Source organism: Xenia sp. Carnegie-2017, unplaced genomic scaffold (assembly GCF_021976095.1).
Source record: "Xenia sp. Carnegie-2017 unplaced genomic scaffold, XeniaSp_v1 HiC_scaffold_23, whole genome shotgun sequence".
Classification (NCBI taxonomy): domain Eukaryota; kingdom Metazoa; phylum Cnidaria; class Anthozoa; order Malacalcyonacea; family Xeniidae; genus Xenia; species Xenia sp. Carnegie-2017.
In genome coordinates, this window is record NW_025813486.1 from 12,775,518 (window position 1) to 12,914,768 (window position 139,251).

General features: G+C 34.1%; 8 protein-coding genes and 2 long non-coding RNA genes across 10 annotated transcripts in view; 6 read left to right on the forward strand and 4 right to left on the reverse strand.

Moving 5' to 3' along the window:
* Positions 1-1,640, reverse strand: part of LOC124449567 — a 3,519-nt gene extending 1,879 nt beyond the window's left edge. The window contains exon 1 of the mRNA XM_047000508.1: positions 396-1,640. Within this exon, the coding sequence (XP_046856464.1) occupies positions 396-1,599 (1,204 nt within the window). The 5' untranslated portion in view covers positions 1,600-1,640. The remainder of the gene's footprint in view (positions 1-395) is intronic.
* A 1,738-nt stretch (positions 1,641-3,378) lies between these two features.
* On the reverse strand, positions 3,379-4,666 carry LOC124449613. The gene is made up of 3 exons (XR_006949459.1): positions 4,590-4,666; positions 3,950-4,151; positions 3,379-3,610 (listed from the first exon to the last, which is right to left on the reverse strand). It is a non-coding gene; the product is annotated as an uncharacterized LOC124449613 (long non-coding RNA).
* An 11,619-nt stretch (positions 4,667-16,285) lies between these two features.
* On the forward strand, positions 16,286-17,573 carry LOC124449585. The gene is made up of 3 exons (XR_006949454.1): positions 16,286-16,381; positions 16,735-16,995; positions 17,371-17,573. It is a non-coding gene; the product is annotated as an uncharacterized LOC124449585 (long non-coding RNA).
* Positions 17,574-29,534: 11,961 nt separating this feature from the next.
* LOC124449576 lies at positions 29,535-30,696 on the forward strand. Its single transcript, XM_047000511.1, has 3 exons — positions 29,535-29,589; positions 29,842-30,102; positions 30,474-30,696. Exons 2-3 carry the CDS (start codon positions 29,866-29,868, stop codon positions 30,675-30,677), a joined length of 441 nt encoding a protein of 146 aa, XP_046856467.1. The 5' UTR covers positions 29,535-29,589; positions 29,842-29,865; the 3' UTR covers positions 30,678-30,696.
* A 12,064-nt stretch (positions 30,697-42,760) lies between these two features.
* LOC124449507 (organic cation transporter protein-like) lies at positions 42,761-56,939 on the reverse strand. Its single transcript, XM_047000437.1, has 10 exons — positions 56,843-56,939; positions 53,174-53,525; positions 49,522-49,752; positions 48,207-48,403; positions 47,768-48,016; positions 47,013-47,147; positions 46,776-46,861; positions 46,223-46,334; positions 44,241-44,313; positions 42,761-43,308 (listed from the first exon to the last, which is right to left on the reverse strand). Exons 2-10 carry the CDS (start codon positions 53,501-53,503, stop codon positions 43,078-43,080), a joined length of 1,644 nt encoding a protein of 547 aa, XP_046856393.1. The 5' UTR covers positions 53,504-53,525; positions 56,843-56,939; the 3' UTR covers positions 42,761-43,077.
* A 7,703-nt stretch (positions 56,940-64,642) lies between these two features.
* On the reverse strand, positions 64,643-67,843 carry LOC124448656. The gene is made up of 2 exons (XM_046999605.1): positions 66,588-67,843; positions 64,643-65,236 (listed from the first exon to the last, which is right to left on the reverse strand). Exons 1-2 carry the CDS (start codon positions 67,423-67,425, stop codon positions 65,052-65,054), a joined length of 1,023 nt encoding a protein of 340 aa, XP_046855561.1. The 5' UTR covers positions 67,426-67,843; the 3' UTR covers positions 64,643-65,051.
* An 11,131-nt stretch (positions 67,844-78,974) lies between these two features.
* LOC124449134 lies at positions 78,975-83,254 on the forward strand. The gene is made up of 2 exons (XM_047000083.1): positions 78,975-79,409; positions 83,201-83,254. Exons 1-2 carry the CDS (start codon positions 78,978-78,980, stop codon positions 83,252-83,254), a joined length of 486 nt encoding a protein of 161 aa, XP_046856039.1. The 5' UTR covers positions 78,975-78,977.
* Positions 83,255-84,170: 916 nt separating this feature from the next.
* On the forward strand, positions 84,171-85,952 carry LOC124449135. Its single transcript, XM_047000085.1, has 3 exons — positions 84,171-84,579; positions 84,778-85,302; positions 85,423-85,952. Exons 1-3 carry the CDS (start codon positions 84,171-84,173, stop codon positions 85,950-85,952), a joined length of 1,464 nt encoding a protein of 487 aa, XP_046856041.1.
* A 5,150-nt stretch (positions 85,953-91,102) lies between these two features.
* Positions 91,103-110,962, forward strand: LOC124448575 (transmembrane protein 104-like). The gene is given in 11 exon segments (XM_046999540.1): positions 91,103-91,292; positions 91,923-92,044; positions 94,001-94,079; positions 97,340-97,376; positions 98,600-98,652; positions 100,761-100,791; positions 100,868-100,967; positions 102,375-102,516; positions 108,126-108,219; positions 109,421-109,722; positions 109,725-110,962. Coding segments are annotated over 11 exon segments (1,431 nt in total). The 5' UTR covers positions 91,103-91,259; the 3' UTR covers positions 110,163-110,962.
* A 3,610-nt stretch (positions 110,963-114,572) lies between these two features.
* LOC124447645 (mitotic spindle assembly checkpoint protein MAD1-like) lies at positions 114,573-131,125 on the forward strand. Its single transcript, XM_046998617.1, has 19 exons — positions 114,573-115,022; positions 115,129-115,322; positions 116,108-116,160; positions 117,254-117,325; positions 118,207-118,288; positions 118,710-118,840; positions 121,552-121,666; positions 122,828-122,883; positions 123,143-123,229; positions 123,470-123,548; positions 123,633-123,698; positions 123,796-123,885; positions 124,921-124,968; positions 127,698-127,754; positions 128,016-128,116; positions 128,820-128,910; positions 129,022-129,235; positions 130,420-130,610; positions 130,829-131,125. The coding sequence occupies exons 1-19, from the start codon at positions 114,662-114,664 to the stop codon at positions 130,985-130,987; spliced, it is 2,247 nt and encodes a 748-aa protein (XP_046854573.1). The 5' UTR covers positions 114,573-114,661; the 3' UTR covers positions 130,988-131,125.
* The last annotated feature ends 8,126 nt before the right edge of the window (positions 131,126-139,251 follow it).

Consider the following 139,251-nt stretch of genomic DNA (forward strand, 5'->3'; position numbering starts at 1 on the left):
AATCTGCATTTATCAAAACGCTTATAGCGCAAACTTTGAGAAAAGATTTCTTTCAATTGTGCACTGTTTCGCTTTAAAAGCTACAGATTCTTGTTAAAGAGATTGTTATCTATTTTTTAGTGCAAAAGTTATGCAGCCTCGCTAGGGGTGTAACGGAATAGCATCTTTTAAAGATTCACCACGGTCTATAAGTATTATCATCTTAAGGACAAATAACTGGAGAAGAGTCATGATCAATGTTGCATGGCGTAATTTAATGTTGCTTAAATGCCTTTGCTGAAACAACAAACTAGCATAAATCTATAAAGGTTTTCGTCAAGTTTTTAAAAATGATATCTTTTTTAACTAGATAATGATGAATTTAAGTCTGCTTCTATAAGCATGTTTACACTAACCTTGAATGTGTGCAAACAGTGATTCTGACTCCGAATTTGAGAAATGAAAAACTGCAGCTGTAAAAAATAAGGTATAGCCTGGGTACTCAAAGTTGTCAACAAAAACTACAAGCCATGGATTTTCCATCAATGCAAGAAAAGCAAATGATACAGCAAACGAGAGAAGAGAAAGTGTCATTGTAATGTGCTTCCCCAAACGGTTAAGTACCTGACTAGTAGCAAGATACCAAAATGCTCCCAATATCAGCCGCTTTAGAAGTCTTTCTACACCCATAAATGTTGTACTTGCACCAATTTTCAACAAATACCAATACTGCCAACGACTAAAAAATCCGTCACAAGCACCCACGTGTAAACCAATGCACAGAATAAGAATATGTTCCCGTTTCATTAAAGTCCTAATAGCTTCACTTAAGTAAACTTTTTCCGTCTTTTCTTCGTAATCAAACTTCAACCACATTACCCCAAATAACATGAAACAATGCAGAGCTGCTGCCACTGGAAATGCAATAGAAAAACTTGGTGTTTCTACAGCACATCTCGTATATTTAAAATATCCTGCAGCAATTGACACAGTACAAATTGTTAATCCTGCTCCTATAGTACCGCATCCAAAGCAGCAAGTAAACTTGAATTTGTTATTATTAGCATAATTTACAGCAGCAACAGTTACCAATCCAACTGCCAGTCTTCGACATAGTTCAAAAATTCCACTCAAAAAGCATAAAAACACAAAATACCAAAGTCGCAGACCACTACCATCGCTCCACGCGTCTTTGTAGTCTGTCAAGTTATTTAAAGTCATATAATTACTTGCATTTGTGTACTCCTTTAAATTTAAGGACCGATTTATGAACTCTGCTTGTGTCTTGTTGTAAAATAACTTGCTTTCGTCTTTCTGAGTCGTTTTTTTGCATGGTAAATTTATCTCTCTGGGAATTACATACATCAAAACTGTTGGTATGTTTATCAAAACTGACAAAATTAAAATAAACTTAAGCATTTGAAATTTATCTGCCAAATAACCACAAATAGGAACGCCAGTCAACTGTGTCACCAGACCAAACAAAGGTATTAAACCGATGTAAAATTCATCGTAGCCTAACTCTTTCAAATAAAGAGAAGTAAAATCTTCCACTGTTTCTGCACCGGCACGGAACACAAAGAAAACTGCGTACAACACGAAACTATCCTTTGAGACCATATCATCAAATGGAGTTTAAACTACTTAATTTAAAATTTGCTTCTTCTTTAATCATAAATAGTAATTGCAGGAAATGTGAAGTCATCTTCTGACAAATCAAGCATAAAGTACTAACAAAATGAATTGCTTTTCCGATTGAATGAATAAGCGATATACCTTATTAGATTTAAATAATTCTTTAGCATACTGTATACTTTGTTGTATTCTGGTCGAATATTGTGTGTAAGACTAAACTCATATTTTGATATACTTGGTTAGCATCTATACCTTGAGTCTTAAATCTTATGTAAGTACTTGACATTGTACAGAGTGTATAAACAATAACATTTTAACTGATCAAAGTTGTTCATTAAGGCATGTGTTAAAACCTGGACTGGACTGTGGAATGTAGACTGTGAACGTTGGGATGTGAAATATGTACTGTTGACTGTTAGCTAATGACTATTGACTTTGGAAGAGATCCGGGGGAGTAGATCCTTGTATATTAAGAGTGAACTGGGGGGGTAAATTGTTATCAGTTTCAATCGCACAACGATGTGCCTTTTAGGATTTTCTAAAGCATTTTACATTTTACCGATAAAATTCAACTTTAAGCAATCTAACCTGTACAGCTATATAAACTTCTCATCTTCCTTTTCGAATGAAAGGAAATGATTAATATTCGTCGATCAATCACTTTGGTATTCAGTGCAGAGAGAATGGCGTTGGCGTAGCACTGACGTTTTTCTTTGGTGTTACATTTGAGGTTTGTGATGTAGCCGTCATCCCTTAGTATAATTTGACATAATCCAACAAATTAGAGATGTCACAAATAGCTGTATAATCGCAGTTACACTCTGTCTACACTGATGCATTTTGATGCGTCTTGGCTTCCGTCAACACTGACACGCTCAAGAACATATACACTACCAAATGAAAACGTATCGATTCGAAGACGCTTTCCAAAGTAGAGCGATTTGAAAACGCGTGCGTTTTTGTTTTGAACCCTGTCCACAGGTAAGCGGATATTTTTAAACATTGCAGAAATATTTATACGGTTAAGGCTTCCGTCCACCTGTATCCAGATATATCACCCACACATACCGTACATTTTCGAAAACGATCTCGTGAGTGGATTTTTTTAACGCTGTAAGATCGTTTTCGTTTGGACGGGCAGGACGGATAAATTTAAAACGATGACCTAAAAGGGTTGCGTTTAGCGCGAGTATCGCGCAAAAATCGTATCAAGAGAGGTAAATAAACATGGCTTGAAAAGTAAAGCAATGCTGGATTTTCATAATAAAGATAAGAAGAAACGGTTGAATGTAATTCATCTTTTGTATGTCATCGTCATCAATTGATAAAACGTGCACCAAAAGAACGAAATATTGGGGTAAGAGCAATACGAACAAATGCTTAATAGAATAACTGATGAGGAAATAGTTGTCCCTCGGGAATGGAAAGAAAATTTCCGGTTGAGCAGACTATCATTACATCTATTGGAAGAGGAACTGAGAACCTACATCTAAGTCCAATATACTGTAATGACACTCGTGTTGCATGTTCTAAATGTCTAAAGCAAGACTTCTTAACTTGAGAGCGTCGCATGTATGTGATGTAAATTAATAAATCAATTCCGTCTCTTATAAAAGGCAATGTATGATTAAGCCATTAATTCGATTATAAAAATACATCAAAGGGGATCAAGTAAATTTGTGTTTGATGTCAACCATACGTTACAACCGTGAAATAAATTTGTACGCCCTATGAAACTTATTATTACGATTTATTCTTGTATTTATTACGTTTTTACATGAGGATGTTGTAGTTCCCTTTTGCCTATCAATGAGTTTCGACATTTGCAAGTGTTGTCAAATGTCTGAGAATAACAGAGGAACGATGGTTTACCAACTTTAATACATTTCCAAAACTTTGAGCATTCTTTATGGCAGCATTTTTGAACAGACTTATCACATAAGTAGCGACTTCCCATTTTAATAAAACACAAGTGATTACAAACGAATGGACAAATCTGAAAAGGAAAGAGCATGGTCATTAGATGCTTGAATGAATCCACGTATAACTCCCAAATGATGAAATCATGTACTAGTTGATGCGTGCTGTGCTGTGCAACTGCAAAATCAATGCATGAAAATTTTTTAATTTTCATCAACCAACACGAATTTATATGCCCTGTTTTGGCAAAATTTTTCACGGGTCGGTTTTTGATATTTTTAGCAAGTGCACGTGGAGACTGTTGACTTCAGAATCTCGTCTCTGAAAACAGTTACAGAAATTCAAAGAAGAAAAATGCATGCAAGAAATCGTGAAATAACTGTTTGTTTGAATTATCTTTTTCTAATACACTTACAACTTTATAAATTCCGTATGATACATGTTTCGGCGCAAACTTTAATTTAGGATCATTTTTGGCATTGATTAGTTTCTGTGCGTTGTCATTTATTTCCTTTGCTTCAGCTTCTTTTAAATAATCTGGTCTGGCTGACACGGAGCAGATCACAACAACAAACATCAACAGGATAATGGCGCGTAATTGCATTTTAAAAGTTTCTCTACAAAAACAACAAAAGAATTCAAATGTTTAAAACAAATGGAAAGTAAAGAAACTACTTTATTAATGTATTGCGTTTATTAAACATGCAATTTCAAACCCTGCGTACGTGGTATCCATTTTTCTTTAAAATTTTAAGCTTGTTCAAATAATCTATTCAATTACATTTTGAACTTTATCACGCATAGCTTAATACTACATGGTAAAAAAAATATTCTATTTTGTCTCATGTCCATAAAACGTCTAAATACAAAACAAAAGCTCGGTGTTTAATTGAGAGCCACAAAAAAATATCCACGTGTACAAGTCTAATGCTCTATTTTAGTAGAGGAATGATGGAGTACCCCTTTATCTAACTAAGAAATAACACGATAAAAATCCGTGATATTATATAATCACACAGTAATAATGTAAGTTAACGTTAATCGTTTTATCATACCTTTACTGCTGTTCTTTATAATGGTTCCTTTTTCTCAAATACCTTCTTGCTTGGGATTGAAGTGTGCTACGATGGCAATGTAAGCCGTATTTATACCATTTACTTCTTGCATTTACGTACAATTTAATATGCATACATAATGCGCATAATGAATGACGTTAATATAGTTTCATTGATGGTTACGATGGACAAGTTAATAGTGCTGTTCTGCAACCGCATAGGCTAAAAAATATAAAAATTTACATCCATAACAATTAGCATTCTTCTTGAAATTTCTACGTCATATTTGCCAGGATTCGAGTTCTATGGAATTATTAATCTTTTAAAGAAAAACTACTTACTTGACGTTTGAAAAACAAAAGCAAACAATTCCCTTTGTAAGGAGTGAAAAATAATTTACAATTGCAAACAGTGATTAGAAAAACAGCTTATTATTTATGTTTTTGAGCTTTGTAATCAAGCATGTGCTAAGACTTTTAAACTTTGCGTCTTTCAACTTTTTATTAAGTTCAATAATATAAATTTAAGTGTGATATAGCATTTCTTACACCTGGCTGTATTTAGTCATACGCTTGTCATTGTTAATAGCAACTTAATGGAAATATGATTACGTTTTTGTGGTTTTTAAAACTCAATTAATGTCGCTTGACTTTGCAAATCCTTTGCGCCAAAAAGTTAAAATAAAAATCAGTGCCTGACACTTTAAATTTTAATTTTTTAACTTTTATGCTTCAACTAATACTAAGCAAGATGTAATAAATCTCAAAGGCGCAGAACTGTCAATTCACTGAGCAGTTTTGAATGCTAGTACATTAGTGTGCATAATTACTTATAGAATGCATAATTGTTTTGCTTGCTTTGTTTTCTTAGGGATACTCTGTAACTCGGCAGATTTGGTCAAGTAGTTTTGTAAGGGTAACACCAGAAACATGGCAAAACTTCTCTTGGCTTTAATCTGTCTTTCAGCATAACGTAAACAGGGCAAATCACTTATAAAACAAAGTTTTAATTTAGACTAACAGAAAACAGCTTATTTCTTAAATACCGATGATATAGTTATTGCATATAAAAGATAAACGTGCAAAAGATCAACAGTTCAGTGAAATAGTTATCGTGAAAGTCCTCTCTAGATGTTAACAAATTAATGCAGCGGCGGATCCAGTGTAAGTCGAAATAAATTATAGCTCCAAAACTTTAAATTAAAATTGCTTTCAGGAAGGCACTATTAGTTTTTAATTTCTAAAGAATAGAATTTTCCCAATGGATTACCATTAAGGTGTTTAGAAATGTAAATTTACGCCAAAATGTGCTGCAGTAATGTATTTTGACGTAGTCTGGATCCGCCACTGAATTATAGTCTTAATATTTTGTTGCTTATTCTTAGTTTTACAAGCACGTCATAGTCGCCGTGTTTGATGAATTTAACAAAGGATTTTTCTTAATTACAATTCAATTTTTTTCTAATATGGTTTGCATTGCACTGCTCTCTTACAAACAGGGGGATGTTTGCAACTCACAAATAAATACTTACTTAGGATTTAGTGTTTTAGCGTTTTCTTGATATTCAAGGTGATACAAAAGTTTCAATAACAGATTGTGTAATATTTCTTTTTTATTCCAAAGATATCGTAAGACTAATAGTTTACTAAGTATGCAGTAAAATTTTTATATATTATTTACAAGCGCAAGAAACAGTTACGTAATCGAGAGAACTACCAGTCTCAATAATTAGGGAGTTAATCTACATTTAAAATAGAGGTAATTCCTTAAGTGGGCATTGAGCCCACTTACATAATTTTCAAACTTATATAATTTGATATGAGTTGATATGATTTGTCTATTGAAAAGAATGCCATCCGAAATTTCATTTCAAAAATTTTCAAAACCATCCCCTTTATTCCAAAGCCAACTCCCCACTGAGACCAACTAAACTTAAATTCGGCAACTGAAATTAAGCATTACTAGAAACGTGTACCTTCAAACGTATTATCATTGCAGACTAACTTTTTTCCATAGAGTAAGACCAATAGGAGATCTGTGTAATGAACCACTTTCAACCTTGTGAGGCTAGCATGTTCTGAGAAATTACTTTACAAATTTATAACATTTTTTTCCGGTCGAAGCACTTGGATGAAAAATCCATATGTTATGCACAAGTTTCCAATACATCTAATAATGGTTTATTACACAGCTAATAGTTTCAAAAATGTACCATATAAATTGTAGAGTAATGTCTGAAATAGTTTTTGAGATATTGTGTTTCTTATGTGAAACAATTCCCTAAAATTAACATTTCGAGAAATTCAAGTATAATAAATTCATATATAAATGTTTTTCTCAGCTTGGAAAGTCCCATAAACTGTCATTTCTCTCTCTTCTAAATCATTACATCATTCTTTCTTGAAGTATTTCAGATTTCTCCTCCTTGTTTTAGCTTTCTCTGATGGCTTTCTTTTTGAATACCGGATCGTTTTCATGTCCAACTTTTCGAAATCCCAGATTGTATTCAACCCAGGGTTTATATGAATGTTTTCCAGAATCGTCATAAAAGATTTTGCACCATCATTAAAGTGACAAACTGCTAAGACAGTGGCCATTTTAACTATAAGAAATGCAAAATGGATTTCGTTGGTAGCACTTTGCCAAATTAATGCGTTGAACGGTTCATTCTGCTTCTGGGCTCCTCCATGCAAGCAGCTTGTGAGAAGAGACTCAGTGTCTCAAAGTTGTAAAGACACGAAGGATGGCATTTGAAAATGCTGTTGGAAGTGGATGGTCATGTGCATAGTCAGATGTTCCTTTTACAAGATCTCTCTGAAAGCCACACCAAGAGTACACACAGCAGGACATAAGTTATGCAATGGCTTGTCATCAGTTGATCGGGCGTGATTCCAAATAGCCATGACAGCATATTTCATATCCTAATACGTGCAGAGCTGTCTCTTATTGCTCTCCCATGATAGACTTGAAGTTTGCCTATAACTTTATCAGTCAGTCTTTCCCTATCACCAATACTCTACCCATCTTCAAGTTTATTCCTACTCAAGGGCTTCTTTAGAGGACGCAGCCGAGAACACATTCGCCTTTAAACATGCCCAATACACTCAAGTTTTTTTACAGCAATAACACTATAAACTGATGCTTCTCTAAGTAAAGCAAATGCCTTACTGTCAACATCTGCAAGAAATCAGTCTTCCGCAATTAGTACATCTCAGTGGATCGTTGAAATATTGCAAGTACACCAGCAGAATCCATTGCAACAGAAGAACCTGTAAAATTTGCTTGCCACGAATGTTGATGAACTTCCCACTAAATATCAAATTCAATTGTTCCTTGCTTTCCTCTTAAATATCCACATTTCTTGCATTATTTTGACATAATTTCTACATCAATAACCTTGCCAGTTGCAAACGACATTCCAGTAACCATACATAATCAGAATACTACCTCCTCTTTCGCCATGTACCATCTGCAGATATGCCAATATGATAATCATTGACTTCGTCAGGTTCATAATACTTTTTGATTTCTTCAACAGCAATGTCCATGCTTTGCTTAGCAGCAATTTCGGCAGCAGTTTTACAAGCCTTGATATTGATTGAATATGCGCTGTTATTTATGGGTATGCTCATAACAACGGCATATTTTACCAGAACATAATGGCCAACACGAATATTCCTGGCAACACAACAACCCTTCTATTGACTTCAAACGCCTACCCTTTCTTTGCTTTTAGCAATGTGCAAAAACTGCTAGAGTACTTGCAATTTCTATACATGCAATTAAGATTTAGTGATGAAGCAAATCCCATCTTGTTTTCTTTATTTTCCTCCATTATGACATGTCTTGACTTACATGTTGGGCTCCAAAAAGATTGAGAAATGGAGGCCAAGATATAGAGGTGCATCAAAGAAAATCCTGTCTCTGTCTCTTCTTCTGTGTTATCGCTCGATATATCGCTGTTCTTGTGCTATTTTAATTTCATCTCGGAAGGAGAGGTTAAATCTCGTCGGAGGGTTTTATCGCTTTCACAACGCGATTCTTTATCATCCTTTGCAACCATTTCAGAAGCAATAACTTGTTGTGAACTCACTCTACAAGAATATTGATTTCCTAGGAATATTCTCTATCTGCTTCTCGAATCTTCAAACTTCTTTTTTAGAGGCATATTGAGAAAAATAACTTGCTTTACTGAACGTATGTAGTAAACTCTGTGTGTGAAGTTTGTAGGCACGTTGAAATTGTGTAGCCAGGCCTTAGTATTATTAGATAGGTAACAAGCCTCTCCATTTCTTTCTTAGTGTTACATATATCAGTGCTCTATGATATAACAATCAAAATTTCTGATGATTTTTGGAAATAAAACGAATGTTTTTTAAATTGGTTTCCTTTGAAACGCAACAAAAACTGATAGGACATTTTGTAAGACCATTTTTTGAAGAAAAACCAGAAGAATAACTTTTTCTTTCGTTTTCTTAAATATACGATGATTGGAGATACAAAAATGATAATAACCCAAAACTATAATTTTGAATAATTTTTAGAGTATCGGGTTACCGTTGTGACATATATTGGAGCACTTTTGTTAATACGCAAAACAACCTGATTGACCGAGGCGGTCTCGGTCGACAACGGTCTGGTCTTTTTTGTGAAGAGGGGTTTAGATTATATGAGAAAACGATGATTTTTTACGAAAAAAGAATTTTATGCAAGTTGTGTAAGTTGAGACAAAATATTAATTATTCTTACATGGTAATTAAGTATTATGAATGTAATAGACACAAGCTAAAATATTTACAATTTAAAAAGGTTGTTAAAATGTTAAAATTGTTTGTTGAATTTTGGCTTGCGTTTACAAGAGTGTAAATCTTCTTAAATTTCAGAGTAAATTTATTGTTGGCGGTGTCTAAGATGGGGAAACTTGAGCGAGTGTATTTGGATTTGCAGTTAGGACTTTTTAGTAGGTGTTTGTTGATGTGTGAGTTTTTCAGAAGTTATGTGTTCTTTAATCCTGTTGGCTAGATGTCTAGTGGTTTCCCCAATGTAACATGAATTAAATCCTGCGCATGTAAATTGGTAAACCACCATGGATAAGAGATAGCCGAAAATGGGGTGTTTAAAACTAAATAGGTTTTTGATTTTATATTAGGTGAAGAATATTTTTAAATTTGATGTCAGTACAGAGCCATTTAAGTTTTGTGATTTTTATTTGTCGTTATTAGTTAACGTGCAGGTATGGTCCCGGAAGTAACCGGAGCTCTTACCCGTATCAATTAGTTTCCAGTCCTAGGAAGTAAGCCAGGCGTGCGCGTGTCAGCCGAAAAAGTGATTCTTATATTATGATACCATAATATTTTAGGCTTGTTCCAAAAGTCGATTTTTACATTTTCTCCTTTTTTCTCTAGTGGCTTATGCTTTTCAGTGCATGTAAATTTTTACGTTTGGAGCAAGTCTTAAGCCTGAAGCACACGAGAGCTATCAACTAAGCCAAAAGTTACTTGTGCCCGTTATCTTAGGCGATAGCTCACTGTGTGCATATGAATTTTATTGAGTTTTAGGGCTCATGCAATCTTTCCCACTTATCAAACATGTTTATTATTTTTGGCCACGTGAGGCATAAAAATCACCGTTTGCGCTGAATGTGAGCTGCTCACATATAACCAATGAAGATTCAACTGTGTTGCGTCCTTATATTTCGTGAACAAACAGCAAATTATGGGCTTGCGCTATAAACGAATTGATGAGCAAGTACATCTTAGAAAAATTTAAATCAATGACAAACTCAATGACGCATGCCCAAACTACCACTGAGTGCTTGATGTAAGTTTGCCAGACTTTAAAATGCAAAAGGCTAAATTGCGTATGAATTAGGAAATTTCAAAGGAATTAAGGCAGGCAAGTGACAAAATCTATGGAATAAAATTATTTCCATGTTGACAGTGAAAACATGAAATTTTTGAAAATATGTAGTTGCATAAGCCGCAAAACTCACACACAGCACACAGCTAGCTATCGCATAATCAGCTAATGTGCCTCGTGCGTGCAGGCTTTAAATGCTTTAAATTTTTTATCTGTTTGAATAGAGCGTATCAGATTTGCTGCTTTTACGAAAGTGCTTCTGTTTACGGAGGATAATTTTTTTGGTCTGTTTAGTGGCGCTATAAATATTTTGAGGAATGGCTAGATTGTAGCAAATTTGAGATTTGGCAGGAGCTCTAGTTGTTCTGCCATAAAAGTCTGCACGAGACAAAATCAAACAGGCTTTCCCTTCTCGAATGGACGTCCTTTTGTAGCTGATGGGCATTGCGAGTTTCACGCTGATAACTTTAAATGCTGTTTCGCCAACTGTATGATCTTGGAATAAATTTCCTAGATGAAGTACGTGAAGAGCCGTTGCTTGGACTCTTTTGCAACCTGGTCATTCTTTCCAGACTTTTTTAAGAACGATTCTTAGTTTAATGATCCAAAACTTTTCCATTATAACCACCAAATTCAATCTAACACCATCATCAATTATCTCCTATGCACTTTTCTCACTACTTTACGTGTAAACAGCACGTCGATGGGTAGGTATATTTGGGGGCTTTACAATTACTTGCAGTTAACAAGCATTGCCATTTTCAAACTGTTGAGGTGGTAAGAAGACGACTGTTCCTAATACGGAATTTCAACTCAACCTAAGTTCAACTTAACCTTAAGTAGCATTTTCAAAGTAATAAAACAACAATCATTTCACAATTCTTTCCCTGCATTCGAGAATTCCTTCATCGTTTTATTCTTACGTTAAGTTCCTCGAAATGTTAATCCGCAATTGGCGTTGTTGCACTTTCATATTATAGATTTTTTAGCACTTTTAGCTTCTTGAGATTTCAGGAGACCTTCCGCTCTCTTACTACACCGTCTGCGATTATGTATGAAGCTCAAAACCCAAGCAGCAACTCTTAGAGAATGCTGAAAAGTTTACTTCATCATGAGGGCATTAAGCTTGGTTGCATGCAATGGGATGTTCTTAAAGTGCTTATGGCAAGGAAATTTTGCTAGTTTAATTATGTTTGCAATGAACAGAACTTTTAAAATAACAGTGTACTTTCTAAAACAGTTAATACATACCGCTTTTTCTTGGTTTTTTCCATTTCATCTAACTTGTGACGTCATATCGCATAATAAGTTAACACAATGTTTTAAATACTTTTCAATTTCCTGACAACTTTAGGCTCATTCTAATAGGCTGCATTTTATACCATTAACAACGTCACAGCAAAGGAAGCTCTGTCCTTCTTAAATAAATTATCGTTAAATATACATAATACTCCTAGTTCTAAGTACGCAATTTGACGTCCCAAGTAACAAAAATCGGACAAAGCAAAAACCTCAATATTGCAAGAAATAAAAGTGATATGAACAAACTATTTTAGGATCCACATTGTAATTTCAAAAGATTGCTTTAATAAAAGCACCACTCAGATAGCAAAAATTCGTGTCATTAGCACTTTATATCATCGAAACAACATCTTGGATCACCTTAACTTCAGTTTCTGCATTTAAGGTAGAATTTCTCTGAAGATTGCTTGGCCAGTTGTATTCATCTGCCAACCTGGGTCCACTTCACCGAAGTGATTTCAGTTCTCTTTATGACTTGCTAAATCAGCCGAACTCTCAGAGATTTTTACATGTCTTTATATTTGTCGATTAGTTTGACGTATAAGGGAGTTCAAGAACCCTGAATGCCTCTCTATACTAAAACTAACTTTAACCGGTAGAAGATGAGAAAAATGTTACCAAAACTTTAGCTATGTTCGTCTCTAGTTTGGCACGAAGACAGGTCTTAATCAATAGTTTTTCTATTATAATATCTTAAGATATCTTTTCTTCTCATTTTTCAATGTCTAATAAAGGTTTAAGAAAACTTCTTGAAGAGTTACTATTCATGCAAATTTCGTCATTGTGCAAAACTCAAGATATTTGAATTTACAAATAACACTGGATAAACACCGAAAAAGTTTTATTGCATGGTCACACAAACTATTTACAAGCTGTTCATATGAGGCTCGAAATCATTTAATACCTCACTTAATTCCAAATAGCTGGGATCGAATGAATTTTACTTTAGGAAAGAGTGTGCAATTTTCAGTAATCTCATGTGATTACATTGAGTTTAAGAATATACTGAATGAAGTAAAGTTAGTTCTGGATCTCTTTATTTCTGTCTAAGAAGACACAGAGGTTGATAAAGAAATTTTGACGGTAAATTTTTAACGCTTTTGCATATGGTCATTTATTGTATATGCCACATTAACAGGGCATTCTAAGGACAGAAAATTTGTTGCAATTGAAATTGAAAAGTTGTGCTTGTTTAGTCAATAATTTATGCACACCAGCAAGTTAAAAGTGCATTACGTCGTTTTAGAAATTCTGTAGGATTAAACTTGTTATAATTTTAATGAGAAATTATTTAAAGAAAAATATAACTAACTCAATAATCAATGACTACATTTTTAAACAATCTTTTTAATTGACTCAAAAAGGTCATTGTAAAATTTTAATTGTTTATTACGCCAAAGTGCTTAATGCTGCATTTTTCTTTTACCGATGAGTGAGCTTCGACATTTGCAAATGTTTTTAAATGTCTTAGAATGACAGAAAAGTGATGGTGTACCAGTCTTAATACATATCCAATATTTTGAGCATTCATCTTGGCAGCATTTATTTACCAATTTGTTGCACTGGTATTGGTTTCCAACTTTAATGAAAGACAAGTGTTTACAGTTGAAAGGACAAGTCTAAAGAAAGGAAACAAGCATAGTTAGTGCATTGCCATAAATAGGGGGAAACTAATGCTAAACTTATACTTACAAAGAATGCATGCATATTCCCAATAGTTACCTGAAGGGCTAACTTGAAATTTACTCCTTGAAGTCGTGTTATTATTCGAAATAACTTCAATGCTTTTGTAATAATGTTTTCGTATTTAGAAGACACACATACCATTTTATAGAATATGGAACCAAAATATTTCGTCTTTACTTTGAGCTTTGAGTAATCTTCAAAATTTTCGCTCAGTTTCTGTACATCTACTTTTACACTTTTTGCATTGGATTCGTTTAAGTTATAATCTGGTCGAGCTGATACGCACCACATCAGAAGAGTAAATATCAATAATTTAATGGCGTCAGTAGTCATTTTGTTTTCTTTTTCTTTGGCAACTTAAAAGTTCATATATATTTTAAATTTAATGTAAGTTAAAACCAAACACCTGTAAATTATTCGAGATTTCTCTTTTCTTACGTCTAGAGTCTGGAATTTTTTCTTAAATAATATCTTGCACATGTGCATGACAAAGAGCCAGACTCTAGTGGTCAAAGGATTGATTTGAAATTTAAGCCATGCATGCCGACTTTCAGGTTAAATACATATAATATGGCTTTGATAACGATTAAGAAACTCTCAGTTTCTTTATCACAAAAACGTTGGTCGAAAAATTTGTATTAAAGCTACAAAAGATGTCGACATTTAAAAGTATAAGTATAAGTTGGTGGAAAAAAAGACTTTAAAATGATTTAACGAATGCAAAGGCTTGTATTCAAATCAATATGTAACAATGGAATTGAAAAAGCGTGCTAAAAAAATTTTTTCATAATCCTGTGCAACTATGCAAAATATCAAGACAAGTTAACATGACATAATTTGATCTTCTCTAAGTTATCTCCTGTCAAATGTTTATTCTTCGTGAAGTCTTTGCATTCTGGTGGTACGCTAGTTTTATTTATATCTTTCACTAGTAATTATGTGCATTTTGTTAATCCCTACGAAACTGCTATCATTTTGCTTTGTTTGTCACGATGAATGTGTTTAAAACAATTGTTTTGATAACAAGTATTTTTTGACGAGGATTTTTTCTAGCAAGATAGGATTTGCTCACACAATGGGTGGTGTGCATATATTCTCCTGTGAAGTGAGATAACAATGGAATGATTTCCCTGTTGGATTTTATTTGCATTTTAACTATGAAAATTTCTTTTTTAAAGCAAACCAACATGGTGCCATGACGTAGAATATACCTAGCACACCTAGAATAGAAAATACATAAGGATTTATTGAAGCAACTGAGATATTAAAGCACCAAAATAAGCATACTCAAAATATTTCTTCCTCATTTTTTCATAAAGTAAAACAAAATCCAGTCAAAGTAAAAATTAGTTTCATTTGTTTGCTCGAACCCCATTAACACAAATCATGCCTGGCTTGAGTTCTTTTTGACGGTCGGTTTAAAAAGTTTTGAACCATTTTGTTTTAATTTTTTGTGAATATTAATGTTTTCTGTATGCTTCCAGTGTATATACGAGTTATTCAGTTTTGAGCATATCAGAACACCATAGCAAAGCTTATCCTGCGAATTTTATTTGTCAATAGAAGAAAATGCCACTCGACAAAGAGTCTTAATGTCAGGGTATATGTGTGTACATATCGTAATCAACATTTTTACCCCCCTTTGTTGTTGATCAGTAACATAAGACGATTTCTTCTCTTCGACTGATTTCTCAACTACAGCTACGTTTAACTAATTTCCAATTTCATTTCACCAAAACACCTCAGTTTACGCCTGACATGTACATGAATTTTTAAAATGCACGTGATAAAGAGGAGCTGGTGTATATAACTTCACATTCACATTTACCACTTTTTGCCGTCTTATTAAATCTGTTTCTCAAATTAGATAAAAAAAATAAAATAATCATTTAGCTTTCAACATTTTGTCGCGCTTAACAGTTTTAAGTTTGCAACCAGCAGTTTTCATCCCTTTTAATTTGTTTCTCGTATGCTAAATAGCTAAATTGCATTTTACTTTTATGTATGGTTCAACAAATTTATTTGCTCATAAAGTAGAAGATAGTGTTTTAATAATGGAACGAAAAATTTTATCCAAGTCAAAATTGAATTCTATTTGATAAAATTGTCTTTAAAAGGTGTGTTTTATAATTTTATTTAGTAAAAAATGAAGGATAAAACTTTTCCGAACAAGCTGAAGCTTTTATTTTTAAGTTTTAATTATGCCATGTTGGAAGTCAGATGGAAAAATAAATTATCACTACAAATGTGAGCTCCACCTGACGTGGCAAACATCATAATTTTTTACAGCCACTGTAAATAGTTGATTTCAAAACAAGCATATAGACAAGTTTATGTCCTAAAAGTGCAAAGAAATCACTGATAATAATTAAATGCATTGACTAAAAATGGCGAATTGGCCCCTTTGTTACATATAGACAGATGAAATTCAAAAACAAGCTGGAAAGCTCATAAAATGCCTTCTTTTAAGCACGGGGCATGACATTTCAATACATGAGGTAATTGCATCGCAAATTCCTTTTAAGTTTCTAAAATGTTATAGTATTTTAAAATGAGAACGATGAAAGTCTTTATGCGATTGTTCAATTTTTTCTCGTTTATTACACAAAACAATCCCTCTTAAATATCTTAATCCATGCAAGCATTACCTAAAAGGTTTATGGCGAATACCTATTGTATTAAGATAATAATAAAAAGAGATTACCTTAACTTTAACCTTTGGGAATAAAGAGTAAACCATATTTTTCTTTAACATGCCCAGCTGTTACTGCTATGAAAATAGAATACCTTCCTTTGAGTATTAGAGATTTGAATACTGAATGAGCTAATGCCAAGATAGAAGATATAAATTGGACGAGAATTCTCTTCCCAACAAATATACCGCTTTATCGCTAGAGAAAAGATCTACAAAAGAGAAAAGAACTTAGAAAAGATCAACACTTAAGGTATGAGGTAACAACGTCAGTGCTCTTCGATTTGATGTCCCGCATTGTTAATATTTTCTGTCTAATGCCAGAAGCAACAAAATGTTGTGTTAGAAGTTTCGTATTAAAAGGATGCTACCTTGAAATATGTTGTAAAGTTTTATTGTTTGTAAATATTTGATGTTCCTTTTAATGCATGATTCGAGCAAAAACGTATGAATTTTTATCAAGAAATTACACAAACAATTTGCACAACGTGCGAAATGCATCTTGTATAATAAAGGATCAAAAAATGGTAAACTTCAACCTTTATTCAAATATATGTGAAAATATTATGTTATAAGCCAACTTTTGACAAGCAAGAATTTTTCTAGTTTATCAAAGAAAATAATAATAAAATGAGTTCGAAAGCAATCAATCTCTTGATCTTTGCTGCCGTGATCTGGTGTGTAAATGCTGAAGAATATTCCGTAAGAAGAGTAGCCGAACCAACAAAAGTTATCCAATTTAAAGACAACTTGAACGAATATTCAAAGGAATTAGATAATGGCGAGCAGAATGTGAACGAAGTACATGAAGATGACTCAAATTTTAATGCAACAAAAATATTTCTGGCACCAATGCCACCTAAAAATGTACGTAAGCATGAGTTATTTGTAAACAAACGACAGCAATAACCGAGCTTTAGGAAATCGTTCTCACCAATTCTATTGAAACGAAATCCTCATTATATGAACGTAAAGGCATATAATTGAAACAATAACCTTTAACTGTTTTGACAAAACTGAGTGCATTTTACTATTTATGACTTTATGTATAACTTTATAATGTTGAAATTCTTAAATCCGTTTCACCTACGACGTCGTAAAATACCATTTTTTTATACAGCGAAGGAAAACTGCTCAATCACAACATATTTCATTATAGTTGACTAAACATGCTCATCCTATGACGAATATTTAAAAATTTGCTTAGTAAAATGCTCAATAACCTTCTTTTTATTTCTATAGGCTTGTCCATTTGATTGCAAGCAGTTGTGTATCAACAAATATGGAAAGTACTACAAATGTAACCTAAAGTTAAAGAACTGCTGCTTCATGAGTTGCTTAATTTATAAGAAATATTTAAAATTGGGTTTAAAACCTTGGCTCTGTTATGTTCTTACATTTGAAAAAATTTGCAAATGTCGAGGCTTACTCATAAACAAAGGCTAAATAAACAATCCACAGTTCAATTAAGCGTGATTAAAATTTAGCTTTTGAGTAGTTTATTGGTTAGATTGAAATGTTAAATTACACTTTATCATTTATAATAATAAAGATTTCAAAGAAATTGTTTGTTGTCTTTCATCCAAACGTCCCATGTCTTAGTTTGTCATCGCTTTACAAAAACCTTAACTAACTCATTGAACTTAACCTTTCGCAAAAAAACAAACAACATTAAGGAAATATGGTTAAATCAAAATTTCTTTCTGTGTAGTTAGTATATGTAATATAGAGTTCAAAGCAAATTTTCTTACATCTTGTATCCACTGTGCATTTGTATAAGAAGCTCTAATTGAATTCTACGAAAACTGTAAATGCATGAAAACTCTACTTCTGTAATTAAAAATCGAAACGTTGATGAAACACGCTAACTTTAGTCTATAGTAGTCAAAATCCTGTTGCTTAAATTTACCTTTAGCAGAACTGTCGAATTATTGGAGTAATCTTTTCGTCAGTTTCAAGAACGTTATATGTTTATGATTTGTATCATCTAAGATTTTTGCTTTGCGGTAAACATCGATAACCATATCGTAAAGGAAAAACGTAAGTCAACGAAGATTTTGAACACCAGCATGTGAGCGAACGCGCGTGTATTTAACACAACAAAATAATTTGTTTATATTTGTAAACGGTTGATTAGTATAAGTACAAAACTAATGCATGGAAAAATATAACTCTTAGCTCAAGTTTTAAGATTCAGTTTAAAGAAAACTTCGTTCTAAGGCTTTGACGAGCGACGAACGTTCGCTAAAATCGATGCAAAGCTCATTCACCGCAGCGTGAGCGTTTTCAACAACAAACATTTGTCTGTTCGCTGGTGAGAACTGCAATCTACAACTAATGCGGCCGCGAGCGAGTTTTTGTTAACGAACCCTACAGAGGCCGTTGTTGCTAACGAGCAAGAATCACCAAGCGAGATGTGTTCAAACCTTCTAAAGGGTCTGGGTCCTGGAGGTTAAGAGGGAAGCAGATAAGTTGGTCAATTTCAAACTGTCATTTGAACTATAGTTTTAAAAAAACCGTTCGAGTAGTTATTGTTTTCTTCTACTTCATTGAATGGAAACTAAAGTAAAAAATTCATGTTTGTCAACAATAAACTTTCAAGAGTTTTAATTGCTTGTGGAAAGAACTTTGCCAGAAGGCAGTCAAAATTTACATTTATTTAATGATGAAGAAATTTTGCTCTTCGTACTAGCATTATAATATAGTTATACTAAAGAAGACAAAGACGTTTAAGGGACTCTTATTTGTTTTCGAAATTTGTGATTTTCAGTTCTGCATCGTTATTTGCACTTTTGATATATATTTAATCCTAGCAGCAAAGAATCCAAGATTTTGTGCATGTTTATTGCTTATCGGTTCTCAAAGATCTTTGTTTCATTTTTACAAAAAGAATTTTTGTTGTCGAACAGGGCGACAGTTCTAAGGGGGATGAAGGGTTTGTCACACAAATCACAGAAATGATACTATACCTGGGAAAGTGGCGTACCTGAGCGCCAGAAGTAAGCTCGTAGAACTGATGATATGACTTGAGTGCGCCTGGAATAACCAACGTGAATGATGTATGAAATTATATCATAAATATTTTTATTGAAATTCCCCTTTTTCTTAAATATTTTATCAACTTATTTTAAAAGAGAATGTTCGAAGGTTTTTATTTGCTTTATTATGTTTTATGGCATTAAACAGTACAATGTCTCTTGTTCATACCTTAACCCTTGCAAGGATGACGTTAAAGCTTCATGAATAGTGCCTGGCTCGTGAGCACACGGTCGCTATCAGCAGTGCTATGAGCATAGTATAGAAACAAAGTGTAGTCCGACCTATAAAAATTTTTTGCTCAGTGCATATCGTATTATATGTTTAGCGCTTTGCCTATCCATGCAGATACGTTAATTTTAACCCCCCAGTGCAAACAAGGCAGATTCAATCATATGTATCATTGTTTTCTTCAGTCGAAAGAGGTCTTGCAATATCTTTTCTTTGCTTTTTTTCTTATTTTTTTATCTAGTCATCATGTCATCAATATCATTGGTAGTTTGTTAATTCATTTTCTTCAATATCCATATGTCTCTTGGCATAGCAATAATCATGGGTACTTGTCATGAGGCCATCTCCTTCATTCTACTATAAATAAATCTAGACATTACATTTCAAATACATATGTCTATTCTGGGGCAGCGAATATTTAAGAAAAGAAGTAACCTGTTTGGGAAAATACTATTCATCGACCTTAAATAGTAAGTTAAATATAACAACAAAAAACACAAATTAAAGGACACTAGACACATATTTGATCGTATGATCTTATACTCAATATGGCGACTCCTTCACTTTCCCCATGTGAGTGCGGTTTATAAAATCCCAAATATAAATGTTGTCAAAAACATTTTGTATTAAAACAATGTTCCAGTTCAAGCAGCAGCATCCAAAATACAATACTATTGATAAATTAACAGCATCTGCCATGTATTAAACAAAATCTTTCAACATATCCAATGAAACTTTGTTGTACGCAACTAAAAATCGCTCGTAAATTCTCTTGATTTAAAGGCCGCCATATTTCTCTCCGTTTATAGAAATATATTTTAAATTTTACTTTTCTTTTTTAGTGACTGACTTTTAAGCTAATGCTTTGTTTAACGACTCAGATATTTTATATTCAATTAGAAATGTTGTATTTTGCTCCGTGTTACCCCTAGCTTAGGGGCTGGTTACATGAGCCCGGTAGCCGGGATTCAGCAATGCGTTAAATGATTTTGGCAAATGAAAACGATTTAATATTTATCATCAGATGAATCTTTTTAATCAATTTTACAATATTATGAATTAATAACTTCTCAAAACATTTTAAATTGAAACAATCAATTTTCCATAGTTTGAGAATTACAACCAGAGTCACGTGTGATGCTTTTCAAACGGTTTTTAATTTTTAACCTTGAAGTGTTAGCTCTTTTCAATTCCTATGAAATCATCGGGCTAGCATTTTTAGGAAATAATCAACAATGAGTAACAAATTTCAACCCATAGCTTTTGCTACCACTGTTCGTCTAAAATTCTAATTGTGTACACATTTATCCTTTGTAGAATAATAATGCGTTTGTGATTTAAACAATATGATGCTTTCTGCTATTGTAAAATTTTGTGCTTATAGATGACTTGCCTTGTTTACGTTTTGTTTGAGGGGGTGATTAATGCCAAGAAAGGTAAATCATCTTTTGTTGTTTGTACTGTCCAAAATCATTTTATCAAATCTTCAAATTTGTAGCACTAAATGTTAGAAGCTTTATTTTGCACGCATGCATTCATATCATTAAATGCTAACGAAATAAAAGTTGAAAGACTTAAAGTTAAAAAACTTTCTCGCAATCCTTAATTACAACGTTAAAAAACACAAATAATAAGTTGTATTTTAATGACTGTTGGCAGTTGTCATATATTCTTTTACTTGTTTCAAAAGAAGCCTGACACTCTTGTGCTTTTAAACGTCCCATGGGTAGTTTCTTTCCTAATTCAACAAAACACAACACAATTCCATAGCACTCAAATATAGATTAAAATATGTGAAAAAGAAAGTAATTGTTATAGATGTGATGATTGAGTGGTTTTTAGCCAATGGGGATGAAGAAAAAAATTAACTTTGTCCACCAAATCATCGATGCAGCAATATTAACGTCATTTATAATGCATCATTATGTATGTTTGAAAAAATTATATAATTTTGTAAGAAGTGTATGATATAAATAAGGTTGATTTTCTCACCATAGACTACACATTGATCAAAATCCAGGAGGAAGAGATATCTGAAAAAAGGGAACCAAATAAAGAACAACATTAAAGGTAGGTTGAAACAATTTATGTGAATTGACATATAGTTATTGTGCGTTGTTTCATAAAATGAGACAAGGAATATGGTCATTTTCTCATATTATAAATGCACCTGATACTACTTTATTTTAACAATCATCGCAGCTCATAGTATTATCGTTTGTTAAGTGTGGTAAAATGCAGATGAACTCCATTGTTGTTCTCCTAACAAATAGTATTGCATGTGTTCCCGTGAAATAAATATGGCTCTTAAATAAATATCGAGCTTTTGTTGGGAAACTTTAAATTACTTAATTTTTTTTCATTGGCATCAGATGAAATGGAAGGTTTTTGATAGCAGTATAAGGTTTGAAATGGAACTAAATAGATAGTTGGAACAAGTTATACAATTTAAAGGAAAGTCCATATACGGTAGAAATAATAAATGCACGTCTCAAAAAGCATCCATCCATATTTGATTTTTCCACTTTCCTTATGACTTAAGCATGACATGAATTTCTGATTTGTTTGTAGAAAACTTAGCAAAATGCACTTAAACACCATGAAACTCTTGATCTTTGTTGTTGTGATCTGCTCCACATCAGCTATACTAGGTACAAGTTTGAAAAAAGCTGAGGAAATGAAAGTGAACGAAGATACCCAGAAATTACTCCACAATGCCAAAAACGATCCGAAAATAAAATTTACGGCGAAATATATACCATACGGAAAATACAAAGTGGTACGTGGAGACTCCAAGCAAACAACAAAAACACGACTCCACACAATCTTTTTCACTTCTTTAAATTTTTTGAACTGTTTTTGAATAACGACAAGTTTTTGAAACTGATATTTGGCTCTTGCACTTGCTAAATCCAAAATCCAAGATCCAAAATCATTCGCAAAAAAAATTTGCAATAAAAGAAGGCGTAGAAAGACGTATTGGTTGATAGCAATCGCTTGAATTTTAATGCATTGACTACAATTTAACAAGTCAACACTTGTCAAATAGTCTGCGTCATGCATTTAGTGCCAATACTTCCGGGAGTTATGCGTTGCTTCATTGTATTCATGTATACCATCGTTCGTCTTAATGAAAATATTATCATGCTTGATTGCTTTTAGATTTGTCCATTCGTATGTAATCACTTGTGTTTTATTAAAATGGGGAACCAATATCAATGTGACAGGTTTGCTCAAGTATGCTGCCATAAAGAATGCTTAAAGTACTGGAAATGTATTAAAGTTGGTAAACCATCGTTCCTCTGCTATTCTCAGACATTTGACAATTCTTGCAAATGTCGAAGTTCGCTTATAGGCAAATGAAAGTTACAAGGTTCTCCTGTAAAAGCATAGTACATGCAACAATAAAATTTAATAGGGCGTGCTTTTGTGCACATGTGTGTAACATATGGTTAACATTTATATCAATAAAAACAAAGTTGGCTTATCGTTAGCTTCAACATATTTTTTATCAAAATCAACATAGATAATAGTATAGTTTCGAGTGCAATTACTGATAAACATGAGCGAGTGAGTTTCGCAAAGATTGTAGCGACATTGACACTCAAAGTGCAATTATAAATAAACTGCACTACAGTCAACCAATCATACTCGAGAAGCGCCACAAATAGTGTATCTAACTGTTAAGGGTAGTGAGTATAGAATGTCTTCGGTATAGAATGTCGCAGGTTCAAAAAACGATTTTGTATATAAAACCAGTTGCGTAGTCAGGAGAAATTGTAACTCCGCCCACACATGTTGCGCCGGAGACGCAACCCCCACTACTGGGTAAAGGAGCACGCTCCCCTAAAAACATTGAAATCCGAAGCCTTGGATACAGCATTTCCTGTGATTTTGAGGGCGAATTATTTGTTAAACAATAAGTTATAAAAACCCGTTACATTAGCTGCATTCTTAATGTGGCAATCGTCAAAACTGCAACTAGTTAAAAAGGTATTAATGGTGGCTCAGAGAAACGTTACGCAGGAGTCAATTGTCGCCTAAAATATAATGAATCAAACTCATCTCTGCCATGAATAAACAGAAAAATTTAGATTAGCACAAAAATGCCATAGTATACGACACTTCCTGAAATGCAGAGAGAGATTGTCCTTACCCTTCCACTTGTTAGTTTACAAATGTTTATATTGGAGCAGGTAGACAGGGGATGGCTTTATTTATTAAAGTTATGCTTAATTTTCTTAATGAAGTACCATGCATTATGAGAACAAATATCAAAACAGATACTATACCCATCATTTATAAAGAAAGGTCAGCCTCCTGGGTTTTCCTACAAATTTTTCAACCACCTCAATATGCAACGCATCTGATTCCTCTTTTGTTCAATGAAATCTTTGCGAATAGATATTCTACACAAAGAGCTAAGTCGACCTTGACCCATTCTATCTCTCAAAGAACTTTTTACCTTTTTCAAGCAAGAAAACGACGTCTCTACAAGACCACTTGCCACTGCCAAGACACCATGCAATTTTAACAAATTTACCACTTGACGTAAACTCGACTAAAGATTAAATTTGTAGATATATTTAAGCCCTTCATTACTGCACTCTTTGTGAAAGTCCTTGTCTTGTAAATAAAGGAAAATTGACTCTCCAAAGTTTGGATGTCAAAAAGAGGACTATACATATCTTTGAGAAGATTTATCTTCTCCTGTAGAACTATACCCTTCCATGTAGTAAATACGTCTGGATTTACAAGATATAAAAACTCAATCGGATTAATATCTTGAAATCGTTCACTTAACATGCCTTTAATGGAATCAATAATCTAAAAATAAAGCTGTTTGTAATTGTATCTACTATCTGCTCCTCCTCCCTTACGGGGGCAAGCGGGGGCAGCGCTGTGCTCTTTGCTACCATATAGCGATTTCAAACACTCACTTCTTGCATCTGATTTTTTTCCTGGTAATACGCTTCGATCTCGGAAGGGAAGGTGTTAAGATAAGCGGAAAAAACAATTCCACATTCTATGGGATTTTCTTTGAAAACTTTCAAAACATAGATATTAAAGGAAAAACAAACATGTAGAGTGGAGGAACTGTTTCAAAACAAAGAATAAAGATAGTGATGTTGTCATGTTTATGAAAATGATTTTGTGAGAATCAAGATAGCGTCATGAATTATAGATGAGAGGTATAATACGTAAGTGGAATAAATGTAACTATATAATCAAGTCTAAAAAATCTAAAAAACTGCTTGTAAATTTGTAATAGTACACAATAAAAAGAATCATAAAAATTGTTTAATATTCGTCCGTCTGGTTAGCACGGGATAAATTTGTGCTCAACTAATCAACTCAACAACGCACAGTACTAAATAGTAACAAAACAGTTAAGTAAATGTTTATAAATGTCATTGGCATTTTTTCTTTAGTAGCTGTTAATTCAAGAGAAGTTGGAGGAAAAAAACAGTACTTCAGTTAAGAATAAAAGTTAGTTTGCACGGATAAAAAAAATAATATATTTCGCTTAATTAAACATTTAAATTAGACGACAAAATTTTTTAAGATAAACATGTTTCGACTTTTAATAAATCATTTACAGTATGAGTTTAAATATTTACAATGATGAATTTATAATAAGATAAGTCTTGATTAATGATACGTCTTGATTTATCAAAGTAAAATGATAAGATGTGACAAAATATTAATTATATTTACATGGTAATTAAGTATTGTGAGTGTGATAAAACAAGTTAGAATATTTGCAATTTGAAAATGGTATTAAAATGTTGAATTGGTTTGTTGAAAGTTGGTTTGTGTTTGCGAGAGTGAAAATCTTCTTTAAACTTTAGAGTAAATTGAGTGTTAGGGTGTCTAAGATAGTAAAACATGAGGCGATAGCTCGCTTTGTGCGTACGAATTTTACCGAATTTTATGGCTCGTGCAATCATTTCTTGCATATCAAGCATACTTAATAATTTTGGCTACGCAAAGGGGAAAAAACTCACCGTTTGCGCTGAATGCGAGCTGCTTACACATAACCAATGAAGATTCAATTGTGTTGCATCCTTATATTTCGTGAACAAACAGCAAATTATAGGCTAGCGTTACAAACGAATTGATGAGTGAGTACATGTTAGGAAAATTTAAGTCATTGACTAATTTGTTGACGCATGACCAAACTACCACTTAGTGTTCGATGGGAGTTTGCTAAACAGCACGTACATGGGTAGGTATATTGGAGGGGCTTTATTATAACTTGTAGTAAACAAGAATTGCCATTTTTAAATTGTTGAGGTGGTAAGAAGACAATTGTTCCTAGTAGAGAATTTTAATTCAACCTAAGTTCAACTTAACCTAAAGTAGCATTTTCAAAGTAATAAATCTACAATAATTTTACTAATTCTTAACCTGCATTCGAGAATTCCTTCATCGTTTTTTTTACGATAAGTTCTTTGAAATGTTAATCCATAATTGGCGTTGTTGCACTTTCATATTATAGATTTTTTAGCATTTTTAGCTTCTTGAGATTTCAGGAGACTTTCTGCTCTCCTACTACACTGTCTGGGATTATGGATGAAACTCAAAACCCAAGCAGCAACTCTGAGAGAATGCAGGAAAATTTACTTCGTCATGAGGGTGTTCAGCTTGGTTGCATGCAATGGGAAGTTCTTAAACTACTTTAGACACGGAAATTTTGCTAGTTAAATTATGTTTGCACAATGAACAGAACTTTTAAAATGACAGTGTACTTTCTAAAACAGTTAATGCACACTGCTTTTTCTTTGCGATGTATTGAAGTGTTTGTTGTTTCCATTTCATCTAACATGTGACGTCATATTGCATAATAAGTTAACACAATATTTCAAATTCATTTCAGTTTCCTGACAACTTTAGGCTCATTTTATTAGGCTGCATTTTATACCATTAACACGGCACAACATAGGGAACTCTGCCCTTCTTAAATAAAGTATCGTTAAATATATATAATACTCCTAGTTCTCGTTACGCAATTCGACTTCACAAGTTACAAAAATCGGACAAAGAAAAATTCTCAATATCTCAAGAATGAAAAGTGATATGCACAAACTGTTTTAGAATGTCCATTGTCATTCTAAAAGATTTCTTTAATAAAAGTATAATTTAGATAGAAAATTTTTTTGAGCACTTTATGAGCACTTTAATTCATTGAAAAGACTTCTCGGATCACCTTAACTTCAGGTTCTGAATTTAAGGTGGGATTGGTCATTTAAAATTATTGGGACTGTTGTTTATGTCTGCCAACCTGGATCCCAATTTTGCTAATTTTGTCTATAAACTTTTAACGCCCTTGCAATATTGTCATTTTCCTTGTATATGCCACATTAACATGACACTTTAAGGCCAGAAAATTTGTTTTAAATGAAATTGAAAAGTTATGCTTGTTTAGTCAATAATTTATGCACACCAGCAAGTTAAAAGTGCATGATTTTTTTTAGAAATTCTGTAGGCTTAAACTTGTTATAATTTTAATGAGAAAATATTTAAAGAAAAATATAACAAACTCAATAATCAATGACTTCATTATAAAACAATCTTTTTAATTGACTCAGAAAGGTCATTGTTAAATTTTAATTGTTTATCACGCGGAAGTTTATCACGTGTTGCATTTTTCATTTACCGATCAGTGAGCTTCGACATTTGCAAATGCTTTTAAATGTCTTTGAATGACAGAAAAGTGATGATGTACAAGTCTTAATACATATCCAATATTTTGAGCATTCATCTTGGCAGCATTTATTTACCAACCTGTTGCATTGGTATTGATTTCCAACTTTAATGAAACACAAATGTTTACAGTTGAAAGGACAAGTCTAAAGAAGGGAAACATCACAGTTAGTCTTTTCACTAAAAATAACGTTTTTGTAGAGCAGTGTATTGCCATAAATAGAGGGAAACTAAAGCAAAACTTAACAATTTTAAAAATTTTGTTCTTCAATAAATTTTTCATAGGCCTTACCAAGAATGCATGCAAATTCCTGATAGTGACTTATATGGCTAACTTGAAAATCACTCCTTGAAACCTTGTTAATAGTAGTAATAACTTTAATGTTTTTGTAATAATGTTTTCGTTTTTAGAAGACACACATACCACTTTATAGAATTGAGAAACAAAATATTTTGCCTTTACATTGAGCTTTGAATCATCTTTAAAATTTTCGCCCAGTTTCTGTACATCTTCTTTTACACTTTCTACGTTGGATTTTTTTAATTTATCATCTGGTTGAGCTGATACGCACAACATCACCACAGTAAATATCAATACTTTAATAGAGTCGGTAGTCATGTTGTTTTATTTTCCTTCGGCAACTTAAATTTTTATATATATTTCAAATATGATGTAAGTAAAATCAAACAGCAGTAAGTTATTTGAGATTTCTCTTTTCTTAAGTCTAGAGTCTGGCACTTTTTCCTGAATAATATCTTGCACATTTGCATGATTTTATTCATGCCAAAGTGCCAGACTCTAGTAGTCAATGGAATGATTTTAAATTTTAGCCATGCATGCCATTATTCAGGTTGAATACATATACAATACGGTTTTGATAACGATTAAAACTTCTCAGTTTCTTTATCACGAAAACATTGGCAGAAAAATTTGCATTAAATCTACAAAAGATTTCGACATTTAAAAGTGTAAGTATAAGTTGGTGAGAAAAAAAACTGACTTTGAAATGATGTAACGAATGCAAAGGCTTGTATTCAAATTAATATGTAACAATGGAATTGAAAAAGCGAGCTGAAAACAATTTTTTCATAATCCTGTGCAACTATGCAAAGTACCAAGACAAGTTAACATGACATAATTTTATCATACCTTAACTATTGATCTTCTGTAAGTTATCTCCTGTCAAATGTTTATTCGCCGTGCAGTGGAACAAAGTCTTTGCATTCTAGTGTACGCCAGACTTATTTATATCTTTCACTAGTAATTATGCCCATTTTATTAATCCCTACGAAATTGCTATCACTTTGCATCGTTTGTCACGAGGAATGTGTTATAAACAATTGTTTTGATAACAAGTATTTTTTGACGAAGATTTTTTCTAGCAATATAGGATATGCACAGACAATGGGTGGCGTGCAAATATTCCCTTGTGGAGAGAGGGAACAATGGAATGATTTCCTTATTGGATTTTGTTTACATTTCATTTATAAAAATTTCTTTGTTAAAGCAATCCAACATGGTGGCCATGACGTAGAATATACCTAGCACACCTAGAATAAAAAACACAAAAGAATCATTAAAGCGTTTTTATCCAAGTCAAAATTGAATTCCAATTGATAAAAATGGGTTTGAAAGGCGTTTTTTTATATATTATTTAGTAAAAAATGAAGGATAAAACTTTTTCGAACAAACTGAAGCTTTTATATTTAAGTTTTAATTAAGCCATGTTATAAGTCAGATGGAAAAAACAAATTATCACTAGAAATGTGAGCTCCACCTGAAGTGGCAAATGTCATAATTTTTTACAGCCACTGTAAATAGTTAAAACGAACGAATATGACTTTCAAAACAAGCATATAGACATGTTTATGTCATAAAAGTGAAAAAAAGCCACTGATAACAAGTAAATGCATTTACTAAAAATGGCGAAATGGTACCTTTGTTACATATAGACAGATGGAATGCAAAAAACAAGATGGAAAGCTCATAAAAATAAATTCCTTCTTTTAAGCACGGTGTATGACATTTCAATACATGAGGTAATTGCATCGCAAATTTTTTTTAAGTTTCTAAAATGTTATAGTATTTTAAAATGAGAACGATGAAAGTCTTTATGCGATTGCTCAATTTTTTCTCGTTTATTAAACAAAACAATCCCTCTTCCATATCTTAATCCATGCATGCATTACCTAAAAGGTTTATGGCGAATACCTATTGTATTAAGATCATAATAAAAAGAGATTACCTTAACTTTAACCTTTGGGAATAAGGAGTAAACCTTATTTTTCTTTAACATGCCCAGCTGTAACTGCTATGAAAATAGAAAAACTTCCTTTGAGTATTTAAGATTTGCATACTGAATGAGCTATTGCTAAGATAGAAGATATAAATTGGACGAGAATTCTCTTCCCAACAAATATACTGCTTTATTGCTAGAGGAAAGATCTACAAAAGAGAAAAGAACTTAGAAAAGATTAACACTTAAGGTAGGAGGTAACGACGTCAAAGCTCTTCGATTTGATGTCACGCATTGTTAAAATTTTCTTTCTAATGCCAGAAGCAACAAAATGTTGTTTTAGAAGTTTCGCATTAAAAGAATGCTACCGTTAAATATGTTGTAGCGTTTCATTTTTTGTATGCGTAAATATTTGATGTTCCTTTTAATACATGATTTAAGCAAAAACGTATGTGTAAATATTATGTTATAAGCCAACTTTTGACAAGCAAGATTTTTTTAGTTCATCAAAGAAAATAATAATAAAATGAGTTTGAAAGCAATCAATCTCTTGATCTTTGTTGCCGTGATCTGGTGTGTAAATGCTGAACAAGATTCCGAAAGAAGAGTAGCCGAACCAACAAAAGTTATCCAATTTAAAGACAACTTGCACGAATATTCAAAGGAATTAGATAATGGCGAGCAGAATGTGAACGAAGTACATGAAGATGACTCAAATTTTAATGCAACAAAAATATTTCTGGCACCAATGCCACCTAAAAATGTAAGAAAGCATGAGTTATTTGTATACAAACGACAGCAATAACCGAAATTTAGGAAATTGTTCTCACCAATTCCATCTAAACAAAATCCTCATTATATGAACGTAAAGGCATATCCTTGAAGGAATATTCTTTAACTGTTTTCACAAAACTGAGTGCAATTACTATTTATGACTTTTGGAGTAACTTTATAATGTTGAAATTCTTAAATCCGTTTCACTTACGACGTCGTAAAATACCAATTTTTTATACGGCGAAGGAGAACGGTTCATCCACAACATATTTCATTATAGTTGACTAAGCATGTATCTCCTTTGACGAATATAAAAAAATTTGCTTACTAAAATGCTCAATAAGCTTCTTATATCTATAGGCTTGTCCATTTGATTGCAAGCAGTTGTGTATCAACAAATATGGGAAGTACTACAGATGTAATCTAAAGGTAAAGAACTGCTGCTTCATCAGTTGCTTAATTTATAAGAAATATGTAAAATTGGGTTTAAAACCTTGGCTCTGTTATGTTCTTACATTTGAAAAAATTTGCAAATGTCGAGGTTTACTCATAACCAAGGGCTAAATAAACAATCCACAGTTAAATTAAGCGTGATTAAAATCTAGCTTTTGAGTAGTTTATTTGTTTGATCGAAATGTTAAATTATACTTTATCATTTATAATAATAAAGATTTCAAAGAAATTGTTTGTTGTCTTTCATTCAAACGTCCCATATCTTAGTTGCTCATCGCTTTACAAAAACCTTAAATAACTCATTGAACTTAACCTTTCGCAAAAAAAAAGCAAACAACATTAAGGAAATATGGTTAAATCAAAATCTCTTTCTGTGTAGTTAGTATATGTAATATAGAGTTTTTTTCTTGCATCTTGTATCCACTGTGCATTTGTATACGAAGCTCTAATTGAATTCTACGAAAACTGTAAATGCATAAAAACTCTTCTTCTGTAATTAAAACTCGAAACGTTGATGAAACACGCTAACTTTAATATATAGTAGTCAAAATCCTGTAGCTTAAATTTACCTTTAGCAGAACTGTCGAATTATTGGAGTAATCTTTTCGTCAGTTTCAAGAACGTTATATGTTTATGATTTGTATCATCTAAGGTTTTTGCTTTGCGGTAAACGTCGATAACCATATCGTAAAGGAAAAATGTAAATCAACGAACATTTTTAACACCAGCATGTGGGCGAACGCGCGTGTATTTAACACAACTAAATAACTTGTTTATATTTGTAAACGGTTGATTAGTATAGAATACAAAACTAATGCATGTAAAAATTTAACTCTTAGCTCAAGTTTTAAGATTTAGTTTAAAGAAAACTTCATCTAAGGCTTTGAAAAATTTGTCAATTTGAAATCGTACGTGCGAGGAACGTTGGCTAAAATCGATGCGAAGCTCATTCACCGCAGCGTGAACGCTTTCAACAACAAACATTTGTCTGTTCGCTTGTGAGAGCTGCAATCCACTAAAAATACGGCCGCGAGCGAGTTTTTCTTAACGAACCCTCCAGAGGGCGTTGTTGCTAACGAGCAACAATCACCAAGCGAGATGTGTTCAAACCTTCTAGAGGATCTGGCTCCTGGAGGGTTAGAGGGCAGCAGATAAGTTGGTCAATTTCAAAGTTGTCATTTGAACCATATTTTTAAAAAATCCGTTAGAGTAGTTATTGTTTTCTTCTACTTCATCGAATGGAAACTAATGTAAAAAATCCATGTTTGTCAACAGTAAACTTTGAAGAGTTTTGAATGCTTGTCGAAAGAAATTTGCCAGAAGGCAGTCAAAGCTTACATTTATTTAATGATGAAGAAATTTTGTTCGTCGTACTAACATTATAATATAGTATAGTAAAGAAGACAAAGACGTTTAAGGGACTCTTATTTGTTTTCGGAATTTTTGATTTTCAGTTCTGCAATGTTATTTGCACTTTTGTTATAAATTTAACCCTAGCGGCAAAGAAACCACGATTTTGTGCATGTTTATTGCTTTTCGGTTCTGAAAGATCTTTGTTTCATTTTTACAAAAAGACTTTTTGTTGTCGAACAGGGCGACCGTTCTAAGAGGGATTAGGGGCTTGTCATACAAATCACAGAAATGACGCTGCATACCTGGAAAGTGGCGTACCTAAGCGCCAGGAGTAAACTCGTAGAACTAATGATATGACTTGTGTGCGCCTGGAATAACCAACGTGAATGATGTACGAAATTATCTCATAGATATTTTTATTGAAATTCGCCTTTTTCTTAAATATTTTATTAACTTATTTTAAAAGAGAATGTTCAAAGTTTTTTATTTGCTCTATTGTGTTTTATGGCATTAAACAGTACAATGTCTCTTGTTCATACCTTAATCCTTGCAAGGATGACGTAAAAGCTTCATGAATAGTGCCTGGCTCGTGAGCACACGGTCGCTATCAGCAGTGCTATGAGCATAGTATAGAAACAAAGTTTAGTCCGACCTATAAAATTTTTTTGCTCAGTGCATATCGTATTATATGTTTAGCGCTTTGCCTATCCATGCAGATACGTTAATTTTATTTCAAAATTTGGCAGACGAGGGCCACAACTGGGCATGATAGCTAAAAAAACGTATCTAATATTACAATGCTGGAGACACTAATTTCTAAGCCTTGATCAACATTGATTGAAGAATAAAAATTTGCAGCGCTTTCCTGAAGCCATTCATTAGAAAGGAGCAGCCCTTCTTCTGGTGATTTATAAATAGCACAATCAGGCCTATATAGAACCTGGACGATTTCGATGACTGGTTAACAATGGACATAAAAAAGTGCATTTGTTAAAGTTGTGACTCCATGAAAATGGATTAATTGCCAATTTGGTCGGACCTGTTTAGTGCAGGAGACACGGCAGTGCAATGATGGCAAGTTATTTATTCGACAACAACTTAAAGGTCCATTTCCAGGAGCGAATTTAAGAAATCAAGAAAAATTGAGAACAGCAAGACGTTCTTTATTTAGACTGATGAATAGGTTGAACTCTTACTGAAAGCGACACAAGAGTTCAATACATCCAACGCTATGGAGAATTCCGATTGGAATCGATCCAAAGCAAATATGACGACATTTTATACACGGTATAATTGTTGGGAGGAGGCAATTTTTGACGAAAGGCTTATCCGCAAACTTTTTTTCGGCAGATACAAAAATATCCGTTTACTTGTGGACGGGGCCTCAATGCAAAAGAATCTTCTACCTGACATTTTATTAAATTTTGAGTACTCTGACTGGAAAATTGACAACCATTGGAGGTGTTCAAAGCGTATATAGTTCATGGTCAGCGATGGAATAAAGATATGCAACAAGCTATTTAATTGGAGTTCTGTTTTTGAATCGGCACAGTGAGCATGTGCATGAGATTGCTTCGCAAATACCTATGATAGTCTAAATAAAGTTGCTCGCAACTGATCATCACTTTCTAAAATTAATAGGCAAGGAACTCTAATACAACTGGAAAGCTAACTTGGCCGCCAACTTTGAAGTTTGCATGATCGCCGCCATTGAGGGTACGGAGGCGAAATACATCACTTCGAAATTGCCGGATTTTTTGCAAAAAACAGTGGTCTTCAAGCCAGCTTTATGTCTAAAAACCTTAAACAATGTTTGAACTTTAATATAAAACAAGTTTGAACGACATTTGTACATGTTTAAGCTTCTTTTCAGAAGGATGAAAAGTGAACTTTGTTTTGGCACGTGAAAAAATGCCTTATAACTTGAACTTGCTTATAAAATGCTCAATAAACAAATATGAATGCATGTCAAGTCTTCCACCAGTTCTTAAGAAGTGGGAGAAGTAAATGACAAGAACCAACAATCACCCACAGTTCAAAATTTCAAATCCTTACTTTCAAAAAATTACAAAAAGAGCATGTGAATGTCTTACAAAGCAAGTCTAACTTTAAAAGAAATAAAATTATTATGAAACATGTTATATTAAGTGGATCGTGTGTGTTTTTTTACAGCATTCAAAGATACAGACTACCTGTTATCAGTTTTATCTAAAATTTTTGGGCTTTCGACGACAAATTAGAAATTCATATTTCGAAGCAAGTTCTCACTTTGATGTTTTATATAATACAGCGTTACGTATACAAAACATGTCTTGAAACGTCCACAATGCATCTTTCACATTAACAATCAAATTTTGTTAAAGGTTGTGAAAAATAAAGCCTTTAGGCTAGCATTCTATTGAGTGCGGTTTTTAAAATCCCAAATATCAATGTTGTCGAAGACATTTTTTATTAAAACAATGTTTCAGTTCAAGCAGCACCATCTAAACCATAATACTAAAGATAAATTACCAGCATCTGCCATATATTAAACAAAATCTTTCAACATATCCAATGAAACTTTGTCGAACTCAATTAAAATTCGCTCGTAAATTCTCTTGATTTGACGGCCGCCATACCTCTGTCCATTTATAAATATATTTTAAATTTTACTTTTCTTTTTTAGTGACTGACTTTTAAGCTAATGCTTTGTTTAACGACTCAGATATTTTATATTCAATTAGAAATGTTGCATTTTGCCCTGTGTTACCCCTAGCTTAGGGGCTGGTTACATGAGCCCGTTAGCCGGGATTCAGCAACGCGTTAAATGATTTTGGCAAATGGAAACGATTCAATATCTATCTTTAGATGAATCTTTTCAATCAATTTCACAATATTATGATTTAATAGCTTCTCAAAACATTTTAAATTGAAACAACCAATTTTCATAATTTGAGAATTACAACCAGAGTCACGTGTGATGCTTCGCAAACAGTTTGTAATTTTTAAACGTGAAGTGTTGGCTCTTTTAAATGCGTTGAAATCATCGAGCTGGCATTTTTAGAAAATACTCAACAATGAGTAACCAAGATTAATCCATGGCTTTTACTACCATTGTTCATCTAAAATTCTAATTGTGCACATATTTATCCTTTGTAGAATAATAATGCCTTTGTGATTTAAGCAATAATGCGCTTTCTGCTATTGTAAAATTTTGTGCTTGTAGATGACTTGCCTTGTTTACGTTTTGCTTGCAGGTGATTAATCCAAGAGAGGTAAATCATTTTTGTTGTTTGTGCTGTCCAAAATCATTTAATCAAATCTTCAAATTTGTAGCACTAAATGTTAGAAGATTTATTTTGCACGCATGTATTCATATCATTGAACTTACTAACAAAATAAAAGTTGAAAGACTTAAAGTTAAAAAATTTTCTCGCAATCCTTAATTACAAAGTTAAAAAACATAAATAATAAGTTGTTTTTAATGACTTTTATCAGTTGTCATATATTATTTTACTCGTTTCAAAAGAAGCCTGACACTTTTGTGCTATTAAACGTCGTATGGGTATTTTTTTCCTGATTTAACAAAGCACATCACAATTCCACAGCACTCGATTATAAATTAAAATATATAAAAAAGAAAGTATGAAAATGAGTTAGTACATTTTAATTTCTAATTCTATTTTGTTAGAAAAGTTCAAAATTTTACGTAGATATTTAAGAGCAATTGCACACTGTTGGGTCATTCGATGGCTTTGTGGATGCCTTGGTTGGGAAAATTCTTAACACTTACCTGCATGCATCTACACTGAAAACTGAGAACAATTTCTCTTTTAGCATAGTATGTTATTTTATCACTAAGATAAAAGTTTGCCTGCTAAGAATATTTGTAAAATAATTTTTGTGAACAATGAATTTTTGGATGTCCTTTGATTGGCTGTCCACATTTTGCACCAGCGCATCCTCTATGGATGTGAACAACCTGTTGAAACAATATGTTTAAATCTTGTCTAAACCTTTTGCTAGCATTGTTTCTTGTTGTTAATCTACTAAATAACAATTTATATGTTTTTAGTTTTAGATTGCACTGACCATATCTCTTGTACATGATAGAATGAACAACTTACACGAGGGAAAGAATGGTGTTGAGGAAAGTTCTTTCCTATCCAACTGTCGTTTGTCGTTTTATTCTGTATTTAGTGATTTTGCAACCGCTGCATTTAAAGTGAATAGAATCAGCGAAATGCATTGAACATAGTTTAGAGTACTGCTGAGCCGAAATTGTAGTTGATGTCTCCTCACCAATTTTGTCTATTTACTCAACCTCCCCTTGCCTTTCTAGGGGAAACGACGTACTGAGACACCCTCTGTGTGTTGACTGTTTGTGCAATATTTTCTGTTTGGCCAACCAGCAACACAATATTGCCCTCGTCGACGCTATTTTGCAGAATTCTGAGTACTCGTATATTTTTACTTGCAGTCTATCTCTATGTTACTAACGTTGTAAAAAAAATTTTTAATATTGTGTGCATTCTAATAATATTGCATGGGTTTTTAAATCACAGACTACGTGAAGGAAGGCATTCATTTTTTCGAGACATACAAGTCTAATCGAGGAGCTTATAAAATTATAATAGATTGAAACTAAGCGAGTTTCTGATAACATTTCGTGTTTATTAAACCATAGACCGCGCGAGTATGAGGCACCCAGCTCATCGAGAATTAGTTTATTTTATAAGTTTATAAAACTATAATGGATTGTATATGTTGTATACTTATTGGTATTACTCATTTTTCACCAGCTATACTCGATTTTTGCAAAAAAAAGTACGAAAAATGTAATACTCATGTTGGAAATATTCTGATTCGTATATATTTTTATTAACTGATAGCTTTAATTTTGGACTTCCGTCCTTTAAATGACGTCACGCGCTCAAACTCAAATTCCCATCAAAACAGGCGAAAATGCCATGTTTGAACGCAAATTTTGATGCGTTCCCATGGATTAAATTCCCTGTGCAATAGCTAAAAATGATCAGTAAAGTACAGAGAAAATGTTTGTGTCAAAAAACGAAATATGAAGATTTCACTTCTAAAATTTCACTTTAAAATCAAAGATCTTGGACTTCTATATTAATTCCTTAGTATAAAAATTGTTCAGAATCTAAAATTGAAAGAAGTATGGATTGGCCAAGAAAAGTAACAAAAACCATGTTAGAAAATTATGGCGTGGAAAATGCAAAAATTGCAAGCACACCTATTAACTTTGCGACAAGACTTAAGAAGTCCGAAAAGGACAGTCTTCAAGTCGACCAAATTAACTATCACTCCAGCAATTAGACATCTTCTTTACCTTTCTACAAGAGCAAGACCCGATATCGCGTATGTTGTGAGTAATGTAACAAGGTTTAACGCTGATCCAACAAAAAAACATTGGAGAGCTGTTAAACGCATTATGCGTTATCTGAATGGAAGTCAAGATATGGGTCTACTATATAAAGGAAGCTATGGAAGAACTAGCTGGCTTATGCAGACGCTGATTGAGTTGGAAACCCTGACGACAGAAAGTCAACATCTGGATACGTCTTTCAGCATAGCAACGCAGCTAATAGTTAGTGAAAGAAGACACAGATATGTGTGGCACTCTCTACTGCAGAAGCAGAATACATGTCATTGGCAAGTGCGACCCAAGAAGCAGTTTGGCTCAAAGAATTCTAACTCATCTAAAGAGCAAGGAAACTGGTCCAATCTTGGTCCTCTAAGGCAATCAAGCAGCAATACACATGGCAAGAAATCCACAGTACCATGGTCGTGCAAAACCTATTGATATAAAGTAATATTTTATTCGCAAGCTTGTTGGAAATGAAACTGTTAGAATGGAGCACTGCCGCACTGAGTAAATGATGGCTGATATTTTCACTAAGGGATTAAGTTCGATCCAATTTAACAAACTTTGAAAGATGATTGGTGTCAGAATAAATGAATATTACATACTGCTTAGTTATAGAGTGAGGGGGAGTGTTGAAGATAAACACTGATGAACTTCATATAAGAAAACGTATTGGAATTCTGGTTTTGTTGGTGATGGAATCACATGTTTTGTTGGTTGACATACTAGATATGTCAGAGCGCGCAAAAACATCACGAAGCTCTAAACGATAAACGATAATAGTACATTGTATTTTTCCCGTTTTAAATGAATTATTTCTACAATTATGCCCTCTATTAATGCTAGCTTTATGTTATGTTGAAACCATATTACATAAGTTATTGGCCACCATTAAAATTGTTCATATTATATTTCAATTTTAATGTCGTTTGTATTTTTAAAAGTTCTGTCATTTTTCTAATAAATGAAAAAGGCTCCACTGTTGAATAAATAACCAGTACCAAAGATACCTCAAATAAATACAGGTAAAAGTTATGAAAACTATAATTGAAGTATGACACGTACAGTATGTATATTTTTTGGTGATATTTAAAATTAATACATCTACTTTTTTAGACAGCCTGCAATTTTGGTCGTGCTATGTTAATTCTTCTGTGTTCACTCACTGTAAAATTAATAGATTTCTACAGACATGAATAATGATAATTATCTGAAATTTACATATGGTGGTAATTCTTAGACTATACAAGGTACTTTGTAAAATTGCCTTGTTTATTTATAATTGAAATCATCATTTTTTTCAAAAAGTGCAATTATCTACCTAGAACATCGTCATTTTGGTGATTAAAAATTCTGCTAATTTTACCTTTTTTTGAAGCTTAAGTATTTGGTTTAGTCTAACGCCAGATTGCCAGAGTTTTACTCAAAATTTTCTATGTTTAGAATCACAATATTTCTTATCAGTATGTAATTCCTAGGAATGCTAATGAGCCATGACATTGGATGAAACAGCCAAATATGTAAGAATTGTTTACCATATCACTAAAAAAAAATGCAATGAAAATGTTAATATTTAGTGCAAACGATGCCTGCAAAATATTATTAGCCCTTACTCTAAAATTTCGCCAAAACGCTTTTGGCTTTTTTTTACTCACGTTCAAAAATCCTAGATCTGCCCCAGCTCCACGACGCTTGTACAACCTTCAGTCTTTTTCTCTTTGAAGCAGACCAACATCCTTCAGGATTGTAGTATGTCTCATATGGGATAATCTTCGTATAGAGTAACACAGCTAATGAGTTCTACCTACATTTATCAACGAGCCATTTATCCAATTGTACAGACATTTAGAATCTCACTTCTAATTCTTGAGGATCTAGACCATATGCATCTTCTTCGGCTGACATAAATTTCCTCTGACCTCGTTCGCTAAAGTCTCATTTTCATATGGATTAACTAATTAGTTCATCATTATTGTATCCTTGTCACAGGAATTTGAATTTCAGAGTTTATAGTTTACGAAATGTGCTCACTTTCACTGTTTTATAAGTTTATATTTACTTGTGAATATGTGTATAAAAATCGAAAAAATTTCAAAAGGCTCTAGTACGAAGTTAGACGTTAGCCTTACATGTCATTTAGTGTGTTTACATTAAAAATATATTACATTTGATAAAAAAAATTGCAAAATGTATTTTATTGGCGAAAGATTTTATTTAAGAAGATATTGGTAAAAAAACTTGTAATCAAACAGGGTGTTTTGGTAAGAAGATAAAACAACAACATTTCAAAAACGTTTGATTAGTAAAAACACAAGAATTTCTCCTTAATTTTCTTTAGTAGACCTGTGTAGACCAAATATTTACTGAACAGAATCAGACAATGTTAGGTTATGCTTTTATGTCATGTATAAGTGTAATGTAAAGTGTATGTCTAATGTCACGTCTGTACTGTATATTGAAATCATGAAACAGTTGTAAATGCATGTCACAAGGAGTGCGAACTCAAAATTAACATCTATTTCACTTGCTTTTTGGTGTAACTTCACTTTTTTACTGCTAAATGGAGAAAAACTTTCATTTAAATATGGGATAATAGTGCTGAAATCTGCATTAAATCCTGGTACTAAGATTTGACGTCTTTTAAGTGGACAACTTGTCTTCTCTTGAAATTTTTCGCTACTCACACTGTTTTTTACCTATATGCGCTCTGCAACTTCCATTGTGATTGTTATACAGGAAAAAATTCTGCATTCTGTTAATTTTTACTTCAGCGAATCAGTGTACGCAAATTTCAGCCGGCAAGTTATGTATATCGATCAACAAGCTCGTATAAGCCTGACATGACTGCTGCTAAGATTGTCGAAACGTCAACCAACAATGATTATTAACAATGTCAATTGTTGTCAAGACTGTACTAACCTAAGTGATGTATATGTTATTGAAAAGAAATTGCACAGCGTCTCGTGCAATTTAGAAAACAAGCACTTTCATTTTTTAAGACTTCAAATTGCACCCGTCCAATTTTTATAGTCCAAAGAAAACTATTTCGTGCATGTCTTTTCCAGTTGAATTCAAAACCGTGATAATGCCTTAAATAATGCTTCTCTTGATGAGAGAATTTTCATGAAAAATATTGCTCAGATAGCTATCATAAAAGCTCTAGTCGCATCACAAAAATTTTATGTTACTACCCCTACTGGTTCCACACAAATATTTTAAAGAAATTTTTTTCGTTTAAGTAAATAAAAAAGCATGATGTGTATGATATGAAATCTAATGATATGCTGCATATATATATAGGCTTGTTGTTCTTTACAAAAGAAATTATCAACTTCATTGAGCTTTTCTAAGTTAGACCTGTTGAGAGCTTCTGTTTACGTACGCACTTTGCAGAATTTTGAATATTATTTAGGGTGTTTTTCAAATTATATAGCAAGTTATATAGCTCTTTTGAATATTATTTAGGCTGTTTTCAAATTATACAGCTCTTTAAAAGCAGTAAAATCTGCTGGACTTCAAATCAACAGTTAGATAACGAAGTTTTGACTTGTGTAGTATTTGACAAGTTACTAAAAGTGCTTCTACTGACCTTTATCTAATAACGCGTATTTTTAGAAATTTTAGTTTTCTATGGAATTGCCCACTCAAGTAAACATGTAAGCTCACGCTTATTTACCTGAGAAAATGTGAAAGATATTACACTTCTACACAATAATATATAAATATGATTAATATAATAATTGGGTGGCTGTACTAGCCGATAAGATAAAACTCAATGAAAGACGTCACTGAAGATTGAAAAATATGATTGGATTGACATGGCAACTTTACAACAACTTCTTTGTCAGGGATGAGGCAATATAGAAGAAAGTGTTTCACTGTGAAAAAAATGACAGTTTTATCAAGCTACCGTAAGGGTTCCAATATGCTAGCAATTTATAGCTATTCTTATGGTATTTGCTATATCTGTTAAGATTCAGATCTCAAGTAAGGTAGCAAAGAAACTATTTGCAAAAGAAAATAATATAATCATGTTATAAATAGATAGAAAAGCCTTTATCTCGCTCACTCAGGAAATCACAAATGCCTTTTTCTATAAAAAAAAAAGGATGAAAACAATGCTCTTTAGAAGTTCAACTGCTGAATGAATTTATAAACAGAGACTTTGTCGTGGAGCCAAGTTTAAATATTGCCTTAAAAACCGCAAGTGCCATGGTAAAGAGACTAAAAACCCAAGAAAACACAAGAAAACGAAATTAAGGGTAAAAAAATTGTATTTACGTCAGTTGTCTCGATGATAATTCATTCAGGATGGTAGGATGAGTAATCATCAAAATAAAGCTAATTTGAAAACGACCTAATTCTGTCGACAAAGGAGCAGATATTAAGATTGATAAATAGCACCATCCTTGTTTTTACAGAAAGCACAGACATGCAATTCTGTAGACTACAAACTTTAGCATCTGTGTGTGCCTTAGCACAGAATTACTTGACAGAAGCTGTTTGCCCATTGCTAAGTCACACTCTATTGCGTGATTTTGCCAACACAATTATCTTTTCAATGCATTATTTCATTATTATACATCCTGTATTCTGGGTATGACGTAAAAATTTTCGTAGTCTATTTACCAAACAATTTCTTGTTCTCCATATGCAAACTATTATATCATGCACTTCGTTATTTATTTAATATTGCTATAGAGCAATGCCAAAGAAAGTAAATCTTACTAAAAGAAACTTAACGCACGTTTATAAATGTAATCTTCATAGAAAACGCAGTTCTTTTAGAATAAGTGCATGCAAAGAAGGGGGGCTAGTTTTTGTTTGATTTTGTTAAATATATATATAGTTTGTCATAATATGTAATCATCTAATTAAAAACAAGCATGCATGGTATGCTGACTTAACACATTAAATATTAAGCTTGATTTTTATGTGGCAAGCGTCACTTCCGGCGAAATGGTCCGCTTTGATTGGCTCAGAAACATCGACCACGGTCCAAAACGCGTAATTTTACAGTCAATGTAAACAAACTTCGTAATGCAAACAGCAAAACGTAAAATAAACGAAACACTTGGAAAATGGTTTAATTATGCAGACAATTTGGAACGATTTATTTTTTATGGACAAAAACTAAAAAAGTGAAAGCCAACCCGTACAAAACACCAAGAACGAGAAAACAAAAAAATTTCGTTTTAAGTCAAATAATGCCATGTAATAAACCTTTTAGTAACCCTGCTTTTTCGGTCTTTAGTGAGAAATATCGGACCTCTTTCTTTTTGTACATACCTTGCTTACGGGCTCGATCTGTACAAAAAAACTTCGATTACTTTTCGTAAACTCTCGCGCTTGGTTATTAAGGGCTTATTAATAAACGCACGTAGTGGAAGACCCAGGATACCACTCATTTTGAATTCAAAGTACTACTAGAACAACGTTGCTCAAAATTAAAGACGAAAAACACAAATAGGAATAATTGTAAAATATTGTAATTTGAATATACATTTGTAAAAATGTGCTTTGACCTACTCTTCACTCACCACTGTATTGCACCCGTGGAAGTTTTCATTTTATAGGTGCTAAAACTATTGATCAAATTTGCAAATAAAAGTGTACAATGAGCAGTTTTCAAAAGCATTTTGTTACAAAATAAAAGTTTGTTAGTAGAATTTAGATAACAATTATTGATTATGTTGTAAGCCTTTTATAAAAAATCTTGTATTGAGGACAGTATGTAAGGTACATGCATGCTTATATTTTGGTAAACAGCTAGGCCTATCTCAATTGCCATTAATTCTTAGCATTTTTGTTTAGTGGTTTGAGTTCCACGTCTTTTGATTCTTCATTCTCAATACAAGCTTTGTCTTGTTTCTTTCGTTTAGCGACTTGCTTTTCTGCGTCCTTCATGCACTCGGGCAAATGTACATTAAAAGTTTCAGGCAACCAGCACACAAGAATTCCACATATCAACACGAGACAGCCAAACGTCAACATAGACATCACATCACTGGTGTAAGTTCCCTGAATAAAATATTGAGAAAGTTAAGTTAAATTATCTTCGTGCTAACAACAGTGTTCACAATAAATTTCTATAAAAAAAAGTTTAATATAAAAAGCCTTATAGCTACAAGTAGGATTGCAAGTTTTACAGGGGAATTGTTCTGCAAATAATTGAAAATAGAGAAAACATCACTCTTATGAGACCATTGAACAATCACCTGCATAAATGTATTCATTGCCTCATTCAAAGGAGAAAATAACCACAGCTTACACAGTTTACAATAACCCGTAGAATTCGGGAAATAACACGATGCAAGAAAATTTTATAATATATCAAATCTGTTTTCAAACTATTTGTATGCAGTATAATAAAATGTTATTTTTTTAGTTTGACTGTAGATATATATAAAATACGAAAGATTAAAAGCCCAGTTTGTTTGAAGTGGGCTTCTTAAAACTTTGCAAATACGTGCAAAACAAGAAATTTAAGCAACATAATCTGATTTGCCTCAGATCTACTGTTACATTCATCAATGGTTTTTAAAAAAGTAATTTTAGTAGCACTTTTGAGAGCACTTTTTTATCAAATATCACTTACAAAGATGCTTATCATGCAATGAAAATTACCTATGTTGCTGTTGATCATATTCATGGCTAAATATCATCATTATATACATGTGTGCAAGGAATGATAAATTACAGACAGAAAAACCAAAAAACCTGGATGTGTTTTAAAAGATTGATATTGGTGAAAAAATCTTTCCTAATATTATAAATGCATGCAAGTCTTTCCTATTTAGTCGCCTTAAAAATAAAAATACAAAACGTCTAACATAAAATCGGTGCAGATACTAAATTTTATTGTCGGTCGTGATCTAAGAACACTTAAAACTTTCTAACATCGAGGTATTCCAACTTGTTAGATAAGTAAAGAGAGTACACAAAATACTAACCAAAAGCAAAATTTGAGGAGCAGCAATGCTACCAACTCTAGCCCAGAATATTCCAACTCCAAGACCAAGGTTTCTGTGAGAATGCAAAATTTTGTTAAATGTTTCAAAGCATAATAATTTAATAATTATTGACTGAAACCGAGGGAACTAGAGTGTCTAATTGATAGTCGACAAAACACGTTGTTTTTCGAGATTTCAGTCACAAAGTGTTTTATTGTACATTTTTAATAAAAAAAATGACAACAAATAAAAAAATACTCGGAAAATTTCTCTGTTCATTTTCGAACATTGTCAACTGCTTGCCAAAGTATGGGTAAGGTAGCATTTTCACTTTATTTTCACCTAAGAGACGGGATTTTTTTTATTTTCATCCTAAATTAACGTATTATCTCACTCTCAAGCAAATTGCAAAGAAACGGCTTATTTTTTTTACTTTTACGTGACACACTTTCTGCCAATGAAAAAGTGGCCAAACGAACTTTGACAATCAGCAAATAATAGCAGAATTTGTTGATATGCTGCAGTGCTTGTGAAATTCAAAATTTTTTAAAAATAGATTGTTTTGTCAATGATCGGAATTGACCAAATTTGATAATTGCATAGCGCATTATTATTATTATCATTATTTACCAAAGACTATTTAACAATTAATACAAAAAGAATATGCAATAATTCGTTTGTTGAAATAGGTTACTAAATTTCGCCTTTTATATCTTCAGTGATTAATTAATCTAATCAAACTTTCACAAATGTTACATTTCCGTTCATCCAAATGAGTTTTTTAAAGTTCTATTATTGTATCGCACCATGCGTGTTATTGAAGAGTTATTTGTAAGGAAAGAGTGTAATTGTTTGCAATGAACAAAAACAGACAAAAGTACTTTGAAGGAAAGAATAAAAAAGCTTGTAACGACATTTAAAGGAAATTTAACTATGACTTTAACTATTTGTCATCAAATCATTCTAATATGGAGATCACTAAACAAAAATAAAAAGTACTGCTGTAAAATACTTATGTTGCTCCCTGTAGATGAAAGCCGAGATGGGGGGAGGGGATTAAAAATCTATATCGTTGAAACGAAGTATAACAACACTACTCTGAATAGTGTATTTGTCATGATGAATGACGTACAAAAATTCTTTAAAACAAAAATAATGATATAGCTATGAAAATAAATGACACAGTAAATAACAGCAAAATTCTCATCAAGTGTCACGTACGTCTACTCACTTGTATTGATAATAAGAACAGTGAAGAATGGGGAGGGGAAGATTGAAACAGAGACAAGTTAAAGACACAATAGTTTTGACGGCAGAGCATGCAGTTAGTGAACTTAATTAATACGTAATCCATGATGCTTGTTTGGAATAATGAGAAAATCTTTTAACAATTCTAAAATTGTCATATGAGTAAGAGTCAGCACATTAAAAATGTGTTACTCAAATATATTTACAAATGGCAGTCATAAAAAATTAAATCACAATTTTTACAATCACGCCTTGGTTATTATTGGGAAAGAGTATTTTTATTTCTAAACAGAATAGGATACATATGCTGTTTCATTTTATCACTTAACCTTAGTATTAGAGAATTTCTACCTATACATAGCGAGCATGACACTCACATTTATATTTACAGAAACGTTACAAGACATTTTTTCACACAGGAATTTTTTGGATGGGTGGCAAAACAGGTTTTTTGAAAATTTAATAAAGACATTGCTTACGAAACACAAATTCACTGCTATTGGTTTCTCTCTCAGTTCATGATATAGTAATTCAGACCAATAGTTTTGCTTGTAACCACAAAATCACAACCAAGTCTCCGCTTAGCGATGACATCATAATTTATATCAACATCATGCACATGCACATTACCAAATTATGAAATCTAGACAAACAAGTGCTTTCGCTACGTGAAGTACATTGTGCTAATCTTTACACTGCGTTAATAGTGAGATTTCGTAAAAGTATTTACTAACCTCATGGGTGTTGGATATAGTTCTGACGTAAATACGAATATGATGGAAAAGATTCCTGTCAAAAACATTCTTCCGATTAATGCCATGATGGTCACTAACACATGAATTCTTGCTAGAGTATAATAAAAAAAATATTATTTAGAAGTAGATTCATGGAAATTGGCTTCTTAAAATTAAAAACTCTAATAAATTTCTCCTTTGGATTTCTGTTGTTTGACTTTTTTTCGCATTTATTTCAAGAATGCTGTCATTTAGCTAAAACACTCAAAATAATGCCTCAACAGCATGTTTTTTAGTTAATTTGAGGAGGTTGATTTAAAAAAACTTTTTAGATGAAATTGATATTTGAAAAATATCGCAATCTAACTTTTCAAAAATCTAAACCGTATCTTTGACACCATTTGTCCTACCTTATTTTTTAGAATTTTCTTACCTTGTTGCTTATATATTTAATATTTCTCTTCTCAACAATTTTTTGACACTACTTTACTTTAATTTTATCCATGGATAATCAAAACTAAAGTCATAACTTTTTAAGGTAAACGTCACTTACAATTTGATTTTGGTATCACTCCAGCAATAATAAGTAGAATGCCTCCAATTAGACAGTAAACAGAGAGTGGGCGACGTCGTCCGAAACTTAGAAAAAAGGTAATTATACTCCTTAGCTTGAAATGTTGATTTCATTAAACAATTGATGCAAATTTCTAAACATTTGCAATTTTTTTATACTTTTATGGCTTACTTTGGATATTTTAAAATAAAAGTATACATGCTTACAAATATTTACCGTTTAGATATACTGATCGTGACGATGACGATGAAAATCTCCAGTACAGCGCTGATAAAGTAATTGAGGTATTTACTTCCCGCCAGATTAGAGATATTAAGAGTGAGACCGTAGTAACCAAGAGAGGTGGAAAACCTGAGTATAGATAATAACAGCATAGATGACTTAATATTCATGTGTTAAACTCCTTGTGAAACACATAATTTAAGTATCAAACGAATTTGAAACTCATAAACAAAGTAAACAAAGCGTAAAATTGAAGCAACAGTATCTCGTGTATGTTACTGCAAATACACAATAATAATATCACTTTATGTCATTTATTTGAAAAATGCCAAAATAAGTGACATAGGGTGAAATTATTATTATGCACTTGCAAACGATAACAAAAAAAAGAAACGACTAAAACACGAGTATAGGCTTAAAAAATATAGCTGCCAAATTAAGAAAGTTATTAAATTTTTAATCAAAATTTAAACGTCGAACGTAATATGCACAATCCATTGAAAACAAAAGATAACTACGAATTAAATCTACATATAAATTTCGATGCTTTGACACTGGCCTTAGATATTGCTATTCCTGAATGAATTTTCATGTCCTGCATGGGTTTGAAATGCGCAAACATTTCCCTGTACTTCCATCCGAATTCATAAAGTAATTATTTAGAAGAAGAATTTTCACAAAAAACATAACACAAGACATTGTCATAAAATGTAAAAGACTTTAAAATTATTGTGAGTTAAAATGCTTACCACACAACCATCAATATCAAAGTTCGTCTTCGTAGAACATTGGACTTGAGCAAGTTAAAAACAAATGTAATTTTTTGTTGTTCAGTTTCATCTTCTGATTGTTGTTTATCTTTTACTTCATTTATGGTCCCTTGCATAAGTGTCGTTGGCACAGGAATATTGTTAAATTTACTTATTTTGTGAACAACGTTTTCTGCTTTGTCAAAACATTGATTTATCAACAACCAACGAATTGACTCAGGTAAAAACCTAAGAGAAATTTTTGCACATGATGATGATAAATGATTTAAATCTAATTCATCTTACATGATCAGTGTAAAAAGATGGAAAATGAGCTCAAGTTATAAGGTTTTCAAACGTTCTATTTCGTATCAAATTAATGATAATGACATTTTAAATGAAAAATGAGCTTTGTTACAGCCTTCTGCAGTATACATACCAAAATTGGCCAATTTGAAGGAGACACACTGTTGTAGAAAGCAATTGTATGTAACGCCAATCTTTAATTAGATACGAAAATAATGAAAACAACATCATTCCTATGGCCCACGGAAATCCAACACCAAATCCACTGTATGTACGATACCGAGTTGAGGTTATTTCAATCATTCTCGTAAAACTCACAATTTGTACACCCTGCGCAAAAATTTAATAATTCATTACTGAAATATTAAAAACAATCTGTCAAAAAAACACGAGGCTTGACATGCTTATCTTGATTTTTTCTTACTAAATTCAATACCAATCTAAAATTAATCAAAAACAAATGCAATCTTTTTTTTTGATAAATGTATTGATTGATACTTTCAATTTCATAAACTTCCCACGCGCTTACTGGAGACTCAAGACGTATATGACTTATAGTTTAAGAGCAAAATGAGTGCTATTTGTTCTATCAAAACTATACTGAACTTCTATGTAATTTGACAGCAGAACATAGTTCGATAGAACACGTGCGCCCAAAAATGTCATCGCACAATTCTTTACATGAGTAAGTGACTCGAAACAAAGCGAAAAATAAGAGTTTGGGATCAAAATTAAACAATAGACATAAGCTAAATATTTAGCGGTAAGCTTGTGAAATATTTCATTAATTTTGATTATGCCATGTATATAGTGAGCAGTCCATTTATGATGATTACACTGAATAAAATGTGACAAAATAAGTAAAATGTAACTTTTGAATCTAAATTAACATATTACATGTTTGTAAATGTAGATCGTCCAGGTTGGTATAGTCCTGAGAAAGACTCTTTTTGTTGTTTTTGACTAATCAACAGCAAAAGTAAGTCAACAACAAAAAAAACAGTATTTCTCAGGACTATACCAACCTGGACGATCTACATTTACAAACATGTAACGATACTTCCGGGTTCAAACCATTTACTTTATTAACATATTAGTTACAAAATCCAGTTATTCTATAACATAAAATGTTCCATATGGTTATCTATTTCTCAGAAAGTTAGCAAGCTCAATTTCATTCAATAGTTTTTGTATATTTGAGTAAAAGGAGGAGAACAGCAAACTCTCTAAATGGAAATTACTCATTACAATTGAATAAAATGCTATAAAACCCCTATAATGACAGAATATATGAATATGTTTCCTCCCAATTATCGCAGGATTGACGCCCGTGCCCCCTAGTTTACCTAAATATCCGACTGCGTCTCAATTTCGTCTGCATGACTAAATTTAGTTATACCATGTTTAAAACATATATCTGTATTGCAACCATGCAATTAAAATCTTACCTGGATAAGAAATCCTAATAGCAACCGCAGAGCAACAAAAACAGCAAAGTTCTTCGTAAATAAAAGTGGCAAACCAACAAAAAACGGAGTTGTCATTGTGCATAGAAAAACTGGTCTTCTTCCAAACTTGTCAGAAAGCAAACCAAAAGTCAAACTACCCAACATTACTCCAACAAAATACAATGTTATTGAGAGGCTTGCTTTGTAAGCATTACCACAGACCAGATCCCACTGAAAAGAAAAGAAAAGAATAGTAACCTACAAAAGTACATACCGTTTTAATAACATGATAAGGCAAGTTTATCATATGTGTTGTTTGAGAGAGAAGCAAGAAAATAAATCGGGATATTGATTCCGCAGTTAAACGTTCTCAAGTGAACTACTTTTGTAAAATGTACAAAATCCAAGAACTGCCAACTGTAATTGCAAACGATTCTTTAAAAATACCAACTTTCTCTCTTTTGTTCCAGGGCTACCGGTGTGAGAGACTAAACTCTAAACATAGATCGTTATTATACAGGCGCGGATCCGGACCGTGGCGAAAGTGGCTCTAGCCACGATCAGAATTTTCAAACTTTTGAGATTACATTTTATGAATAAGATGAGTAATTTTGCTGTAAATACTTGAAATACAGCAAAATTGACCAAAAATGTGTCTTTAATGAAATAATTAGACTTTATTTTTCATAATTTGCTGTCTTTTTAATATGGTTTTTGAAAAAAGCACAAAAACACAAAAATAAACATCTTGCTTATTAGTAAAACTATGCAGTTAAACGCTAAATATAGTAATCTTCAGTCACGGTGCTGGGATGCAAACCAATCACAGGGCGATATATAGTCATGTGAGCCACCGTGAGCCACGGTCGATGCATTTTGATTGCGTAATGCAAGTGATCAACAATAAACTTCAAATCCTCGATACTCATCTACTTCACCAGATTATAAAATCACAACCCAAAAGCTATTGCTACTTCTGTTCACTGTTTGATAGAAGAATGGAAAAAGATTGGCGTTATTGGAAAGTCATGGGAAACTTTCTAATTTCAAATAGAAGTTTTAAGCAAAAATATTTTAGTGTCTCTTATATCAACAATGTGATTGAGAGGAGGAAATAACCAGCGAAGAAAGGCTATGCTGTACAAGCTCCATTAGTGATATCATACTGCAAACATCAGAAACTTATAAACTACAGCTCTTATTGAAATTTTGAAAGATCCAGACGTAATGTCCCTGTTTGGTAAGAATGTTTAAACCGCATATATTAAATTTGCTTTTACAGCTGGGACTAAAAAATTAAACGTCGTGTATATTCATCCGACATCTAGTTTTACTTTTCGCGTATACATGTTGCCTATTTTATAAAATTACTTTTTACATGCTTTTTGACACGCTTATCGATGTTTGTGAAGTTTAGTGGTAAGAGCAATGTGAATGAAGCCTAGTTATACGAGTTCGAAACCCACCCCTACAGATCAGATTTGGTCGAATTATTCAATAATTTTGTCGTTCTCAAAATCGACTTAATCTTTCATTTTTTTCAACCAAAACATAAAAATATAACAATGATTATGGTAAGGGTAAGGGTTAGGGTCAGGGTTTGGGTTTGGGTCAGGTTTATTTAAGTTTTTAAGACATAAATAGTTATGTCGGAAGAATAGCGTTTGAACATTGAGTTCTGATGTCAGATGAATATCCACGGCGAACAATCAATATAAGTACCAATTGGCAATTTTTTTCTATATCCATCTAGTAGCATGTGCAATGTTTGTAATACATAAACTTTTTCTAAAATTGTTATTATTTGGAAACAGTGTTCTGCTCATTAATTTATTGTTGAATGTGAAATGAAATATTTTGCTTTATTATTAAGTCCTATGTTGTGACTAATCTTTCATTAAAATTTAAATTCATAGTGTTTTTATCTATACTGTATTCTACCTGCAATTTACCTCCACACTTCTTCATGCCAACGAACTTCATGCAGAGGTTTCATTGCATTATATGTTAACCTACTGCTAATGAAGCTGCTATTTAAATAACTGGCCCCTAGTTGAAGGGGACGAACCAAAATATTCATGTTGTCATGAATCATTATGTCAATCAAATCCTCAGAGTCATACTTTGTTGCTCGTCTAAACAACTCCATGACTTATGGTCTCAAATTCAGCTGCCTGTAATATTAATAATATAACTATGATTGTCAATGCTCAATTTTTTCATAACCAAATTTACAGCATTGATTTTGGTTATCCTGTTGAATATTATTATGATTTTTTTAGTCAAATAGTAGTCATTTTGTAAAACATTTTAAGAACATGCAAAAAAAGAAAAGGGCATTTTGGAAAGGAAATATCTTCAGGTAGCTATTTTGTTAAATCTCACTCAAGGAAAATTCTTTTCCAGGTATAGTATAATTTGAGTTGTTTTTTTTTTCAAAGATAAGGACAAAGTTACTTTGCAGCGCAGGGAAGCTGACATTCTACTCAAACATTTATTTACAAATAATAACAAAATATTCACAAAATAGAAATTCAGGCCCAAATACTAAATGCTTTTTTGTACCTTAGCTAGTGTGAATGGTCTATTCAGTGCATGTTCTGTTACATTTTCCTGGAAAGGGAGTCTGTATGCGCACTTCAGATACCTCATAAGTCTTGAACTGTCCAAGATTACAAGTTAAATTCGACTTATTATTATATCATTCAGTACAAGCAACTAGAGTGTCCAGTTCACTTAAAATTCCCTTCGCCTGTGACATAAATGATGCAGCTAACTCCTGACTCCTTTGAATGTTATTATAAATTTCTATAAAAATTACTGCAGTTTTAATAAAAGTGGATAAATTATACATTTTCAATTATATCCTTGATATTCACACTTGTCTCAGTCCACAATAATTCATTGTGCTTAGTCTACTACCTACTTAATCTTGTTATATGATACTGTAGGAAAATTTGGATTACTTCTCTAAATGTTTAGATACACTTTGCATTTATCCAAGAGATTATCTTAATGGCAGTCCGTATGTAAGTTTTGCTGTGATGCGATTCTCTTGTTTTGGACTTTAAAACTTATTGAGGCTTACAGAAGTAACAACATTTCCGATTCTCCAACTAAAATATTTTTGTAAAGAAATATTTACCGTACCCCCTCCCCCGAACATCCGTAATTTTGAAGTGCGATAGTGTCAGGGTTTCAGCTGGATCTGCGCCTGGTTATATATTTCAGAGTTTTGTTTCTATCTATAGGCTACGCCACTTCTTTACCATTTGAACCAATGTTGAAATTCAAAACTATATTTTTGTAGTGCTTATTATTATCAAAACGTGCAGAAAAAAATCAATTGTCGCAAAAAGCTAGTAATTAAATCTTAATTCTTGAACTTAAAAATAAAAATCTCCAAAACTACTTTTTATAATAAAAATCGTAAAAGAATCCCAGCATTTTTCATAAAAGCCCGAGATCTTTGGATAAAATCCCAAAGTTGACAACGCCAATATTTATTTGCATGTTGTAAAAATTTGTATCAGATCAAAAGTTTTACAATAACAGTATATTTTAACGAAGTTGTGGCCTACATGTATTTTTACCGATTTCAATGCATATGAATGTAAAATGATTTCAAGTTGCAAGTATACCCTAAATATACCTCTGATATTATTGTGCTTTCGCGGTCTGGTAGCTTATATATCCAGCCATTTGGACAGGGTATTTTTTCAGTTGAATTAAAGCCGCCATAAACATGGCATCGATCATACTGCCGCTTCCCGTTCTCCAAAAACGGAAGAGAAGCCAGTGGAGTGGCGTTAGAGTTGTTATCAATTTTACACGAATAATCAGTCTTTGCTGCAAGAAAAGCCATCCCAAGATGATTCCAAGAACAATAAGTCCAATTTGTTGCGAGATAAAGATACAAAAGTACTTGAAATTTTCCTGGATTTCCCAAAGCATTTATGAGGTCATCTGTTGCCGTTTTCATGTCTGGCTAAATGTTGCTTTACCTGAATAAAGAAATATTGTTAGTGAATTAGTGTGGTGTCATAATATACTGAACAGCGCAGCCAAAGCTTTTCAATCAACGAATTATACACAAGGCATCGAGTTAAAAATCGTGGTTTACACCAATAATGAGTTTGTCTAATTTTTGCTTGCAATTTCAAGATCTCGGTTAGCAGTCATCATTATGGTAATGTGATCTCATGGTTTATCAAAAATAATATCCAAACTGATCCATAGAAATCGATATTAGTGACCTTAAGATTTAACGAGGAGCTCAGCTACAACGCGAGCGTAAATGAATTTTACACCAATGCGCATGTTCGTGCGTTGTTGAATTTTGTCGCGCTTCTACAACGCGGTCACTTTTCTTAATCCCACGTTGTCCTACATCGAAGGTGGAATTTTTCAGAAAAAAAGTTTTGAAGCAAGTATTTGAGCTTTTAATTCACCTAGTACAATTGTCTATGCAATGTGGTATGTGATTGATGTGTTGATATTTATCTGTGAGTAAAATATTTTTACATTCTTGCTTTTAGCAAGGCATGAAAATGGCAGAACAACAGTTTTCATCAGCATCAAGTGATTGCTCATCAAGACACCACGAAATTCACCGTGAGTTAAATTAATTGTTTAGCTAAATTATCATCCTGTGGCTTTCAAATTTTTCTTACTTTGTAATAACGGTTTTTGATCCCCTTTTATGTTTGCATAAAAATACTATGCAACGGGTACTCATATATCAATTTTGGCTACTATATATTTCTAAATTGTTTTAGAATCAGTTTTGTTATGAAGTGGACAACAAAGCATGATGTCGAACTGTGCAGAGAAGTTGTTGTGTCAAGACGTTTCATGCTAGAGAAAAAGCTAGTGATGTTGTTGTTGCTGAGGCTACAGCTGTAGAAAGAAGAAAAATAATGCAGACAAAGAAGAAGCAGAGGAGATAAGAAGAAAGGCTATAGAAAACCTATTCGAAACCAGAAAGCGAAAGGAAAGCGAAGAAGGCGGTACTAGAAAAAGTTAGGAAAGGAGGAGATTCTACTTTAGAGTTTCTAAAAGAAAAGGGGGAAAGAAAATTAAGAGAGGAAAGCTTAACATTGATAAGAAAGAGAATAGAAATACAAAGGCTACAATCACAAATGAGAGAGAAAGTCAACAGCAACTCGTGGAGAAACAAAATCAGTTGCTGCAAAACGTAATTGAATTGCAAAGGCAACAAAACTAGCAAATTCAAACAAATCAAATGTTACTGGTTCAACAACAGCAACAACAATCACAAGCCCTAGTAGCTCTTTTATCAAAAGTTACTGACAAATAAACTAATCATGTTTTTTTACCAAAAATTGCAGACAAAAAATATAATTTGTAATTACAATGTATGAGAAACAAGAAATACAAACATTCAGAAAAATTATGAGAAATATTTTTGAAGAGAGGGTGTCTCCAACTGAAAAAGTTACTTGTCATATTTCATTGAAGACATGTTAGAGCATTTCTGAGCAGTGATGCAACTATATACATTTTGCACACAGAACTTAAGCTAATTTTTAGATTCTTCTTAAAATCAAGGGATTTAAATTAGTTTATGTCACCAAAAACCACTCCACTGATATTCTCACAGCACTCATCAATTTATTAAATTCTTCCATTGGCATGGTTAGTGGTAGGTTTTGGTATGGTGCTTGCAAGGGAATGCGCAGAGGATATGCAGGATTTCCATAAAGGCACATAGGTTTTCCATTCCAATGAGCCAACTTTTCAAGGTCATTCAGAAGTCCTGACTCATCCAGCATGGCAGAATCATGCCTTCTTCCTTATAAAAGAAAAATAACTCAGTTTGTTTTCAAACAGAATTTGCCCTTGACATTGCATTTACCTATTGGTCCAAACATGTTTGCAATTATTCCATTTGGAAGTGTAACTGATTGACCCTATTGTGACCATTGTACACTATTCGCTGCATTTCACCTGGCCTACAAATCTGCCTTACTGTCCCATCAATGAAACCAAAGCAATTATCAAGAGCTGCTCCTTTTTGATGGACGGTTTCAGCATAAATCTTCAGATGTTCTGGGCTGAGCAATTGGTGATTCCAACAGGTTTTTTTGGCCCATACATCTCAAAAATGTAGTCAACATCATCATGCTGAGTTCTGGAACAGACCTTCCAAACTGCAGTACTAGATCACTGTATCTACATGGATAAGCAAACCAACGAAGAACAAGGCAGAGAGCTTCCAGACAAACTGTTCTTGTTCACATTTGAAACGATGACGAAACTCCTAACGCTTCAGCCAGCAAGGAATTTCGTGTTTCTCAAAACGAAAGTCTACAGCACATGTAACTTCATCAATTTCCTCCAAATTAAAAGATGAAAAGTCGCCATGTTTTAATTCTGGATTCTTTAACGAAAAACATCATACAAAAGTGCAAATTCTTCTTCGTTTATCAAAGCGGTGTCATACGCAACAGCTATAGCATTTCTTGCTTTTTGAAAGAGGCCATTTTTAAAAGTATAAGCAGTGAACTCACAAGTTCGCGTCGCAAAAGAAATCCAATCTTAATGACTTAACTAACAATGACACGCGGACGCATTCGCACCAGGCCTTGCGAGCCAACTCACGTCGTTATCACGCGCGTTGTGAAATCTTAAGGTCTCTATTATATCATGCGCAAAACTAATGTCGTTTGGGAAACATTAGATCTTGTTGCTCGTATATATTCATATTGGTAGCACTATAAAAAATCCTCATGTTTAATACTGCTTTAATAAAATGAAATTTGAGACCATCAAGTAAAACAAGGCTACTCAAATATCATGACTACAATGATATTCCATAATTTTGAAACTTTATTACAATGCGATTTGCAAAGCTTCATTCAATGCAACAGGAAATAAGCACACTGTGTTTTGCAATAAGTATAATGAACCCATTATTCTCATTTAAAAAATTGGAATAATAAAATTATTACATTAGCAACGACTTTACAATCACAAATGATAGTATTTACTACACAAATTGTGTTTGCTTTAATAACGTATGATATGTTTCTCTTTCTCTGACCAAAAGCTAATAAATCAATATAATTTTCTAGTGTAAAGATAAACGTTAGAAGATGAAAACCCATGTCGTAAAGCCCACCAGCATTTTAAAGTATTTAGTGCACTTGCAGTTGCAACTTTATTCCACATTTTCCGGTAAACAATATTTTATCGCTTTATATACAGCACACTTCACAGCACAAAAAGTATCTTTTACCAAACAAAACAAATACATCAAGTTAATATTGGCAATAAAAATGGTGTAATTACATTTTACCTGAGCTCAAAGATATAGCAGCCAATTTTGTTCCTGCGTGTTTTGGATGTGGTTGCAATTGACTGAAATACGATTCTACTTTTCAACTGTGATCATCAATCAGACCTTGCGTTATGAGCACATGCATGCTGTGTTGTCGTTACTTGCCGAATCAATTTGACGTTTTTTCTAATTATAATCATTTGGCTTTACGCCCGATTTTCACGAAAAAAATAAATCGTCAATCGTCGGAAACAAGAATTGGGGCTATAGCTAGAGCCAGTTAAAAATGGTAAAATGTAAAACATGGAATCTGGAATTTGGAATCTTTGAATCTTGGAATCTATTTTTTAAATCACAAAGTAATATTTCTATTTAAATGTTCTAAAGAGGCAAGTTGTAAAACATGGAATCCAGAATTTGGAATCTTGGAATTTTGGAATCTTGGAATTTTGGAATCTGTTTGTTTTAAATCATAAAGTAATATTTCTATTTACAAGTTCTAAAGACGCGCTCAATTTGCAAATTTGATATATTAATTCATGTAAGTTTGCCAATTTTACATGTAATGTGCTGAGGAAAAGATGATAAATTAGCGACAATAGAATTATAGAAATATATAAGAACGTTATAAGAACGAATTTTGTGAGTTGGTTTAATTCATGTGCCAGAAATTGCGCTATTGCCATACTTTCAAAAGAATGCAAGGCGTTGCATCGCGTTACTTTTCGCTAATAAGTAAAAGTATAAAATATTGCTGCAAGAAAACACAGCAAAAAGAAACGCGTGACATGTGTGACCGCACGAAAAGTTTAGTTACTAAGCTAAAACGTGATTGATCAAGATTGATCCGATTCTATTAGTGTTGCATGTTCAAATTATCATGCAGACTAAACTAATCCGATTCGAGACCAACTTGTCAAGTGGCCCAAATTAGTTCGGATCGAATTCGTTTTCGCGTCACTTGCAAGTGTTCACATTAACCCTCATACGGACTCGAATTGATTTCGAATCGATTTAAAGTGTTAGTGTGAATGGGCGTTTATACAGGCTATACCGGTAAACCACGGCGTGATTTGCTTCGACGTTTGCTGTTCATGGCAGTTAGGAGGGTTTACACATATAGATTTGTATGATATGCTTATTGATTTGAGAAATAAAAAACATGATTTAGGTGTTTCACTAAAAATATTGCTCGCAATAAGCTCAGTCAATAAACAAATTCAACCATTATTATTCACACGTTGTGTGGCCTAGATTTACAAATATTTTTTTTATTTTTTTTTTTGTCTCTGAAGATGAATACCGCTAAGGTTGTCGAAACGTCAGTTAACAACAACAGAAACAGTCCTTCTCAGGACTATACCAACCTGGACGATCGACATTTACAAACATGTAACGATACTCCCGAGTTCAAACCATTTACTTTACTAGATTTACTATAATGCTTAAAATATCTGCACGCTTAACATTTGAACAAAATGTTTTCAGCTGTTACTTGACTTTCTATATGGGTTAGGATAAAACCGTGAAGCGGAATACTGATCCGGAATTTAGAATTGGAACGGATTAGGGGATAAAACGTGGAACAGACTTGGGGATAAAACGCAGAATTTGGGATATAACTCGGTCTTCGGTATGAATCGCGGAATAAAATTAGCGAATGTTGTTGAGTTATTTTTTATGGTTTATTCTCTTCGTGAACTTCGAATTATTAAAAATGGAAACAATTACCACTAATAAAAATTATATACCTAGTATGCAGAATAAGTAAGTTTAGTTTTCAATATGAACATAATAGCCCAACATAATACTTTTAAGAAAGCCATCACAATAATCAAATAGAGAAGGATTTATTAATTACGTTTCGTCTTTAACTTAAGACATCTTTTAATCTGAAGATGTCTTAAGTTAAAGACGAATTAATAAATCCTTCTCTATTGATTATTGTGATAACTTTCTTATGTTATATATTCATATTGAAAATTCCTTTCCGCCTGGCAAATCTCTGGCCACGATTTTAAGTAAGTTTAGCATGTATATATATAAGGCTTCAACAAGCAACTCAACTCTGAATAATAACGCATAACAACGTCGTATTTTCATATTAAATAAGGTATATTGTATCACATTTTGTAACACATTCATTCGCACTGATGATGGCATAAGTTTGCCGAAACATGTCTGCAATAAAAGTTTTTATATCCCATTTTAATAGTTATACTTCGAATTCACTACAAATTTATTATCTCACTCTATTTACAAGCTAACTGATAACTGAGGCTGATTGTGTGGCTATGAAATCAAATAGTGACAGTTCTTTGCTGGCTTTAAGCCCATTAGTGAGTTCTGCCTCGTATGATTTAATAAAAGAGTGCTTCCAATAGTAAAAGTCGCATTTCAAACATTATCTATCTCTTACTTAACAACTGCCAAATACTTTACACGAACACAAACTTAATTAGAATTTGACTTTTCCTTTACTAATAGAGGCACCTTTATTAAATCGTGCCATTCAGAACTTAAATAATGTGCCTAAAGCCAACATAGAAATGTAACTATTTGATTTCACAGCCACACAATAATTCATCAAATCAATTTCCACACTTCCACACTTCCACTGAAATGATGTAACACACACATACAAAATGAGCCTCAGTTACCTTGTAAATATAGTCTTGTGATGAATTTGTAATTAATTCGAAATTTGACTATTAAAAAGTTGTCTTCTTTCCATCTCAAATATTGAGTTAAACATGAACTTTTTATTTGGAATACGTTTCATATTGTACTAAATAGAAGTAGTTTTCAACATTGTAAGATAGACATTGAACATGAAATATGATTTTTAAGTTAACTGTCATATCTCTACTTGCTGGTGTCAAAGGTTTAGGTATACCAAGGATGGCTACATAAGTAAACCAAAACACAAGTTATAAGGACTATGTCACTCTCTGTGAAAGGGCTAATTAATAAGAATACTTTAAAAATATATTTTCAAATGTATTGTGCATGTGGTTAATATTGTGAAAGACCAATAACGTACAAGTGTTTTATCTAGGGCTGCCGAAAACGGAGGTTATTTGAATTTTTTCTCAATACCGCGTTTTATCCCCCATCGCGTTCCGCTGTCGCATTCCGATTCCGCATTTCGCTTCGAATTCCGTGTTTTATCTTTACCCTTTCTATATATTAAGATTTAGTAATATCCATAAAGGAATGTCAAGAGCAACATTTGATGATTGATGTTTTGTTAATTAATAAAATAAAAATAAAATTCTTATTTCGGCTTTATTTTTGTTTTAATTCATTGTATGAACATTTGTCTTAGCGTGTTGAGTCGTTGTATCTCTCTACTCCTGTTCATATCCAAAATAATAACTGTCAGCCATTGCCAAAGGCAAAATTTAATTGTATAGAGCATATTTCTATCGTTTCACCAAACTACATTCCTGATCATCCAACCACGTATCCATTTTTCGGAGCCAAAATCAGCTGTTTTTTCGAATATCGAAGATTTGATGATCACATTGAAAACGGGCTTTGATCGCAAAGCCAATATCAGCCGTTTTTGAGTCATTGTTCAAGCTGAATTGAGAAATGATAAAAGATTAGAACTGTCACCGTCCCGACTATAAATTTCAATTTTATTAAGAGAACAGACCAAGGTCACGTATTTATTGATAAAGCCACAAAAGGTCAAGTTACGACAATATCAAGTTTATACTTATTTATGACAGCATTAAAAGTTTAAAGCTCTTGTTACGCTACACCAGCAATGACAAGTCTGCTTTAGAATATATAGCATTTTTAATAATTAGGTCATATCAATGTATAGGAACGAATACAAGTAAAACTTATTTAGCGTCTTCTGTGCATGTAAACAGAGGTACTACTAAAGTTTATGTTTGAAAACACAATTCATCATCGTTAGGAATTGACTCAAAACTATAAATGACGCTGCCTGAATGACATAAATTCATTAACTTTTGGGCATAGTTTACTTCACTTTCTAAGTCGAATCGTTCAAGTTCTCCAATAACTTTGCGTTCATTGTAGCTTTTTTACAGTTTACTGCTCTTCCCCTACATCCAAGTCTATAGCCTGTAATGTTCAAGTCAGTTTATAAAAAAAAATTTACTTGCACTTATATTACTTCCACTTTTTGCACTTCCCATTATTGTCTTTAGCTTCTTAATTAGCCTCATAGTCAGTCCGCAAGTTTGGTCGTGCCACACTATAGACTCCCACTCTATAGAACTTTTTGTGTAGCGCATATCTTATTACGCAAGTGATTAGAATAGTGGCAGCCAGTCCATTGCTTTTATGGGCTAATAGGAGGGCAGAGATTGCTAGCCGCAGGCAGTGATCTAATTAAATATGCAGCACCAATTCCCTCTGTGGAGTGAGACTACTTTATGTTTCTTTACTGTGGTCGTGTTATGTAAATTTTCTGTGTTCACTCGCTGTGAAAACAAAAGATTTCTAAAGAGATGAATAATGATAATGATCTAAAATTTAATAAGCAAGACAAAATTTGCGGGCTTGATACGCCACTGCTTTCAGGCCAAGCATTTTTATAGGTCCCAAAAAAAACGATTGAATGCAAGCATAATGAGTTTGACACAAATTATTTGTTTATCACAAACCAACATCTTTTATAAAGTCCAATCCCAATATAGTGGCGTCTTCAGGCGAAATATAGTGCGGTTCAACTTAAAGTGGTTATATTACGAATTTTAGCCCCCCCTTTTTTATTAGCTAAATTGAAAGACCTTGTTTCAGTGATTTTAAATCTGCAGTTATAATTGAAATTGGATTGGTGAAAGTGATTTTACGGACGTTCAAAGTCACGATTTTCAGCATTTTTGCGAACTTTTGATCGGTATGCTAATGACTTGTGACGTAGAAAGTTGAACACATATATCAACATGGCGTATTCTACCAGTAATCTTAATAAGAAACGCGGAGGAAAACGCTGTGTTGCTGGCGGACCTAATCAAATTAGTTGCGCCAATGATTCAAAAACAGAAGGAATGTCGATGCGTCTGTTTCCTAAAAAAGAAACAGAGCCGCAAAGACATAGAAAATGGGTAAATTTTGTGCGTAAACATAGACCGGGTTTTGAGGCTTCCTCTACCTCGTGTCTGTGTTCTGCGCATTTTGAAGATTCTTGTTTTGACCTTAATTTGAGCGTGCAAGTCAAGCTCAAAAGAAGGTTGAAGAAAGATGCTATCCCAACCATTGACGTGGCTGGGATTCCTGAACCATTACAGGACGAAATAACCGATCGAAAGCGCAGACAAGCAAATTTACGCTTGTTTATGTTAATTTTTCTTTTGTCATATAAATTCGATATAAGTTTTGTAGATTATTCGACATACTCTCCATAAGCCATCGCTGAAGGAAACATGTTCTCTCGATGAGGAAGTACCATCTACTAGTGATGGAGCTGAGCATGTTGAAGTATGCACTGGGGAAGCAAACGATTCGCCATTTGAAGAAGAACTACATGCAGTTGGTGAAGATCCTTGTGAATCCCAGTCTCCATGTAAATCGTGCCATCGTCTTAAGAAAAAACTTACATCTTTACAAAAGACTTTAAACTGGTATAAAAATGTACTAAATGCAAAGCTCCAATAAAAGGACATCCTCGAGGTCAATGCTCCACTGAAAAGAATAAATTGAAGTTGGTAGATGATAGGGCAGTGGTCAGACATTGCTTGGAGCCTGTCTGGAATGGAGAAGTAAGGCACCTCCTTCCCACCACCAGCCTGAGGGTTCACCTTAGGCAAGTGATAGTACCCTCTAGCCTCCCTATCTGGGCACTGATATACGCACCTTTCCTGATGATTACAGTATTAATATAACATTGAATGGTATGTATACTTGTCAGATTGAAGATGACTATCTCACTCGATTGTGCAACTAATTAATTTTCATGAATAATTTTTTTTACTGTAGTTTAATGCTGAACATGCCCTTTGCGGATGCAGTGCACTCAAGTGTGAAGACCTTATAAGATAAGTTCATGTGGCTTGCTATTTTCCATTTTTACATTTATGCTATGATTTAATTCCATATAATTTTTCTTTTGTCTTTTTTCCCAGACTGACATTGAAGAAAAGATTTTCTTTACCATATAGTACATCCATGTATCTCCTATTTGGTTTTCATCTAGGCATATTTCCCGACCATTCTAAACTCAGCAAAGAAGGCCAACAGTCTCTACAGTGCACAAGTTAAAAGACCTTTCCATCATCACCCTCTGATGGTATGTAACCTTTTGTGTTACCACTTGGATATGCTCTCCGAATAAAGTGGTAAACACAAGCAGTTAAAGGCCGAGTATTCTCCCATCCCATAGACCCACAAAACCATCGCATCAACCATCTGTATGCCACAGCTCTCAAGTACCTGAAGTAAATAAAAAGGTTGGACTAATTATTGTTGATGAAACAATGTTGATGATAACATTGTTTCTCATACAATTTACAATCTTACATATTTCATGATTGTGATGCTTGGCGGCGATAAGCACGTCCATTCCTATCTCTCAATAGTGGCCCGACGTTTTCAAGGACAGCCTCATGAACTAAAGGCCCAAATTTGGCATGCTGTGTTATGCATGATATTTTCTCAATGCTGCCATCGAATGTCATTTTCTGCAAAGCTGGTCCTATTTCCTTAAAGCATCTGTACTCTAATGCGCCTTCTAACAAATCGGTATGACGGAATTGACAATTACACCTGAAACGTGGGAGCATTGTGGTTTATAAAGTAACTTTATGTATATTACAAACAGGAGAAAACAACAACTTACCATTCACCGAGTGGAATTACGCCATCACTTCGTTGTTCTAAGGTCGCAGGGAGAATTCCATCGGGATCATCTGGAGTATGCACTTCATCACCATCTACTGCGAGCGGTTCATCGTCATATGCGAAGTCGTTTAAATGCTCGACATAACCCACGGATTCCGAGCTCGAATCAGATACGCATTCAGACATCGAATTCGAATTATCTGAGCACTGATTTGAGGCCATACTTTCCGGACAACTTGTTTTTTAATATTTTATTGAAAATACTGTCATTATTTGTTTTTAAGACAAGAAAAACGACAACAAAATCACCTCCTATAATATAATATTATACTGACGGAAACAGACGTGTTGAACTATCTACGTCACAAGTATCAATATGGCGTCGTAAAAAATTCGCTAATAGTACCCGACTTTGGAGGCAAAATTAAGCAACTTATATTTATCTGTTTAAGTCCAGCGACATGTCATAGTTCTTCAAATAATCCAAATTTTCAATTAAGCTCATAAAAAAGGGGGGCAAAATTCGTGATATAACCACTTTAACATTTGGCTTGTTGCTTTGTGATTTTTGTTGTCCAATTTTTGGTGACTTCGATTACCTAGAAGATATTTTCGAATGGTTACATCTTGTGTCAAGAGAGACTATATGAACATGCAAAGTTTGAGAAACGAAGTTTGAAGAATCTTGTGTATCATAGGTACGTAGTACAACATCACTACATGGTGTAGTCAGCATGTTAACTTGGTCATGCTATGGTAGTTTTTTCTCTTTTTCTTCACTGTGAAGACAATGCATTCTTAAAGAAATGAATTTTAAAATGCTCGCGGAAGCTTATGCAGCATAATAAAACTTGCAGGGTGGCTATGCAACACTGCTAACAATCTTACGCGAAGTAAATTACACAAAAAGCAAAAAATAGCTCAATAATAAACACAATGATAGTTTTTTAACATTGAAAACTCTAACAATTTTGCAACAAATTTTATTTAAACTGTTTTGTGCAATTTTCTTAATTATATACCGTCAGTATTCTGTTTGTGAAAACATATGTTTGTGGATCAAATTATTTAAGTCTATAATTATACACGATTTAAGCAAAAGACATTATAGTGGAAAATCTAAATTTCTGGAGAAAATTGCTGTAAATAGAAGACACTTGAAGTTTGTTTTCCATTCAAAATAACTTTTAAAACTTCTTAGAAACTCAATACATGCTTTGATAGAATAAATTAAAACAAAGCATTTCATGTGATCTACGTCATGCAACAAAGAGATAAAAAGAATAAAACCGCTCCTAGATTTGCATATTGAAACTTTAGCAGGACTTTAACACTCCACATGGTGGCTTCATTCACTTTTGAGGCTTATCTCTACTCCGAACATCTTTAATTCTATCTTCTGCTTCTAGCTTTTGTAGTCTTGCGCATTGTTCTGTGTGAGAGCGAACAATGCAAAGACTGTCAGCAAAATGAGAGAGATGACTGAATATCCATAAAGAGTTGTCCTGATGCCACATGCTTTAAAAAAATATCCAGTCAAAATTGAGCCAACGTCTTTTCCAACGCCATTGATAACAAGAGTTACAACACCTAAAGCATATAAAAAATCATTGGGTAGAATTAAAATCATTATAAAGCTACTAGTAGTATTCAAAGAAAGCAAATTTGTCCTTGAAACTATTTAAAATTTAAAATATTGTTATATAAAGTAAAAACGTTTTCAAGCAAGTGACTATATGTGCTCGTCAAAAAAATTTGATAACAATTAAATCAACTAAAAACGTCAAACAAAACAATATAGATTTTTAGTCAAGAAATCTCGACGACAATAATTTACGACGGGCATTGGTGTAGAAAGATGGTTAATTGATGGTCCATATAATATGCCAGCTTTTCCTTATCGAGTTCCTTTATAATTTATTTTATATTAAAGTGAATGGTTTGAACCCGTGAGTATCGTTACATGTTTGTAAATGTAGATCGTCCAGGTTGGTATAGTCCTGAGAAGGACTGTTTTTGTTGTTGTTGACTGACGTTTCGACAATCTTAGCGGTACTCATCTTCAGAGTCAAATGAGGAGTAAACGTCAGGTTAGCCGTATTTGTTATCTGGTTCTTACGACATTGGTTTGTGTGTACAGGAAATGTGTGCTCGTTCAGTCGTCTGCTCGTGGATTTGACTATATTCTACGGATTAAGACAAACGTATATAAATTTGTGCCCCCGCCCCCAATGCAAAAAATTATCGAATAACTAATTAAGCTACTGATATCAGATGGATTATTTGAAGTGCAATGAACTATTTCCACCTAACATTTTGGCAAATGTTAAGTGCTGATGACTATAGCGACTTTCCCATGCGCGTTTCTTTATGCTCCCTATAGCTAGTTACAGCATGCTGTAGAATAGGGATGTGGTAAGCCGTCTCCATTAACTTAAGCATCAAAATAAACTCATTTACTTTAAAGTAAACTCATATTACCAATCGGTTTGGGTAAACTATGAACGAACCTCAAAAGAGCTTAAAAGTCCCATTCGTAAAAATAAACACATCAATTGTTTATTATATTAATGCAAGCCTAATTTAATGTATGAATGCTTAATACTGCCTAATGCTGCATAACGATGACTAACAATAATGCATACTTGGACGTATGAAAGGTCTTTTACTCTGTTGAACAACAGATGATTGGCGTTGCCATCATTCTAATTATTGTCATTTTCATTCAAATAACCATAAAATTTTATATAATACTAGCATTAATAAAGGAAAATAAGGTGTTCTTTAAAAAGGGAAAGTTAAATACCTAGGTTAATTTACGAAAAATTATCTTCTTTAAAATAGTCATTTTAGGTTTATTTCTTGTTTGTGATTATCTTAGTACTTATGACATGAAAGACTTTCATCACTCATAGAACTAAAAGCTCTAAATTATTCTTACCTTGAATGTAAACCGACAATGCTTCCGACCCTGCGTTTGAAAAATAGAGAACAACTGCTGAATAAAAAAATATATAAGCAGCTAGTTCAAAGTTATCAATAAGAATAACGAGCCAAAGATTTTTGATCAAGGCAAGTAGTGCAAACGAAATTGCGAAAAGGAATAAAGAAACGGCCATTGTAGCATATTCCCCCAAGGTGTTGAGGACATGAACAGTGACCACACACCAAAACGTTGCAAGGACTAACTGCTTTAATAATCCCTCAACACCCATGACAGTCGTACTTCCACCGAATTTGTCCATGTACCAGTACTGCCAACGTGTTATGAACCCATTGCATGCACCCACGTGTAATCCAATACACAAAATAAAGATGTAGTGCGGTTTCAATAATGTCAATATTGCTGTTTTATAATTTACATTGTCATCTTTGTCTTGGTAATCAAACTTCAACCAAAGTACGCCCAGCAAAGTGAAACACTGCTGAGCGGCCGCTACTGGAAATGCAACAAAAAAACTTGGTATTTCTACACCGCATCTCGTATATTTAAAGTGCCCAGCAATAAATGAGACAACACAAAGAGTAATTCCAGTTCCTGCTGCACCACTTCCTTCGTACAATGTAAATTTTGATTTTTTGTCTTTTAAATGAGTTATTGCAGCGACAATAACTAATCCAACTGTCAGCCTTCTACAAAGCTCAAACATTCCATTCACCGTACAGAGTAACAGAAAATATAAAATTTTCTGGCTATCATATTTCTTTCCACTTTTGTCTTCGAACACATAAGTTTTATTTCCAGCAGGCAAATTATTGACGGTCAAATTGCTGAACATTCTACTTTGTAATTCTCTCACGTGTAACTGATTTGTTTATAAATTTCGTCAAGGTTTGGCTTGGAAAATTTAACCTATCGTCTATCTGTGTTGATAGTTCACACGGTAAACCTGTCGCTAGAGGAATCATATACATCAATATTGCTGGTAAAAACAGCCAGAATCAAAGCAAATTTGCGGATTCGAAATTTATCAGATAAATATGCACAAACAGGAACACCAGTCAACTGTGTAAATAGACCAAACAGAGGCATCAAACCAACATAAAATGAATCGTAGCCCAACTGTTTCAAATAAAGCAATGAAAATTCTTCTACTGTCTCGGAACTTCCACGAAACATAAAAAACACCACCAACAAAGCACAGCCACTCTTTGTAAACGAAAACATTCTTTCGTTTCCTCCTCTGCGTTCACCAACTGTAGATTTGGTAAATAATAAAATATTCATTGATACTTGTGTTTATTACTTGACATCTTGACATAATTGATTCATCTTCAAACTCAGCAATTCAAGGAAAAGATCAATAATTATTATGGAAGTGTCAAAAGAACTTTGATATGTATCGGCGTTGTTGACTTCTTATACGATATAGCTATGACTTTTTATTTATATGTGAAGTGTAGCAAAACAATCAATTTTTAAGGCAACGTAGACCCGACTCTTCTTATACTGGATTACTTTTCTTACCGATAACGTCTGGCGTTCATGCTGCGTATCTCAATACATGAATGTATAAAACATGTATTTTTGTCTGAGGGCGCTTTTACTTATCTGCAGAAGTTATGAAAATAACCAATACTTACTGTTTGAGCGTCCAAGAAATTTTTGCGAATGCCCGAATTTGATACGTTTCACTTTTTCTATCTATTTGCTGACCATTTGGCGTAATTATTTCATAAAGGTTACGACATAATGATACGTTTATGTATATCCCCAGTTCACGGCTTTGAAACCATAAAATATACGTGTAAAGAATGGCGTAAAATATTTGTTGTTGACAAAATAATGAAACTTGAAAACGAGACAGTGAGCTTTTGTAAGGTCTTGGCAAGTGCTCAAGTTGGTAGACTCCAATAAAAATTAAATTACACACTCTAGGGTTGAAATGACAAAATTAGACCTCAATGTAAAAACTATCTGAAGTTTCACAGAATTCATCCGATAATCGAGATGGGCTTGTGGATTGATTTGAAAACTTTTAACAATTACCGAGAATATTATTGCGTTCTTACTTAATTTTATATTCAAAAATCGTCGGCTTATTTACGCTGTATGCACTTATGGGAACAAAGAATCTTATGGCTGCAACACATGGAGCGATTCATTCTTTTGACTTTGACAGATCAAGTGAAATGATCATTTAAAGTGCTAATATGACGAAAATTTTGCCTCTCATTTTTTTTTCATAGATTAATAGTGTATGTAAAAAAATGTCTTCTGGCGAAATTTTATCGCAATATATTTAATGCTGCTCGAGTTACGTAGCGATAAAACTTGAACTTTAAGAGCCGCCATTAAAGTGCGCCATATTTGAATTTTCAAGAAGGAAGGTGCTTGTGACGTCATAGTCTTAACTCGCGGCTGTTTACAATATAACACTATATACAAATAGAGATTTAAAAGTTTGTATAACTCAATTTTTTTAACATCCCAACACGCTATGTTGAGCAAGATTGCAGTAATAAAACTGATAGAAGTACAGGCATTTCTTTCCATAAAAGCCCAAATGACGAGTCTTAGAGAAGAATTTGGGTTAAATTTGTTCAGACGAAACGCGCAAATTTTAATCCGAGTTTGCCCGAAATTCGATTTATGATATGTTCGAATCACTTATCGAACATTGTTTTGAGCATTTATTCCATTTGAGTGGTATGACTAGACGGCTCAAACCTGGTGCCGTACCTACTATTTGGAAGAAATCACCAACACTAACAACGTCAAGAGAGCGACGTTAGCACAAGTTATAACCATTATAAACTTATTACATACATTGCAGATGATCAAATTGACTTTGTTAAATATTGTATAGATTCGCGTCGCCATAAGTGATACAAACTCGTTTTTTCTTTTTTTAATAATTTACATCGGACGCATTTGCTTTTGTACAGCTCCACTGCATAATACTTGCCATCACAAATCTGCCATATCTGAAGAGATTTTCCTGTCGTATTTGCATAAATTAGTTAGACACAAAAATAAATAAGGAGGGAGAGGCTTTTTACAGCTATGGCATATTAAAGAACTTTTGCATTATTCTGCTATCAAAAGAATTTATTGAACATAGAGACAATTAATTCAACGTAATTCATCAGCTAAGACTAATCTTCTTCTTCATAGGTAGTCTCAGCAAAGTAATATTCTTTTGAAAGGTTGTTGATAAGAAGCTTTCTCTTATCAATGGCTGCTTCCACAAGCCTGACGCAGACGTGAGCAATTAGCTCAGCTCATTACCATGCGTGACAGTTAGCACAGCTCCATACGTTCGTCGCAAACGTCAGTAAAATGCTAAGTTGATTACACGCGAAATTTCAAAATGGCAGGCAACATCAACGTTCACCGAGTTGCTCTTCTATTCATATTAATGCACCACCGTCGCCGACGTTTAAGAGCTGCATGCTGCTCATCATGGTGCAAAACGTTGATACAAAAACATCAAGGACATAGTGTTTATGCTAATCTTCTCCGTGAATTAGAGGGTGAGGAACCAGAATCGTTTAGGCAATATTATCGCCTATTAATTTATTTGAATAATTGTTTGACCAATTATTAGTAGCAAGAAGGAGACAGTAATGAGAGCAACCATCAGCCCAGAAGAAAGACTTTCGGTTACCCTACGTTTTCTTGCCACTGGTATGCTGTAATTTGTGTCAACACGAATCAAAACTCAAAACTGTGATGCTTCAATGTCGACTGCGATAATTTTAGGAGAATCATTTAGAAGCCTGTCATTCCAGTACAGAATGGGAGAAAGGACGGTATCATTCATTGTTAATGTACATGTTCGGCATTATTTGCATCAATGAAGCAACAATTTTTAAAAGTGGGTAGATAAAAACAATAAATAATTATAAAGGACGAACAATCAGAAAATTGACATTGGCGGAAGGCAAAAAACCCTGTAATTAGGGTATGCAAAGCAAAAAAACTGCCCAGGCATCTGCCCTTTAAATTTTCTTAGTAAATATTTATGTAATTTGTCACCATAGGCATGCTTAATATAAAAGTGAGCAACTCAACAGAACGAGTATTTTGAATATGTTAACTTAAGTAGTGCAATGTTACATCTACTAAGCTCCGTGATGCATTTATGACTGTTGCTGTGGGAGGTATCGACTTTGCTGAGAGGAGTACTGCTCTTGAGGTTACGGTACTGTCACGTTGAGTTGACCTGGTTTTAGCATACCAATTTGTGCCTGAAATAATGCGTTGTTGATGTGGTACTGCACCATATGCCTTGTTGATTCATTCATTCTTTTAAAGACTCTGCAAAGAATTTTCCATATGATTCACACTGTCCACATTCACTTTTTTCTTTTCTGTTTTTATTGGCAATTGAAGAAGCTAGACACTTCATAACATCTAATTCCTCCTCCTGCAACTTCGTCTTTAATGGCTTTCCTTGTGCCTTAGTGGGCATTTTTGTAGATTTCGCAGATGGTGTTGATGTATTTGAGGCATGAATTAAATTATCATCAGAATCAAATTATCATCAGGAAGTTGAGGTTGTCTGCATACTATCTTCTTCATTGCCATCCTCTGTTGCTAAAGTAGAACTTTTCTAATGTAAAGGCAGAATTTCATAGAGTAGAATTAGTAATTACACATTTTAACACAAAGTTTAACTTTGAAAATCGTGATCAGATAGTTTTGCTTGGATTTAGGTTTCATGTAATAAAGATGAATGGCTTAAAGTTGCAGGTAATGTCTACAAAAAATGGCATTAGCCATGCTGTATTGGAGCCCTTGATGGCAAATACATTGCAATACAACAACCAGCAGACTCTGGTTCTGACTTTTTACTTACAAACATTTTTTTAGTGTTGTATTGCTTGCTCTTGTTGATGCCAACTATAAATTTTTATAAGTGAGTGTTGGTGCAACTGGTCGGGCTGGTGATGCTGGTGTGTTTGGAAATTCATCACTAAAGAAAGCTATGAATACTAACAGTCTTCAACTGCCACCAGCACAAAATATTGAAGGAGATTCTAAAAGAATATGCTGCTACCTGGTTGTTGATGTTGCTTTTCCTCTGCAAAACGATATTATGAAGCCTTGCCCCCATCAGAACTTGGATAATGCTTATGGAATCCTAGCTAACAGATTTAGAATATTTTTAACCACCGTCAAACTTGATCCTGACAAGGTAGTTGACATCATTCTTTCTTCCTGTTGCCTACACAATTTTATGATTGAAAAAAAGAACAGCACCTATGTAAGTGTTCAAGATTTTGAAGACACAGAAAAGTTTGAATTTACATATGGCCAGTGGCGACAATATCTCGAATTGCTTGGGCTGCAAGCAAGTTCGTCGAGAAATTCAACAACCACAGCAAAAGAGCAGCGCAAAGAGTTGGCAAAATATTTTGTGTCAGAAGCTGGCTCTGTACCTTGGCAAGAGTACATGAGTGGTCTTTAAATATTTTAGAGATTGAAAAAATACCTCGTTCAAATTGGATGTTGTTGATCTGCTAGCGTCATACTGTTCCAGGAACTGTAGTTTGTTTAGCAACCACGCTGTTCGTTTAGAGGGATTTCGTCTTGCATTTCCTGAAGGCGGCGCCTTTTTTGCTTTTGTGTAACCATTTCGTAGCGATCGTAGCTTGTTTTTTACCCAGTCCACTGTATTTAAAGTTAACAACAATAATATTTACAAAGAGTACGTTGTAAAAGTGTGTAGCCAACTATATCACCTATCGTTTTGATTAACTGCGTCAGTCATCTGTTCAAAAGCTTTTTGTCTCTTATGTTGATTTTCAATTCGCTAAACGTACATCATAAAAGCGGAGAAATTCTGGCCATATCTCGACTAATTTTTTTTCCGCGATGGCTTCGCTTAAAAGTCCGCCATGTTTTTATAACCACGTGAGAAAACCACGAATTTCATTGGCCAATATCATAGCTAATGCATGCTCGCAGCTCAGCACTTAGTTCAAGCAGCCGCAAAAATGTTAAGATTTTTTCATGCGCGGACAAAAAACTAAACATAACAGACATTTTCCTCACGGCTTCGTGTGTTTTATTCTGCAGCAACCATCATGCGCACACGAGCAACTAGCTTAGCTATCGGCTCGCGTGGCGTGAGCCCATCTAATTGCTCACATCTGCGGTAGACTATAGCTTCTTCTGGATCAAAGTCATCGGTTCTACAAACGCTTCCTTTGTATACACCATTTTTCTGTGGATGGGATCTTTATTCGTTTGGGTTATCCACATAATACGTTGCATACAAATGCTTTCCAGTTCTTTTTAAATTCTTGGTAGAATGTTAAATTATGCTTGATTTTCAGATGATTGCTCTTCTAGACCATTGTTCAAAATGCTTTTTTATCTCATTAAAATCTACATTTCTTCCTTCTCTTATCTTTTCTATCAACCTTATCCAAGGACCAGTTTCCCTTTCCAATGCCAGCCTCACTTTCTGTTTGAAGCCCACTTTCAGATCCATCTGTGGAACTTATCGAAGATTCATCTTCCAGCCGCGTTTCCAAGCTTTCTTAGTCTGATTAATACATTTCTCCTTGACTCATTTGTGGACAGTACTCATTTTTGTGTCGGCGTAAGTTGAAATCACGATTAAATTCCTTTCCACAATATTTGCTTCTCATTTTGTCAGCACAACCTTTTCACAAATGTAGCTATTTATTACACCTAGCAATACTCATTTATGAGCAAATGAGCCAGTGTGTTGGAGTCACTATGAGCAGTTACAACCTGTTTTGAGCTGTTATAAGCAGTTATGAGTAGTTATGATGTTCTTAGCAGGTGTCATATACTATTATGAATGTGCTCATCTTCTTATGCGACCATTGAAAAAGTAAAAGCTTAACTGTGTAATTATTTCCGTTATTATAATTATCCAGGGCCGTTACTATGAATATTAGTTGACAAGGTGTATAAGTAAATGAACCTGTCATTATGAACAAACACGAGAAACGAGTAATAGGACAAGTATTTGCACACAGTGGCGTAAGTAAATTGATTATTTAGAGGGGGATATTTCTTTTCTAAGGAACTTAATTTTGTAAAGTGCTTATCTATCATTAGAGTACTCATATATGTATGTTTTACTAATTTAAGTTGCTAAGAAAATAAATATCTCTGCGAGCAAATGCTGGTCCTATGATTCGCTTCTCGTGTCTGTTCATAATAACAGGTGAAAAAACTCCATTGAAAAAACTTCAATTTGAATTTTGAGTATTACAATTATCTTCAATAATGATCTTGACATTTTAACCCAAAGTCTTTTTACAGATTGTAAAGATTTTACAGATTGAAGAAAGAGGGGTTTAATGTTTAATTTAAAGCCCGGATCGAGTACACAAGATTTATTGGTGTAGCGACAAGAATAGCGCCAGAAATTCAACCTAGGTGGGCTACGTACCTCTTATATGTATTAAACTTAACGCATCTTAATTTGTCTCAAGTTAGGCTAAATTAAATAGAAATTAGCAAAAATATATCTTTGAGAAACGTGGGGTAGAAGCTTAAGACCAAACAGCTTTCCTTTTGGCGTCATGCATATGGGCAATGATAATCTTTATTTCATACCAGCCTGTTGCATCTTGCAAGTTCAACCTGTTAGGTTTTGTAAAGTATCCTTCTACCTTCTTTAGTATATATTGACTTACACCAACAAATAGAGATATTACAGATAACTGTTATGATCACATTTAATGTTCAACGTCAATGTCTATGGTCTAGAAATACTAATTAAGTAATATAATCGACTTTTCTTCTCAAGTTTGAATACGCTGCCTTCCTCTGTTTTGTATTCACTTACTTGTCTTCCAAATTTTATTTTGCCTCCTCTATCTATTTCTGCTGATACTGAAAGATATTTTGATTGTACGTCGGAATATAGAGCGCGTTATGCAAGATTACATCATGCAAGTTACCCTTAAAATCAAATAACTTAACCTTAGCATATTCCTTTCCTAATACAACATTAGCTCTACTCCCATCAGCGAATTCAATAAAATGAGTATTGCTATCAAAATTTTTATCAAAACTTTCAAATTTGGACTGTCATAAATTATGTGACTTGTCCACTAGCAAGTTTGTATCTCCTTGGCTTCTTCTTCTTCTGTCTTTGTACTCTTGTGTTGTGAATGCAAATGAATGTTTGTCTTTTGTTGTTTTCTCTTTGACTTTCTTCACTGTGTCCTTCTTCGTTGCCTTGCACTCATTTGTATTGTGAGTCTTGCTTTTGCACTTGACACACCCTTTTCCGTTTTTCATCCAACACTCTGAACTTTTATGACTTTTCTTGCTGCACGTTAAACATTTCCTTTCAAATCGTTGATTCTGTTTTGAAAACATAACTCGATCGGTTTCATCTTTTTCACACGATTTTTCGTTCTCGTCGTAATCTCTCAACGTCGTTTTGAAGTCACTGAAAGTCATTTGTTTTTTCCTTTGGATGACCACAGTTGCAAAACGTTTTATATTTTTTCGGAAGCCCCCTTTCAGAACCATTGCAATCAGCAGCCTATCGCTTATAACTTCCTCAGCAGATTTTAAAGCAGTCGCTGCAGTCTCAGCACGTATCACAAAAAATCAGTCGTGAAATTGAAATTAATTTGAAATTAAAATTGCAACAAAAGAAATCTGCGGGGCAGAACTGAGTATATAAATACAACCTTCTCCCAAACCCCCAAATTAGGGTTCTATAGTTTTGTCCCTGCCTAAATTGGCCACTACTTCCAAAAGAAGTGATTAGTTACGTTTGCCCAAATTGTCACTTTCCAAGCAAAAAAATTTAGCTAAATATAACAGTCCAGAAAGATCTCCAATCCACAATCATGTAACTTAAATGTTGCGATTATCTTAAGTACTTTTTAATCAAAATATATAAATCAAAAGAAATCTTACTAGTTTGATAAATGTCTACAGAAGTCCTAAAAAAGAATCGATGGTGTGCGTTTTTAGAAAATATCGAAAGCTAGCATCGCTCTAAGGTGTTCAACAAAGCTTCATCAGTTTTGAGACGGCATACTTAACGCTCAGAGGACGGCCTAGTTTTGAAAAAGAAAGATTAAGTGAATTAGAATTGATTCTCCCATTACATGCACGTCTTACGGCTTTAATACCTAAATACATAAATTTATAATTTGCATCTACCACATAGCTTGTCGTGGAATGACTATATGACTTCCATCAATCCCTTCAATAAAATAGGGGAGGGGAAGTTTCACTATAAAGGCTTGTTAGTCTTTAAAATTCCCACTTTTGTTATATGTACACGTTTACTAAAATTTAAGGTTCATCAAGGCATAGTAGTTTGGTGGAAAGTCTAAAATTCCAACGATAGTTTTAATTCATAGGTCTCTTTTGATACACCTTATGTACTATAGGTGTCTCTCAAAAGTACAGGAACTGTCCCTCAAGTCTATAATTTTCTCCATTTATAGTAATAGGCTTGAATATATCTTATGGTTTGTAGAACTCCACTCGTGCACATTTCATTTCATCATTCGCAATTCATCCCATTTCAATTTTCAACGCAGTGAAACCTCATAGTCAGATATAAACCATCTCAACACTTTTAATTTGAAAAATTTAGCCACAGTTGCCTTTTCAAACTTCACACAATCCTTGCGTTCTTAGTTTTGAATTTTTTTCGTGTTTTGTCAATGGCATTTCACTCATGTTTGATTTAATTGAGTAGGCCTGTTCATATTTACTGCACTGATAATGATTTCTATCAACTTGTCATTTGCCAAAGCAGTATGTATATTGCAGTTTCTAACTTGAACTTCCTTTTGAAAGCTGAGGTTTGAAGCCGTTGTAAGTTAGTTAGTGCGTCAGTTACATCTTAAAAGTATATTTTAATCACATCGATTGCACATCTTGTCCAAACGTTTGTACTCTGACATTGTAAAAATTGGTTATGAATCGACTGATTCCAGCGAAGATGAAAATGGATGTCGCGCATAGGTACCTAAATTTAATATAGGAGCAATTATATTTTGTAAGAAAATATATTAAAAGATTTTATTTCTATTTTTCATTTCATGTGATTTTGCGCTTTCCGTTTCCGTCTGCCATTCACATCCGCCTTCCGCGTCTGTCGTCTGCGTCCGCCGTCCGCTCCGCTTTTATCTACACCCAACTTCATTTGATTCATATTATTTAATTGCGTGCGTGCGGACATAAGAATTATTTTTCCGGAGGAAATGCTGTTCAAGTGACGCTCATGTATTAAAAAAAGACTTTAGGCTAGAATACTTGAAACACTTGACAACACATGATGATATTATAGTAATATCATCCTCTCTAAATAATATAATGACGTGTTTTCAAACTATCTAAATAGAATAAACCAAAACACTTTTTACTCCTATGAAATAAAACATCTTAAATGCCCTTCCAACGAAGACGTTATTAATTAATATGATAAATAACAAAACAGTAGGATGAAAAAAACCATTACATAATTTACATTGTTATATATACAAAACATGAAAATTTTAATAATGGATCGTCATTAGCTGACGTGTACTTGTTAGTTTACATGCAGTTTATCGTGAAAGAATGTGTAAAACTGAAAACTTTTACGTAATATTGTTGCTTTAAATTATAAATCTTACACATTTGATACGTTCATTAACTCATGCTGAGTTTTTGAAATACAAGTTGATCACCGTGGCATTTAAATTTTACATTTACCGTCACATTTATATATATAATTTAGAAAAATTTACGCAAAAAAATTACAAAATTGCTCATGTGTCACAACCTTATAAAAGATTTTATGTACCTGCATGTGCATGCATGCTGTAGTGTGGGGCAAATCCATAGTGAATAGACATCAAACTTATGTTACTCTTCTCGCATTTTGTCTATCACGAATATTATATATGACAAATCTTCTGTTTTGGCTTCACGAATCGAACAAAATATTCTTTTTTAACAATTTTATTTCATCAGTGCTGCAGGCTTTATATCAATTCGGCGTGGTGTCGACCATTTTTATGGCTAAGAGAATTGTCATAAAATAAAAAACAAAAACGAACAACTGGTTAACTTAGATATGAAATCTACTTAAAATTCTATCCGTATCCATTTCATTCAGCAACGGGTTGGGATAAAATGCGGATGCGGACGGACGGACGGACAGGCGGACAGACGGACAAAAAGAATAAAATGCGTACTGCGGATAAAAAGAATAAAATACGGATTGCGGATTAAAAGAATAAAAGTTCTATCAGACTTCTCCAGGCTGCTCTGTCCTGGGTATCCTCTTCTTTGACACCACATAGCTGCATGTCTCTCCTGATTGTTTCCTTCCACCGATGCTTTGGGCGTCCTCGTTTCCGTCTCCCCTCCACTTGCATCTCATAAAAGAATAAAAAGAATAAAAAGAATAAAAAGAGTAAAAAAGAATAAAAAGAAAAAAAAGAATAAAAAGAATAAAATACAGATTGCCCGTTTCAAACGTCGTTTTCAAACGTCGTGCTGTGTGGACATGCATGAGTAAGTTATTGAGGTTGAGGTAATATACTTTTCGTCAATTGTGTAACAAGTATAAAAATAAGTTCTATTTATATTCGATACATGTGTTATAATTTATACATATAGGCTTTATAATTTCAAGTCTATGAAAACAACAATGCCCTCCCAACGAACAAAATCTTTTGAATTTTAATTATTGATCTATAGTTTATTATGCTTCTTTTATGAGAGAAGTATTTTATGCACGACATTTTTTTTTGTTTGTGAACATGTAACTGTCGAATTTATTTTAGCGGTACACCGTACTCTACCAAAATATCCAAACTTGATCAACTACTTTTACTTCGACGCATTGTATCAATATTACAGCCTCTGTTACCTATTTATAGTCTGCAAGCTGGATAGAATATAACATACACTTTCTCACGACTGGAAAGTTCCTTTTCTTGATGAACTGGGTATTTTATTCAATCCTCAGCTATCACTACATCAGCATTCGTGGCTTCCATGTCTAATGAATCAATCGGACAGCGTTCTTGATAAAAAAAATTGGACAAATTTTACCTTGACGAATGCAAACTTTATATTGCTAAGCTATGATCAAATGTCAAGTAAAAGTAATGCTAAAAGATATGCTCTCAAGTTCTTCTTGTCATTAGTAAATCACAAACTCGAGTGTAGGTATTATTAACCCGCATTATGGGAATCCGCATTTTATTCTTTTCGTCCGCAATCCACATTTTATCCCAACCCATTCAGCAATGTGCTTACTTGAGAACTTCAAGGATTGCGTCAAAGGTAAATGATTAATAAAGAAAGTTTGTTTTAAATTATTCAAACTGGTACTTACTACAGCAAAACATGTCACGAAAACTCATGATGTCGCTTTTTTTTCTTAACATAGCATTGGTTATTGCAAGAAACTGTCCAAGATGCTCAATTTTCGGTGAATCATTAAACATCACTGAAATCTTTCCTCGTCTTGAAAAGAAAGAAGTAAGAATTGTTTATTTTAATCTAAATGTTGCCAGCAATACTACCCGTCAAAACAGAATATTGTCAAGAAGATGGACATGGGCTAAAAGCAATCAAGAACCTCTTCTGGCATTGTCGTATGATCACGATGTTTTATCCCTTGGCCTGCTAAAAAATCAAGCCAAGGAACTTAATTTGGAAATTACTTCTCGCGAAGAAAGAATATGCTTGGAAAGGTTGAACTCAACGTGTCATGATCAGGAAATTGCTCGATATGTATTAAACAAAGTCGGTGAAGCAAAGCACAGAACAGCCATAAGTGAAAACGATGTGGTATGTTATAGAGTTCTACATGAGTACTGGTTTGGTTATGGTGGTCACTTTAGATACAAATGCTGTAAACGAACTTTTACGAAGGATAGTCATGTCATAGCCGTTAATTGCGAACTGCCCGTACACGAAAGTAAATGGTTGGCTGTTTTTAATTCAATTCTTGCTTTCTTAGTTGGGTTAGCGGTTTTGTATTGGCCTTTGATCTTATGCTGTTTACCGAGTATAACTGTTGAAGGAAAAGGCATGTCTTCAGCACTTATTCAATCGTCTTTGCCATTAGATGATAGTACACCTGTCGATTTGAATTCATTATTCAAAAAAATAGAAATATTTCTTTTCCCCTATATCGACGTTCGTACTAAGTTGTGTCTTATCTGGTTTCTGTACATCCCAATGTTCTTTTACATAAAGCTTTTCCTTTATTTAATCATCAAAGGTACGGAGCAATTTGACGACACAGCAAGAAAGCTTTTTTCAATTTTTCAATTCATATCTTTTTGTCTTTAATTTTGAAAACCTCTTGTATACATAATTCTTATCGTCCCTTACTTTGCTATCCCTTTCATTTCGATATTTTTTCTTTCGAGAAAGATTTGCTGTGCAGCTTACAATGACGCTCTTGACGCTACAAATAAATCCGCCTGTTTAATTGAGGAATACTTAAAGAAAATTAAGGACTTGTGTGTAAGAAACATTACGAGTTTTCTCAAACAAACTAACGACAAAAAAATTTCAGACGCAATTATTGACATTTCTTCTATTTATTCCTTTTCTATGGGCTACTTATTATTCCTATTTCTTTGTGTGTAACACTGATAATATTCCTCGTTGCATCTCTAGTTTGTCTTACATTTCTCTCTCCGTATTTTGTGTACATCGCCATCATTTTGCGTTCCAACAAAAAACCCTTGTGGGCTGGATTTATTACAGTGTTACGACTTTATTCAACTTTTAGCGCTACAATCCTTGTAATCTTTTCTTGTCAGTTTGCCGTTAGAACTTTTGGGTTTGTAATCATGGGAATTATCCTTAATGTAAATTTTATTCTTCCCTACTTGACATTTGCAATAGTTCTTTCCAGAAATATTTTCAAGTGCTATTGCAACACTCAAGAAAAGTACAAATACATGAAGAAGGTAGTTGCTATGAAGTATAAAGTAAAAACGTCAATACCCTTAGATTTATTCGAGTTTGTTTCTGATGAAGTTTTACCCATTTCAAATGAGATTTTTAAATTAAGTTGTCAAGTGCTGGCCATCATAGGGTTTCTTTCGATTGCTTTAAGTGCAATCCTTTTGTTTGATGAGACATACGACTCTTCTACAATTGTTTCTGCAATCTCTGTGTTTGTAAGTGGAACGTTTTCAGAGCTGTTTTTTGGAAAAGTTAGAGGTGGCTCAGGATTCGAAGGAATGGAAAAAATTCAGTTGAATAAGAAAATTGCAAGAGCTGTTCAGAAGTATATTTATGTTAATAGAATGGACATTTTTTCTATTAATATATGATAGAGTTTCACGAAATTGGACAATAAACAATAAATAAACGGCTCATGGAAAGAATACAAAAAAGATGATTTTTATCATTTTCTAAGCAATGTTGATATAAAATCAACAAATTGTGCACTCGCATAGCAACGTTAGTTAAAATGATGACATTCAATTCATATGAAAGTTTGTCGAACAATTATGGTTTAATTTGTTTAAAAGTTTGAATTTACTTTTTGTAATTATCAGTAAAAATAGTCCAAAATAATTCTTTCACGCAATTTGTTCTCGATTAAGAATATTTATTGATAGCATTTTTTTTATGTAATGTATTGATACTTCATTTTATTGATTTGATAAGCATTTGTAAACGTTTATAAGCATTTGTTAACGAACAAAAGTTAGGAGATGTTTTGTTTGAATATTATACTCAGTTTCTAGTGATTACTCCTATAATAATTTTGCATTCCTAAAACGAGGTGTTATGAAAGTCTGCACGACGGTTGAAGCATGGAGGCCTTATACCAACAACAAATTTTCGGATATGGGCAGTTTGTACAACGAAGTCGGTTTTGAATGACGAAAGCAAAATTTTGCTCACGCTATTGTATGCAGATCCACGCTCTATGACGTCATGATTTTAATGTTACGTATAGTAAGACATAAGTACTTTATTGAAGTTTAATGTACAATTTTTATAATAGAAACAAACAGCATATAAGTTTCTAACAAATAAAAATAAAAATTACTGTCTCAGGTTAAAATTTCAACTTCATCGTCATTTTTAGTGGCCTTGACTCTACATGCAAATATTAAGTTCACTCACACTAAACTTAAAGCAACTTTTAGTTTTTTGACTGTAAAATGATAATGAATGACATTATGTTAAAGGAGAAATGTTAGTAATTGCCCTCAAAATTTATTAATTCACAATAAAGCCATAAAATAATAATGCAACCACAACTATTCTGATATACATGTGCATGTCAAGTATGAAGTAAAATTCAATTTTTGAACAGTCACAATATTCTATCATCACATCTTTTTGGGAGTTTAAAACCAAAATATTTATAAATCTTCAAACATTTTCAAATCTTCATAAATAACACACCTGAGCTATATATTTATGCATATACCATGAGTGAGAAACTTAGTCCAAATACAGTCATAATTAATATTATCTTTGGATTTTCTTGTAAACGGACAAAAAGCATCAATAGCTTGCAAAAAACCTTGATTGGTGAACTAAAAATACAGCTTTATACAACAAAACCAGTTTATGAGCTAAGCACGAAATATAAAAGTAAAATGATATTTTGTTTACAACAATGCTCTAGCACCATTAAAACGAGCAGATATAGTAAAGACAACATTATTAATGTTCACACTGCTATAGCAACTCAATTTTTTCTGTCAAAACTAACATACACAAACCGAAGCTCTCACTCTGAAATGTCAATACCTTTTAATAGAACATATACAACACAATTATTCTTTGCCAGATGCTTCAGTTAACTCCAAGTTACTGAGAAAAACTGCAACTATCCATATCATTTAGAATTCATCTTGTATAATCATGTTTAGACCATAAATGAAATTACTTAGAATAGCTAGGTAAGATTCCAGTTAACTGTCCATAATTGTCAAATAATCATACAAACAATGTAACCAGATTTCTGTAAAGTGAAACCATGCAAAATTTCAAGAAATTCACAAAAATTGCCTTTATGAAAACTGTCATAAGACTCATCATGCACTTTGTATGCAGACTCTGGTCCAGACAATAAATTTTATCAGTATTTTTATAATTTCACCATACCCCTTCACTATAAGATTAAATATGCAACATGTCTGCCTAATTTGTAAATGGAATGTACACAAGGAGTAATACCATAAATACTGCATGTCCAACGCAGGGCCGGATCAACCATATGGCAGATGGAGCGTCCGCTAACGGGCCCCCGCGTTTTTTAAGTTTTAACTTTTTTCGGTGCGTTGGTGGACGAAATAAGGCCCCAGACCCGCAATATAAAATAACGTAACTCCAAAAATGACTCTTTGTTTGTTTAGTTAATTCTTCTTTTTTGTTGCAACGCGTGAGAACTTGAAACGCAATGAAGGAGTGAGTACTGCTAATGACATAAAAGGCAGGCCCGACTTATGTTTTGTAGTAATTACCGTTACTATAAATAAATGCAAGTAATTAATTGTAATAGATAGCGTAGAAATACTTCAGAGATGTAATTTACTTGCCGTTTGTAAAATAAATGAAAGGCTTAAAACGAAAAGTGTTCGTCTTTTTTACAGAGGAGTCTTACGAGCTGTATGCTCTGTGAGTTCCCAAGGTGGACGTGGCGGTAGCCGTGACCGGGATAAAATCGCAAATATGTGTCTGGAGCGGCAAAACGCAAGGCAAAAGAAGAACGTGTTGCACGGGAAAGTAAATTTTTGGATAAAGTCCTTAAGATATCCACACTGTTTTCTCCAAAGACTCGCGTTGGCAATTGTGACCGCAACCCAACTGGTTGAAGCGCACAGGCCCTTACAGATTTGCAATCTACATGCAATCCTGCTGAGTCGGCCATTAGTAATACGGCCATGAATGCGACAATAGTGACAGATTCCGTGTAGGAACAATCTGACGAAACGCTGACAATAACATCTGGCCTTTCTTTCTGGTGATACATCTGCAGTTAACGCCTATTCCTGTGATTTAGGTATGTAACCTCCCAATATTTCAGAAAGTATGAAAGAACACTGGGTAGCAAAAGGAAGTAGCAAATGTAGAAAGTTGGATGCAAATTTTAGCGCATCTTCCAGAAAATCTGTGGGAGATAATTACAAACGCCAGTGCCAGAAAAGCTTGTTTACATACACACATGAGTAAGAATGTTATATGCAGTGCGGTGTTTGAAATTAAATGAAGATATACGCATGAGCTCAACAAACAGCAACAACCTCCAACATGGCTCTGTTACTCGCCATCTAAGCATGCAGTGTTCTGCTTTGCATGTAAACTGATGAACGACAGTAACGTTTTTAGAGAGCAAGGATATAACGATTGGAAACACGCATCGAATAAAATTCCATTGCACCAAAAAAGTGCACCGAGAGGCTGAGATTCATCTGCTCCAACAAACTGATGCTGGTTGCCATGTTGAGTCGGAACTAGTTAAACAGGTCAACGCAGAACGCGATTATTGGCGTGCTGTACTTCAACGGATAGTAGAATCTATCTGTTGCCTATCTGAACGCGGTCTACCATTTCGTGGCTCAAATGAAATCATCGGATCACCCAGAAACGGTAACTAATTTGGAAATGCTGGCTATATTCGACCCATTTCTTGCGCAACATATCAAATGTACCGTAAACAAGGGACGGGGTCACACTTCCTATCTGTCAAAGACAATTTGCGATGAAATGGTCCATTTGCTAGCAAATCGCGTACGGGAGCATCTTGATACGGAGGTGAAGTCCGCCAAGTATTTCTCAGTTTCTGTGGACTCGACACTTGATATTTCCCATTTTGACAAACTCTCCTGGATTCTTCGGTATGCTTTACTATCAGGGCATGTTGAGCGATTTGTAGCTTTTCTCGAAATGCAAGGTCACACTGGAAGCGAACTAGCAGAAAGCTTGCTTGAATTTCTGAAAGCCCATGACATTGCTATTGCTGATTGCCGCGGTCAGTCTTACGATAATGTAATCAATATGAGCGGAAAATATAATGGCATGTAGGCCATTATTCAACAATGTAATCTGGTAGGGTATGTACCATGTGCCACACATTCCATCAATCTGGTTGGTCAGACTGCAGTAGGTTGTTGCACGGCAGCCATTGGATTCTTCAGGTTCCTTCAAGGACTATATCTCTTTTTTTCAGCTCCACCTCATCGTTGGATAGTTCTGATGAATCAACTGTCAAGCGAGGGCCTGCCAACTGTCAAACGCATGTCAGATACTCGCTGGTCAGCACGCGTAGACGCCACAAAGGCTCTAGTCAAAGGCTATGATGAAATTAATGACGCGTTGGTAGAAATCACAGACGACGAAGAGGAGAAACCCGAAACTCGAGAGGAAGCCCGTGGACTTGCAGCTAAAAAGAACCAACTCGAAACCAGGATTCTGGCAGTTCTGTGGCATCACATCCTGCATCGTTTTCATGCGAACAGTCAAGCCTTGCATTCGGCCAACCAAGATCTCAACTCTACAGTTGCAATCTATGAATTTCTTATGGATTTTATCAGTAAGCAACGCGCAAGATTCGAAGAGTTTGAGGCTCAGGGGAAGAAGCTCAGTCAATGTGACCATTACGTCGGTGACGAGAAACGGGTGCGACAGAGAAATCGCCGTTGCGACGAATCAGGATCAGCGCCCGAAGTGTTGCAATCCTCTGCCAATAAGTTCCGTACGGATACGTTCCTTGTCATAGTCGACAGAATTGACGCTGATTTGTGGAAACGACTGAGCGCATACATCAGAATTGCTGCAAGATTTGGCTTTCCATGAAAGCTCAAGAAATTTTCAGTTGCAGAAGTGAACGAAAATGCCAAGATTCTTCTAGAGGGTTACCCGGTAGATCTAGAAGCCGGATTGTCTGATGAAGTATTACAGTTTTCTGGTTTTCTCATCATACATTTTGCTGTGAAATCATTAGACGTAACTAATGTTTCTGGAACTTGTTTAGCAGCTATGAACGAAACATCATCTGATGAATCTGACGGCGAAGATGACACAGCGAAAGATAGCAATGATGTCACAATTGACGCGGATTCATTGGAATTGTGCATGTACAGACTTCTTCTGAAGAACAATCAGGAAACTGCATTTCCGAACACTGTAATTGCACTGTGGATCTATCTTAGTCTCATGATCTCGTACTGTTCTGGAGAACGGTCCTTTTCTAAACTTAAGCTAATCAAGAATCAGCTACGATCATGTATGACAGAGGAGCAATTAAACAGCCTTGTTTTACTTAGCATCGAAAATTATCTGCTTCGTGGCATTGACATTTCGTCGATAATTAACGAGTTTGCTGTAATGAAATCCCGGAAATAAAACATTTACAAAGCAAAATGAGATTCTAGTTTAGACATGTTACATTACTTGTACGTACATTTTACATACGTGTCGAGCAAGCATGCAGCGCCGCATAAGAGCATGTGTACTGAATCTTACCAATCTTTAGTTAGTTGATTAGGTTTTAATTTTTAATAAAGTTCTCTATAATTTTCAATCTTAAAGTTATTGATATAAGCTGGGCTGGATGACAATACAAAATTTCAAATTCATGTATATACTTTCCTGTTTTAACAATCAGATATTCTTGCAAATTAGAGTATACATATTATTTTTTAATTTTTCTTATTTCAGGACACGGATGATTTTAGTTTGAACACGGCACGGCACGTTTACATTTGGCTTCTTATGTGCCGTGCCAACAATCTTTGTCCGTGCCGAATACGGTAAAAACGTAGGTAAATGTTGAACTAGGCATGCTGAGTCCATTGTTTAGTCAGAAGCAATATGGCGGCGCAAGTTGACGAAAAGGTTATTTTATTTTATACTCAAGAAATCAAAAAGAACAGTGAACTTCATTGGGAAAATAAGGTGTTGAGATGTAAGAAAAAACACAGAAATATGATTAGAAAAATGAAAGAAAAATATATGAAAAAATTCGATTAATTGCCTTCATGTGTCTTGTTTTAAAAGCACCCAAAGAACGAAAAGTATGGATGCATCCACGTACAGATGCGTGGTTTCGTATGGCAGATACGTTTTATACTGATGCGCAGTGGTACGAAAAATTTAGAGTTACAAGAAAAACGTTTGATTTTGTTCGTGAAGTAATCGAGAATGATATCAAGCGAAAAACAACAATCCTACGTAGGCCTATTTCTGTGCCAAAAAAGAGTCGCCATAACTTTCTATTTTTTATCATCAACAGCGGAGTATCGCACAGTTGCAAACTTATTTGGAGTGTCAAGATAATTTTTATACCGGTGTGTTATAAGATGTGTGCACAGTAGTAGTTAAAAAACTGAGATCAACATTTATCCATTTACCTAAAGCACACAAATTGGAAGATATTTTAGATACTTACAACAGTAAATGGGGATTTCCTGGTTGTTTTAGGGCCATCGACGTACACATATTCCCATCCTTGCTCCAAAAATGAATCATGCTGATTATGTCAACCGTAAAGGATATCATAGTGTTGTTATGCATGCGGTCGTTGACTGTAGATAATTATTTCAGAATATTGTCAGCGGCTGACCAGGCAGTGTTCGTGATGCATCATCAAATTCCGAAATTTTTAAAATTGGGGAACAAAGCAAACTTTTGCCTGAAAATAAGCGAGGCAACGTTGGATGGAAATTTGTCCGTCCTGTTATTCTTGGAGATCCTGCTTATCCCTTACTACCTTAAAACCATAAAACCATATCTTAAAACCATATCCGGAAAACCCCAATATATTACGACTGCATAGAAGTTTTAATTGTCGTTTAAGCATGGCTAGGGTTACAGTGGAAAATGGTTCGGTCGATGGAAGGGGAGATTTCGTAGATTCCTTAAGAGAGTAGTCATGTACGGTGGCCCAGAAGTGTTACTGTGATAAACAAAACTCCACAGCTGAAGGGAAATATACGAGACAATATACAATATGCCGCCAAAAATTCAAATTCAAAATGGTGTCAAACAATTCGATTCGGTGGATTCAGAACTCTTTTATCATAAAAGTAATCTTATAATTGTTGTTGCTGCATCATGAATATTACACAATATATGTGAACTGAATAATGAAGAGACTAGTTAAACTTGATGGAGGAATCGACCCAAGCAACAAAAACGTTCCTCAACCAGATTCTTTGGACAACACTCATTCTCAAGATGATTCTGTTATATTAAGAGACCATTTTGCAAACTTCCTTATGTCAGCTGTGGGTCATGACATTGGATCAGGACGATTAAAATATTCAATTAAGTTGAAATCGAAGTTACTTCACTCTTAAACTACTATAAAATGTATTTATATGCTTTTGAATCGTAACAAATCTTGAACATAATGAATACATAATGTATTAACATATACTATCAAAGGGAATAGTACGAACGCAAACCATCCACATTGTCTGAAGAACTAGTGTCAGAAGAGTCATCAGATACATTTAATGGAATTGTACTAAGTTGGTTGATATATTAGGAACTTGGTGAAAAACCACTAAAACTGGTTGGTGGCGGATTTTGATAATGGATAAACGTCTGGGGTACATTATGAGTTTGTTTATTATTTCCCATAAGAAGGCCACTGACTCTTATTTCATGTTTCCTTTCTTGAAGTCTACGTTGATTTTCCAGCTCCATCATCTTTAATTGGAAATCCATTTTTTTCTGATACCTTTCATTCTCTGCCATTAAACGTCTAAATACACAAACAAAATAGAGATAATTTAAGCACATAAAAATTGTACTAAACAGAAAAGCAAGCGATGTCTTGTAGAAGGGGATTAATTGTCCTGACTTAAAGCTTTTCCACGAATCAAACAGTTTTCAAAATTCAATGCGTAGTTCCCACTGAGATATGTTAATGAAGCAGAAATGTTTTGTAGTTGTAAATATTATCAAAAAAAATTCTTTTTGGATAATTGTAAAATATTTTCCAATGAGGTAACACTGAGGTCTTACCTCTCCATTTCTCTTTCAGATGTTTCATTCAAAGCTATGCACATCATGGCAATTTTTGAAATTACTGATTTTCTTTCTTTTAGCCACTGGTAGCTTACTTGATTCCCATGTCGACTGCCTTTTTATACTGCTTATACGGCTTTTAATCATCAAATTGAGTAATTTCAAAACCATCTTGAGTTTCATTAACATCTTTTAGGCTTTCTTCAGGCTGAATGTTCTCTTTTTCACCTGCTTTACCAGTGTATGAAAAGAATAAATATTAGAATGTTGTCATCTAATTTCACAATACATCCAAATATTGCATGGCATATTGCCGAAAGTCATCTGTCAAAATGAATTTTGTTTACTACAAATTATAGTAAATGACAATAAAAGCAAAACACACCATCATTTCCACTTTCATGGTCTCCTTCACTATCACTAGCAATATTATCATTTCCGTACTCTACAAACGAAGTGTCCATTACTACGGGGGTTTTTGTGTTGTGTCTTGTTCCAAGTATTGCATCCAGTTTAGAAAAATATTCCCTTGGCTTCATTTTTCTAGTTCCACTCCTATTTGTCTTATCTTTCTCCCCTTTATATTTTTGACGAAGTTTTTTCATTTTGTTTATGATATCGTCAACTTGAAAGGAAAAAACACTATTTTCCATTTGAACCAATAATGAACCTAAATGTAATGGAACCTTTAGCTGTTTTTATGCTTTAAAATGTTTTTGCAAAAAATGCTGCTAAACATGTTAAGTTTGTCATAACTAATAATACGGCTGTTACAATACTTAATAACATGGGGTCATACCATAGCTATAATTGCCATGCAGTTGATTGTAATATTTGGGAATTCTGCATTGTACAAAATATATGGATTTCGCCCAGTTTTATCGACTGTCCCCCAACTCTTATAACAAATCAAATACTTTATAGATGGGACGGTTTGTAAGGTTATAATACCAAAGAGCAATTAAGAAGCGTGTGTATATAGCTAATGGTCACAGACGTGTTTATGCCTTTGAGGATCCAGCTGCTGAGCTGATTTATATACTACGAGCGAAAAGAGGGCAAATTGCATTACGAGAGTCTTCGGAAATGCTTCCTCAAAAAATCTTTGGTTCTTTTACTATTGGAAGACTTTCCTGCGTGTTGCTCAAGTCAGAAATTACGAACTAATGTTAAAAGCTGCAGGAATTTTCGACAATGAAATCCCACGATAAAATACCACAGAAAGTGCAGTAGTCATTTTACATTGAAGAGAGACCTTGAAGCTATTTCAAAATAAATTTTGTGAATCAGAAATAATTATATCGGGTTACAAAATTTCCACAGAGAGTATTAACAACACCCAAAATAAACAAGGCGAAATGCATTTTCTTTGAAAAGGACAAATGGTTGAAAGGAACAGCAACCATGAGCTAATACAGGTCGCCCAAATTAAAGTGGACGATCGTTTTAGAAAGCATGTCAATGAAAAACAGGATTATTTTTGACTTGATTTTTGATTTTAAATATAAATTATTTTGTAGCACTTTCTTGAACGTATCATCCATCTGACATTGAATGCTCTGAGTTAACACATCACTTTGAACAGTTCATGTGAGCAGTGGCAAACTTATAGCAATCTCCAACAACACACAGCTTTATGTTTAGTCAATCCGCCAAGTTATTATCTAATGTCTTACACGAGGGTATCAGAAGCCACTCAAGTATGTTCTTTTACCCTATGCAGTCAAAACTCTGAAAGGAAATTAGGAATTAATTAGACTTCTCAACCAACAGACTCGCTAATCGTACAACCAAATTGTGAAAATAGAAACTCTTTGTTTCCAAAAGGTAGCTGAGAAAGTTCAAAGTTATGTTCTTTTAGTAGCACTTAATCCGACATTTTTTACTCTTGTTACCTGAAACAAGAGTAAAGACCTTGACAAGAAAGAGAACAGAGCCATCATTCAACAGCATAACAGTGCTGCCTCGTCTGTATGGGTCTTTGGCAGTTTGCATTGATAATTGCTATATAAACGTTTCTACCTTATCAAGGGACGTGAAATACAAAGAAAAGACCAGGGGCCGGTTGCACAAAGCCTGGATAGCATTATCCACTGGATAGCAAATTTTCTGAACGTTCATAAAATCTCTTATAGGAAAAAAATATGTGATTTGAACTGTGCAATCGCTGAAATGAAATATTGTTTCGAAGATTTCAAAATTTCTTTGTCGTGAGAAAAATATAACACCTTTTTTACAAGTTTGAAAATTTTCGCGATCCATTGGATAGCGCTATACCCCAGGCACCAAGAAAATAAAGGTTTCCTTTTGTCTTCACTTTTATAAAGAAGAATCAAATCAAGCTCGTTAACAGTCAGATTATCGTTAAAGCTTTGTGAACTGCAGATTATATGGTGCTTTGCTTGCATTTTTTGACAAACAGACATTCATTTTAATTCATATCGGTCTGAATCGATTCAGTCCAGTAACTTACTAAGATCAAAGGAAAAAGAATTGAAGGAAGTGAAACAAAACATGAAAATTGTATCATGACATGGCTACTTGAACAATGAACATGTCTACTTGAACAATGAACATGGCTACTTGAACAACTAATCACAAATCATTACGTATCAACAAATGAACATTTGACTATTTCAGCGATCGCTTCGTAGCTAAAATCGGCTACTGAAGGCAATGGCAACGTCGGATGACAAGTACAATTCAGTTGTAAGTACAAATGTTATTACCTTAGATTTTGATGTACTTATAAATTTATGTTCGACGGAATTTGAAGTACGTACGCACAATGAATATGATAATGTGTTATTGAAGTTTGTCCTTGGTTTTCTAAAGTCATAAAAGAATTTCTAAAGGATAAATGCTTGCTTTATACACTTATTTTGTTTGTATTTGACATTCAAAAGACTTTGACATAAGATGACGTTGGATAGTGAATGTATTTAAGATTAGGATATGAGTATGGAAGTTTGATAAACAGCAAGTGTTATTCTAGAATGTGATTAGTCATTCAAGACATGGAATTTTTTTTGTGTGGCTACCATTTGTTTTGATAAATCATTCAAATGAATTGGCACATTCTATTTTTTACACTTTGCAATGTAGCAGACAATGGATGTCTGACAGACATCTCTGGCTCTGCATGGACAGCATACTTTTTCTTTAGGTGAAATAAATAATTTTTGAGTTAGAAATCAAATTAAGTTTGGTTACTTAGTGAAATAGTTTTTACTTTAAAGCTTTTTGTTTAAAGGCCATTTCACCTACCTTATATCGATATGTATTTTTTTACTTTTCATCAACTTTGTCATGGTTGAGCATACGATTTTATCTTCCTAGGCTGGGTTTGTTTATATCTTCAATTTGATTGTTGGAGCAGGTGCCTTGACATTACCCAGAGCTTTTAGTGAAGCTGGCCTTCTGCTATCAGCCATTGTTGTTGTTACACTTGCCTTTCTTAGGTGAGAAACATTTTATTAACCATTTGCAAACAACCAGTGGCACATCCAACTTGAGACAGTATTAATTGTAGCACATCTCAACTTTGAATTAAGCATCAAGAACGGAATATATATAAATAATAATAATAATGCAAAATAATAGGTTTGAGTGAAGTCTTTGTAAAAACAGCTTAGCAGTGATTTGTTAAATTTTTTTCTTACCAATACTATGTCTATAGTCTTTGAAATTTCTTGTTGATTCAATACAGTTTATAAATTTGCATAAAAAGTGTAAAAATTTTGCTTAAAATGTTTAAACTATTTCATTAACTCCTGCCTGCAGCCACTTTTGGAAATTATAAAATGCACAAGAAAGGATTTGGTAAATACTAAGTGTGTCAACAAAACTGCAACACTCTGAAATCACTTGACATATAAAGTGTGCATGATTCAACTGACATTGATCACCAACAAAGGGCAAATACCATTGAAAAGAATTTCACAATCAAAAGCTGTGGCTAAAATACAGTTGCCTGCAAAAACGTCTTTTCTATGTAGCCAGCCTGCAAGTTTCGGTCAGGCTTTGTAAATTTCAAAAACATTACAATTCATTTCTTTATAAAGCTCTTTTTTTCAAAGGCTTCTAGGCATAAATCGTCACTGCTTACGAGAATCTTTTTTTGGCATACAACAAAGATTTAGTTATAACGAGTTTTATTCCCTAATCACACGACATAAAGTAACCCCGATTTAACCCAGGTTAATTTTTTGCGTGTAAGCACAAGTAACCCAGGTTTAACCTGGGTTAAACTCAACCCATATTTAAACTAGGTTAAACCTATGTTAGTAGTGTTTACACGAAACAAAATAACCTGGAGTATACTTGGATTAATTTTAACCTTGGTTACACCCCGGATAGTTTGTGTTATGTGAATTGGGCATCACACAATGCTCATATACAAGTACACATAATTTAAGACATCTTCAGATTAATTGAGATGAATTTTATACATTAGGTTTTAAATACAAGCATATATTAGAGGGTGCTAAATTACATATAAAGAGAGTAGGAAGTTTAGATATCAGAACAAAATGAAAAGGACAGTATAATATAGAAGGTGAAGGGCTATTGAGTTGCCTTGTGTATTAAGAGAGAGTTTAAGCTTAGATATGAGAAGGCTTTCATGAATCATATAATCATAAATGTCAAAGGAAGAAGAGAGAATTGAGAAGTCATTAAAATCGGCAGAGTGAGATGTGTTTCTTATAAGTGAAAGAATTGCAGATGGTGGTGGACAAGAGGAAGGTTTCCATGTTAAGGGAGAGATTCCCAAGTGTTCCGTTATTCTGGTGTGTAAATGACGCGTGGTTTGACCCACATACGATGCAGAGCAGCATCGAGACTTAAATGAGTATACAACACCAGATCTCTGGAATTTGGGAACCTTGTCCTTAAAAGGAAAGAAAGAGGAGAGAGGAGAGACCATTTTTATAATTGTAAATTTAATAAATGTAAATACTTTGTAAAATTTTATTGTATTTTATTTGTATTTTAGATATTAGATATTATTTGTTATTATAACTTTACTAATTTAGATATTTGTAATTCAGCCGCAAGGCTGCAATTAATATTTTAATAAACTACTTACCTTACCTACGCTTGGAAGAACGAAAACAAAGCGGACGTTAATATGAGGAAAGGCAGCATTACAGAGTCGAGTGAATTGAGTGCGAATCTAAAGACTTATTTTCTGAAAGCTTTTTTGTACACCCTGCAATTTTGTCCTCTGCATAGCCGAATTAAAACCTATTACCTAATTCCACTATACGATCTGTTTTCGTAGTAGCTACGTACGTTTGTTGCATGTTTAGATAAACTCATAGCCATTCAATGTGCGTTCTTCGGTATTTTGTTTCGCACGTTTGTGTCATTCCATAAATTCGACGAAACCATAAGTTTTTTTTTATTATTTACAGTTTTGTGACATGTTCATTTATGGTGGAATCTATGGCAATTGCTAACGCTTTTCTAAAGGGAAATTATCAAGAAACGGAGGTTAGTATCACTAAACCGGGCCTCCTTCAGAAACTGGAACTGGGACAATCTTTTTTGTCGTAGCCATATGACGTCATGATTTTAGCTACAGTCAACTTTTGTTATAGCGCACAGGTCCGTGTTTTAATGTCTTTGACAGTGAGAATCCGTGGTAAAAATAGGTTTAATTTAAATATTTCAAGTTGTGCTGTATAAGGTTCTACAGTACCGCTCGCGTATTTGTTAACATACAGTACGCGTATGAAACGCGTATGAGACGAAAAACATACGCGTATGAGACGAGAGCGATACGCGTATGATACGAGAGCGATACGCGCGCATGATATCAGAACGCTACGCGTATGATACGCGATAATGATACGAGCGATACGCGTATGATACGCGATACGCGAACGATAATATTTACGCTTACGTATGATAGAACGATACGCGAGAGCGATACGCGTTGAGCGATGGATACATTTATGATTGATGATATATGTATACGCATATGATTAGTATGTTACGCATATGTTGATACGGATTACGGTTTACGCTTAACGTGATATACGTGATACAACGATACGTGATCGATATTACACATACGATACGCATATGATTATATGATTACGTATGATATATATGATATTATGATGATACGCACGGAGTGATCGATACGTGATAACGATACGATGATACAACGATACGTGATTATGATAACGATGTATGATCGATACGCGTATGATGATACGCGTATGAAGAACGATACGGATGATGTATGAGAACGATACGCGTATGATACAACGATACGTGATGATAATGATGATACGCGTATGATCGATACGCATATGATATAGTAGATAAACGATACGCGTATGATATACGCGTATGATAACGATAATATGATTACGCTTATGATGATACGCCATTATGATATACGCATATGATTTATGATTTATGATATAATGATAACGATACGATATGATTACATATGATTACGCAACGATACGCATATGTTTTATGATGAACGATACGCATATGATTACGCGTATGTACGATAATTACGATGATTACGTATGATAACGATAATGATTACGCGTATGATACGATGCATATGATGCATATGATGTATGAACGAGGCGATATGATCGATACGCATATGATAACGATAATATGTTACAAAGCGATACGCATATGATGAACGATACTATGATGCAGCGATACGCGTATGATAACGTACGCGTATGATACTGATATATGATAGGATGTATGATACGGTATATAAGGCGATTCGCGTATGAGAACGATACGCGTATGAACAGGCGATATATAAGAACGATACGCATATGATACGAACGATACGCATATGATCGATACACATATGATACGATACGCATATGATACGATACGCATATGATGATAATACGATACACGTATGATACGCGATACGCGTATGATACTACGCATGATATCAGAACGATACGCGTATGATACGCAAATACGCAAATACGTGTACAGTAGCACTGCATTTCGGTAATATTTTGTCAAGCTAGGTTAAACGTATTACTTTAAAATATTTTAGTAACTAAATCATCGATTTTGTTCATGTAACGAGAGAACAACACTAACATGTTTGTTGAAAGCCACGTGAAGTATCGGCAGTGATCAGCAATATACCTAGAGGTAGCTATAGTTTTAGTCGAAGTATTACAAAATGTTCTTTCAGAAGTGTACGTGACACAGGATATTCGTAATAACAGGATGTAGCTACGGTTATTCGTAATATGTAGCTACGTGATAACAGGATATTCGTAATAACGGGATCTAGCTACGATAACGGGATATTCGTAATAACAGGATGTAGCTACGTTATAACGGGATATTCGTAATAACAGGATGTAGCTACGTGATAACAGGGATGGTGTAGCTACGTGATAACGGGATGTATACGGGATATTCTTAATAACGGGATACGTGGTATATTCGTAAAAACAAGATGTAGCTACGATAACGGATATTCGTAATAACAGGATGTAGCTACGATAACGGATATTCGTAAAACAGGATGTAGCTACGTTATAACGGATATTCGTAATAACAGGATGTAGCTACGTGATAACGGGATATTCGTAATAACAGGATGTAGCTACGTTATAACGGATATTCGTAATAACGGGATGTAGCTACGTTATAACGGGATATTCGTAATAACAGGATGTAGCTACGTGATAACGGGATATTCGTAATAACGGGATGTAGCTACGTGATAACGGGATATTCGTAATAACAGGATGTAGCTACGTGATAACGGGATAGTCGTAATAACAGGATAGCTACGTTATAACGGGATATTCGTAATAACAGGATGTAGCTACGTTATAACGGGATATTCGTAATAACAGGATGTAGCTACGTGATAACGGGATATTCGTAATAACAGGATGTAGCTACGTGATAACGGGATATTCGTAATAACAGGATGTAGCTACGTGATAACGGGATAGTCGTAATAACAGGATGTAGCTACGTTATAACGGGATATTCGTAATAACAGGATGTAGCTACGTTATAACGGGATATTCGTAATAACAGGATGTAGCTACGTGATAACGGATATTCGAATAACAGGATGTAGCTACGTGATAACGGGATATTCGTAATAACAGGATGTAGCTACGTGATAACGGGATAGTCGTAATAACAGGATGTAGCTACGTATAACGGGATATTCGTAATAACAGGATGTAGCTACGTTATAACGGGATATTCGTAATAACAGGATGTAGCTACGTGATAACGGGATAGTCGTAATAACAGGATGTAGCTACGTTATAACGGGATATTCGTAATAACAGGATGTAGCTACGTTATAACGAGATATTCGTAATAACAGGATGTAGCTACGTGATAACGTGATGTAGCTACGTGATAGGATGTAGCTACGTGATAACGGGATATTCGTAATAACTGGGTGTAGCTACGTGATAACGGGATATTCGTAATAACGGGATATTCGTAATAACGGGGTGTACGTTTTGTCTTAAGTTTAAAATATTTTCAGATAAAGTGATTTCCATTTGCACAGGAGAAATATATATGTATAGATTTTTTGCTTAGAGAGTTGCGGTGAAGGCTAAGGTTTTGTGAAGAACGAAGACATGAATATTTGAATGAAAAATTAGGAAACTTATCTCACGATGTAATTGGTTGACGCTTCATTGAGGCCAATGTTCTAAAAGCATATACGTAAGCAATGATTAAATTTCGTTCTTTCTTTGCAGAATGAAGGGATGACAAACGAAGAAAAGAATTTGTTGGGTAAAGAACTGTTTATCTTAATATCGAATTACATGTCCTAAAGTGTTTATTTTCCGTTTCATTATAAAGTAAATGTTCAAAATTTGACTCTGAAGATGACTGCCGCTAAGGTTGTCGAAACATCCTTAAACAGTCCTTCTCAGGACTTTATTAACCTGGACGATCATCATTTACAAACATGTTCCGTTTCATTATATTAACAGCCCAACTTTTATTTTTTGTAACGAGCGTTTTATATTTTTCCAATAGATACGTAGATAGATAGATGATAGATGTTTTGAATTAGGTTTATTTTACAAAATTTAAACTTTTCAAATGTATTACATAAAGAATCATTTTTAACTATTATGCAACGCGCGCCTCTTATTTGTTTATATTCGTGCTAAATACGTATGATAATTTCTTCCATCACAGAATGATCTTTCTTTCAGGCTCTTCTTAAAACTTTAACATTACTTGAAAGTAACTGATTCCAAATGCAAAGTAGTTATTTGAATAACAAGTTTAAGTCTTCCTCTTTTAGGCATGTTTTCAACCGTTGAGCTTTCCATAGTTTTGAATAGGTATTTTGCCACCAAAAGAAATACGTTTATGAAGAAACTCACTAGCAAGCTTCTGAAAATACTTTTTTGATGCAAAAACGACACAAATTTTGATACATACACAAAGATGCATAAAATACAATTTTTTTTCGTTTTTGGAAAGCAAGGGATTATATTTAATTCATGTATTATGGTTAATGAATAGTTGATGCAACTAATCAAAATTTACTACGAATTGCTTCTTGCATTGATTATTGTGTCCATTCAAAAAAATTTGAACTTCAAAACACCATTAAATGCTTTCCGTTCACATTATACTTCACATAGACGTGTAGACGTCTCAATTAGCTACTATACATTTTATACAGTAGCTCTATGTGGAACACATTACCAGGAAGAAATTTTATGAAGGATGTAATAAGTTAAAAGTTCGTCTTATATTCTGATGGTGAATTTGTAATAATTCGAAGCACCACTGTGTGAAAAAACTATCTTGTTTGTTTCCACAAACTTTGAATTAAAACTGGACCTTTTCTTCGGAATATAGTTGTAGTTTTAATTCAGCAAATTGTGTAGTTTTAGTGCATGATGATTTTCCCAATCCCTTTTTCCGTCTAAAATGCATGCAGAGTGAAAAAAATTCAATCCAGTCCTTCTATGATATGCTTAATTTTTTTTAAGAGAATTCTATTAATGAAGAATCGCTGTTTAAAATCGAAAAGAAAGTAGAAATGGTGAGTTTCAATGATAAACAAAAGTTTTATTCACACAAGCTAGTTTGGCACTCTCACGGAATCATTCAAATTAAGCTCCTTCAATCATTATTTTTCAAATTTTTGTCTCTATCTTAGTCCGTTGCCTGTGGCATCAAAACATTTACTTTCGCAGCCACCATCGCGGTGCTAAATTTTATGAACAGTATTCTATAGTTTTTGACATGCAAATTTCTTTATTCCCACTCACCAAAACCCGCAGTTTTCTAGAATTTTAAGGATGAAGATCGTTCCCGTTTTGTTGTTTAGGCGACCTTTTTACTTGAAGTACTCTCCATACCGCTTGTATGAAAGATTATGCAAGTTGACAGAATATTGAAGCTTGCTACAAGGTCAAATCAATTTACGAATTATTTAGTAAAGAGGTGTTATAATACGAAGACAAGGTTCAATCGAGAAAGATGTGAAATCGTGATGCTACTTGTTAATTTTCACTGTTCATTTACTTCATTGACTCATTCTCACTTGACAGTTTTTCGTCTGGAATATTTTTATTTTTGAGCAACCAATAGTGCATTTACGTACAATTGTAATTATTTAGCACATCGGTTAGTGCACAACTGCCATCTATCTAGTAAATGGCGATAGAACTTATTTTTGTCAATTTTGCATCCATGGTTGAACGGATTTGATGGGGCACTGTGATGATTTCCATATTGCTGCTTGGTAATTGGCACGTTTGATGTATGTCTCCAGACAATCTTTATTAGGTGGCAGGTTGTACCTGGCCATGTTAATGCCAATGCCAGGCATTGAATGGTAAATCTTACATTTTACCTCCTCCAGACTCTTGTGAAGTTCTTTAGTGCTTACAAAATATTCTCCAAATTCCTGAAGAGCTTTGACAGCTTGGGCATCTTCTGACTGAAGCTTACATCTGGACACTATACTACGTTCATAAAACAAACTGTAGCAAGCTTCTATATTCTGTCAACTTGTATAATCTTTCTTACAAGGAAATTGTATTTCGCTTTGTTTACCTCTCTAAAAATACTGTGAGCCCACGACTCAGCTCAAAATGGTATGAGGGGTACTTCAAGTAAACAGGTCGCCTAAACAACAAAACGGGAACGATCTTCATCGTCAAAGTTCTAAAAAACTGCGGGTTTTGGTGAGTGGGAACAAAGAAATTCGAGTTCAGCATGTCGAAAACTATAGAATACCGTTCAAAAATTTAGCACCGCGATGGTGGCTACGAAACTTTATTTCTAAGGACATTTTGATTACACAGGCAACGGACTATCTGACTTTCTTGATTGTTAGATGCATCTTACGGTCACAGTTGTCAAATTATAGATCCGCTGTCAGATCCTTTATATGCTAAATAACTGTATCCGTGTAAATGAGTAAAACGTATATTTGCCAAAATTTTCTTTGTCAAACATTTTCTCGTGTAAGCAGGATACTTTGTTGATTGCGTGTTTTGATGTAATGGCAAAAACATGGGTAGGTTTTTGAAATGAAAACGTTTAGTTTCGTGCACTATCGCAACTATTATTTTGCTGTGTTTTCTTAATGTTCCGATTTCGGTGCTATGAGAGAGTCAAGTAATCAGTTGGCTAGCAAACTTTCTTTGCGGGCTCATTTACACGGGCAAATGATCGGATCAGTTTAATTTTCTATGGCCAGATCATTTGTTGAAAAACTGCCATGCCAGATATAATAGATATATTATATATATTCTCTGATGATGGCTTCGGAATAAAGTCGAAACACGTTGCCTCTCCAACCCTGTGGGCTTGGTAGCTCAACAGGTAGAGCGGCGGACTAGTATCCAGTAGGTGCGAGTTCAAATCTCGTCCAAGTCACATGTTTTTCATGTGCATATTAAAAACCGTGTTAGTATTAATATATTATAGTCACATCATTTTTATCTGTATATACAAATGAAAGGTTACTTCTATGTACTGAACATGCACGCTACTTATTTTTCTCGCGTTTTCTTACGACTGACGTCATTGGCTGACGTGTGTTGTCGTAGTGATTGACGTAATCTTCTGTTCGTTATATGCACATGAAGGCATTTTTTTGTTGTTTTTTCCTGTATTCTATTTCTGACAATTTCTTAGGGTGAAATGGCCAGAATGTTTTTTGGAAAAAGTAAGTTTAAAAGCTTCTCTATTTAGTGTTTCACTCTGCTACTTATTTAGCTAATTGATATTTTACTATTTTTTAGTTGGCATTCGTTTATTCTATCTTTGTATCGCTATTTATCTCTATGGTGATCTGGCGATATACGCGACGGCCGTCCCTAAATCATTGCGTGATGTGATTTGGTAAGTTCGAGCGTTCATCAAGGGAGGGGGGGAGCTATTTGGAATATTTTAGCCCACAACAACAATACATAATTCTTAATTGATCTTAAACTATCTTTAACCCTGACGGTTTTTTTTGCTTGAAACGGGAATACTTTTTATAGTTTGTGTACAGTCGAATGAAGTCATGATAAATTAGCTATTAAGTCACGTTTTTAAAATTCCAACTGTTGTTTTCGTAAGTCTTAAAAGCGTACTTGATAATGTATTTTAATTACATTATCACATGCTTTGACCCACTTGATAATGCATTTTAATTACATTTCACATTTAAGCCTCCGTTGTTCGTAGTTAAATATACGTGTAATCACGTGTATATTTCTCTCTTTCATTTCAAAGAGTAGCTAATACAAAACGTTCTGCCTTGTCTTTATTAATTGTTTAGCTAAACAGTTTTTAAATCTATGTATATTTTTGTGGCCTATTTGAAGAGTGAAAAATAAGTTGGTTGTGAATAACCTTACGAAAACTGATTTTGTTCATCAAGCAATAAACACAAATCAACGTTTTACACGCTTTTAAAGATTTTTTTAACAATTTTGCTTTGTTGAATAAAGATAAACCTGATGGTTCCTAGGTGGTTTTTAAAGTATTTATAAAATACTGATTATAGTATGAGGAAGTCTTGCGTTGCAAACTGATGGCATGATCCTGAAATTTACGAGAAATAAAATTAAAATCTATTTTATAAAATGAAGGATAATTAGTTCCCTGTAACGATGTGCTACGTGTATTTTAAAGTGTTTAGGATTTTTTTTGATGGAAACATGAAAAGTTGTACAGGTTCAAAGTGTCGATGTCGGAGAAAAGAAAATAAATTCTTTAGATAGTTAAAGCGGTTTTAAGAACATTCGCAATATATTTGAAAAGACGAAAATTTTATCTTCATGGGTTTTTGTTTCCTAGAAGTAGATGACTCCACTTAGGCCGACGTAAAAAGGAGAACACGTGCAATAAAGACAAAGCTTTTATTTTACTAAATAAAGCTGTCTTAGCAAATCTTCTTAACAAACCGCACTACAAATTTGAGATATCTCACAGGTGTATAGTGCGACGACATCGTTCAAGCGAATAATCAAAGAAAACGTTTAAAAGGAAAACTGTGTTTTCTCATTTTTACGTCATTTTACCTACTTCTTGGCTCAAACAGCCCTTAAAGATAAAATTTTGAACTCATTAAATATGTAGCAAATGTTCTTAAAATCGATATAATTATGTAAAGAAGTTTTTTCTATAACCCTGATATAGATAGCTTATAACTTGTCATGTTAGGTTTGTTTACCCTTTTACATTTTTCCTTAAACATAATTGAGGAAGAAATTATTAACCTGAACTAAACATCGCGTTCCTTTTAAATTTTCCTTGTAGCGAAAAATCCTCGAGTCCTGCTGCTAACAGCTCCCATAGTCATGTTGCCAATGTTTCCAACGCAACAAATTCTTCGACAACGTCGCCAAAAAAAGATAATTGTTTTGGCTTGAAGGAAGATACGGTGTATCGAATTATAGTGGTATGTACCTAGAAAACTGAGGCTTGTTGACGGGTAAATTATCATGTTGATGGTTAAGGGACCCACATTCATCATTGCATATATTCTACCTTATTTTTTAGTTTCTGTTTTATAATCAATTGTTATTACGGACTATAACATGAATAATATATACCTAGACAAACAGGACGTTATTCGTTTTTTGATTTTTTTTCGTTATAGAGTGCTCAATACATATAAGTAGAACTAAATATATTTGTTAAAGAAAAAAGTGAGAACAACTATAATTTTATCCAGACAAGCCTGTTTCGTGATTGCTCATTCATCAGGGGATGTAGTAAAAGAATATTCACAGTTATCATATAAATATATATATATATATACGTTTTGGTTATTTACATAATTGGTTAGTTTTAGATTTTATGTTAGTTATTACGTAAAAGTGTTTTCTTCCTATGGCTTCAGGACGATATTATTTCATTGCGTTTGTTCAGGGAAGATAATTCAGGTTGGTAGATTATGATGAGTTTTTCTTTGAGGCAGAGGTTGCGACTTCTTTTGTATTTGTGGTACGTTCCGCAGGAAGAGATAATTCGCCAGAATATGGAATCCAGGAATGGTCGATGATTGCGTCTTTTAGTTTCCATATGTGTTTACTAAGTTCGGTTGCGTTTTTGGGCTTTACATGTCGGAATGATGTTGTGTCGTTTCTATATCTTGTTTTGAAGTCGTTTTCAGTAAGTCCAATTTATGTTTCAGTTTTTGTTATTGTCTTTGCGTTTAACATTAGCTTGGTAAATGATTGATGATTGTATGCAATTTTCGTTAAGTGGACATGAGTTAATGTGTCGAGAGTTGCATGTTTAATTTTTTTCAAAACTGTGTATTTTATTATCGTGGTGGATTGGTGGATTGAGGATGAGTTGGTTGTGGTTGTCAATGACGTGTATGATGTTGCACATGGTACTGTAGCTTATTTTGATTGTGTTGCCGTTAAAGATTTTTTTTCACTTCTACGCAATAAAACATGTAAAATACACGACAAATTTCTTTAAAGTAACCATGTTTCTGCATACTTTATGCCATCTTCAATGCGAAGTGAATCAATATAGGAAGTTTACATGATAATATGTTATAGTGATAAAGCGTAAATATCGAATAGTTATGACTATATATAGGATCTTTGAAACTAAAGTGATTTTTGATTTGAGGATGAAAAAACTAGTTTGATGTCTAATTCTGTGCAGTAGCTAGGGTTTTATTAGGTTGTGTATTTTAATCCGTTCCGTGATTTGTGAAATGTAGCCAATGTAGGGTAGTTTGAAAAAATAAGTGTCGAGTTGGGTAGGCGTGGGTTCGTTTCTGGTGCTTATTTTGTTTGTGTTTTTGTCGTGGTCATATGATTTAATGACTTTTTCCATGAAAGGTGAGGGAAAAGAGTTTCGTTTGAGATTGTCAATGAGAGCGTTTAAGTCATGATAATAGCCTGTCGACGTGTTGTTGGTTTTCTGTATGCGGTCGATGAGAGTTTTAATCAGTCCTGTCTTATACTTTAGTGAGGTGAAGCTAAAGAAGTTAAGTAATAGTCCAGTGCAGGTTTTCTTATGAAAAGTAGATGTCGTGTATGTGTTCGTGGCTGTGTTTTTCGTAATTAGTGTGTCTAGAAATGGTTGTAGTCTGCCTTCTCTGAGTAGAGTGGGGTCATTATCTAATGGCCCCACTATGTTTAGTCTGCCCACTCTACTCAGAGAAGGCAGACTGCAACGCTTTCTCAGAAATCTTAAAAAAACACGGCTCCATAGACAACCAAATGTACTTTTCAGTTTTCCCTAGAGGCTCACAACCAGCTCGCTTTTATGGTCTCCCCAAACTTCATAAACATAGAGAAAACTATAATTCCCCTCCCATTCGACCTATAGTCTCGTCCACCAACTCATATAACTATAATCTCTCGAAGTACTGATACACTCTACTTAACCCTGTCATACCCAACGTTACACCACATCAAACTCTTTTTCTTTTGTTAACGAACTACATACCCAAAACAACAGCAACAACTACTTCGTCTCTTTTGACGTCCATAGTCTTTTCACTAACATCCTCTTATCCGAAACGATAGATATCTCATTAAATCTTATTTATTCACACCAGCCCAGCCTTACCATTAAAAAACAAGATCTAAAACATTTTCTTTTCATTGCCACATCACAAACTCATTTCCTATTTAACGGACAATTTTTTGACCAAATCGACGGAGTCGCGATGGGCTCACCATTAGCACCCTTTTTACCAATCTTTTCATGAGATATCATGAAAAGAATTGGATCAAGAACTATGACGGACCTAAAGTATTGTTTTACAGACGCTACATATATGACATACTAACTACTAAAAACACGGCCACAAACACATACACGACATCTACTATTAATAAGAAAATCTACACTGGCCTATTACTTAACTTCTTTAGCTTCACCTTACAAAAGTATAAGACAGGACTGATTAAAACTCTCGTTGACCGCATACAGAAAATTGACAACACGTCGACAGGCTATTATCATGACTTAAACTCTCTCATTGACAATCTCAAACGAAACGACTTTCCCTCACTTTTCATAGGAAAAGTCATTAAATCATATGATCACGACTTAAACACGCAAACAAAATAAACACCAGAAACGAACCCACACCTACCCAACTCGAGACTTACTTCTTCAAACTACCCTACATTGGCTACATTTCACAAATCACCGAACTGAAATTACACAACTTAATAAAGCTACTGCACAGACTTAAACATCAAACTATTTTTTTCATCTTTCAAAATTAAAAATCACTTTAGTTTCAAAGATCCTATAATTATTCATAATTATTCATGTAAACTTCCTATATTGATTCACTTTGACTGAAGATGGCATAAAGTATGCAAAAGCATGTTTGCTTTAAAGAAATTTGTCTATTGTAAATGTTTTATGACTGTGCTCTCACGAATTTCTACGCAATAACTAATATGTAATCTAATAACTAACCAATTATTTAAATAACAAAACTGTATATATATTTATATGATAACTGTGAATATTCTTTTACTACATGCCCTGATGAATGAGCAATCACGAAACAGGCTTGTCGGGATAAAATTATCGTTGTTCTCACTTTTTTCTTTAACAAATACAAATATACCTATATAAACATATATGCCTCGCCTTAGTTATGGGATCTGGCTTTTCGTCACTGGAAGATTTTGCAAAAGCGCTTTATGTTTGTAGAAAAAACTATATGTAATTTGGCAGGGTCGTTGAAAACGAGACACGTACTTTTGGTGTTTACTTTTCATACTTTTGAAACCGTTTTGGAAAGAGAATATACAGAAAGCTGTAGCGAAACTACGAAAACGAAGTACGTCATTTTTTGCTGGCGAATTTTTGTTGTGACGCCATAAAATCATAACTGTTGTCAATCTGAGTACGAAGTTTTGGGCAAAACCACAAAACTTGTCTTCAGGCATTACGTATTTGCCTTTTTTTTAATGTAGCCGTACATCAAAACCAAAACCTATAAAACTTCCATGCATGTTTCTGGGAAAGTGCATACAAACTATATATAAAGTAAATATATGCAAAATATATTTTTACTGCAGTCCTGTATTGTCGAAAAAATCTATATTCCGATTTACCGATAGTGTTTTATTACCTATGGTTGCACTAACCCAGCTAGCACAATGACGTTGTGAAAACTTTGTAGCGACGTTACGTTTACGTCTTGAAATAACGTCTTGAAAACGGAAATTTGTAGACTCCAGCGAACGTCGTGACGACGTTGTGAACAACGTTGGGGAAAGACCTTCCTTCGACGTATTTACGACTTTTATAAAAATCTGCTTTTGCTTTGATATGGAGCTTATAAATATAAATAAATATATGCGGGTAATATAATATTTCTTTATTCACCACCACATTATCCACAAAACCTTTGACGTATTACATAGGATGTTAAAGTTAAGAACGTTCTTAGAACGTCCTTTACTACTGTTGTTGCGACGTTTTACATTCGCGACTTTATTTACCTAAGACTTTTAATAAATATGTACTATACAGACTGTGAACTTTGAAATACTCACAAATTCATGATAAAATTTACTTTTTATTTGAATGTTACATAATTATACAATGATTTAGAAGAAGAAATAATTAGATTTGAATCAAATGTCAAATGAATGACAAAAATCAAAACACAAGAAATCAAAGCTCATTCTAATGTAACAATTTCACCATTCCTACATCATTTCTTAAAGATTCTGTGATCTAAAATAGAAATGGATATTTTAGGTAAGATCAACGCATTGGACGTTTTGGTAAACGAACACGTGCAAACACTCACACGTACTTAGTATAAATAACTATAGGAGGTTTTGCGACGACTTAAAGTTGATCAGAATTTAAGATTAATTCAGCTTTTATAAAACAAAACTCTCAATTTGAGATGGATGATTGAGTAGATCCTCTTAATTTTGACTAATACCAACTTCATCGCGCGGTTTCTTTAAGACGTGACCTCATTTCAGTTGTCGAGATGGGCTGCTAATTTGGATGGTCATATTGTAAAAACACCAAAGATTTACAAACGCGTTAACTTTGCCACTACCGAGCACTCCGTATTTATTTAATTTACCCAAAGAAAAATACTGGCGTAAATACAATCAAAACGACGTAGGTTGAGGGAAAACCATCACACTTGAAGCAATTCATTCGGGCCATAAATTTGTCCGAAATTATTTAATAATGAATCTTTAACAAATATATTACCAAATGGCGATCAAAGGTCAACATGCGGAAATCAGTTTGTCGTTTAGTCATAACTTTATTGAAACGTTGTGAAAGTCCCTCCCTGTGATGTTTCCTGGCTTCACTTTCATAACGTTCAAATAACGTTGTTTGGACGTTTGTCTTAGGTCGTCTTTGACCTAACCAAACCACAACCAAAGCGCGACGCTGTAAGAAGGTCGTATTGTGGTCGTGTTTGTCCTAACCAAATCACAACCATTATGCAAGTTGTATAATCGTCATATTTAGGTTTTTTCCGACCAAACCACAATATGACCAAAATATAACGTCGTGATAACGTTGTGTGCTAGCTGGGAAAATACACGGTAGCTATATTCATTTTACGGAAGTGACGTTTGTGACTCATACTGGACAAACTTCTGTTACACCATACCTGGTGATGTCTAATTGCTTGATCTTAGTCGTAGTCGCAATCCTTGTGGAAGCTCACCAATTATTTATTTATACCTGTCTTACATCGTAGATATAGAAGTATGTTTCTCCATTATCCAAAGAAAACTTTATTTTTTGAAGAAAGTTTTGCTTGTCTGTGAAGAAGATAGTTTGATCATGATGTTAGTTTTTGTGTAAAACTTTCACCGTAGCTATATAAGTTTTTATAACTGTGAAGAATTACGAAAAAGCTTTAACAAGTTCAAAACATCTTGGTATCGAAAGAGTGAAAAAAATCTCAATTTCTATCAAATGCGTTTTTGTGTTCGTGTGGTTGACACTTTTTCTTGATCACTGTTTGTTTTTTAGCCTGTACGTTTTTTACCATCTCTTTGCAATTTTCTCTCTTACTAGGCCGCATTTGCCGTTTTGGTTGGTCCATTTGCATTCACCAACGTACAGAAGACAAAATACATTCAATACATCACAACATTGTTGCGCTGGTTATGTAAGTTGATGACATAATTTCTTGGTCAAATCTCCGTACACAGGATTCAACTTTTAATTTTTTTCTATGATCGAGGGTTAAGGTAAATGGTTTGAACCCGGAGTATCGTTACATGTTTGTAAATGTAGATCGTCCAGGGAGAAGGACTGTTTTGTTGTTGTGACGTTTCGACAACCTTAGCTGTAGTCATCTTCAGAGTCAAATGTCGTCAGGTTAGCCGTATTTGTTATCTGGTTCTTACGTCAATGTATTGTGTGTACAGGACGTAAGAACCACATAACAAATACGGCTAACCTGACGTTTACTCCTCATTTGACTCTGAAGATGACTACTGCTAAGTTTGTCGAAACTTCAGTCAACAACAACAAAAACAGTCCTTCTCAGGGCTATACCAACCTGGACGATCTACATTTACAAACATACAAATATGATCGAGGTTGTTACGTCGCTATATTTTCCCAGTGGTTCACCGGAGCTTAGCTACGTAGAAAATTGAAGGCAGCGAGTACATATTTAGAATGCAAATCTGTTTTTTGCCATCAACATAAAATAAATTGGGTATAAATCCATATGTTGTGATTTCTCATTTTCAAAAGACCATCCCCTCTTTTGGAAGATTATATTTTAGTCCTCCTCACCCCCTCCCCCCACCCTTCCCATACCTGATCAGAACGTTGTAACCAATACGTTTTTGTCATGATCAATAAATTTTAAAATCGTTAAGGGTTAGCCGAAGAGTGAAAATTTCCGTCGAGTTCATTTTGTATTCAAAAAGCAACAATCTTAATAACTATTAGGAATTATCAAGCATTGTGTTCAATAACTTCATTGCGTTACAACATTCGGATCGGTTGCCCCTTTCCACTTCCACTGGAATACGCCAACCGCCTCTCAATTTCTGTCGTGCTTCCACTATCGTTTGAGGGACTCGGTAAGCAAATACAGAAACACCGAAAGCCGATACAGAAGTTGTGAGATAAGACACAGAAAACATAAAACGGATTTTAATACGAACAAATCAAAATTGTCGCAGCTTTTTATGATATCTTTTGACAAAGTGGTGTGTTAAAAAAATATCATACCGTATACGCTTGTATAAAAAACGCGATCACAAATTTGAACACCGTAGTTTTGTTCACACTTCGACCCTCCTTCCCCTCGAGCTAGAAGCTTGCATGATAACGTTGATATTTCTTTGCAGGTTTTGGTTTGATGATTGTCGTTGCTGTAGTCCGTCTTGGACGCAATAAGGGGGCTGGTACTCCCAGTATTGCTGATTTCTCGGGTACTCCAGATCTGTTTGGGGCTTCTGTCTACTCTTTTATGTGTCAGCATTCCCTCCCGTCTCTTATTACTCCATTAAGGAGCAAGCGTCACGTGAACAGCATTCTGTTCCTTGATGTCGGCGTTGCCTTGTTGTTCTACAGCCTTCTCTCCTTCACTGCATTGTTTACGTTCAAGAAAGTCAATATAAAGGACGTCTATACGTCAAGTTTCAACTCCATAATCCCACTGCCATCAGCAAAATTCTTTCGCTCTACCCAGTCTTTGCACTATCGGCGAGTTTTCCAGTTATTTGCATCACTTTACGTGAAAACTTGAAGGCTCTATTCAGGCGTGGGGATGAACAGTTCTCTTGGCCGGTTGAAAGAATTTTGATTCCTTTATGCGCAGTTTTGCCACCGATAGCCATCGCCCTTTGCACGACAGATGTTGAAATGTTGGTTGGTATTACCGGTTCCTATGCAGGTGTTGGTGTCCAATACATTATTCCGACAATGCTCTTGTACTATGGGCGACAAAAGGCTTTCCAAACCTATGATACTTATAAAAACGAGTTCGCCTCATGGTTCAGGCATAAAGTTTGGATATGGATAATACTTATCTGGACGTTGTTTAGTGTTTCTGTTGTTACAGCGTTTCATATCAAAAAGAGATCATGAAATGTTTTTCAATTTCGTATATTGAGTGAATAAACACTTCCGAATTTGTTTGACGACAACTAGAGCTTGTTTAATAATTGTATAAGAGCATGTTGACCAGTCTCTTGTTTTTGGTGTGCAGTTGGGAACTGTTTATTAGCCAAATTTATGCTTTTTTATTTGAGTCTATACAGCAATTAATAACTTATGAAATGTCTTTTCACCGCGAACCCCCCAGATAATCCCAGATAAATATATTGAGAAAGTGCGCTAAAATGTATTCACAACAGCCCGGCGCTGGTGTTCTATCAGAGTCTAAATTCTCCGTGCGGAATCAATCTATCAAGTTAGAGATGACGATGATGTGGTGGTTAAAATTCTTTGCATTAAGAAATGCATTCAACATATTAAAGAAATTGTATTTGTAAAATCTAAAAGGTTCTAAACCACTAAATTGTGACATTGTTTTTCCAAAAAGGCTTGTAGAGGTGGAGTGATTTGGTATTTCCATCGGCGTTGCTAGTGGTTATGCTATGTCGCGCATACAGCTTGTCTAGAAATCTCTTCAAATAGAAAGTCGTCCTTTTGTTTTTTAGAATTATTTTTGGTAAAATATTTACAAATATTTTGGTAGAATATCGTAATTAAATTATTTTTATTCATTTGCATTCGTCACAATTTTTCTTGTAATTACATAATAATGAGAAGAGAGAAGAAGACAATATCTTAATGGAAATTCTCCCTCATCCTTAGAAAAAAACCTAACATACCAGGGTTTACCAATTTGAAATACATCGCTTTTACGGTTTACCTATATATAATAGCAAGATATAACTCATTCTCTATACAATGGACCATTAGAAACTAGGGAAGAGGATGTCGCAATTTTCTCATGCACAATATTTTTTCCTCAATTTTGTCCTGCACAATTTTCTTATTATGCTTTTTTTCAAAGGCTATATGAAATAGGATGTCCATGTGTTGCTTATCTTGGTTTTATATCGAGTACAATACACAACGTTCTGATTACAAATCAGGACTTGGACATATTTACATTATGGCAGAAGAACTTGAATAAATCTACTGACAAGAGACAAATTAGCGAAGGTTTTAAAATAGTTTTACAATGATATAAGTGAATAATGAAACAATTATTAAATTCGACTTTAGCATGATATCAAGAAGTGTTCAGACCTCGGTCAATGTTACTTGCCTCCGCTTCGCTTTAGCAGATAACATTGACATCGGTCTGAATAATTCTTGATATCATGCCTTCACCTCTTTCAATAATTGTTTGTTATTTGACAAATCACTGCCTCTAAGAGAGGGAATATTTCACAATGTAAAGAGAAGAAACCCTCACGGAGTGACATGATCTGGCTGCCCTTAATAGTTTATGCGATCACTTAAAACGCTGCTGCATGTGCTCCCACAACGAAAATATGTACGAATTAAAAGGAAAATAAAATGAGTAAACGTCTGAAATATAGCTTTGGCAAATACTTTAAGAAACGCTTTTAATTGTTCCCAAGCAGCTGAATTCGTCGCGGGTAAAATGTCGCGTTTCTAAAAAACACTTTTTGCATGGAAAAGTTTGAAAGAAGTCGATTTTAAAATCTCAGGAATTCTTTATTTCTATGTATGCTCCCTTGAATGTGCTCTATGAATCAACGTTTCTGCTGTCAACATTAAAATATGTCACTGGTGCTTTGGTTATTTAAGCTTTGTGTTTGTTATACCTATCCAAATATACAAAACGATGCGTTGTTAATAAGAGGAATTATTGTTTGTTTCGAGGGCCGTTAAAATTCTCGTACAATTAAAATTTTAAAACCCCGTTCATGAATTGTAAGGTATGATTTATATATATATATATATAACTTGCACTTTCACACGACTATAAATTTGCTTTTCTCTAGCAACTAAGTTCTTCATTACCATAAAAAGTTGTATCCAAGTAAATAGTGAATGTTAGTGATGCTTGAAATGAAAAGCTAACTATGTTTTCGTTGAGAACTTGAACGAGACTCGTGAGAGACTTTGACTCGTCTGCAATCCATGTGGGCTTGGTAGCTCAACAGATAGAGTTGTAGGTACTTAGAACTCGCGAGCTTTCTATTGGGGAGGTAGAAAGCATGCTTCCCTTTGGCAACTTTTAAATACCGCTACTGTTTCTTAAACGAGATATTTGTATATGATTGTTCTTTTTATGTTGTTGATATTATTTCACTGTAAATATATATTGTATTATAGTGTTTACATTTGAAATAAATCACTTTTTTCTTAACAAAAAGCCATTCGAATCCTTATTCCCAAAATTAAAATAAATTTCCAGGAACCAAACCATAAAAGCAGCAGCCCAAGCCAACCTGGTTTTACTCCTAAAATGCAATTATTTTTGGGTTTAATTCTGGAAATGTCATTTAATTCTGATAATGTCATTTGATTGAGGATGAGTGCACATACTAAAATTCCCATCATTTTTATTTACGTTATTTTTATCGTCTAACAAAAACGGAAATAATTCAACATAGGGGATCCCTAATTACGGAAAAGAAAACAGTGTTTATTTACACAAAGATTTACACAGTGCAAGAATTATGCGTAAATAGCTAAAAGATTGAACCAACAAGACATTTGTATATCATTCTTACTAAACAATTTTCATTAAAAAATTGTTATGTTTATTAAGAAAGTACTACAAACACTTTACTCAAAATTCGCTTGCACAGTTCCATTTCTTTAACGATTTACAAGTACATTAATTATTTACATGAAGACACATGCAAGCACCAAAAATTATTCAAATATTTGAACATGAAAATTGTTGTGTTTTCTAATACAGCTTAAGCACTAAAAATTTCCCATGTATACTGATTCTGAACAACAAAAAATCATGTCAATCGTAATTTTAGTTTACGAAAGTATGATTTGCTAAAAATCTGAGTGGTGCTAAAAATATTTTAAGACGAAATCTGCAACCTGTGTTGCCATATTTCTCATATTTACATGAATTGGCTGAGATGTGCTCAGGAACTGTTGATACACATGCTCCACATCATTTTGTTCCAAATAGTTTTTACTTAAAACAGTTTCCTACAGGTTTATGAGAAAGGTTTTCTTTTGAACGTGAGAAATAAAGCAATTCGTGTTTAAGATTTCAACTTTTTCTTTTTCGGGTACCACCTAATGGATTTATAACACAGTAATTTTGTGAGCTAGAATAATTAATGCAAATGTTACAATGCGTTTTTTTGTTCAAAATCAGCACAGGGATAATTCTCAGTATGATTGACCAGGGTAAAATACATTCTTGCCGGGAAAAATACGCATTGCACAGAAATTTCTAAGCCGTTTCATGATTTATACGAAACAGTAAATTAAAAGAAATGATTTAAGAAGAAGTTTTCGGTTCTTTGACTCTTGAAATTATTAGTTAATGTGAAGGTGACATTAATATTAGCTAAGCCCTTAATAACCAAACGCGAGGTCGTGGAGGAATTATCGGACCGAGGTCTTTTTGTACAGACCAAGCCTATAGGACGAGGTCTGTACAAAAAGACGGAGGTCCGATATTTCTCAGTAAAGACCGAGAAAGTAAGGTTATTAAAAAGGTTTATAATATGGCATTATTTGACATGAAAGGAAGCTTGCTTTTTTCTTCGTCCTTCCTGTTTTGTTTGGTTGGCTTTCACTTTTCTAGTTTTCGTCAGTCAAAAATAAATCGTTGAAAATTGTATGGTCTGAATAGTTCAACTGTTTTCTGAGTGTTTCTCCTTCGACTCACATTCACGAATTGTTTTTTGTTTCCTTTTTTTTTGCCCTTTGCTGTTTACTTTACGAAGTTTGTTAACATTTGACTGTAAAATTACGCGTTTTGGACCGTGGTCGGTTTCGGGAAAATAATGGACCGGAAAAAATGCTTCTGAGCCAATCAAAGCGCGCTAATTTGGAGGAAGTGAAGCTTGTCTTATAATAATGGTAATTATCACTGGGTTTTGAGTTTTGTTCTCAAATTTTAAATTTTGGTAATTGCATCTGGGAGAGATTTTCTTGAGAACATGATATTTAAAGCAAAAAGGCCACCCATCGTAAAATGAGCCCCAAGCGTCAAAGTGAGTTGATCCGGCTCTGAAGCTTTCTCAATCCTCAAAGAACTTTTTCATCTGTGATAAAGGTTTTCATAGCATCTTCGAAAAAGATCATTGTGGCACTAATATTCGATCGTTGAGAAAATTATCAATGCTGCTTTGGCTAGTTTTATCCAATGTTTTATGCAATGAAAGTTATAAAAAAATATCGTATAACAAAATTTAAGGAAAGTTTCCACTGCGAGCAAAAAGTATACCACTCCAGACTGTTGCCCAGTCAGTGGTGGTTTGTTTCCATTTGTCGAGTCGGTTATTCACAAACTTCACTTCATCTGTTTTATGCACGATTTTCATACTTGTTGTTTTAGAAAGTAAAGTTTATTCAAGAACTTCTTTTTAACGGCTTTAAATGCACAGTTGTTGTTGAAAATGTGGGCAACGCCAGATGATTGCACCACTGTTGTGCGGATTATGCAGGAGTACGATAAACTAGAGAGTGAAAGATGCGAAGATGAACCTTCCAAATTTAGTCCTATTGTTGGTCGTTTGACTTTCGACGAAAATTCACCCCATATAGATAACACCAGCTTATACAGGTCACAAGTTAAGAACAGAAGCGGTCATTTGGATAGCACTTTTTGTCAAAGAGACTACAAAGATCGGGAAAAAGACGTTGCTTTGTTGTGTGCCAAAGGAAGGATATCGCATTTGGAGAATGAATCGCTTTATTTGAAGACCGAGCGAAAACGGAGTAGGATTGACGAAGAAAAAGAAATAGAAATACGAAAAGGTATGCTTACATGTTTTTCAAGTATCTTACTACGTATTATCAATTAATAGCAAAGCTGTAAGCTTTGAAAGTTTATCATACTTTCTATATCATACTTTCAAAACAGAAAGCCTACGACAAGAGATTGAAAAGAACTCAGAACTGCAGCAGCAGCTGAAGTATGTTGTTGAAGAGGAAAAGTGTGTTCGGGATAAGCTGAAGGAAACAAAAAAACAGTTTGAAGATTACAAGAAAAAGACAGAAGAGAAAATTCATGGTCTTCAAAGGCAAATTTTGAAATTGAACTCTGAAATTGAGGAGGTATGTGGGCACGAATTATCATGGCCTAGTTATGTGTGATTATTATTTATGTATTCCTACTTAGCAATGTCAGAGACTTGGGGTGGTTGCTTGAGCCCCTGCCAAATGATGTGTTAATAATGAATAATGACTCTAATCTTGCACCTTAAATCACACATATACAGCATGACTGTCAAGATTTCCCATAAATTAAATATTATGGGAAATCTTGTTCCTTGATAACGAGCCCCACTGTTTTCTGCAACTGCTAGATGGCCCAGCTCATATAATTTCCTATTGAGGACTGAATGATTCAGTAAACCTACGTAAGATGAAAACATGGCAACTTTTGGTGTATTATGACTCTCTTCTTTAACATGTTTAATGATTCAACTTTGGCTACAATCATGAGTTGATATTTAGAAGCAGTTTCAGCCTAGATTTTTGCATGCGATTGAATTGATCAGCCATTTCATTTTAAAGAACAAAGTGTAGGTACGAAAATTGCTAATTCCTTCTTATTATTATTTGCTTATTATAGAAGGCAATAAACTAGACAAATTGCTCTTTGTATTTGAAGCAGAAATTTGCATTCTGTTACACTTTTTTTCAGTTTGATTACATATTTTTTCACTATTACAGATTTTTTTCATTATTAAAGACTTTTTAAAACTGAGGAATTTATTGTCAAGCATTATTTCTCATCATGTATTTCTTGATTTATACTTATTGATGGGCTTTTCTCCCCAGACAAACTTAGTCATTTATTTTTGTCATTAATATTCTTGGTTTCTATTGTTATTTAGTCGAAAGAAGATTTTTGGAAACAAATCACTGAGCTAAAAGAGAAGTCAACAAGGTAGTCTTTATATTTGAATATTTCGTGGAGAGAGTGAATTTCTCATTTTAGTTACGCTGAGTTACTGCAATTTTTAACGTGGTTAATGATAAGCACAATCACAAAAATTGTGATCTAAATGTCTTTACCTCAACAACCAATCTTTGTTCTCCACAACATGTGATTTGCACGTGATTCAAGGCTTCAAATGAACGCTAAGAAGGACCATATTCATGTATTTTACTATGCCAGACTGATTTCTTTTGAATGTGAAATTGTTTTCAAAAGAATTTTGTCTGGCAAAGAGAATGTATGAACATTTCCTCCCTTAGCCCCAATCAACGTTCATTTGACGCTATTGGCCATATCTTGAATTAAGCTAACACGTTATCATACCAAACTTTCGACGTGTTTGGAAAGCTTATGGCGCCGAATTTATTTTTGAAGCAATTGGCGTCGTAAGAAGCTTAACTAAGTTTTGAAAATATTTAACAGTTTCGATGGCATTTGATTTATCGTGAAATTTTATCTATTGTGTTTGTATTCAAGCAATTCAGGGCGCCAAATGTTTCTCCTACTGACCAAATGACGTCTTAAAAATCTGCTATTGCGTTTACAGCGAATTTCAAAATGGGCTCTCAATGGGCTCTTTTTTTTAATAAAACGCCTTTATATGCAAATGGTTTCTTTACTCCTGCCCAACATTACTGAATGAGGTTTGCCTCATTTTCCTTAATCTTTGGTTGTGTCACAAATGGCGTTTTACCGTACGTTGTCAGTAATCGGGTAGTTAGGGCAATTTCATACAACTAAGTCATGATGTAATGTCTCTCGAGCATGGTGTATGTAATCAAGCTTGATACAGGGTAAAAAAGTGAATGTGATTCGGTACGGACTACGTATTTGAGCGTGCAGTGAAAGAAAAGCGGTGTTTCCCTTTTCATTTAATGTTTTCATTAATTCCGGGCAACCAGTTTATCGTGTGCACTTGATAATCTCGTACTGAAACCCTAACACGGAATTGTTGGTGATAATCATGCTCTTAATGCTGTCCTATCGTTTCTTATGGCTATTGCTTTATGATCTATTTTTCATTAACTTTATTTTTTTGTAGACAAGAGACGGAAAATTTCATCGCTGAAAACAAACTGGAAGATTGCAAAAACCAATTGGACTATTACAAGAAGTGAGAATTAGTTCTGTCTTCCATTTCAGCTTTCGAGAATTGTTCATTACTATTTATTCTGGTTTTTTTTGCTGTTCGGTCAATATTGTCGCAATGTTCAAGTTTTTGAAGACAAAAAAGGGGAGGGACTTCGATTTAAGAAAATTCCTACCGACTTCGTGTTTTTGTATCACCGCTTGCAAGCCATCATTTTGGCTGGTGAATGTGAAACTACATCCCGATTAACGATTTCAAAGATTTTTCTGAGATTCAAACAAATACATTTGCTATTGAAATTATTTTGGTGTTCAATTTTTCTCGTAAGCAGCTCGAGTAGTTTCTTTTGATTACTTTAAACATTGAAACCATTATCCTAAAATAACCTTATCTTGTGTTTTCGGTCCTTATTTCAAACTGTGCTTTACGAAGGCAACGTTTTACGCCAAATTTTTGTAACTCAAACATTCCAAACTCCAGGGGACAGTTTCACGAAGGCCGAATAGCGGCATCCAAAGCATGGTAAGCTTTTGAACGTTAGGAAAATTCTTATGAGGAAAAAATATAAGATTTGAACTGAGCAATCGCTGAAATAAAATATTGCTTCTGAGATGACAAAAATTTCTTTGTCGTAAGGAAAATTCAAATACTTTTTTTACTTGTCTCAAAATTCTACTATCAAATGGATAATCTTGATGATCCAAGCTTCATGCAATAGGCCTTTTAAATATATGTACAGATTATGGCCTAAAGCTTTTTAGTTTTTACTATGAACAAAAGTGGAAAATTGATCTTTATATTTTAGTTTTTACAAAGCTTATACACTCTAAAATTACGCACCTCTGTTGGTTTACATTGCCTTTAACACGGCTGACCTTATCGTACTGCTGAATACATATTTACAGGCGTTATTCTGAAGCAATTACGCATGTTGATGAAATGGAAGAATCTCATGCTAAATATAAAGGATTGCAGCACAAAGTTGAGGTATGAATTGCTACTCAAGTCAACGATTGACAAAGTAATAAGCTGCGTTCGATTTTAATCGTTTTTGCAGAACTTTTGCCAATCGGTTTCAATAAGGAGATGAATGAAATTCAATCTAGGAAAAATTACTGTGTAAAAGGTTATACGACTACAAAACTTTATCACTCGTTCGACGTACGTCTGCAAAACAATTTGCGGATTTCGAGTCTCGTAGCGAGGACCGTTCGCGATGAGTAACGAGGAAACTAGTTGGAGAGTGTTGCAATCTACTATAGATGTCGCCGGGTGGCAGTATTGTTTTTTTTAACCTTTTATACAGCACAGTTGTCAATCGGCAACACTAACGAAACGAAATGAAACTCAGGCAAAGAAAATGTTTGCTGCATAAAGGTTTAAGTTGAGTCTTGCTATTTCTACACAGGAACTTGAAGAGAAACTCGCTCGTTGTGAGGAGGCCTCTGAGGTTGCCATGACAATGCAGAGTCAGATCTCAAAGTACAACGAAATTGAATGTCAAAACTCGAAACTTAAGGAGGAAAACTTATATTTAAAGTTAGTTCAATTTACGTATCTCAATCGCACTGGACGCAAAATTCTCATTCCACGCGTTGGTGTCATAACTTACGCGTCGTTGCTTTCTAATGTGCTGATGATTCAAAACTAAAACTCGGATTTTCTGTCTAACTTTGATGTTTATATGAAGCATTATATTTCTTGCTCCATATTGAGTTCTGGAGTCTTCATTAACAATGAGTTAATTTTAAAACTTGAATTTTTTACGACAGTCTAGCGTGTTAATTGGGAGTGACAGATGTTTAAACTTGAGTTTATTTATATTGGTATCAGGGGCGGTTGCACAAAAGGTGTATAAGTCACTATTCAACGGATAACTTGCTATCCAATGGATAAATTTTATCCATTGTTCAATTTGCGTTGCACGAAGCTTCAATAACTTTATTCAGTGGATAAAAATCGCTATCCACAGGATAAATTTGTCCAAGGCTCGGAGGTAGCTTAAATACACTATCCAATTGATAAAATTTTGGGGGTTGCGATAGAGTCAGTTGTTTCGAAGTTGAATATATTATTTAAATGAAAAATGGTATTATATAGAATGCCTGGTTTGCCGTTTCTTGATATTTCTAAAGTCCAAGTTCGTGTGGGGGAGTATATAGACGAGAAATTAAAAATATACTTGAATAATGTGGCGAAGAGGAGTGTCGAGCCCGATATCGTTTCGGAAAAAAATGCAATTAAATTCATAGTGAGCATTGTTTATGGTGAAATTTGCCCACCGATGAAACGTAGCTACTCCATTTTGGCTACGAAACAAATATTGATAACGTTAAGGTTTTAACGACAGGAAGCTTTCTTCAAGTCACTGGTGATACATTTGCTGCCTTTCATAAGTCTAGAATTACTCGCGTAGTTCGTAGGGTATGCCTAGCGATTGCACGAAAGCTCGATCAGTTTGACAAATTTCCAAAAACCAGAGAGAAAGAACAAATAAAACAAGGTTTTTACGAACATGCCGGTTTTCCTTGTGTCATTGGATGTGTTGATAGATCACACGTTCGAATAACACACCAACAGAAAGCGAACCAGACTTTGTAATCACAGTATTAATGTGCAAGGAATCTGTGATCATAAAGGTATGGCAAACTTCATGTAAATCGAAATATATTAATTTGCATATAAAGATGTTACAAGAGCAAGTTCACTGCTGCCGTTTATTGAAGATAGGTATTACAATGTTTCGTTTTCTCAACAGGGATATTCATAAATTTGGCGGCAAAATGGCCTGGCTCAACTCATAACAGCCATATATTTCGCACATCATCAGTAGCGCAAGATCTTGAAGGAACAAGTTTAGATAATGGTGTTCTTTGGGGGGACAGTGGTTATGCCCGCTTGCCCTACCTAATGACACCTCCCAAACCCAAAAACGAAGCAAGAGCGGGCCTTAAATAGGTCATTAAAGAGCACCCGCTCAGCAATAGAGAGAGCCTTTTGTCTTCTAAAAAGACGGTTCTATGTTTTACATGGTGAGATTCGAATGACACCAGAGAGAAAAGTACTCCACTATTGCAGCTTGCTTTATATTGCACAACACTGCAATTGATTACAATGAACCTGAGGATGAACTTGAACCAGATGGAGATAATGAAGATTTAAATGCAGGCATTCATTATCAAGGTGTACATTCAGGAAATGCTGTAAGAAATCGCATAACCAATATACATTTTTGTTAATTGTAAATAGTAATGAATGATGACTGGCAAATTAACATATTCAGCATGTCATCATAATTGATATATATATGTAAAACTTTTGTACTTCATAAACTTTGTTTATTGTTCATTGTTGTGGAGTTTTGTCTCCATTTGATGAACTTCCAAGCTTAACTTTTTATGCATACACTTGGCATTTTCAACCTCCAATTTCAACCTTTCCTTCTTCAACTCCAATACCTCTACTTGGAGTTTCTGCACTTCACATTCTGAAACTCGTCTCTTTTTTTTAGTGTTTTTTGGTCTTCGAGACCCCCATATGTCCACAACAGAGACTCCCGTGAGCAGAACCACCGCTAAAAAATGACTATCGCTGAGGTTGTCTAAACGTCAGCCAACATAAACATCAACTGTCCTTTTCAGGACTCTACTCACCTGGACGATTTAAATTTACGAACATGCAACGATACTCCGGGTTCAATCATTTATTTGAAAAGAAAACATAACGTAACGTAATGGGAGGGTGGGAGACATTGTTATACCTCACTTTTGTGTTTTCATATAATCTCAAATTTATTGCGAAAATTTATCTTCGCTGAAGAAAATTTATCTCTTATAACAGATTATAAAAGTTATCAGTTTTTCAAAAGTTATCCACCTTTTGTGCAACCGGCCCCAGATGTTTAAAACTTAAACTCGTGTACTTATTTACTCCACACTAGAAACTCTTATCGTCAGATTAATTGTCTAGAGAGATATGATGCTCAAATATGTAACGAGATACGTTGTTCACATTCGGGCGTAATTAAATGAATAAACTTGTAGAAATCATAAAGCTTTTGCTTTCAGAAGACTTATTTGTTTCAATGTAATGTGTCGTCTGTACGAGTAATTTGATGCTAAAACTTGTATCTTTGTATCCCTTTTATCGAAACCATAGTCATTAAGCTCGTCATTATAAAGTTTCCCCCCAAATAGTAATAGTTTGTAGCATGAAATGTCGTATTTATAGTGTATCATAAACTACTTCAGGGTGACGACTAAAAACAATGCCTTACTCAATGAGAAGTTGGAAAGTTGTAGCAGTAAACTAAAGCGTGCTGAAAAGAAGCTAAAAAGTCTGGAACAATTGGAAGTAAAGTATGAAGTACGTTTAACCTGTTGTTATTTACATGCATGCTCTAAACATCGTTAAATTGATAGTTTTTTTAAATAAACTTGCTAACATGTTTCTTCAATTATCTAACACTAACTTCTATTTCGTCAGGAGCTTATTTACTGGGCGAAATGAGAAGTTTGCTACCATTCAATAGCACACTATTATTATTTTTATTATATTTATATTATTACTGTTATTATTACAACTCGAAACCGAAAACCTGCGCCTGCGCAAGAGCTCTCTCAAATATAACTAAGACCTAACTTTTGTCAATTTGCTCTGTTTTATTTATCTTTGCCATTGCCTTTCACCCATTTCATTTTTGCATACGAAACGTAATTGGGGCTGATTGTTTTACCTAAACTCTAAAGTCAGTCTTATTCAACATCTCTGACTTTTGTTGCTTTTGATGGTTTACTTTAAAAGTGACGGAAATTTAGTTATAAAATAACATCAGCAAAACTCGTAATTTAATTGGTCGATGCGTATGTTTTGATCACGTCATCAAAACACGGAAATTGAAACTTCTATCGTCAGTATGCTGTCGTAAGCATTTTTATCATACCTGAAAACGAAAACGATTTTTTGCCTAAATTGAATTGGAGTGCGTTTCTGGCCAAGTAAATGCGAACTTAAATTAAGATTGGTGAGTTTCCCAAACTTTAAAGTCAATAACCTGGCTGTAGGTTTTCGTTTTCGTGCTTTTGACTTCGCTGTTTACTAAATTTTACGGCTTCGTTCGCTTGGGAGAATTTAGCTTTCGTATTTCAGCTTGATTAAATAAAGCTTACAACACTACCCTCTGGTTGGTTTTTTATAATACATTTTCTAAATGGTTTCAAGGGTTTAGATTTCTTGATCGGAAGTCTTTTAAATATTGCTCGAGTTAAGAAAAACTGTGCTAAGCACTCGCCTTTGCTTCGCGCGCTTTTCTTAACTCTCGCTTAATTCCCGCGTGTTTTGATCAGGCCATCCAATGATCCAAACACAGTAACCGTTTAGTGAATGTTCAATTATTGACCGTTTTCCATCATAGTGAAGGCGTGTCCAGCATAGAAGGTCAACTGTTGACCAATCAACCAATCAGAACAGTGCATGTGTTGCATGGTATTATATAAATATATGATTATTGAAAGGGTTTTTTTACAGGAACAACGAGCTTTCATTAAAAAATGGGAAGTCGCAGGTGTTGATGGAATTATGAGGTTAGTGCTATTTGAATTTATGCGTTTTCATTATTTTCCTTGCTTTACGTTGGAGGAAAGAACGTTTATTGACTTTTTCTTACATTGTCTTACCTACTGGATGAATGCTCGGTTAATGATTTAAACATTGTGCTCAACAGCAAAATAAAATATCGTTTAAATTTAAAAGATACTAGCATGCATACCCATGAAAAGTGCTCGCATGGCAATAAATTGCTTTGATGTCCTGTATTCTTTTCAATTTTGTACATATTTGCAGATCGCCTGACGAGCTAGTTCAAGAAATTGCAAGACTTCAAAAAGCACAAGTTGTTTTATTACAAAAGCATGGAGAAGCATCAACAAGGTGCCTACCAAGCTTTTCTTTATTTTTTTGTCTCCAAATTTCCTTTAGTCTGCTTGGGTTATGATTGTTGTACTATGTATGCTCCCGTTGCTAAAAATCCTACTTCTCCGCCTTTCACTCGCCTTGCTAGAAATTATTTTGCCACCATTTTTTTGTTATTTTACAATTAGAAGAATGTTGAGTTAGAGTAAATTACCAAAATAAACTCCTTTTTCTCGATGAGTATGATACATTTTTTAGTGCCCGGATTAGCTCGGAAGCATTACGTCAACAGTCGGAAGAACTTCTTGAATTGAAATTAAAACAGTCTGATCTCGAGGTAAGCATGCAAACTGTTTGTATTGTCATCATACGTTTTATGTTTCTCGATATGTAAAGATTATATGTGTTTATGTGTATTTAGGAAAAAAATAATGAACAAAATGAACAACTCAAGAGGTTAAACAAACTACTATCCCTCGTTTCCACCGTAAGCATCCTTTTATCTTTTGCACTGGTGGAAGTCAAATTTGTGGAAATTCAGATCGTAGGACTAAAAATAATATTAGAATTATTTTTCTTTGTAGGAAAGAAATGGTTGTCGTCGTTTGTTGAATTCCTATGACGGTGGAGATCCTTCAAATTACTCCCCACAACTATCAAGTCGTGTGAAAATGGTTTGTAAAAACAAATTTTCTTTAAGATGATTGCTTATTGACTTGTTTGAATTTAAACTGCGTTACGAATATGTTAGTCAACCGAGTGCTATAGTGCTTTACGTAATAGCATTTGCACAGAGGCATCCTGTCTTTTTTATGCCAGCGAGGAAATTTTATAGATTAAGAATTTCCTTAAACAAGTAATGAAGGCATATTGAACTTCAGTAATTGTCGGACTACTCTTTTTAAAAGTTACACTATAAAAATTTATTAGATGAATTACTATAGTATTATATTCACCGTCGATATTGGTGAGCACGAAGTCAAAATGACCATAAATTTAACATATGTCAAGCCATGCATGTGTGACGAGTACATTCTAAAAGTTTAAAACGTTCTACTTTGTAAAATCAGCATAAGTTTGATGTGATTGCTAGAAAATCTTCGAAAATTTAGAAAGGTGGAAATTTCAACTAGTCACTACAAGACAATTTGTGCGCTCCATGTTTATGTTGAAATCCCTTTGTTGATTTTTTATGTTTTAAAACTTCTGTCTATGAACAGCCTCTCATCGGGGGGGGGGGCATGATGCCGGGGTACCCACCCCCAAATATATTTTTCCTTCTAAATATATTTTTGTCCCAATTTAAATTTTTAAACGTTCTAAAAACCCTCATTTTTAGACAAACGAATCAGTTTGAATTGAGTTTTTCTGAGCATATGACGAAGACAGCCCGATCTTTTACTTCTATAATACAAAAATTAAAAATAATAGTTAAGCAGAATAATTACCTTAGAAGGATATAAGTTTTGGCTGTCTTGGCCACAAATGATTCAAGAACCTAAAATATTTAACATGTCTACCATAAGTGTAAACGTTTATTCTGATTTATATGAAGTGTATTTTACATGGACATTAAAAACATTTTGAAAACAAAAGTCTCTGTAACTTGCTTTTGCACGTTCTTGAGTTGACGAAGTCTAGGAGTTTCCTCTACATGAATGAAGTTAAAAAATAGATAGTTTTTCTCGAGGTTCTTATTCTTTGTTTAGGCAGAGGAACAGCTGCAGACTTGTAACAACTATGTGGAGAATTTGGAGGTAATGAATCATTGAAATTGTCGTGTGCATATTTCGTCAGTGTTTCTGTGTAATTTTCGATTTTCGTGCATATTTTTTTAAAAAAGACACGATCTAACAAAATTTGATGAATTTACATATGAACATTGACATTTGTGTAATTTGACCAAACGTTCTAAATCGGCTGTTTTGAACTTTTAGGACTGAGTTTCTAAGGCTTTCGTTGCAAAATTTTTTTCCCGTGTCGTAGCTTTATTGTCTGTGCTTGTAAGTAAACTATTTGGACATGGCACCAGCCTCACTTATAGTAGCTTAATATATGTTTGTACTAGTAACAATATTGTTAGCTACTTGGTGCCCGCTGTGCATTTGCGGCTAACCACTTTGCTACACGGCAAATTTGTCTGTCCACGTGGCATTATCCTCAAAGATCAAACATAACCAATCGGTAAAAAAGGTACAAAATTGTTGGAGGCTTAATCTTACAAAAATATTAACAAATACTAAAAACAAAACGATATAACCCGAACAAACATGTATGATGTATTGTCATCTATTCATACCGATGTAAACCTGAGTTCCATTTATCGGTTGGCCAAACGAATCATCGTGCTCTCCATAAAGCCTCCCTAAATAATTTTATAAATTTAGTCAAAACTAGAAGCTCAATATAGACAAATGCAAGCTTTGCATGTGATCACAAACATAAATTATACCATGTTCAGGCAAACAATACGTTGCACCTTACCAAACTTGTGTCGATACACTAAACTCACTTTTCACTGATTTATTTCTTTTCGTTAACAAAGGATGGATGCAACATCATTAGATTACAATTAGCCTTTTGTTCTACTCTCTTTTGTTTGTACTTTTCCCGGAAATAGTGTTCACTCGCGAACGGGTATCTCCCCTCAAACAATCGAAAACAATCTTAATTTTAGCTCAGCACTTGTAATTAGTACGACATATTGTACTTGTATTTAGTACGTATTTTCATTGTTTATCTATTGCTGATTTCATTCTAAAAGCAGTAGTCTGTTAGTGGTAACTGGCAAGACAGACTTAAAGCGACTAGATTTAGTTCCTCTTCAAGAGACTTTTAACTCAAAAAGTCGCTGTGAATCTACGCTAGATGATATAAGTATCGTCATCAAAACGGGTTGAGGGTGCTGGTGGATTTACATGTGTACGTGGTTTCTTTTCAAACAACGAACGAAGCTCTGAGCTTTCTTTTTCCAATTTCCCTGGAGGTCAGTGGAGGTCAAAGTAAGGATCCCCAAGATCTTCGAACGAAATGGATCAATCTTATTTCTCTCAAGGATTTTATTTCAACGACCAGCCACCGTGCATTTGTGCATATTCAGCTTTCAGTTGCTGATTTTCCAACCTCATTTTCTTATTTAGTGATAAAATTTCAGATAAAATTAGTTTGACAAGACAATTTGCTTGGTTTCAAGCGTTTCGTAATTCCAACAAAAGGCGTTCTAATTCTTGCTTTTTCAGTTGGACGAGGTTTTAAAAGCTCACTCGCTTCAAATTCACCGAGAGCGAGACGAGGTTCTAAACTCTAGTTTGAGAAAGTTGTGTGGATTTCGGAATAATAGTTGGCAATTGATTTAAATACCTCTTACGTTCGCCTGGGAAGAGTAGAGGACGCACTCGGTGGCCGATCGTTGGAATAAAATCCTTACGACAAATAAGATTGATCCATTTCTTTCGAAGGTATAGAGACTCCTTACTTTGACCTCCAAGAAAATTGTAAAAAGAAAGCTCATGATTTCTTTTCTTGTTTCAAAAGCAACCAGCTACACAACATGTAAATCCATCAGCACCGCCTTTTCGTTCTGTTGACGATACATCGTCAAGAGTAGATTCGCCGCAACTTTCTTATCAAGAAGTCTCCTGAAGACCCAGGCAAGACTTCTCAAAAGAACTTGGGACTTCCGTCGTACTTTTTGACTCTGAAACGTGACTAAGAATAGGAGTAAACTCTCTTTCGCTATTAGCCATATTGCAATGTTTTCATGTACGTGACTACTAAGACCAAAATGCAACGCGCCCTTTTCCCATGTGACGTAGTAATGCAAGTTGTCTATTCCCATCAGGCGCTGGTCAAAATGCATTGTGGGCTCGCTTCTTGTTGTGAAATAAACATAAAAACATGGCGGCAACTAATTTGAATACGAGGGAAGCGAAAAATTTTGTTGAAATCATCCCTCAAGTAAATCCAAGATGTCCAACATGTGGAATCGTTTTAAGCATCCTTTAAACTATACATTTATCAGAAAAATGACTTATCCCAAAAAACCGTGAGTGTTGATACCAGTATGTGCCTGACTACCAAGGCACTTGACTTATGTGAGAACAGTCACGTGGTATATGTTCTTGGCAATGGCGTTCGGCAAACGCAGTAATGACTTTTTCATTTAATGGATCATTTAAAGGAACAGTGAGCAGAAAGCATATTTTATAAAATCTTTAGCAGTTTTAAACGTTTCATTACAATAATATCAAAATTATAACATCACCATTTTCATTTTCAATCACATACTAAATTTTTGGCCAATGCGTACCCATTTTTTGCTGTTGTACGTAAGAGTAAACTGATATCTGTTTACCAAATAATTTGAGCGTGTCGTTTTGGTTGTTTTTCTGCATGAAAAGTTTAAACTCGTTTTTTTCACAATTTGAAGAAGTAAAACAAAATCAAAGCGGGGAAATCATAAATACCCTCTTTTCATTGTTTTTAGAATGACTTGAAGGCAACAATACTCAAAAACAGCGAGGCCAGAATGAAGTATAACCAGGTGAACGCATGTATATACCATATGTAAATGTTTCAAAGACTTTTTCTGACATTTCTTGATAATTATTGTGCGTACGTTTTTTGTAACAAAATTTGTGGCGAATCAATAAATGTCTGTTCTTCAATCCTTTTTAACTTATTGTGAAAGTGGAGTAAATCACTGACACGAATAGCAGTATCTCTACTCTAAAATGTGCATGAAAACTGCTCTTGTCGTTAACTTTTTGAATATCTTGCTGATGATTGACAATGTAATTGGCAGCTCAAGATTAAATATGATGATTTGATGAATCCGAATAAAACGCCATACAAAAATGTCGAAGAAGGCTCTTCCAATACTGATGAAAACCAATCAGTATCAAGGTCTGTTTACTTGTGTTGTTGCAATAAATTTTAAGATTTTAATATGTTTTTCTTTTGTTATATGCCTAGATATAGTAGTTATATTTTTCATTTTGTCAGAAACAGTTTATTGAATAGTTTTACCCCAGAAATCCAAATTCTAAGCCTAAGTAGCTTCAAACATTAAAAGTTTGTATGCTTGCAGCGTTTGTTTACCGTTTAATATTTTGCAGAGGAACTCTCCTTCCACAATCATTATCCATATACTCGAAAATGCCTTTGCCTTAATATCAGATGATCAGGCAGTGCGCACTATGACGCTACACGTCATGTCTAATGTGATGATAATGCAAAAATCTTTTTTTTAATCCGTTGTGGCTAAATAGTTACCCAACACCATTCTATTTCTAAAGACAGCTTGTTTTATGTCACCTTCATTAAGTCCAGAGCTGTTGTTTATAATGTTATTAATTATTACCGTTTCCATATCCCCACTAACTATTGTTTCTCAAAACTAAAAGTGCATCGGAAACTCTAACAAATCTTCTCCCATTGTCGGTTGTCCTGGTGGCATTTAATAAATATTACTACCAGCATGCTTTGCGTTTCCTTTTTTAGTTGCACGTCATAATGAGCATTCTTGTGTTTACATTAATGAAAACAGTCGTTGGTGTTGTGAGGTCAGAGTATATAACTCTACAAACTGAGATTTGGATTTTTTTAGAGATGTTGTGGCGAAACTACAGTCGGAAAATAAACAGCTGCAAGAAAAAATCGACATTCTTGAAACTCGCATCGAACAGAGAAACTTGCAGGTAAATAATGGTTGCACGATTTTTACTTTTAATCTCAGAAATGTCCTTATATGACACTTTTTATAGTGGCTGCTAAGCAGCGACCATTTTTAATAACTTTTTTGCTTTTAGGGAGATTACGACCCCAGTAAAATTAAGGTTGTTCATTTCTCACACAATCCTTTCACGCATGCGCGGCAAGCGCGATCTTCCGAACTGGAAAACATGCGACAGGAATGTGAAACGTTACGAAAGAAAGTAAAAATGCTAGAAGAAGGTCCTAATACAAGTGTTTCAAAAGTTGAACAAATCATTATTGAGGAAGCAAGTCCACACGAGGTTAAAGGTAAGTAATTCAATAGTGTGAAGTTTGAAAATAACATATTGACAATGGTAAAACAACAATTCAAGCTTAAATGCTCAAAATGTGAGAATGTTTTTTTCCTTGCATGAATGCCTCCTTGCATTTTATTAGAGTGATTTGGCAAACACAGCGTTTCGTCTAAGACGCCGTGAAAATGGCGTGGTATGCGCGTTTTACTTCCGCTTCAATCTACGACGGCAGTCGTGTTGACGACAACGACGTGAAAACGTACAATTTGGAAGTCGTATCTACGACGGCTGAAACAAACTTAATTATTAGAGAAAAATAAGGAAAATAGGCTTACATATATTCATTTGAGAAAAAACTACGAATATTTTTTTCTTAAAGCGAAAAAGAAATAAACAACGCGGGGTCTACTCTAATTGCAGGGTTTCCTCGGAGTAAAACAATTTTAGTCACAAAGCTGTATTTCGATGATTTTGCTTTTATTTATGGATTTATTGAAATGAATATACTGCAGTATATTTTTGATATCAAAAAATCAGTTTAAAATAATCGGAAAACACGATCTAGCTGGAAAAATGTCGAAATGGATTAGACGTATTTCATACTATTCTTTGACGAAATCCTACAAAACGTATGCTAAATCAGAAATACTTTGTACATAAATACATAAATACTAGGACGCCACCTACGACGTGGTGGCGTCCTAGACCCAGATCTCTCGCGAAAATTTGACGATGTCTTAGACGACACGTCGTGTTTGCTAAATCACTCTATTATTTTCGATATTAAGGCAATGACACGATTTCTCGCGTATTTGTGGAAAACATGCACGAGTTCCTTCATATTATACAAAAAACCATACAATCATTTGTTTCTGATGAGAAAATGCACACAAATATTTTGTCTGTTCCTACATATTTTTACACTTTTCTTTTGGTTTTTTCCACGATTGTTGAAGAATTTTGAATTCTTACACATTTTTCACTGTTTTAGCACATTTTAGCATTGATTTTTCCTGTTTTTAGTATCATTTACTGGTTTAAACATTAAAACTAACCAAAAATGTACTTAGGTATTTAAAAAGTGCCTACTAATTACACAATCTCCAATGAAGCGTCTTCACTGCACCAGTGCTCTCTTACAGATCACACGAGCCCGCGATTAGAATTAGTTTGAATCAGCGCAATGTGTTTTCATAGATTTGCAAGAACAGTTATCCAGCGCGGAACGTCGAAACAAGAGATTGAAAGAAGTTTTCGCTCAAAAGATTCAAGAATTTAGAGAGGCTTGTTATTCTCTGACTGGTTATCGTATTGATGTCGTACAAGATCAACAGTACAAGTTGCAATCTATGTACGCTGAGCGATCTTCTGATTCGCTTCTTTTTCAGGTAATTGTTACAGGTTTGAATAAAGAGTATTTCATAAGAGACATTTGAGCCGTATTTTTATCGTTTTTTGACCACTTTTGTTTATAATATTATCCTGGTGTAATTGCTATCAAAATACCACAAGTTACTGAAAAATATCAATATTATATGCTAGCGTCACAATGATGATAATTTATGATAAATTATCTCAACAATCATCATTTCTGTTTTTTTTCTAGTGCAATGCTAATGGCAAAACAATGCTCCTTGAAACTGACTTTTCTCATCAAGTGAAAAATCTGATCGACCAATATCTAATACATTTCAATTCGATCCCAGCCTTCCTCAGCAGCGTCACTCTGGAACTTTTTGAAAAACAAACGCAGATGATAAACTAAGTTGAGTAATCCCAGAGACAGGGAAGTGTTGAACTCAAATGCAGTGTACAGAAATATTATTTTAGTATTTTCTTCCCTATTTGCTTGTTTTTATGTGTAAAAAAATAAAATTGACGATTAACATCCGTATTATGTATAGCTACGTACATATTTTCTTTTGTCAGTCTAGATTATGGTCTTTTATTACTATATATTTCAAACCTGTCCAAGACAGAATTATTAAGTGGACGAAAAGTATAAACTACTAAACTACTGATGTCATTAGCAGTGACATCCCAGCCCGCAAATTTCGTCCTGCAATGTTATTTTTTGTGTTCTCTCACTGTGAAAACAACAGATGTCTGAAGAAATGAATAATTATAATGTTCTAGAATTTACATAGCAGGACCAAACCTTGCGGGCTGGCTACGCCACTGGTCATTACTCATGAGATTAGTGATGGACAGATAACAGGATATTAACAAGCACCCCACTCCACACCACTAAAAAAAAATACCAGTATATTATGTTTTATCACACGAGTATTGAAATTTATGCGCAACAAAACGGTGAAATAAAAATCATACGTCTAAATTTTCCCAGCACTTGATTGGATGGGCTGTTAAGGAATCTCGATATGTTCTCTCAGTCAGTATTTTTAAAACTGGATTGGTTTTCTCAAGGTTTTCGTTATTGTATTTTGGAGAAATGAAATCTCGATAGTATTTTTTTGGAACTCAATATAGCTTTTAAAACTCGATACCCTATTGGCCGGAACGTCTTTCCATACAAAAGCGATTATAAAATAAAGAAAATAAAACGCGTGCGCTGATTGGTCTAGAGCTGAGTTTGGATTAGCCAGTGCAAAACACATCTGAGCTCAATCAGCTCAATCTGCTCTCGAGTTCTCTCAAAGGTCTCCTCGGTTTGCATAAGCCTGTGCAAACACAGTAAAGTGAATAAACATCTTTTATTTCTTAATTAAAAGCAACTTGATTACGTCACGCACGTAGTTCATTCGTTGAATAAAGATATGTCCACAAACAACTGCTTCCATTGTAAAACAATATGCTGCTTTGACTCAATTTTCTTCTTTATTCCAACTTCTCATGACGACTATTTTATCACCTCTAACAAAAGCTCAACACCTGTACCTCTTTTGTAACGAGGATGGTAAAACAAAAGTAATCTTACCTGTCTTAGTGTCATACATTCAATTTTGACTCGGCAAGGACGCCTTTTTTGGAACTAAGCTTTTCTATAACCTTTAAGAAGAGCAACTTCATCTCTAGTTTAAATAATGGCAATTTCAGCCGTAACAGCCAGAGTATATTTCGAATTATGTTTCGAGAACTCCGGTAGGATATATGAGAATACTAGCGGTAGACTTTAACACTATGTTCAACCAGTAATGGTACATAATATGTACTCCATAGGTACAAGGCGTTAAGATTTGAACATGGTTTTCTAATACAACACGACCAAAGTTTGGAGTTGGTAATACTGGTCTATAGTTAAACTGTCTGAAAGTCGATTCCTTATTCCATCCATCTTTAGGATTTCTTCCAGAGGACTCCTAAGCGGCAGCTCATATTGCAGCTTCTCTTTTTGAATGTCCTTTGAACACTTTTGTGTCTATACCCGCTAATTCCAGCGATGAATGAATCCAACGGGCCAATGTTGAGGAAGTGACTGGTTTGTGAGGTTTATTGAATGAAAGAAAAATCTTTTTCGGCCCGTCCTTGTTAACTTTCCTTAGCTATGCGGTTGCTAGGGCATAATTTGTTGTTCTTTGGGAAACAAGTATAAAATGCAGAAACTGTTACGTCTGGGGAAGTTGTTTTATTGGTAAATGAATGGAAACTTACGCCTTCTGGTGTTAGTCGATAATGATTTAGGTCCAATTTGGAAAGTGAAGACGATGTCTTGGGGCATTTCAAAGCAAAGAGAGTTGCCAACTTCAAAGAAGGCTGCTTTAACTTTAATGGTTTGTTTTTTTTGTCTCCCTTTTGCTGAAAGTAGTGTGTGCAAATATCTAGGTTGAGGGGGGCGATTATTTAGAATACCTTACAATAGGTTAATGACATGTAGGTGTTGTCTGACAAGGTACCCGTAGATTCGTGGATGGGTTTATGATAGGGCAGATCTCAAAACATTAAATGTTCGATATTCCAAACCTGAATCAAAAGAGTCGGCTAAAAAGGTTAGAATATTCCTCAAGCTTGATAAAATAGTATTAATTTTTATTTGAAGACACCAACGGCTCCAACGCTGCCAACTTGATTTGTAGGTTTTGCGTGTGGGCTACGAATTGCTAATATGAGCAGTTTAGTAACGTTTTCGGGAAATCCCTCTGCTTCGTAACGTTGCTTGATGTATGAAATACGCTCAAGTACAGACGTGAGCAGTGGCGGATTACTAATTACGGGGCTTGTAGGCTAAGACGAAGTTGTGGGTCTTTAAGCGATATCTATTCCTCCCAATAAGTTCAGTTTTTTTTGCTTTTGCATTTCTTGTTTGCAACCCAAAAAGGTAAAAAATGGGAAACAGCTCATTTTAAAGTTCAAACAAAATTTCGAAAATCATTGACATGGTCAGAGCATTGCGCATTTGAACAGTAGATAGTACGAAAGCCATTTTTCTACTGCATTCAATTGCATGTAACATTTTCAACAGCATAAATCATCTAAGTTAAACATATATAGCTAGCCCGGAAGAGCAAATACATTCAATTCCTAATGTCTATATACAACAGGCCTCCTGAAAACCCGAGCCTGCAGGCTTAAGCCTACTTAGCCTAATGGATAATCCGCCCCTGGACCTGGGTGCATTGGATGAATCTGAGCAAGATTATATGGGTATTCAAGAGATATATGTTGTTGGGTAGTAGTATTGGTTTTTGAATGAAAAGACTGAGTAGTTTTGGCCACCAAGGTTGTGTTTGCCAAATTGGTGCTATGAAAACAATCTTGGCCTGATCCGCTACCACTTTTTGGAGAACCATTGGAACCAAGTTGAAATGTGTGAAAGCATATTCTGCAAGTTCCTTCCAGTTCTCTGTAAAGGCATCCCAGTGTCGAGCTTCTGGGTCTAGCCTCCAACTGATGTAATTGGACATTTGCCTTGTTACGTGAGAAGCGAAGAGATCCACTCGACAGTTCATCAAGAAGGGTTTTATTATCTTTGGTCGATCATCCAGTCGCTGCTGTCCAGAGATTGTCTTGAGTCAACATAATCTCGACTTCCGAATTTACTATATCAATGAATTTTTAAACTCATCCAAATTGATTCAATTACCGTCTGTCACGAGCAAGGACAGTTGTTGAGAATGCATTTGGAATCACTGCAGCTAGGTGGAGGATGCTAAGAAGGCCTATAATGGCTTCAGCTAAAAAGGTGGCAAGTATAACTAAAGCAGTCTGTGAACTTCATAATTACTTGATGTTAGAAGAATTCGGTATTCCTAATTCATCAAAAAGGTATTGCCCAGCTGGATTTGTTGACACAGAAGACAGGTATAATTGCTATTTTCTACTCTTAAGATAACTTACATCATGAGCTTATAAAATGATTTTTTTTGTCTTAGTATATTTTATCTTATTGTTACTATTGTATATAAAACTTTTGAATGCCGGTATCTAATTTTAAGTCAGTTGGTTATGGTCTTATCATTTTAAGCATCTAAACTGGTCATTATATGACATGTGCATGATAATATCAATATTTAAAAAAATTATCAAGAATGCATACAGTTCTGAAATTGCCACAGTGTTCAATAACCTAAAATGTTATAACTAAAGAAATTTTTATAGGTATGGACAGAACCTGCCAGGAGGATGGCAATCGTTGACAGAAGGAGACACGGGTCTGCAACAAATTTCACGACAAGGAAGCAATAACTATTCACGAAATGCCAAATCTGTGCAAAATTTACTGACGAATTATTTCTGCTCATCAGAAGTGGAAGAATCTTGGCAAAATTCATATGTGCAAAATAATGGTAAACAAGAAAAATAAACCTGTTTCTGTAAAACAATTTTACATTTATAACATCATCTTATTAATAAGTTATATTAATATAATTATCAAACTTAAGTTTCAACTGAACAAAAAATAATCTGTTTCTTACAAACAGCAACGAGTTTTCTAAGAAACTGAAATAGTTAGCTAAATAACTTAAATTTTTCACTTCATTATACGCTACACCCTTATAATTCTAGCTGTTTGTTGACATTGAAGAGATTGCTTCACTTAAAACAATTTAAATTTTACTCATTGCCTTACTTTTTGCTTCTTTATCCAACAAATGTAGCTGAGCAACAACACTTTTACCAATTGCATCTTCTACAGTTACCACAGCTGATTGATTTTGCAAGGATTTCTCGCCACCAGGTAAATATTCCATGATTTTTACATCCAAGGCCCGATCAAGTTTCTTTTTTTGACATTGCTGCATAAGACCTTTTCTTTCTTGGTTGTTTTGAAGCATCATTTTGAACGTTTTCAATAATCTCAAATAAAGGGAAAGATTCTTCTTGAGAAAATGCCTCAACACCAACTGTTAAATTATTAGTAGGAGGCTCAGATGTGATGGTAAGTGGATCTTGGCATGGACTTGAAAGAGCTTGCTAAACAACTGGTTGGAAATTTCTGTCCGAATTCTTTGTTCGAATAGTAACATAAGGTTTTAAAAAAGACAGTGCTAAAAGGTATGGATAATGTGGAATTTCATCCACACCTGCTCCACTTTTTTTCTCGTTTCCACTTAACACACGGACATATGAATCGCGTAGGTTTTTCCAAATTCTGTCTTTGTAGTTGTTTACTGGGCCAAAAATATTTTAGAATACACTTGGTTTGGTGCTGAAACTATGCAAAAACACAACACAACATATGCATTTATATTACCTGAATACATTGATTGACAGGCTGCATTCATAGCATCAGCCACTATTTGCCACGCATTTTCCTTGATATTTTTGTTATTATAGTTAGTGTCGTTTTTATGCCAAAGCGCTGGGTATTTTTTAATTTCTTCAATACGTTTCTCCTCAACTTTCGCATATTTTCCCGTATTTTTTTCAACTTGAAAATCAATCGTGATCTGGAAATTCATTTCCCTGGATAATTGCTTGCGTTTTTCAATTTTGCTGCGTAAAAGTTAAGTTGTGCTCAACTTGTGCGTTGACGCCCTTGGAGGACACGCACTGAAACGTAAGTGCACGCGCGTTGAAAAACGCAACAGTGGAAAGCAACATTCACGGACGTCGATTCGACGTCGATAAAACAACGTCTATTCGATTTGCGTTTTCCACGTTGTATCGACGTCGATTCAAAGTTTTTCAACGGACGTGGATAAAACAACGTCGGTTCGATTTCCGTTTTCCGCGTTGTATTGACGTCGATTCGACGTTGTTTAACGGACGTCGATAAAACAACGTCGATTCGATTCGCTTTTTCGACACCGATTCGACGTCAATTTTCCCACTGGGTTATGATGACCGACATGAAGCAAATTTTAATCTGAACTGTAAAAACTACGAAAACACAGAAAAAACATTGTTAAAATGCGAAATATTTGCGTAAACAAATCTTACCTGTTTGTGTGTGAAGCACAAAATGAAAAAGCCACAGGAGATTCACGGGACGGGTATCAAGGTGATTGTTGGATTGTTTGGTCTCAGCAGTCGTAAGACATAAGTGATAAAAACGTGATGTGAAGCACATAGTGGTGGACCATACCTCTTGTATTCTCAAATATTTCGACAGGAGTCAGTTCCCGAAATAAAATTCAACAGAAATGCTGATTAAGCGAACATCAATCCTTATAACAACAGCGATGACCAAACAGAAAAAGTCCGTAAGGATCATACTTTCATACAAAGTAAACGCGTAACATATTTCATACACAAATTCAAACTAAAACTATCTAGAATTTTAAAACAACCAATCAAATTCATTGTTTATTGAGAAAGCACCACAACAGGCTACTTTACACCATGCAAAGACAGAGCACTCAAACAATGTGCAGACAACAAATCATAAATCCATAAGCACATTAACTGCTGCGAAAAATTTGCCCATCTGACTAATCTCGTATTATTTCACTTATACGAGCACAATACCCGCGTACAATATGACCTAGCCATTTGTGGCGGAAATGGGATGCTAAGGGGCTGCACTCCCATTAATTCAGATAAGGGGCTAAGCCACCCAGTCAAAGAGCTACCTATATCAATATTTTTCACGTAATATACGTTTATGTTTCGCAAAATAAAATTATCGACATATGTGGACTCTTAAATACTGGAAGCCATTTTAAAAGCTTGCTTCTCGTATAGACTTTCATTTACTTGAAATACTATTAGTAAATGATAGGAAGAAAATGGCGCCAAATTTGTTATTATAACATGGCGTAAATGCAATGGCAATATGCCATAGACCGCGCAGTCTAAAATAAACACCTTTTTACTAGTCTGGGATTGAAGCACAAATAGAAAAAATTGATATTGTTTCTGAGTTGGACAACTACAACTGCAAATGTCAAAATGCCACGCCCTTACCAAGATGATTTTTTATTCAGGCCCGTCAATGAAAAACATCTTCTTCCGCCACTTGACCTAGCTCCCTTTGAATTGAACAAATGTCTCATCATAGACTGGCCAAGCATCGATTAAACGTTCTATTCAAAGAATCACTCGCTATCCGTATCCAAAAAAAACGGAACTTAATCATGGCACTAACGCTTCGAGAGAACTATATGTCTTCTTTTATCTAGATCGAATTACGTAGAGTCTATTTGTACTGCATAATCATTCCTCGCGATGAGTAAATAAAGTGAAAACGTTGAATAAAAAAATGCTTACGATATTTGGAGTTACCGTTTTATATATTTTGCTCATTTATCTTGCAAGTACTAATTATTGACATAAAATAATAGCGTGGCAAGCCCGCAAGATTTACTTCTGTCAGTATTGGAAATCGCTGTGAGTGTTAGAGGCTGGAGAGAGCCAAAACTTTTCTGAAATCCAGAAAAATATTAAGATGATTTTATATGGCTTTGAGCAAGTGCACTGAGCCATTTATGCATTAAGTTGATTATCTTTGATTCACTTTTTTTTGATATGATTGTTGTTGTCATATCTTATACAGTGGCTGAAGGCAGCCCTAAATTTTATTCTAAAATGAAATTTTTTTCAATAAATTACCGCTTTATTTCTTCGGGAAAATTAATTACATTAATTATCATATAGTAAAGGATTATCATCGCATGATACAGTAATCTCTGTTTGCAGTTTGTCTTTGTGTAATAGAAAAAAACATGATTGCCATGGTACAGCATTGGCTTTTAACAGTGAGCACCGCTTAATGCACAAATACGGTTGTCATGAACTTGCTGCAGGTTAAAGTCTGAATTATTCACAGCACTGTTTTCTGTTCACTCAGGGACGTAGGAACGTTTTCAGTTTTGGATAGAAGAGGAAAAGTCATATAACAATTTTGAACAACTAGAACCTCTAGAAAGCTTCAAACGGTATTTTGCAATAAATTGTATCCTGAACTTTTAACAGCTTTTCTTCTATATCGTCATTGTGAGGGAGGCACAGACACTCCCCGCAGAATTTCAATTTTAACAGCCCAGTGCGTTCACGATATTTATGGTGACTGCTGATATTTCTCATAGTCCTCTAGAGTGATGGACAAATGCAAAAGAGTTTAACATTTCTTGGATTTTTCAAATGAATATTCAGCATCCTAGCACATTTTAAAAGCACGAATATGTTTAATATAAAATACATCCCGTGCATTTATCATATTATTTTAAGTAAAATTCTACTTCACTTTGAGGCAACATAAATGAAAGGCCACTCATGTGTACATAATGCGTACCAGCTTGTAATTCTTCTGCAACATATGTGACGCTGAAGTGGTCAACAGAACAAAATGCTTTCTTTTCAAAAGCAAAAATGTAGCAGGACATTTCATGCAGTCGTCCCTACAATTTCATTTACCAAGGAGAAAGATGTGAAATGAGCTGTGTATTGAAATTGTTGATACCTTAGGTACTTTACTTAACTTTATTACAATGTTGTACACTAAAAGCGTAATCCAAAATAAATACATATAAAATTTTAGAGAGTCTAGTTTTGAAATATTTTTCTCCTGGCCAGAAAAATTTGAATTAAATGTCAAATTATTCAGACAACGAATGAAGATATAAACTACTGAAAACCAAACAGCATTTTTGATATGGCTAAAATATAGAGTATAGAATCGATAAAAAT

What these genes read in the sequence shown, in the direction of transcription:
- LOC124449134 (XM_047000083.1), top strand. Translation starts at nt 78,978, where the DNA reads ATGATGTCGCTTTTTTTTCTTAACATAGCATTGGTTATTGCAAGAAAC. An exon ending in CCATAAGTGAAAACGATGTG is followed by an intron (nt 79,410 to 83,200) that starts GTATGTTATAGA and finishes TCTTTTTTACAG; the next exon opens with AGGAGTCTTACGAGCTGTAT.
- LOC124449576 (XM_047000511.1), top strand. Translation starts at nt 29,866, where the DNA reads ATGAGTTTGAAAGCAATCAATCTCTTGATCTTTGTTGCCGTGATCTGG. An exon ending in CACCAATGCCACCTAAAAAT is followed by an intron (nt 30,103 to 30,473) that starts GTAAGAAAGCAT and finishes TTATATCTATAG; the next exon opens with GCTTGTCCATTTGATTGCAA.
- LOC124448656 (XM_046999605.1), bottom strand. Translation starts at nt 67,425, where the DNA reads ATGTTCAGCAATTTGACCGTCAATAATTTGCCTGCTGGAAATAAAACT. An exon ending in ATTGTCGGTTTACATTCAAG is followed by an intron (nt 65,237 to 66,587) that starts GTAAGAATAATT and finishes TATATGCTTTAG; the next exon opens with GTGTTGTAACTCTTGTTATC.
- LOC124447645 (XM_046998617.1), top strand. Translation starts at nt 114,662, where the DNA reads ATGTGGGCAACGCCAGATGATTGCACCACTGTTGTGCGGATTATGCAG. An exon ending in CATGGAGAAGCATCAACAAG is followed by an intron (nt 123,230 to 123,469) that starts GTGCCTACCAAG and finishes TACATTTTTTAG; the next exon opens with TGCCCGGATTAGCTCGGAAG. An exon ending in GAAAACCAATCAGTATCAAG is followed by an intron (nt 128,117 to 128,819) that starts GTCTGTTTACTT and finishes GGATTTTTTTAG; the next exon opens with AGATGTTGTGGCGAAACTAC.
- LOC124449135 (XM_047000085.1), top strand. Translation starts at nt 84,171, where the DNA reads ATGAAATCATCGGATCACCCAGAAACGGTAACTAATTTGGAAATGCTG. An exon ending in TGCTATTGCTGATTGCCGCG is followed by an intron (nt 84,580 to 84,777) that starts GTCAGTCTTACG and finishes TCTTTTTTTCAG; the next exon opens with CTCCACCTCATCGTTGGATA. An exon ending in ATCCTCTGCCAATAAGTTCC is followed by an intron (nt 85,303 to 85,422) that starts GTACGGATACGT and finishes AGAAATTTTCAG; the next exon opens with TTGCAGAAGTGAACGAAAAT.
- LOC124449507 (XM_047000437.1), bottom strand. Translation starts at nt 53,503, where the DNA reads ATGAAAACGGCAACAGATGACCTCATAAATGCTTTGGGAAATCCAGGA. An exon ending in CTTCAAATTGGCCAATTTTG is followed by an intron (nt 48,017 to 48,206) that starts GTATGTATACTG and finishes AATTTCTCTTAG; the next exon opens with GTTTTTACCTGAGTCAATTC. An exon ending in AGTGATACCAAAATCAAATT is followed by an intron (nt 46,335 to 46,775) that starts GTAAGTGACGTT and finishes ATTATACTCTAG; the next exon opens with CAAGAATTCATGTGTTAGTG.